This window comes from Gorilla gorilla, chromosome 15 (assembly GCF_029281585.2).
Source record: "Gorilla gorilla gorilla isolate KB3781 chromosome 15, NHGRI_mGorGor1-v2.1_pri, whole genome shotgun sequence".
Classification (NCBI taxonomy): Eukaryota; Metazoa; Chordata; class Mammalia; order Primates; family Hominidae; genus Gorilla; species Gorilla gorilla.
The window spans coordinates 121,189,789-121,332,094 of NC_073239.2; the positions used below are offsets into that span (position 1 = coordinate 121,189,789).

General features: G+C 53.7%; 1 long non-coding RNA gene across 1 annotated transcript; it reads left to right on the top strand.

Moving 5' to 3' along the window:
- The first annotated feature begins 6,570 nt into the window (after nucleotides 1–6,570).
- LOC115930609 (uncharacterized) lies at nucleotides 6,571–69,726 on the top strand. Its single transcript, XR_004067236.3, has 3 exons — nucleotides 6,571–6,805; nucleotides 69,142–69,210; nucleotides 69,491–69,726. It is a non-coding gene; the product is annotated as an uncharacterized lncRNA (long non-coding RNA).
- Nucleotides 69,727–142,306: the final 72,580 nt, after the last annotated feature.

Here is a 142,306-nt window from a genome sequence, read left to right on the forward strand (position 1 = left end):
GCGTAACTACTCTCTGGCTCTGGAGGACCCTGGGAGGTGCGGGATGCCAACTGGGGACAACTGTACATGGAAGGTGACAGATTCCACCCCAAGGCCTCTCCCAGTCTAGGCTGCTCCCATCACAACAGTGGCCCCAGCCGGGCAGTGTCTGCATCCCGGCCTCTTCCTAAGCCTTTTACAAACATCAACTCTTTTGAGCCTCGTTCAGAAATAGATACTAATATTATCCCCATTTTATATTAGAGAAACAGGCACGGGAGACTGAATAGCTAAGTATCTTGACTAAATATCTGAAGCTTCTGGAAGCTGGGATTTGAGCAAAGACTTGAGGCTGCAGAGCCGCTCCCTGCCTGGCATGTGTGGCACTGGCACGGTGAGGTGGCCCTGGTCCGGGTGGTACTGCAGCAGTGTGGTGAGGTGATTCTGGTCTGGGTGGCACTGCAGCAGTGTGGCGAGGTGGCCCTGGTCCAGTTGTACAGTAGTGGTGTGGTGAGGTGGCCCTGGTCTGGGTGACACTGTGCTCGCACAGTGAGGCAGCCCTCGTCCAGGTGGTTGCAGGCTGCCCGCCCCAAGGTGGACAAGGGAATGTGACAGGAGCTGCCCAGGGCTCCCAGTGCCCCCAGGCTGTGTATACAGTGACCTCGCTGGTCTGGGGCATCATCAAGGCCGGGGTTGCATATTATCTCCGACCTCACTGGTCTGAGGCATCATCCAGGCCGGGGTTGCATATTATTTGCATATTATTATCTCCGTTGGTTTCTTGGGGAAGCCAAGTCTGCTGCTGGTCTGGTGCCTGCACCTCATGACAGGTTGGGTCTGGAACCCAGGCCTTTGGCTCCAAGTTCTCTGTGATCTGCCAGGATGTGGGTGGCACTGAGCGGTCCCTGGGGAGGGAGTCAGGAGGCAGGAGCAGAAGCCAGACCAGGTACAGATGAGGCAGAGACAGTCCCCTCTGTGGGGCTGGGGTGAGCAGCTGACAGAGGTGTCTGCTGGCCTGAACTCTCATCCTCCAGACTGGGTGAGGGAGTGGAGAGTGCTCTCGGGGCCCACTGAGGACGACAGCCTGAACTCCCAGCCCTGGGCCCCCTGAAGTGAAGTGGTGGCTGGTATGCTCCCATGTCGGGGGCTCTTCCCAAGTAGGGAGTGGTCATGAAGGGGCCCCCCTGGGTCCTGGGGGCTGTGGATGGACAGACCAGAGCCCACATGGTGGCAGCGGTGACGATTTTGCTCAGCCGTTCCTCCTCACCTTGGGCTGTCTTGGGGGATTAGCCTCGTAAACAAGCAGTTCTCACCCTCTCAGGGCTCAGGGCCCTTCCCTGTCGTTCCTGATTTCCGCTCAGCCCCGGGGAGGCCCATCTGGGCCAGTGGCAGGTCCCCTGGAGCCCGCGCCTTGGAGGGCAGTGCAGAGGCCTTGGACTGCGCCTGTGGGGAGGGGAGTGCAGGGAACCGCGCCTTCGGCTGAGGGTTGGAGGCCCCGCGTTGTCCTGCTGGCTGGGGGAGCTGGGGCATGTCCTGGCGCCTCCCTGGGCCTCAGTTTTCACATTTTGTTCGATGCAGGGCTGGGTGGTGAAGTCCTGGCTGAGGGAATGTGACAGGTGCCTACCCGGGCCCCTCATCTCCCAGGACTTGGGGGACTGAGGAGCAAGCATCCTCCGTGTAGACACGTGAGGCCAGGAGACACCCGCAAGGTCAGGTCTGGAAAATGGACGTTTCTGGATGACCAAGCAGCTGCTTCTTAAAAACTCTACTTTTGAAAGGGACTGCTTTGCATCAGAATCTCTCCAGAGTGAAGGGTGGACCCGCTGGTTTCTGAAGCCGCGGCAGACGTGGGTTTGCAGATTGGCCCAATCTCAGCCCCGCTGGTGAGCTGGGGCTAACAGGGCCTGGTACAGGCTGCAAGGCTAATTTAGGATCCAATGAGATGAGACGTGTAGGGTGCCCAGTGCCACCTGTGAGGCATTGCTGTTGGGAGACCAGAATGTTCTGGAGCCATTACCCCCACCAGGCAGGGAGGACACCTCCTGGAAGCCTCTGACCTGCCTCATGGGTCCAGCCTGGTCTTTCACAGCTGGAAGCAGGGACTGGCTGTGCCCTTTCACTGAAAAGGGTGCCATTTTTGTTCTTTCTTGAAAATATAAGCATTACTGTTCTTTAAAGTAGATGTAAAATTCAGGTCTTCGAGATTTTTTACAGAGGGATTTTCATAATATACATGTGACCACCAATTCTTAAACATTTACTATGCAAACTGTTTTAAAGTTAAAAAAAAAAAAGCAAATGGTTCTGTTAAAAAAAAAAAAGTACCAAAAACCTGTAAGCAGCAAAGCTGGAATTCGGGCCCAGGTGTGCGGGACACTGCCTCTCTGTCTGCTCCGGTCCCTCCATGAGTCCCTGCTGAGCTGGCACCAAGAGTCCCTTCCCAGCCCCCCAACCCCCCAGACCCCCAGCCCCTCACTGTCCTCTGGCCTCTCATTATCTCAGTTCCGCACATGGAAAATCAATAAATAATTTGCATAGTGTTCTCCCATCCTGCCTTTTATCAATATTTAATGACAGGCTGCGGGATGCTTTTGGTGTGCATCCTTCTGGGGCCCCTCCTAATGGGATAGCGACAGAGGTCTCTGCAGGTGCCCGGGCTCACAGATCGCCTCCTGGTTGAGGCCCGGGTGGCCGCGATTGGCTGCGCGGGCGGCAGGCTTGGAGTCGGGGGAACGCGGTGATGAATTTTAACAACCTGGGAAGACTCTGGCACCGGCTGCTGTGCAATTAGTGGCCTGCGGATGTCAGGGTGGGTTCCAGATGGGAGGCGCGGGGGGGGGGGCTCCTCTTTGCCAGCTTGGCTGGGAGGGTGCACGTGGGGTAGGCTGGAGTCAGACATGGTGCGGGGTGGGGGGCTCTTCCCAGCCGTGTGTCCTCTCTCACAGACTCAGAGGGAGGTGGTATTTAATTTGGCTCAGCAGCTGCCCAGAAACCCTGACCCCTTCAGGGCTGCACATCTTATGTGAAGCGGGGTCCACCCGGCCCCCTCCCCCAATAACGCAGAAGCTGATCACCCCCTTTCAGAGTTCAAGCCTCTCTGAGAGAAGCTGACCCTGATCCGCATCCATTAGGCAGTGGCTTTGGGCTGAAGTCCACACTGGCTGGTAACAGGGTCAGTAAATAAGGCGGCTCGGTGACAGTTCCGGAGGCACAGATGAATACATAACGTCAGCTTCCCGCCTGTCCCCATAACCAGGAGGGGTGGCAAGGCTAGCCGTGTGTTGGGGGGCTCACTCAATGCTGCTGTGAGTCTCTGGGTCTGGATTCCACGCCCATAAATATTTCGCCCCCGCCCCCCAGGAGGCCCAGCCTGCGGCGGTGGCTGCTTCCCCGAGACTCGAGCACGAGTGTGTGTGGGGCCAGCACTGGCCAGGAAGGAGGTGGCTACTGAACTGATGACAGCTGGTCCCTCTGATATACGGAGGCTCTGGGCTTGGGGATTATTCCGCCTGTGGATTTATTGCCCTTCCGGAAGGCAGCCCAATGGGCCTGTGGGCTTGGCCTCAAGGAATGTTTGGCTTTGGGGTGAGAGGGCTTGGAGGGGGATGGGTTGCTCCTTTGGGGGCCAGGCTCATTCCCTCGGAAGCAGGACAGCCCCGAGGCCTCCCCAGGGTCCTCTTCTGGGACAAGCTCCCTTTGTCTTTGAGGACATGGGAAGACCCCGAGAGGGAGCTGTCGCGGGCTGCCGACAAAAGCCCACTTTACACTCATCAGCTTGGCGGGAACTCTGCGTGTGGTCCAAAGCCGTGTCCCCTCTGTGGCGGGCGGCATGGCGGGGGCAGCTGGGGCCCCTCTATCCTCCCGCGGCTGCACGTGCTTCCCTGCGAAAAGCAGGGTGAAGCGGCGTCTCGGGGCCAGGACCCTGCTCTGTAGCAGGGGGATCCTCCAGAGGGAGAGGAGGAAGGAGAGGGCGTTGGGCTGAGGGGATTGGAATCTGGGGTCACAGGGCTCTGCCAGGCCTCCTTCACCAGCCACCTGCCCCGGCTGGGAACTCAGCCAGTCTGTGTCTCTGTTCCCATCTCTATCTGGGGACTGCAGAAACTGCCTCCTAGGAAGTCAGGAACATGGGGCACACTGGGGGCCCTTTGAGTTCCCCTCTGCCCTGCTGGCTCTCGGCCCATCCTGACTCTCCCCACCGGAGCTCCTGGAGCTGACCCTGCATGGGCCCCACCCAACTCTCTCAGGCTCGGACCTGCTGGTGACTCTCCACGCTCAGGACCCACTGTCTCCCCAGGCCATCTGTGTACCCTGCATCCGCACAGGTGCCCTCCCCAGGTCCCCAGAACTCCTGCCTCTCAGGCCGGGCTGCCCCGGGGAAGGGAGCACAGCCAGGAACCAGGTCTGCAAATGAAACGCTGGTCAGAGCCTCCCCACCAGGCCACGTGGTGGGCGGCATGCAGGCTCCCTGGGCTCTTAGGCACCCCCGGTGGCATTGACAGCTGGGGAGAGAGGTGGTCTCAAGGACTATGGAGTCCTTCCTGAAAGTCTCTGCCCCTATGCGGCGGAAACGAGTGAGACTGGGAGTCAGCCCATGGCGAGGAGCTGGGGTGGGGGAACATGGGGACCCGAGACCCAGGCAAAGGCCACCAGTGCTCCCCAGGTGTGTAGCCTGAGCCTTTGGCCCCCAGAAGGGGGTGCGGTGGGGGCACCCCCTGGGCAAACCTGCAGCACAGAACAGCACAGCGGGCCGGGCCTGGGCAGGTGGATGTGGAGAGGTGTTCCGGAGGGGTCTCGGATGCTATGAAGAGATGGGGTGTTCAGACGCCGTGAAGAGGGGGGATGCCGCCTCGGATGCTATGAAGAGATGGGGTGTTCAGACGCCGTGAAGAGGGGGGATGCCGCCTCGGATGCTATGAAGAGATGGGGTGTTCAGACGCCGTGAAGAGGGGGGTGCCGCCCTGTGGGTGGAGGGTGGTCTGGAAGGCCCCAGGCTGAGGGGCAGCCCTGGTGGGTGTGGGCTGGGGAAGCCTCGGGGCAGTGGCTGGCCTGGTGCCCTTGAGCTGCTCTACCCCTCATGGTACCAGGACCCTTGGCGCCCAGATGTGCTGGGAGCCTGCACCCTGCGGAGGGGGGCCCGGCCCCTCCTCCCCGCTTTGTCCTCTGCAGCCACCTTGGGCCGCCACCCTCTGACCTGCTGGGGGGTTGTCTCTGTGCGTCATCTGGGTGGCCTAAGCCCGGCTCTGATGACTTCACATGGAGCCACCTGCCAACAGAGACGTTGGCAAAGCAGCTGCTCTGGGACCTGACAGAAAAGATAAAAATGATGGAATGTTTGTTCTCTGACATGGAAAACCAGGCTCCCACATTTAGGGCAATTGGAGAAAGATCTTCCTGCTCACCTCGGAGCACAGGTGAAAGACCTGCTCTCCTGCACACCTGCTGCTCCCTGGGCCAGGCACAGCTGCCTCCCGTCTTCTGATGGTGCTGTGGCTGTGGCCTGGCCCTGCCTGCACGGAGCGTTGTGCGAGTTAGGGGGTCTCTATGGTGTCAGGGAGCTTCGGGCTCCCCTGGGCTCTGCGCACTGGCCTCTGGGTGGGGCTGGCAGGACAAAAGGAGAGGAAGAAATCGAAGTTAGTCTCAAACTGCTAGACCACAGATCCCATGGGTGGGTCATTCAATGTGGTGGGGGACAGTAGGTGGTGTGACCAAGGCCATCACGCGGGGGCACCTGAGGGTGGGAACATGCGGCCAGCCTGTCCCTCAGGCCTGCCTGGGGTCCTCAACCCAGCATGGGTCAGGGAGTGCTGGCCTGCAGCCCAAGAGATGGGGACTCCACTCCTGGCCTTCTGCGTCTTTGCTTGGAAGGCTCGTATGACTTTGTGGCCCATCCCCAAGTGCCAGCTCCTTGGATACAGCCTCCTGTGTCAGGGTCAGTGCGGGGTCATGGCACAGGGCTGCCCTGAAGGGTGCAGAGGAGACCAAAGCCACAAGCTGGGTCTCTTGAGGGCAGCTGCCTCTCGGACCCTTCAAAATGGGTTGGGCCCTGACCCTGGCCTCGGACCAACCCTGCCCCTCCCTGCCGAGGTATAGATGGAGCTGTCAGGGACTTGGAGGCCAGCGTCTTCTCCCCCACTCCCCGCTGTTGGAGGCCCCCAACAGACTCCCTCAGTTTTCTTGCTAAGGCCTCTGCCACGCGGGGTGGTGGCTGTGTACCCTACGGCACGTGCCCTGTACAAGCCCCTCTGGGCCCCTGCTGTGGCCTTCACCGTTGGCCAAGTTCCTGCTCTGGGTCACTCTGCTGATGGCTGAGGGGGCAGGGTGTGAAGGCGTGGTCCACTCCCAGACCCCTACTCTCCCCAAAGCCCCTCCCCGACCCTGCCCTCCCGCCTCTGCAGGCAGCCTGCCGCCCCCGCCCCCACCCCAGCTGCCTCCTCCTTTCTCTGACAACCTCCTGCCTGGGGTGTCCTGGAACTGCAGCCAGGGGGACCAGGTGACCTTGGACACGGCGTAGCTGCCTGGGCCACCCCCTTTCCTTGGTAACTTGCGGAGACTCCGGAGGAAGCATGAGCAGCTGAGTGCTGGGGGAGGGGCTTTCCTCTTCCTGTCTGTCATGTCCAGCCTGTGAAGAGCACGCTGGCTGAGCTGACGAGAGGGGTGGGGGCGTCCCGGGGCTGCTTCTGCTCTGATGAAGGCACCCACTGTCACTGTCCCGGCCCTCGCTGAGTGTCCCCGGACCCGTGGGCCCGCGTCTATGCCAGGCCTTGGGGAGTCCTCCAGCCTCGGAGCCTCTTCCCGTTCTCAGACCTCAGTGCGAGGAGGAAATCGGGTGAGTTGAGGTTAATGTTTCCATTAAATCTGGATGGATTTTCCCTGCGTGGAAGGAGCTGTTACGCGCCAGGGCTCTGAGCAGCATGGACGGGGCCCCAGTGCAGCCACGCTCCCGAACGAATGCCCTCCTGGGACGGCCCGGCTGCCTGCCCGCCCCCTGTGCCTCCGCCTGCCCGCCCCCTGTGCCTCTGCCGCCAGGCCTCGCCCTCCCTCCTCTCCTCTCTTGTGAATAAAGGGCCTCAACCCCACCCACCCTGTGTGCTGAGGGTCCCACTATACTTAAACTGTAGTTAAAGCAAAAACAAACAAACAAAAACAAAAAAAACATGCAAAACCCCTGTGGCAACAGCTTGTCCCGTGCATATCATCTCCACTAATCCATGTCTCCTGCTCGGGGTCCTGCGGTTTCCAGGCCTGTATCTGCGGGTACTTATTTTCCATTTCCTCCCGAGAGTTTAGCCTGCTAATGAGATTTTGGTGTCTGGTATCTTGGCAAATGTCTCCAAAGAGATTTATGGGGCTTTCCTCTCCTGGCCCCTCACTTGTCCTTGGCAGGAAGCTCAAGGGGTTCGATGTAATCTGCTCCAGGGCCCTGGGGAGGGGGCAGAATGTGCTGGAAGGCAGATCTGGGTGGGGTCTGCGGCCAGAAGCTGGATGTCTGCTGTGGAGGAGCCAGGCTGGTGGCGTGTAGTCTGTGGTGGCCCTGGGATAACCAGAGAGGGGTGTGGGTGGGGGTCCCCTAGACCACCGGCTACCTCAGAGCCAGTCTACAGACTTGGTGTCTCCGCCAGCGCCAGTGATCTGAGCCGAGCGCCCCCTGCTGGTGTTTGGGCTTCCCAGTCCCACTTCACAGTGGGGGCTCCTGGCTCAGACCCACCCATCCATGCCACAGCACTCAGCCTCTGCTCAGGGGCTGGATCCGGCCAGGACCTTGGGTGCTCGGGGGCCCCATGCTCTCCAGGGACAGGGACCTTCGGCTCCACCTGCTGCCTCAGGTGGTCTCATCCATGTGGCTTCAGCCCATTTTCCAGGCAGGGGACAGAGCAGCAGTGACCACAGGGCTGTACAGACACCTGGGGCAGAAGGAGCTGTGGGCCCCTGCCTCGTCCAGAGGTTTCCAGGCCGCAAGCCTGTCCCTGGCTGCTGAACGCCGGCTGGGCTCGGCCTGGGTGGAGGAGAGGCCACGAGGCTTGGGTCAGGGAGGGCCTGACCTTGCTGTGACCTTGGGCACATCTCCCTACTCTCAACAGAGTGGGGCTAAGAGCAGTGCTGTCCTTGGTGGGATGGAGGGAAGATGCCTCCCAGGGGGGCGTTGCCGACCCATGGTGGGTAGAAGCCCACCATCACCCCAGCTGCATTTCCTCCTGGGATCTGGGGGCTGCTCGGAGTGAAGGCGGGTGTGACTCCCGGGGGCTGCTCAGAGTGAAGGTGGGTGTGGCTCCCAGGGGCTGCTCAGAGTGAAGGCGCGTGTGGCTCCCGGGGGCTGCTGGGAGTGAAGGTGGGTGTGACTCCTGGGGCTGCTGGGAGTGAAGGTGGGTGTGACTCCCAGGGGCTGCTCAGAGTGAAGGCGGGTGTGGCTCCCAGGGGCTGCTGGGAGTGAAGGTGGGTGTGACTCCCAGGGGCTGCTTAGAGTGAAGGCAGGTGTGGCCCCCCCGGGGCTGCTCAGAGTGAAGGTGGGTGTGGCCCCTGGGGGCTGCTCAGAATGAAGGTGGGTGTGACTCCCAGGGGCTGCTCAGAATGAAGGTGGGTGTGACTCCCGGGGGCTGCTCAGAGTGAAGGTGGGTGTGACTCCCAGGGGCTGCTGGGAGTGAAGGTGGGTGTGACTCCCGGGGGCTGCTCTGAGTTAAGGTGGGTGTGGCCCCCGCGGGCTGCTCAGAGTGAAGGCGGGTGTGACTCCCGGGGGCTGCTCAGAGTGAAGGTGGGTGTGGCTCCCAGGGGCTGCTGGGAGTGAAGGTGGGTGTGGCTCCCAGGGGCTGCTGGGAGTGAAGGCGGGTGTGACTCCCCGGGGGCTGCTCTGAGTGAAGGTAGGTGTGACTCCCCGGGGGCTGCTCTGAGTGAAGGTAGGTGTGACTCCCCAGGGGCTGCTCGGAGTGAAGGTGGGTGTGACTCCCCGGGGGCTGCTCTGAGTGAAGGTAGGTGTGACTCCCCAGGGGCTGCTCGGAGTGAAGGCGGGTGTGGCTCCCAGGGGCTGCTCTGAGTGAAGTCAGGTGTGGCTCCTGGGGGCTGCTCAGAGTGAAGTCAGGTGTGGCTCCCAGGGGCTGCTGGGAGTGAAGGTGGGTGTGACTCCCAGGGGCTGCTGGGAGTGAAGGTGGGTGTGACTCCCAGGGGCTGCTGGGAGTGAAGGTGGGTGTGACTCCCCAGGGGCTGCTTGGAGTGAAGGCGGGTGTGGCTCCCAGGGGCTGCTGGGAGTGAAGGTGGGTGTGGCTCCCAGGGGCTGCTGGGAGTGAAGGTGGGTGTGACTCCTGGGGGCTGCTCTGAGTGAAGTCGGGTGTGGCTCCCAGGGGCTGCTCAGAGTGAAGGTGGGTGTGGCTCCCAGGGGCTGCTGGGAGTGAAGGTGGGTGTGACTCCTGGGGGTGCTCTGAGTGAAGGCGGGTGTGACCCCCGGGGGTGCTCTGAGTGAAGGCGGGTGTGACCCCCGGGGGCTGCTCAGAGTGAAGGCGGGTGTGACCCCCGGGGGCTGCTCAGAGTGAAGGCGGGTGTGGCTCCCAGGGGCTGCTCAGAGTGAAGGCAGCTGTGGCTCCCAGGGGCTGCTTAGAGTGAAGGCAGGTGTGGCTCCCGCGGGCTGCTCAGAGTGAAGGTGGGTGTGGCCCCCGGGGGCTGCTCAGAGTGAAGGTGGGTGTGACCCCCGGGGGCTGCTCAGAGTGAAGGCAGGTGTGGCTCCCAGGGGCTGCTTAGAGTGAAGGTGGGTGTGACTCCCGGGGGCTGCTCAGAGTGAAGGCAGCTGTGGCTCCCAGGGGCTGCTCTGAGTTAAGGTGGGTGTGGCTCCCGAGGGCTGCTCAGAGTGAAGGCAGGTGTGGCTCCCAGGGGCTGCTTAGAGTGAAGGCAGCTGTGGCTCCCAGGGGCTGCTCTGAGTTAAGGTGGGTGTGGCTCCCCGGGGCTGCTCAGAGTGAAGGTGGGTGTGACTTGCTTCAGATCTCATTGACATGGATCTTGGGCAAGCGGTTTTCATTCTCTGGAGCCAGTTTTCTTACCTGGGAATTGGGTTAAATCCCGGTGGCCTTGGGCTGTGGTAGAAGTTAGACAGGACAGCCACATGCCACACACCTGATAGATGTGTCACTGATGGTCACTGGTGGGTTATGTGGGGCTACTCCTCTGCCTCTGACTCTAGGATTCTGTTAGTTGTTTACCAAAGTAGCATGTCCACCAGGGTGCTTCCGGGTATACGGCTTGCTTCCAACTCTCTCACTGATATTTTAGGTCCGCTAACACTTGGAGAACTCTTTTGGTGTGAATTATTCTCAGCAGCTGCAGGGCACCCTGGTTCACTTTCCCATTTCTCAAGCTCCAACGGTGCCCGACACTGTTTCCTGGGGAGGAAGCTGATGTGCCTTTAGGTGGACGCCTGTGTGAGGCCAGCCCGGGCCAAGCTGGAGCTACCAGCCTTCTGCGGGCACTCATGCCTGGCCTGCCTCAGCAAACACACGATAAATCCCTTTCCCCAGGCCGCCTGCTCCCACTTCCCAGATAGCCGGGCTCTTACTCACATTTATGTTTCATTTTGTCTGGCTAATATTGTCTTAGATAAATTAGGGAGAGCAGATTAGTGTTTGATTTAGTGGTAGGAACTCTGATGAGCCTAATGTTTCGTTCTAGTGGTGCCGGGGATGGGATGAGGGTCCCTGGTTCCTCATAGCCCTTGTGGTGGTGGCTCCTGAACCAGGAGGCGTCATTTGCATGGGCCCAGGCTCTCAGTGCAGACCCAGCAGGTCTCCCTGGCCGCTGGGACAGTGGTCAGATGAGATGGCCCCTGTGGGGCCTGGGGGCACAGAGGTGCCACAGTGAGCCAGCCTGGCCCCTTGCTAGCAATAGGCTTGTGCTAGAAGAAAGACAGAACTGACCTGCAGGTGTCAGCAGCTGAGCCTCCTTGTCCTCCCTCCTCTGCACGCTTTCCTGTGCCTGTGTTATTAAGGGGGCCAGGCCAGGAAGTGCTAAATTAGTTATGAGATGCAGGGCTCCAGGGATTCAATGGGGTTGTGTCCTCGCTTCCTGTGCATTTCCTGTGTGCTGGGCATGGCCCAGACTCACAGACAGAGGCCTGCCCTGGAGACTCCCAGGCTGCAGTGGCCTGAGAAGGATCCCAGGGGTCTTATGCATGTGCAACTTTGGGGGGTCTTCTTTAAGAAAGAAAATTTAAAAATAGAAATATCTAATTGGTTCTAGGCCTTGCAAGAACCCATGTCAGTGGGGGCTTTGCAGCTGAGCTTTCGTTAGGGGCTGAATGAATTGGCCCATGTAGGGCCGTCAGCCTGATGAGACCATCACTGTCTCCAGGGATGGGGACTCGCAGGTTAACAGTGACAGAAACTCTCACAGTAGCTGGGGCTGAAGGATTTGCTGGATGAGACCTGGGCATCCTGTGGAATCTAAGGATGGTTGGATCCCCAGGATGGGAGGCAGCTGGGATTTAGGGGCCACCAGGGCCAAGGCCCAGAGGTCTCCTTCCCAGGTCAGGCCTCAGCTCTCTAACTGGTTTGTTCCACGTGTGGCAAATGTGTGGCTGGAGGCTCCCCAATTTTGCACCTTACACCTCTGTCCACCAGAGATAAAGTGACTTTTGTTTCCTAGTTCAAGTTCCAGTAACCCTGGAAAAGTGCTCTGATTGGCCCAGCCTGAATCAGGTGGCTCCCTTAGGATCACTCAGCTGGGGCCAGGGCAGTGGGGTCACAGTGCACTAACCTAGCAGGTTTGCAATAGCTGTGGGGTGGAGAACAGGAAGTAGTTCCTGGAAAGGGGTAAGTCATACTGATCTCCTTTCTGACTATGCCAAGGCTACTGTGGGGGCTCAGAGGAAGGTGTGACTTAACTCTGCTTTGAGAACAATGGACAGTTTCGTAGAGGTTGGGCCATTTGGGCTGAGTCTTGCAGTATCAATAGGAATTCACTAGGCAGAGCTGGAGACTAAGGTGACTCTAGGGGGAGGCATGGAGAGGTAGAATTGCTTGGGAAGAATAACTTGTTCAAGGTGATTGGAGCGTAGACTTTGGTGGTGGCAGGAGGGTGGAGTGAATGGGCAGGAAGCTGGGTGCCAGGTGGAAAGGCCTTGGACTTTACTCTAGAAATACTAGGAAGCCACCAGAGGGCTTGAGCAGAGGTGACGTGACCAGATCCTTCCTGTGTTCCTGTGAGGATGGGTAGACAGGGCCCCCTGGGAGCTCACAGAGGTGGAGTACCTTGCCCAAGGTGGCAAGAGGGGACGCCCGCAGCCTGGGTCCCAGTGCAGCCCTTGTTCCCATGGGTCCAGATTCCTGAGCCTCACCCACCCCTCCCTCACCACTGCCACCTGGCCAGTAGCCACAGGTGGCTTCCAGAGCACTCTCTTACCGTCCCCCGGGGTTTTCTGGGTACTGACCTTCTCTCTCTCACTTGGGATACCTACCCCTATCAGGGAAATCAGGGGAGGCACTACTGTCTCCTTTACAGAGGAGTAAACTGAGGCTGGGTTAACATTACTTGCTCAAGTCACTCAGCTAAGACGGGCAGTGCTGGGATTTGAACCCAGCTCTGCCTGGTTTCTGAGCCTGAGCTGGCTTCAGTGCCCGGCCCCCAGATCTGCACACCAGGCTGCCCCAACTGCCTGGTGAGTGGCCAGGCCAGAGGGAAGCAGGGAGCAGGGTGGGCCCAAGGCGAGGCTCAGCGAGAAGGCAGGAGCAGTAGCCGTGGGGCAGCACTTGGGGTATGTGGGCCATGGGGAAATGGGCACCAGGGGTGGAGCCCCTTTGGGGGGCTGTGGAGGGGGAGCAGCGGGGAGTGCAAGGAGATGTGACACAAGCCCCTTCTGAGGGAGGACTTGGTGTCCGGTTGCTCTTGAGTGGTGCCTACCTCAAGGCCCGGGCTGTGTCCTGCCCTCCTGCTGCCCCGGCCACCTCTGACAGACCCTGCTAACTGTGGTCAGCCTGGCAGGGCTGGCATGGCAGAGCAGGCCTGTGGTGCCACCCTGACCTGGCCACTGTGGTCCTTATCCTGGGTCAGGAGCCGTTCCCGCCCCAGGCCCACGCTTTCCATCTGCCGGACACCCTGCCCAGGAGGGGCGCATGTAATGCTAGCCTTGTTGTGCATGGCGGCTCCTGGCTGAGGCCTTGACTGGACTTGCATCTACATTTAGACTGAAATGCACCGAGAGGCTGGGCCTGCTGTGTCCCAGGGGCTGCGGACGGGGTGTCCATCCTGCCTGGGTAGGATGCATCTGCAGGGTGCCTCCCACCACACGCTAAAGTGGGGTCATCACCCCTGGGTGGCCTGGGTCACCAAGATGCTACCCCACCGAGCCTGATGGGATGCCTGAGCTCCAAGCCTGCCCCCTCACAGGGGAGATGATGGCCCCACGAAGGCCCCCCCGGGTGCTTGTGGTGGCCGCTCACTCAGTCTCTCTCTCTCCAAAGCGGCCTGCCGGTCCGCGAAGTCACTTAGCTGGGATCTAATCGGGTTTCACAGGGGCATAAATTACTCGGCTAGAGGTTGTTCCTGGGGTGTTTCCACCCCCGGCCTGTTATTTACACACCGTGCGGTAATGTAGTCACGGCCTTGGGTGCGCAGTATTTATGGTGTTTGATCGGCTTCCAGCCCAGGCCGCCGGTCCAGGAACATTTGTTGAGATGTTGTGCAGAGCCGCTGGGGACCTCTTCCACAGGCGGGCATCAATCTACCTGGAGCTCCCGCGGCAGCCCTGCAGAGCCTCAAAAGGGCAGGGTGGGCCTGTGGTGCCACCCTGAGCTGGTCACTGTCTGCAGATGGCAGCTCTAGGAGTGATGGCTGAGGACGAACAAGGGTGCGAACTGTCACTGACATTTCCATGGGGCGTGGACGTGACACATGCCGAATGCCATACCTGGCTGTTGACAGTTGCACCGTTAAAGGCAGCAGCGCTAACTGCCGTTCACGGAGCACCCACTGTCTGCTAGGCTCAGTGGAAGATCCTTTGTTTTATTCTCTCCGTGAGTGCATGTCGCAGCCCTGCAAGGTAGGTGTCCCTGATGGGAAACTGAGGCTCAGTCACTGCAGGTGACTTCCCAAAGGAACACAGCCTGGGAGCTCCATGTGGCAACTTCCTCTGGCTCTTACAAGGGGAAGGATGAGCTCCCGCTGGTTGCTGGGGTCCCGCCCCTTTGCCTTCATGTCTGTGATGGTGGAAATGCTTCATAAGGAGTGTAAAGTGGTTTTTGTTCCTGACCCAGAGAGATCTGATCATGGTAATTCTGTATCTGCTTGCCTCCATTTATCCCCCAAGTCCGGCTGGTGACAGGGAAGCAGATGATCAGTGCCAGGCCTGATAAATTGGACCCAGGGCTGAGGCGGGAGAGAAACCCTGTTTTATTGTTGAAGACAAAGCCGTTGGGCAGGAGGCATATGTTGTGTTGGAGCCCTCGCTGCGACGGAGGCCCTGGGCCTCAGAGCAATCAGGGCTTTCACGAGCACCCCCAACCCACTACCTACGTGGGAGGCAAGGACCCCCATTAGTCCGGCTGGCTGTGGGGGAGGGGCTGACAGAATGTCAGTGGGGTGGAGGGGAGAGGAGGTGATCAATGAGGACTTATTGACTTGCATCTTTCCCCATGACTTGATTAAGACCACTTTGGAGACGAGGCCTGAGGAGGGGGCTGGGGCCAGAGCCCCGGGCCAGTGTGGCTTAGGGGATCTTTTATGTTTGGAGGGCAGGAAGGGAATGGAGAGCCGCCGGCTTTGTCAGATGTCTGAAGAGTATTGATCCATATTAGAAATGATAATGAGCCAATTCTGCTGGGCTGGGAGGCCTTAACCATTTCATTGCTTACAAGACTGTCCTGGTGGGGATGTTGGAGGAGGCTCAGCCTCTAGCTGCTCCTCACCATGTTTCTCCTCGCTCAGGTCTGCAGCTTCCCAGGCCACGACCTGAGTCCACTGATGGTCCTGGAGGTCTGGCCAGAGGGGCAAGGGCAGCAAAGGAGAGGAGCACAGGACTGGTAGCTGGAGCCTGGTTCTGGGATTGGCTAGACCCTGCGGGGTTTGCCAAGCACCTGGTGGGTGCCTGACATTCTGTGCATCTCCTCGGGCACCTCTAAGGTGGTCAGGATGACTCTTACTGCTATAATGACAGATGAGATGAAGGCATGGAGGCTCATAGTTGCCAAGAGGCCAGGCCTCTGCCTGCCCCTCCAGCACTCTGGGACGTGATGCTGCCCCTCAGACCTGCCACTTGCTGATGGAGCTTTGACTTTTGTTGAGTCATTTACCCCTCTGGGACCCACTTTCCTCATCTGTAAAATGACAACCATAACAGGCTTGCTGAGATAATTCAGAGAACAATGACAAGGGCTTATACAGTCCAGCCCTGCACCAGCACTTGGTGGTAGGGCCTGGCCTGAGCCTAAAGCTTGACTCTAGCTCTGTGTCCACTTTAGTGAACATTTAAAGTTGAGGAGTCTGAGTTTGCTCCTCCATGGAGGGAGGACATGCCATTCACCTTTCTAAATGGTTGTGAGAATCAAATGAGTCTATGCATGGGGAGTACCTAACATGTAGTTGGTGGTTAACAGAAGATGGCTGTCATCATTGTCATTGTCACCATCACCATAATCATCATTATCACCATCACAACACCCTCACCACCATCATCATTACCATCATCATCATCACTATCACATCATCACCATCATTACCATCATCATTACCATCATCACTATTACACACCATCATCAGCATCATCCCCACTGTCATCATCACCATCACCACCATCATCATCATCACCACCATCACCATCAACATCAACATCATCACCATCAACATCAACATCACCATCATCACCATCACCATCACCAACATTACCATCACCACCACCATCATCACCACCATCACCATTACACTCCATCATCACCACCATCATCATCACCATCATCACCATCACCATCATCATCACCATCATCATCATCATCAATATTATCACCATCACATCGCTCTCACCACCATCACCATCATCATCACTATTGCATCATCATCGTCACCACCATCATTACCATTAAACACCATCATCAGCATATCACCACCATCATTACCATCATCTTCATCACCATTATCATCACCATCACATCATCATCATTATAGCTATACCATCACTGTCATCAGCATTACTATCACATCATCATCACCATCATCGCCATCATCATCACCATCATCATTGCCATCATTATCATCACCATCATCACCATCACTATCATATCACCATCATCATTATAATCACTATCACTGTCATCATCATCATTATCACCATCACATCACTACCATCACATCACCATCATCACCATCATCATCATCATCATGGTCATTGTCATCATTATTATCATCCCTGTCATTGTCATCATCTCTTCATTATCATCAACTTGGCAGAGATTGTGGTTTTGTTCCCATCCAAGAGAGATCTGAAGATGCTAATTCCATCCTTGCCTCTATGTATCCCCCAAGTCCGGCCTGCAAGGGAGGCTGCTAATCTGGCTGCTGAGTATGCCAGATCCATGGGATCCATGGATCAAGTGGCTCAACCCCCTGGGATCCATGCACTGGCATTTATCTGTGGAGTCCAGTGGTAGGTCTTCCCACTACCAGGACACCAAGCTGGGTAGGCAGGCAGCATGGGGAAAGCTTGAGGGTCAAGGCTGTGAAGCTGTGGTGACTGATGTGGGGTCTGCTGATGGGGAGGGGGTGCCTGTGCAGGTGGTATGGGGCTTACTCTGCTGCTGCTCCCCAGGAGTAGGAGGAGGGGCTCCAGCTTAGGATGACATATTTGACTGCTTTCTACACAAAGAAGATGCCTTTGTTCAAGCTCCGGCTGGTGCTGGAGAGAGCATCATCCTGACCTGGGCACAGCTAGGGAATATCTCTTCTGGGGTATCATCTTATGAACCATTAGAGGCTTTGGCTTGGGCAGGACTGGGTTTTAGTTCCATCCTGACCCTGACTTGCTGATATGGTTTGGCTGTGTCCCCACCCAAGTCTCATCTTGAATTGTAGTTCCCATAATCCCCACACGGGAGGTAATTGAATCATAGGGGTGATGATTTTATAAGGGTCTTCCCCCCTTTTCTTGGCTCTCATTGTCTCTCCTGCTGCCCTATGAAGAGGTGCCTTTTGCCATAATTATAAGTTTCCTGAGGGCTCCCCAGCCCTGCAGAACTGTGAGTCCATTAAACCTCTTTCTTTTATAAGTTACCCCGTCTTGGGCAGTTCTTTATAGCAGTATGAGAATGGACTAATACAATAAATTTGTACTGAGAGTGGGGTGCTGCTATAAAGATATCCAAAAATGTGGTAACAGGCAGAACTGGGTAACAGGCAGAGGTTGGAACAGTTTGGAGGTCTCAGAAGAAGACAGGAAGATGTGGGAAAGTTTAGAACTTCCCAGAGACTTGTTGAATGGCTTTGACCAAGTTGCTAATAGTGATATGGACAATAAAGTCCAGATGATGGTCTCAGATGGAGACGAGAAACTTGTTGGTAACTGGAGTAAAGGTCACTCTTGCTATGTTTTAGCAAAGAAACTGGAAGCTTTTTGCTCCTGCCCTAGAGATCTGTGGAACTTTGAACTTGAGAGAGATGATTTAGGGTATCTGACAGAAGAAATTTATAAGCAACAAAGCATTCGAGAGGTGACAGAGCATAAAAGTTTGGAAAATTTGCAGCCTGATGATGCAGCAGAAAAGAAAAACCCATTTGCTGGGGAGAAATTCAAGCTGCAGAAATTTACATAAGTAATGAGGAGCCAAATGTTAATCACAAAGACAATGGGGAAAATGTCTCCAGGTCATGTCAGAAGTCTTCACAGCAGCCCCTCCCATCACAGGCCTGGAGGCTTTGGAGGAAAAAATGGTCTTTTTGGCCAGGTGCAGGGCCTTGCTGCTTCATGTAGTTTTGGGACTTGATGCCCTGCATTCCAGCCATGGCTAAAAGGGGACAACATACAGCTCAGGCTATTGCTTCAGAGGGTGCAAGCTCCAAGCCTTGGCAGCTTCCGTGTGGTGTTGAGCCTGCAGGTGCACAAAAGTCAGTAATTGAGGTTTGGGAACCTCTGCCTAGATTTCAGAGGATGTATGGAATTGCCTGAATGTCCAGACATAAGTCTGTTGCAGAGGTGGAGCCCTTGCAGAGAACCTCTGCTAGGGCAGTGTGGAAGGGAAATGTGGGGTTGGAGCCCTCACACAGAGTCCCCACTGGGGCACTGCCCTGTGGAGCTGTGAGAAGAGGACCACTGTCCTCCAGACCCCAGAATGGTAGATCCACCAACAGGTCAGCTTGCACTGTGCCTGGAAAAGCTGCACAGCCCATGAAAGCAGCCAGTATGGGGGCTGTACCCTGCAAAGCAGCAGAGGTGGAGCTGCTCAAGGCTGTAGGAGCCCACTTCTTGCATCAGCGTGACCTGGATGTGAGACATAGAGTCAAAGGAGACTGTTTTGGAACTTTAAGATTTAATGACTGCCCTATTGGATTTCAGACTTCATGGGGCCTGTAGTCCCTTCCTTTTGGCCAATTTCTCCCATTTGGAATGGGTGTATTTACCCAGTGCCTGTAGCCCCATTGTATTTAGGAAGTAACTAACTTGCTTTTCATTTTATAGGCTAACAGGTAGAAGGGACTTGCCTTGTCTCAGATGAGACTTTGGACTTGGACTTTTGGGTTAATGCTGGAATGAGCTACTTTGGGGGACTGTTGAGAAGGCATGATTGCTTTTTAAATGTGAGGACATGAGTTTTGGAAGGGGCCAGGGCAGAATGATATGGTTTGCCTGTGTCCCCACCCAAATCTCACCTTGAATTATATTTCCCATAATCCCCACATGTTGTGAGAAGGACCTGGTGGGAGGTAATTGAATCATGGGGGTGATGGTTTTATAAGGGGATTTTCCCCCCTTTGCTCAGCATTCATTCTCTCTCCTTCCACCCTGTGAAAAGGTGCCTTCCACCATGATTGTAAATTTCCTGAGGCCTCCCCAGCCCTGTGGAACTGCGAGTCAATTAAACCTCTATAAATTAACCAGTCTCGGGTATTTCTTAATAGCAACATGAGAGTGGACTAATACACTTGCCCTCACTCCACATCTTGCCATTCGGCAAGTCCCTAGGATGTCGACACAGCACCGCGCCTTCTCTGTTGCAGGGCCTGCCCTTCCTTCCTTCCTTCCTTCCTTCCTTCCTTCCTTCCTTCCTTCCTTCCTTCCTTCTTTCCTCTTTCTGTGTTAGGTTTGCAGCTCCTGTTAGCTCTTAAGTGGAGACATTGAATGGAAGGTGGATTTCTCAAGTCTGAAGCTCAGGGAGAGGCCCTTGCTAGAGGTGTGTACTTTTAGAGTCCTCAGTATGCAGCTGAAGTTTGAGCCGCAGTCTTGGTGAGACCTCAAGGGAGGATGTGGACAGACAGGCGAGGAAGCCAAGTCTAGGAGCTGGAAGGAGATGAGAGGGCAACAGAAGGCCTCAGAAAGAGTGGCTGCTGAGGTGGGGGTGAGCCAGGTGAGTGTGGGGGACACCTGCAGGAGGTGGCACTGCAAGGAGAAGAGGCCACCCACATCACAGGCTACCCATGTCACAGGCTGTGAGAGATCAGGAGGGTGGGGCCTAAGACTGCTGGCTGGCTTGGTGGCCCTCATTGATGTGAGCCACTGGGATCTTGGTGACCAGTGGGGTGGGGCAGGGAGGAAACAGGCTGGTGACAGTGGCTGAAGGACATGGGAGGAGTAGCTGGGACTGCGATGATGGACCATTCTTTCCAGAAGAAGAGCAAAGAAATGCGGGTAGTAGCTGAAGAGAGATGTGGGTGAGGAAGAATAGCATAAAGAAACAACTGGACATCAATAGTGGGAACAAGTAGAGGGGGAGAAACTGAAGTGCAGGAGAGGGAGGCTAATTGCTGGAGCAATAAGTGGGTTTTCCCTTCTCTCGTTTCTTCTCAAAATGTTCTTTTCACTCTTGGTTTTCAGTCTTTTGACTATAATGAGCTCAGTTGTGTGTGTGTGTGTGTGTGTGTGTGTGTGTGTTTATTCATTCTTTTTGGGGTTTGCTGATATTCTAGGATCTGTAACTGACATTTTCTTCAATACTTTGAAAAATACTTGGCCATCATATCTCTGAATATTTTTTTCTGCTCTTTTACATTCTCTTTTCTTTTTTGATCCCAGTAACACATATCCCAGGCCATCTGAGACCATTGAGGCACTGTTCTGAAGTGTAGGTTTTGTAATTATTCAGATACAACAAGGGCAATAGACCAGGGTATGACCGCCATTGAAATGGTTTGTTACTCACAGCTCCCAAGAGGAGGGGTCATGCCACACCATGCAGGGCCACACAGGGCAGCACCAGGGGTGGCCAAGGGGGAAGAAGGAGTGACGGAAAAGCACGGGAAGGTCCGGCCAGGCAAGCAGGCTGACGATTGGCTCGTTTCAGTCATTTTGGTGGGCTCTGGGGTACAGGTGCTGTCTCTAGTGGTCTGGTACCTGTCCTGGGGTAATCAGGGTGGGACTTGTGGCCACCCTGATGAGTGTGAAAGCCCATAGAGGAGGTGGCATGGGTGCAGGTTCTGGATTAGCTGGTTTGCATATGGAAGGTGTGCCCCAGTGTTTACACTCTCTAGGAACTGACTAGGCCTGGGAGGTGGCAGAGAGCAGTTTCTCCAGGGTCAGCAGGGTCCTGGGTGTCAAAAAGATATGTTTAACACACTTATTTTTCATGTTCTAGAAATCTTCAATCTCTTTGTTCTTCAGATGACATAGAAATTTCTGTCTTTAAGCTTGCTGACTCTCCTATCTCCAATCTGTTGTTAAACCTATCCAGTGTTTAAAAAAAAATTCAGCTATTATATTTTTCAGCTCTGGAATTACCCTTTAAACCTGGGACATATTTATAATTGCTGACATAAAGCAATTTTTCTGTTTCTTTGTTTGGCTAGTCATTTTTTATTGTAAATTAGACATTGTAAATGGTACCTTGTGGAAACTCTGGATTCTGTTATCTTCCTCTGAGAAGTGCTGATTTTTGTCCCAGTAGCCTGTGCAGATCTCGATTTTATGCTTCATTGAAACAGGTCCTGGAGGCCCATGGTGTTTCCCCAGCCTCTACCTTGGTGACGCAAAGTCCCCACACTCTGTCTCCCCTGTGGACCTGGGGGCTCGGTGTTGGCGTTTTGAGGATGCGTCTGGAGCAGGGCTCTGAGCATGGTTGTGTCTCAGCTGCCTGCTCCACCTGCCAAGCTCGCCTCCTGACTTGGGTTGGTCCTGAGCCCCACCGCCTTCCAGTGCTGCTAACTGCTAAGCTCTCCGTCCTGCCTTTGCCCTGGAGAAGGGCACTTGGTCCTGCCCTCTGAATGCAAGGCCCCACCAGGGACTGTGAACCCTACACTCCCCTCCGGACCCTCTCTCTGGAATCCTGCCTCCCACATTCCTGTCCCCTCAGTGCCTGAGCTCTGATTTCTGCCTCCTGGGCTCAGCTTGCTGCCACACGCTGCCTAGGCTCCACTCCTGCATGAGTGGTGGGGAAATTGTCCTGGGTGGAGGGCTGGGCCAATGTGGCACTCATCTCACAGGCTTTCCTTTTCTCCAGGATCACAGTCGCATGCTGCCTGCACCAACACCCGAAGATCATCACCTGGTATATTCCCCCAGCGCTGGGGTTGCTTATGGTGGGAGGAAATGCACGGGTGGCAGAGGGCAAGGGCGTGGTCATTCTGATAAACCACGGGTGCCGAGGTGGGCACGGGAGGAAGGGCGGGCAGGAGAGGAAGTGTAAAGTGTCACTGGCTCAATGAGGACACGTGGTCCTGGTCGGGAGGAAGGCTGGGGGCTGGAAGTTGCAGAGGGTGGGAGTGTGGAGCGTGGCAGGGCAGCGGCCGTGGAGCGGATGCTGGAGGTGGGTTTGTGGGTGATGACAGCCCAGGCTGCAGCCTCAGGAGGAGAGGACGGTCACTGGGTCAGGGGGCAGATGGACTGGCCGTCCCGTGATGCTCAGAGGCTGTGAGTACGTTGGCTGGCTGGGGTTGCCATAGCCAGTACCACAGACTGGTGGGGCAAAAGCAGAAATGAACTTTCTCACGATGTTGGAGGCCGGAAGTCTGAGGCCCTGGAATTGCAGGGCTGGTTTCCTCTCTGGCCCCGTCCTGGGCTTGCAGATGCCACCTCCTCCCTGTTCCTCAGGGTGGTGTGCCTATGTCCTAGTCTACTAGCAGGACACCCCTCGGATGCAAACAGGGCCACCCTCATGACCTCCCTTTAATGGATTCAGCTCTTTAAAGAGCCTATCCCCAAATACAGTCCCATTCTGAGGTCCTGGAGTTTAGGGCTCTGATATCTGAATTTTGGGAGGTGGATACCATCCTGTCCCTCCCAGCGAGTGGCCCAAAGCTGAAGCCATTGATGAGTGACTGACAAGCAGCAGCCATGGTGGAGGGACCAATCCTGAGCTGGAGCTGGGGCTGTGGGGGCCTGAAGGACAGTAGGGGTTCTGGGGAGAGCCAGATGTCAGCTGTAGCGAGAAGAGAAAGACTGCCAGATGCGCGGCTGAGGAGCCAGGCTATGCCTGCCCTCGGGCCCCCGAGAGTGTGGTGGCCCCTGGCCATGCACCGGATGAGCCTCTGATGGATGCTTCATAAGAGAGTGGTGCCCACACTGCAGCCACCTCCGCTGCCAGGGACCCCTCCGGTGAACACGTTGGCTCCTCCTCTGGGAAGGGGCAAGTTTCGTGGCTTGACCAGAGGGCCCTAGGTGAGCAGTGCCATGTTGTCTTTGGAGGAGTTTTCTCCTTTGGCCTCAGTTCGTCCTCTGTGTCATGGGGGTGATTGTCCCTGAACTTTCTGGCTGCTCAGGGCTGGATTTAGGCTCTGGGGAGGCCATGGGGTGTTTCTTGAAGACTGAAGCCATGCTCGAGGCTATGACTCCTGCGAGACAGGGCCTGAGGGGAAGCCCCGGGGTGAGTGGGTCTATTTGAGGCTGGCTGGGTGTATGGGCCACTGTCTCAATCCCTTTGTCTCGAGCTGGTGATCATGAAGTGACCTCCCATGCCTAACTTATTTTGGATGGGTCTGAAGTCCACAGCACAAGCATCAGGGTGCTGGAGGCACTGCCAGGAGGAGTGGGAGAACAAGGCTGCCCTGGGAGTCCTGGAGAGGGGCCCCAAACATGGGTGGAGGTGACCTCTGGGCTGGCCCTGAAGGCTGCAGGGGTGGGGCTGTAGTTGGCCTATGCCCTGTGGGGGAGGGAGCTGGTGAGTCCTGGGCCAGGGCAGGGCAGGGGGCAGAGCTATGAGAAAGGAAGGCAGAAGGAGTGTGAAGAGAAAGTGAGGGGCTCGGGTGCCAAGGCCTTGGAGGTGGTGGGGCTGGGGGCAGGCGCTGCAGTTCTCAGCATGAGACGGGGGGCAGCAAGGACCCCACCTGCGCTGGCAGGCCCTGCTGCCCCTCTAGCCAGGAGGAGAATGCTTTTTCATAGGGGGAGGAAGGAGAAAAATGACTTCGGGCTCCTGGCAACTTCAGCAATCAGCTCCTTGTCAAGCAAATAAAATGCTTTTGAATGTCCAGATTAATGATTGATCAGCACAACGCGAGCCTGTTGGAAGCTTCCAGTTGGCCCACGTGGGGGTTCCCGCCGCAGGCGCTGGTAAAGTGACACCCCGTTAGTCACTTCTCTGTGTGTGCTCGGGAGAAGCCCACACACACATGCTGGTGCCTGACATGGGGTTATTTCTGTGCTGAGGAGGCAGGAAACGGCAGAGGAGGCAGCTTCCGGGGCAGGGAGCACTGGGGTGGCCTGGCCCAGGAGGGTGCTTGATGGCCGTGGGACAAGGCCCACACCAGGCCCTGGTGACGCTGGGCGAGAGCCCCTGTGTGGGCGAGGAGGCTGGGGCTGGCCAGTCCACTCGCCCAGAAATGCCAGAGGTGCCCAATGCCATGCAGCCTGGGGGATGCTTGGACCCCGAGTGATGACAGTGGCTGGTCATTTGCACCTTGAATTAAGCAGAATAAATCAAATAAGAGAACAAAGCCGATTCTTGTTTTGATGCTTATTTTATTTTTCAATGCAACACCCATACAGAAAAGGACATGCATCATAAACGTACAACAGGATGTGTAACTTCAGAGCCCGCATCTGTGTGACTGCCATCCAGATCACCTGGTAGAGTTCCCCAGCCCCATTCCCTTCCCGCTGCACCCTTCCAGCAAAGCCCCTGCACCTGCGGTCACTCTTGCCTCCTCCTTATATGGGCAACACTTCTGTCCTAGCAACCCTAAACAAGCTGGTGTAGCTTTCCCCATCAGGGTCAGGGTGGGGGTTTATGTAAATAGAGTAAAAGTAGGTGATTGCTTTGTTCCTTGTTTCTTTCACCTGCTGTTTTGTCTGATGTGCAGCCAACCTTGATAACATTGCATCTTCCTGTATAGGGGTGTGAAATAATCTCAGTGTGTTGAGTTCTTGGTTTCTCTAGCTATAGTCCGTTGGCTTCCATGGCTCCACCATGTTCCGTCATGCGAACATACAACAGGCTTCTCATCCATTCTGCTGTTGATGAACGCTTGGGTGGTATCCGAATTGGCTGAGTGGCCCATGCTACTGTGAACACTCTTGCCCATGTGCCCACTTGTCCTAGGGTCCCTCCCCAGGAGCGGAATTGCCAGGTCACGAGATGTGCGCCTCTTCAACCCTTTTAGATAATGCCAATCTGTTTTTGTTTCTAATTAATAGACTATTTTTTTAGTCTGGGCGCGGTGGCTCATGCCTGTAATCTCAGCACTTTGGGACACCAAGCCGGGCAGATCACCTGAGGTCAGAAGTTCAAGACCAGCCTGGCCAACATGGTGAAACCCAATCTCTACTGAAAACAAAACAAAACTTAGCTGGGCATAGTGGCACGTGCCTGTAATCCCAGCTACTCGGGAGGCTGAAGCAGGAGAATAGCTTGAACCTGGGAGGTGGAGCTTGCAGTGAGCCAAGATTGCGCCACTGCACTCCAGCCTGGGTGACAGAGTGAGACTCCATCTCAAAAAAAAAAAAAAAAAAAGAAAGAAAGAAAGAAAAGAAAAGAAAAAAAGACTATTTTTTGAGCAGTTGTAGGTTTACAAAAAAAAAAATTCTTCCTTGAGGGTATCTGGGCAGCTCTAGGCTCTTTATGCTACTATTCACATTATACAGTCAGTTTGTTAAGCTCCCCATAGACACAGAACCAAGTCCTGTTGGGGTTTTGGGTGGAATATTATTGAACCAAAGCAATTCAGGAAGAACTGGCATCTTCACAGGTTGTATCTTCCAATACAGGAGCATGTTTTATCTTGTTATTTGGTGTTCCTTATTTCTGTCAATACAATTTTTAGTCTCAGATAAATTTGTTAGATATATTCCTAGATGCCCAATATTCTTTGATGCTTTTAAATTACATTTTTTTACTTGTTTGTTGATATAGAAATACAATTTGAATTTGTTTTTCCTGTTTTTGTTTGTTTGTTTGGTTGGTTTTGTCTCCTATTGCATTTTGGACACTGTCTTTAGATTGGTTTTCTAGTTTATTCATCTTTCTTTAGCTGTATAAAATCTGCTGTTAAAACTTATGCATTGGCCGGGCACGGTGGCTCACACCTGTAATCGCAGCACTTTGGGAGGCTGAGGCGGGCAGATCATGAGGTCAGGAGATCAAGACCATCCTGGCCAACACAGTGAAACCCCGTCTCTACTGAAAAAAAAAAAAAAAAAAAAACAAAAAATTAGCCGGGCGTGGTGGCGGGCACCTGTAGTCCCAGCTACTCGGGAGGCTGAGGCAGGAGAATGGTGTGAACCCGGGAGGCGGAGCTTGCAGTGAGCCGAGATCGCGCCACTGCCCTCCAGCCTGGGCGACAGAGCCAGACTCTGTCTCAAACAACAACAACAACAAAAAAACTTAGGCATTGAGTTCTAATTTTTGGTTAATTTTCAGTTTTAAATATTTTTATTTGGTTCTTTTCCAAATCTTCTCTGACATGTTTTATAGTTTTCAGTCTCCTGTAGATATGTTTGAATTTTTGAATCTTTTAAACTTAGCAAGCATCGTTATTTGATGTGATCTGATCTTCTGCTTATAATTCCAAAACCTGAAGTCTTTGTGCATCTGTTTCTGTTGTCTTTTGTTTTTGCTGGCTCTTGATTGTGAATTTAATTTCATTTTGTGTGTGGTTATCTTTGTGTGCTAGAGATTGTATTTGAAAAATTGCTTGTAAGAATAATTTGAGCCTTAGGATGATAGTTCCTCTCCTCTCCTCTCCTCTCCTCTCCTGTCCCCTCCTCTCCTCTCCTCTCCCCTCCCCTCCCCTCCCCTCCTCTCCCCTCCCCTCCTCTCCCCTCCCTTCTCTTTTCTTTTCTTGATGAGTTTCACTTTGTTGCCCAGGCTGGAGTATAGTGGTTTGAGCTCAGCTAACTGTAACCTCCACCTCCCGGGTTCAAGCGATTCTCCTGCCTCAGCCTCCTGAGTAGCTGGGATTACAGGCATATGCCACCATACCCAGCTAATTTTTGTATTTTTAGTAGAGGCAGAGTTTCACCGTGTTGGCCAGGCTGATCTCCAACTCCTGACCTCGAGTATACCAAAGTCCTGGGATTACAGGCATGAGCCACAGCACCTGGCCAATAGTACCTTTCTTTAAGGATGGTGTTGGTTTGCTTTTTTCAGGTGCCTAGTGGGGCACTACTTGTCTGGAAGTATTTTACATGAAGTTTAAGCATTGAGATTTCCTGGAGCAGGACCTCTGAAGTCACCATCACAAATGGCAGGCCCACACAAGGACTGATTTACTTCTGACTCACCCATGGCCTTCAGGCTTAGAGTTGGGGCCTTGTCAGATTCCTCTCTCTTACCAACTCTGGGCTTTGACTCTGTTATCCCTAATGCCATGCTGATAAATAATTAATAACTGGCTCTTCATAAAAAAAAACAGTTTTGATCTGTAGCATCTGCCAATTCCCATGGTGTAAACACTCCTGCCATGGCTGACTTCAAGTGACCAACACAACATCACTGAGTGTGGGATTGGAAAAAGATGCCCATGGCTGGCTCTTAAGAGTCCTCTGAGCCTTGCTGGTTCTCCCTCACCTGCCATTGAGGGGGCCGATGGGTGCAACAGTCATTCCTGAGGCTGCAAAGTTCTTTAAAGCAGAAGCAGCTGACTCTTGCTTATGTTTTGCAGTACTTGCTGGGCTCTCAACTCCTCCAAGGTTTTGGCCTGGTAGTGCATTCTTTGCTACCTGATTTGCTCTTTTCTGCTTTAAAGAAGATTGGAAAAAAAAATTTTTTTTGAGACAGGGTCTCACTCTGTCACCTAGGCTGATCGTGGCTCACTGCATCCTCCACCTCTCAGGCTCAAGGCATCCTCCTACCTCAGCCCCCCAAGTAGATAAGACCACAGGTATGTGCCACCACATTAGGCTAGGTTATTATTATTATTTTTTGTATTTTTGGTAGTAGAGACGGGGTTTCACTATATTGTCCAGGCTGGTCCTGAGCTCCTGGCCACGAGTGAGCCACCCACCTTGACCTCCCAAAGTGCTGGGATTATAGGCATGGGCCACCATGCTTGGCCAATTGAAATATTTTAATCCAGCTTTTCTAGTTGTGTTCAGTGGAAGAGTTGGTCCTAGTCACTAATCTGCTACTAATGGACAGAGACATCTCCTATTTTCTGTTGTAAGGACAGGAAAAAGCAGAAAATATAGAAAAGGAAATAAAGAGCAACCATCTCTCAAGAGTACTGCTGCCCAACAAGAACACTGCTGACATTTGGAAACTGTTTTCCGATTTGATTCTTATTGGAAAGCATAACAACCAGCCAGGGCCTGTGCTGCTGGAGCGGGCAGTTATGTGCAGGGAGACAGCTGGTTACGGCTGGCTCCTGGCCTCGACGGAGCTTCTCAGCCTCTTGGAGCCTCTGTCCCCTCAGCTGCTGAAGGAACACATCTCCTGCACTTCTCAAGTTGCTGCCGGAGCGAAGGTGACTCCAGGTTCTGCAGTTTGGGCTCTGTAGCTGCTCAGCAAATGTCAGCAGGTCCAGAAGCAAGCCTCCTCAGCTGCAGAGTGAATGCAAATATCCCCATTGTAAATGGCCATGGGGCCCAGGGCTCTGCAACCTTGGATGCCCAGGATCAGACCAGCTGTCAGCTGCTTTGGAATCTGGGTTTATGGGGGACCCAGGCCTCATAAATGTCAAAGCATGCATTCTCGGCAGTCCAGGAGTCGGAAAACGTGTCTCTGAGGGGAGCATTCCTTCCATGCACACAGCTGCCTGGCTCACGTTTTTATCCTCGAGCCATAATTAGTCCTTTCTCCTGACCCTGAATTCCTGCCCCGGCCAGAAGCATGCTGTGGCCCTGGGGCCCACGGCTCCTGGTGGTCGGTGCCCCTTCTGCTCTCCTGCAGCTGCGGCAGGTGGAAGAGCTGTCGGGGGTGGGAAGGGGGCTTGGAGGGATAAGGATGGGCTGGGGAGGGCTCCCGAGGCAGTGGACATTGTGGGCTCTGGGGACTGCATGGCTGTGGAGGGGGCATGTGCTGCTGGGCTCCCAGCTTCTTGGGGTCCTCTCTGTGCCAAGATAGAGCCTGTTACCCTCCCTGAGCAGCTGTGAGCAGACACCTGTCCCCTGCCCTGCATGGGAGGTGAACGGTCCACTAAGTGGGGAGGTCAGGGTCAGACCCCCGGCCTTCCCATACAGGATGACTGCTCAGGCCCAGGACTGGGTGGTCAACAGAAACCCCATCCCTGCCCATAGAGGGTGCTTCCCAGTTCACAGTGACACAGCCTGGCCTGCTCCTCTTCCAGCCACCCAAGGCAAGACACAGAGCAGGAGGCTGAGGCTGGTGTGAGGGAAAGGGGGATGCAGCAAGGGGATACCTCAACCTTGCCCGAGCTACAGACAGGTGAGGACTTCTCCCTCACCTGGTGTTTTCCACTGCATTCTGAAGAGCAGGTGACACCCACCCCAGGGTGGATCCAGGATGGATCTCTGGGTTTCCTGCCATCTACAATGACCCTCATTTCCCCTGGCTAGCTGCCCCCTAGGATAGAGAATGCATCATGGTCACTGACACTTGGCACCCTTTTCCAGCCTCAATGGCCTGGCAGAGCCAGTGGGGACATAGCAATAATGTGGGTGGCAGTAATAACAGCAGCTGGACCACCTGAGCACCATCCTGACCAGGCATAGCCTGAGCTCTGTGAACAGTGAAGTCCATCTGGTCTCTCAGTGGCCTGAGAGTGGCTCTAACTATTATCCTCATTCTCTGAAGGAGGAAAACAAGGCAAGGGGATTTAAATAATTTTTAAAGGTCAGATACCTTCACAAAGGCTGAAGTGGGAGTCAGATGATAGTGTCTGGGTGGAGACCCCATACTCTTACCCTCAACTCTGAGCCATCTGCTATACAACATCTATTTGCTGAGTGGAAGGTGTGTGGCCTGAACCATGCTCACTTCTGGTCCAGAGCTCTTTCCTCAGGGCCCTGGGACATTCACGTTTAGTGTACAGTGGTATCTGTATGCTGAATTCCTACATTAGGCCAGCCACATAGTCAGCACTGATTACTAAAAGAATAACTGAATAAGGATAAATGCTTGAGGGGATGGATACCCCATTCTCCATGATGCAATTATTTCACATTCCCTGCTTGTATCAAAACATCTCATGTACCCCATAAATATATACACCTACTATGTACTCACAAAAATTAAAAATTAAAAAAGAAGATACAAGTTAAACATCTGGCCAGTTATAATGATATGAAAAGTAATAAGGACAAAATATAAATAAAAGATTATAAGCAACAATAGCAAAAAGCATAATTGGATAAAAGGAAAAAAAATCCCATTCCACGATGAAGAAACTAAGGTTCTAGGGAGCCAGGAAGTGGGGCCCGGGCTCCTGGCTGAGCTCTTAACCCAGAGCCCTAGCAGTTACATTTTCCACAGAAGGACAGAATCAGCACATGGGAGAGGCTTACTTGAAGTCCCCTTGCCATCAAGGGGCAAGGGTGGCACCTACTTCTCTTTGGGCAGGGCCCTGATCCTGCTGGATGGGGGCTGCCAGGGCTGCTGCTGAGCAGACTCCTAGGCTGATTCCTGGACCTGATTTTCATTGATGCTGCAAAGACCTCAGCAGAGCGCCTTTGCGCCCTGATGAGATTGACACACAGCTCAAACACACTGCATCCTTGTGGGGGTGGAGGAGATGCACAGACCCTGGCAGAATGCAAGAGAAGCCTGTTTAATGTGTCGACAGGAAGTATCAACCTGCAGCAGAATTGCAATGCAGTCTGTCCTGGGAGGTCAGGGGCTGGGCAGGTGGGGCAGGCGTTTGCCTTGCCTCGTGGGCCACTCCCAGGATGACTCCTGGCCTGGCCTGGATGAAGGCTTTGGCCAGCGTTGAGGCTGTTTCCCAATGCAGAGATCGCTCTGACACAGGCCAGCATTGCCTCAGAGGTGGCCCAGAGCTTGGCAGGAGGGAGACAGGCAGAGAGCAGGGAGGAATGAGCCATCTCTGTCCCCTCAGTTGGGATGCCCAGATTCAGAGATCTCATGGTGTTGGCTGCCTTCCTGGACCTGCTCCTGGCTGGGCTCCGAGACTGGTCCAGGGAAGGGCCTACACAGCATTCTACAGTGCAAGAGATGCCGTCTTGGCCCTGGGGCCTTTGAGAGTCCGCCCCTCCAGAGGAGCTGGGGCCACAGGGTGCCCTGGCCGGGGAGTCAGGAGGCCTGCAGTGCCAGGGCCCTCTTGCTGGCTGTGGGGTGTGTGCCACTGTGAGCAAGCGGAAGTGTGTGCATGTGTGAGTGGGTGAGAGTGTGTGTGTTGTGCATTGGTGTGAGAGTGTGTGTGTCCCTGAGGAGGGGACAGATGGCTATGGGAGGGCTCCGCTCTGGACTGCAGAGCACAAGTCTGTGAGTCAGGACCTCCTGGAGCCGTGGTCCAGGGCTGTGTGCTTGGGGTGGTGAGAGGCCCCTGGCACCTCCAGTGGCTCCCAGTCCTGTGTGGGTCCTGCAGCCTGTGGTGCACAGGGCAGTGGGGAATGGTCCTGGGGGCCACACGAAGCCTTGGGGACGTGCTGCATTTCCAGGCTGCAGAGGGCTTTGGGGTGCTGACTGCTGAACGAGGGGCTCCCTGCACTGCGGTCACCCTGCGGCAGTATCGGGATGGGAGGACAGGGCCTTTGGGGGCTGCTGGGCCCTGCTCACCCTCCCTGGGCAGCCTGAGCCGGGAGGTCAGGTTGGGGGTGCTGGGCTCCCAGATTCAGCCCCAGGAGGCTTCCGGGCTGCCATGCTCACCCCGGCCCCGCCCTGAACAAGGGCTCAGAGGGAGAATGAACGGCAGCCACCTGGTTTGCACGTAATTTGTTCTGCGGCAGAGTTGCGGCTGTTAAAAGCCTCGGTGAAAAAGCCTCTGGGAATGTGACAGCCTGAGACAGGGAAAATCAGCCCAGGGTCCCTCCTCGGGTTCACACTGCTGGAACCTCTGCAACCTGCCTGGCAATTTGGATGTCACCAAAATCTGCCCTGCGGTTGGACGCTGGTGGCTGAGGGTGAGTCCACAGGGCCTGCTGAGGAGGAGGGCAGAGCAGGGCATCATGGGCAGGGGGATGCTGGAGAGGGCTGGGGGGCGTGTGGGGAGCAGCTGGCCCCTCTGGTGGCCCAGGGCACCTCTGGAGAGGGAGAGACCTGAATGGGGGCTCCTGTCTCCACCCAAGGCTGTGGGGAGACCAGGACTCCCCACCAGTGAGGAGGGGCCATTTTCAGAGCTGCCTGCTCTGCCGAGTGAGTTTGTGGCAGGCACAGAGTGGACAAACAGACAAGCATCTGAGTGGTGGCTGCCCAGGCCTCCAGGCCCTGGGGGACAGCAGCTCCTTGCTCCTCGCAGCTGGGTGTCCTCGTGGTGCTGACAGGTTGCAGAGGGTGGTGCATGAGTTTGCGGGAGGACCACAGCCGGCGCCCACACGGCAGACGTGGGTTCTCTCATGTCATGGCTTGAAGACGGCTCAAGGTGTGGGCAGGGCTGCTTTCTCCTGAGGCCTCTCTCCTTGGCCTACGGATGGCCATCTTCCCTCTGTGTGCGTCCCAGTCTCCTCTTCTTACAAGGACCCCAGTCAGACTGCATCAGACCCCACCCCAGTGACCTCATTCCACCTTAATAACCTCGATAAAGACCCAATCTCTAAAGGCAGTCGCACCCCGAGGGCCGCCTTCATCATAGGAATTTGGGAAAACGTAATTCAGCCCAGGAGAGGTGGGAAGTGGGCCAGGCGCTCAGGGGCGGGGCTATCCAGGAGGCCTGGCTTGACCTGGCCTTGCCACAGGCATCGCTGGTGGGCCCTCCTCAACCTCTGCCTGCAGGCTCAGGAAGTTTGTTGTGAAGCAAACAATCCCTGCGCTCCGAAGGCGCTTCTTCAGGCCGAGATCCAAAAATCTGATCCCCAGAACCTCCAATGACCAACTCTTTTTCCTCATGATGCCACCACTGTCCTCACCATTATTGTCATTGGCGTCATTGTCACCTCCATTGATTGAGCCCCTACCAGCTGCCAGGGCTGGGCAGGTTCCTTCTCACAGGTGGCCTCATACAACGCGCCAGCAGCCCTGGAGGTGGGGCAGCTGTGCCACTGCCCCATGAGAGAACAATCTGTCATGAGTGGGTTCTGCCCATGAGGACCCAGCCAAAGCGAGGTGGCCAGGATCAGGCAGGGCCAGCACCAGAGCCTCAGGCTTGGGCCTAAGCCTACCGCGGGGACCCAGGCCGTCCTCTCCACAGCTCAGGCTGAGGCTGGATCTTCCTTGCTGGTGGGCACACACGCAGGCGGGCAGGCTGAGAGGTGAGTGCTGGCCTGGTCTGCCAGGAAGGGTGGCCTCAGCTGCCCGCCCCAACCCTCACCAGTGGAAGAGAGGAATGAGGAGAGGCCATGAATGACTGGAACTGCCCTCCCGTGACCTGCCAGATGACCATCCAGGTTAAATTGAGATCTGAGTTTCATAAAAGCAAATTAAATAGACATACATGTATATTTTGATAATTAAAAGTTTTGAACCAGCCATTCACTCAAGGGTAGTTCTGGGGAATTTGTGCCCATGAGACCCTCCCCCTGGTGGGACAGAAGGAGCTAGGAGTGGGAGGCCAGGGGAGGCCTGTCTCCCTCATCCCCCATGTCCAGGGGAAGCTGTGTGGGCCTGGGCCAGCTCTCTGGCCCCATGGGCACCCTGTGCCTGGTGACAGCAGAGGTCCTGCTCTTGGGAGGCTCTGACCCCCCACAGCGGGTCTGCTCTGGGGGAGTGCTGGGGAGCTGTGGTGTCCAGGCAGGGAGCTGGGACCTGCTCCCTCGTGCTGGTGGTGTACCTGCCTGGCACCTCCCTGGCACCAAGCGTCTCATAGGACCCTGCAACAGTCCCGGCTGGGGATGCTGCCTGCAGGTTTCAATGGGGAAACTGAGGCTCAGAGGCGGGATGGGACCTGCCACCCTGTGTGACTGGCAGGACAGAGATGGGGCTGGATTGGGCCCCAGCATGGCTGGCCCTAAAGTCCCCTCCTTTCATGCTCTGACCATCAGGCTTTCCTCGTGGAGGTTGCTGGGGAGATGAGTGGGGCTGTTGCATAGGCCTCCCGGGTTTAGGCCGCACCTGGGCAGGGACCTCCCAGCAGAGATGGTCCCCCCATTTGGTGTGGAGGGACCACATGAGCAAGGCGGGGTAGGAGGTGCATTGGGGATCTCGCGGTGTTGGGGGTGGGGCCTGCAGGGGGCGGCTGGGATGGGGAATGGGGCCGAGGCCAGGGGGTGATGGTGAGGGTGGGAGTGTGAAGTGGCAGTGCCCCCACCTGGGCAGCTGGAGTGCATGGCCCTGAGCATTGGGTCCTGCATGGTCCTGCGGTGGCCTGGTGGGCCCAGGAGACCAGAAGGCCTGGGCTGATCCCTGAGGGTCTGTCTGGTGGGGGTGGCCAAGGGCACTCAGGGTCATGGTGCTGCAGAGGGGGTGTCAGAGGGCAGTGTTGGCAGGAGTTCTGAGTGAGGAGGTGAGAATGCCTGGTAAAGGTGGAGGGGGAGGGAGGGGAGGGAGAAAGAGGGGGTGAAAAGGGGGAAGGAGGGAGGGAGGAGGGAGAGGGGAGGCCTAGTAGACATCCTCACCCGGGGGGCAGTGAGGGTTAGGGACCCTGCCCTGCCTGAGTGATTGGGCAGGGGATCCTGAGGGCGCTTCCAGCCTCTGCATGGTCAGGAGCTCACACGCCCACTCACCCACTCATTCATTCATTGCGTGGTCAGGAGCTCACTCGCCCACTCACCTGCTCATTCATTCATTCCTCCGCGCATCATCCATTCATCCACAGTGCTCACTGTGGCCTCTGGGAGGATGCTCCCACTCTGTTGGGGGGGCCCAAACAGCTGCCCTGGGGCCTGCTGGGCTGGAGCCTGCAGATGGGTGTGTGGGGAGGGTGCGGGTTGGCGGGATCTCTCACGCCTGTTGAGGCCCCCATGCAGGGGTGCCGACTCCCGCCTGCCACCCACCCTTTGTCCACGGCGTTCCTGGCTGCTTTGGCTCCCTCAGCCTCTAGTCCTTTCTTCTCTTTTTACCTCCTTTTCCAATTAAGAGCCCACCCCGCCTGCCCCACAGACACCGTCAAGCCTGGCCCCATTATCCCGTCCCCTGGCGGGTGGTCTCTGCACTGTGCTGCCCTCCATACGCAGCAGCCTCTGTCTCAGGGGTCTCACTGCCCCATCGGGTGCTGCATCCTGGGGAGCGAGAAGGGCTGGTGTGACTGTGCCTGGGCCCCACACCTGGGCCCCAGCAACCCCCCAATGCCTATCCTGGCTCTGTTTGGCAACCTAAGGGTGGTGGGCCACGAGCGTCCCAGGACCTCAGAATTCCAGCTCTTGGAAAAGTGCCCAGGGCATGAAATTTCCTTTAGAACACACCCTGGGCTCACTGTCCCTCTTGGGCACTCTCAGCCCCCAAGGCTGGTGGCACTCACTCCCTGCCCTCACAAAGGCTGTTGCTCCCACCTCCTGGCCATGCCTGGGGCCAGCAGCAAGTGCACTGTGGTCACAGAGCCGGGCAGTCAGGAGAGGCCAGAGTGCGGTGTCCTGAGGAGATAGCACCTGTCCCACCCGCTATTCCACAGTAGGGGAGAAACGGAGCTTGGAGGGGTTCAGACGGTGTCTTGAAGGATAGAGCAGGTTCCTATCTTTGAGGCCTCCTCCTCCTGCTTCCTGACTTCTGGGTGGACCTGACCATCTCCTCGTGTTGCAGAGAAGGGCTCTAAAGCCCAGTTCTACCACCTACCAGCCAGGGAACCTGGTGAAATAGACACTGTACAATGTCTTCCAGCCTCGTGCTTCCATTCTACAGATGGGCACCATTACATCACTAGGAGGAGTGAACCTGCCTCTGGCAAACAGGTCCGGCCTGCAGCACCCACAGCGGGTGGTTTCCTTTCCTACCCCACTGCCTCCCCTGGGGCCACTGTGTACCCTGAAACCCCCTCCTTCCAGCGGCCCCACAGCTCCAGCTGTCTGGGCAGGCTCTCCTCTGACTCAGGTTGAGAGGGGCAGCCAGGCCAGGCCCTCTGCTGTGGGCACACCCGCTGGCATCACCCCTCTCACTGGGCCCAGCCATCCCTCGGCCTGGTGCCTCCTTGGACAGTGGGCATGGCTGCCCCTGGCTGCAGCTGGTGTCCTGGGGCTGCCATCCCAAAGCTCCCGCATTCTCCAGCACCGGCGGAGAGAAAGCCCCGCTGTCCAGCCGAGTTCTGATGGAGATGGTGCCAGGCTGCTTGTGCCCTCCTCCGCCCTGGTTCTGGGGTCTCGTGGAGAAGTCAGCTGCTTTAGAAATCAGGCGGGAGCTGATTTAGAAATCAGGTGGAGGGCTGGGGGCCACGCCCTGAGCTTCCTTGGGTACCCGCTGATGGCTGCTCTTTAGGAGCCAGGCTGGGACTTCCAATACACCACGAGAAGCCAGCAACCTGGGCTTCGATCTGAGATCTGTTTAGAAATGTTGGCAATGAATTCAATATTTTAAAAACCAAGATGTAGTGAGGGAGGCTATGGAAAGGCTACCAGCAGGGGTTAACTGGCTGCCTGGGGTGAGATGGGGTCCAGGTGGAGGGGGTGAGAAGGGAGGGGAGCAGGGGCAGGATGGAAAGGACTGTGGTGGGGCATGCGGGTCCATCTGTGCAGAGCTGCTCGTGGAGGGGTGTGGAAGCCCACCCCGTCCACCGCCCCACTGGGCCTGCGCAGTCAGGTGGTCCCCGGGAGCTGAGTGAGGGGGCTCTGAGGAGAGGGTCCTCAGGGTGGTTGGGGTCACCAAGCCCAGACGAGGCTTCCAGGCAGCCAATTTCAGACTTAATTCAGGCAGCCCTCTGGGGCTGACCGAGTGCCCTTCTCGCCCGCGTTGGCGAGCAAGAGGCAGGCCCTGGTGTGCTGGTGCATCTCCTGGCGGGCTTATGAGGGGCTGGAGCCCTGGGGGACTCTGGAGCAGCCCCTCCAAAGGATGCCATGGGCACAGATGCTGTGTCTGGCTACAAGAGGCACTTGGATCCCCAGGTTTGCTGCTGTGTGTGCGTGCATGCGGATGTGTGCATATGTGTGTATCTTTGTGTGCGTGTTTCTGTATCTCTGTGTGGGTATGTGTGCGTCTGTGTATATCTCTGTGTATGCCTGCAGGTGTGTCTACGTGTGTGTGTGTATCTTTGTAACTGTGTGTGTGGGCACACAGACATATGAACGTGTGTATCCGTGTCTGTGTATCTGCCCACATGTGTCTGTATGTGCATGAGTGTGTGTCTGTATCTGTGCATGTGTGAGTGTGTGTCTGTATCTGTGTGTGTGTGTGTGTGTGTGTTGGTTCCTTCAGCAGGGATGTCAGCTGTGGCCAGGGGGCCCGCAAGCCAGCCCTAAATTTGGGCAAATTTGGCCTGACCCAGGGAAGAAGGAAGCTGTGTTCACTGCCGCTGAGGGTGGGTGGGAGAAGGGCTAAGAGGCTCAGAACTGAGGGGCCCCAGGGGGCAACAGTTACCCTCAGTGGTGCAGGTGGGGAACTGAGGCAGAGCCAGAGGCTGGGAGACAGGAAGAGGCGGGAAGTGACCGGAGTGAGGCTGAGCAGAGGGAGCGTCTTCGTTTCATAAAAAGCCATAAATCCAGCTGAAGCTAACTGTGGAGGAAAGGGTACTGGGCCCCTCCTGTCTTCCCCGACCCCGTACACTGACCCGAGGCTGGACGAACCCTCAGTTCCTGCCCGCCGAGAGCACGCATCTGTTTATGCCCCTAAAATATGGGTGCTCAGGACACTATCAGCCTTGGACAGCTGCTGTTTCCACTTGATCTGTGAAATTTATGCCGTTGGGAAGACAAATGTCCTTAGCCAGGGCTGGGGGAGATTCATAAAAGGTATGAGCAGCCCCCCTTCCCTCCTGTCCAATTTTGGAGGCTGGGAATATTGCCTTCACTCTGACAGCTCCTTGACTGGGTGGCCCAGAAACGACATATGGCTGGAGAATTCCCAGCCTGTAGGCTGAACACCTCCAGCCTTTTTTTCCTATTGTATTAAAATATACATAATCTTTATCGCTGTAAACATTTGTAAGTCTGTAATTCAGTGGCCCTGAATACACTCTCAGTGTTGTGCAACCATCACCTCTATCTATACCCAAAGCTTCTCATCTTCCCCCAACAACTCTGTCCCCATTAAATAACAACCCCCTCCCCCAACAACTCTATCCCCATTAAGTAACAATCCCCTCACCCAACAATTCTGTCCCCATTAAATAACAACCCTCTTCCCCAACAACTCTATCCTCATTAAATAACAACCCTCTCCCCCAACAACTCTATTCCCAATAAATAACAATCTCCCCCCAGTGACTCTCTCCCCATTAAATAACAACTCTCCCCCCTCAAGACAATTCTGTCCCCATCTAATAACAACTCTCTCCCCTGACAACTCTATCCTCATTAAATAACAACTCTCTCTTCTTTCTTCCCTCAGCCCCTGATCACCTTTATTGTACTTTCTGTCTTTATGACTTTGCCTACTCTAGACACCTCGCATGAGTGGAATCATGCAGTATTTGTCCTTTTATATCCGACTTATTTAACTCAGCATAATGTCTTCAAGGCTCAGCTCTGTCTCAGCACATGTCAGAATTTCCTTCCTTTTCAGGGCTGAATAGTATTCCACGGTATGAGTGGACCACACTGTGTTTGTCCTTCCTCTGTTGATGAACACTTGGGTTGCTTCCACTTTCTGGCTGTTGTGATGAATGCTGCTGTATGCATGGGTGTATAAATCTCTCTCCAAGACCCTGCTTTCTTGTCTTTTGGGTGTATGACTAGGAGTAGAATTGCTGGGTCATGTGGCATATTCAACCTTTTGAAGAACTGCCAAACGGTTTTCCACGGTGGCCACGCCATTTTATATCCCTACCAGCAATGCGCAAGAGTTGCAATTTCTCCACATCCTCACCCCCAGTTCTTTTCTTTTCTTTATAGCCGTAGCCATCCTAGTGGGTATGAAGCGCTTTGGTTTGCATTTCCCTAATGACCAGTGCTGTTGGGCATCTTTTCATGTGCTTATTGGCCATTTGTAGATCTTCTTTGGAGAAATGTCCATTCAAGTTCTTTTTTCATTTTTAAATTGGGACCTCTAGCCTTATTGAGGTCTTTCTTCCTAGATCATAAAGGGTAGGAACACTGCTGGGCTGGGTCACACCGGTATGGGTTTGAAATGCAGGGGCCCTGGATCCAAGCATGGTAAGGGATTCTGGGGTCTGGGCTCTGGGAGGCTGGGGAGCATTAGGACATGAGAGATCTCTTGGGAGGGGCAGTGATGGGAGGTGGGGGTGCCAAGGGGTGGCAGAGCCTCCCTGGCTACAAGGGACCATGGGCAGCCCCAGGTTTTGGAGAACTCCCCTAAGAGGAGGGAGCATGGCATCAAGGACCCTGGCTGTAATGCTTGGGAGGGGAGGACTTTGGGGACAACTTTTCTGGAGCTCTCTTATCCTCCCCCAGGCCCAGGGCTTATGCTCATTACACTTTTCCTGTGCACATTCACTAAACAAACATTCTTGAGCACCCAGGCTGTGCCAGTGGCTGGGGCACCTGGAGGGAACCAGGCCAACATGGCTCCTGTCCCCACAGAGCCCACAGTCTTGAGCTGTGCTGCTCAGTTTGGCAGCACTAGCCACTTAGTTACTGAAATTAAAGTTAAATACAGTTAAATAAAGTTGAGGCTTCTGCTACCAGCCAAGATGGAGTAATGTGAATTGGATTTATCCTTCCACCTGCAGTAAGCAAGAAATGGACAAAAATACATGAAAAATCAGTTCTCAAGGCACTGTAGGCAATGGAGTAGAGTAAGAGGCTAGAAACAAATCAGATGAACTCCACAGCTGTCTTATCTTACTGCTGGAGAGAATGTCCATGCCGTGGAGCAGGAAGCAGGAATCCAGGCAGAGCCAGGTAGACTCCCTGAGTTAAGGAGGAGACCAAGGTGGTGAGAATTGGCAGGACAGAGGTGCTGCAGAGGAGAGAGCTGAACACAGAGAGAACTCTGAGATCCACAGAGGGTCCCTTTCAGGATTCGGTTGAGGACTGAGCATCCTCTGAGTATGAGGAAACTACCTGAGTTGGGAAAGAACCATCAAAAAGGCTCAGAACTAAGGCCTGGTGTTCACGCAGGGCCAGGAATAGTGTCTGTTCCTAACGGTGGGGCTGGAAAACCTCATAATTTCTGGGGCATTGGTAGAATGCCTTGCTTCAGTCGTGGGATATAATTTGCCCTAGGCTGAGCACTGCTCCATTTCTTCCTAAACTATCTTAAAAGGAAGACCCTGAAGAATCAAACTGTTTCCAAATGACTTAACTGAATCTCAGGAAAAGCTCAAGAATCCAACACCTAACAATATAAAATTCACAATGTCTGGAGTCCAGTAAAAATTAACAAGTATGCAAAGAAGCAAGAAAATGCAACCTATAATAAGGAGATAAATCAGCAAAGACAGCCCAAGACTGACACAGATGTTAGAATGAGCAGGCAAGAGCATGAAAATAGTTATGATGACTGTGTTCCATATGATGAAAAAGTTAAGTAGAGACATGGAAGATATAACAAAGACCCACATCATATTTCTAGAGATAAAAACTGCAATGTATAATATAAAAAATACACCGGATGGATGGAATTATTGTCAGATTAGATGTTGAAGAGGAAAAGATGATCACACTTGAAGACATAGCAATAGAAATAATCCAAAATGAAACACAGAAAGACAATATTATTTTAAAAGTTAACAGAATATCATTGAACTTTGGGAAAATGTCAAGTGGTCTAATCTGTTTAATTGAATTATGTGAAAGAGAAGAGAGAGATGGGAACAGAAAAAAAAATACTTGAAATAATGGCCAAATATTTTCCACATATGAAAACTATAAACCCATAGATTCAAGAAGCTCAAAAAAGGCAAAGTTACAAGAAACATAGAAAAAACTACACCAAGGAGCATTATAATCAAATTGCTCAAAAGTAGTGATAAAATTTCTTGCTTGCAGCCAGAAAATAAAAGGCAAGATTTGTATAGTGCAACAAAAGTGAGAATAACAGCAGATTTCTTGTGGGACACAACGTAAGCCAGAAGAAGGTGGATCAACATCTTTAAAGTTCTGAAGGAAAAAATATCTTTCAACCTAGAATTCTGTGACCATTAGAAATATCTTTCAAAAGCAAAGGCACAATAATGACTTTTACAAGTATACAAAAGCTGAAAGAATGTCTCGACAGAGGACCTGCATTGCAAGAAATTTTAAAGAAATTCCTTCAGGTGGAAGGAAAATGATACTAGTTGGAATTATGGCTCTACAGAAAGGAATGAAAAGTCCTGGGACTGACACTTTATAGGTAAATATATAAGATTTATTTTTATTATTTAAATTTATTTAAATGATAATTGTTTAAACAAGAACAATAATGTAGTATGAGGTTTATGGCATATATAAAGTTAAAATGCATGACAACAATAGCACAAAGTTTTGAAAGGGAGGAATGAAAATATGCTATTAAAATGTTCTTATCTTGCATGTGAAGTAGTATAATAGCACCTGAAGGCAGCCTACGATAAGTTAAAAATATATGCTATGAGCCATAAAGCAACCAATAAATTACAAAACAAAAGAAATAGCTAATAAAACAACAAAACACATAAAATGGAATTGTAAGAAATATTTCATTAATCCTAAAGAAGGCAGAAAAAGATGAAAAAGGGAAAAACAAATGGGACAAATAGAAAATAAAGAGCAAAATAATAGACTTAAGCCTACCAATAATACATTAAATGTAAACAGTCCAAATATTCCAATTAAGAGACAGAGTGACTAACAGAATTAAAAAGCAAGACCCAACTATATGCTGCCTATAAGAAACACACATTAAATATGAAGATACAGAACTCTTGGTTTCTGGCCTGGCATGTGGCATGTAAACAGCTTGGAAGTCATCACTCCATTCTCATTACAAGTATAAAGTTGAACAAACCACAAAAGCAACTCTTCTTAGATCCTTAAGAGAAGTGAGGTCACAGGGCAAACTGCTGTCCCTCAAATTGGATGGACCGACAGACAAATACAGAGAATTACAACTTACTGGAGCAGAAACCTCTGCAGGAACCAGTGCTGGAACAGAAAACCTAAAGTGTAATCAACAAATTGCCAGAGGCTCAGTGTGGACAAGCCTGGGAGTTAAAAACTCCAGAGAGGCCCAGTCACAGTCCCCCTTCCCCCAGCTTTTGTGAATTTTTCCTCCTGGGTCTTTCCTCCAGGTTCACACAGTGAATACCAAAGGAAAATCCCTTTGTGCTTTCCAGCAGGGAGAAGGGGAAAAGGAGCCATTTTGAGATATACCAGACTATCTGTTCTTAATAATGGCCTACCTTCCAGAGAAACTAACCAGATCCTAGCCTTCTGGAGTTTTATCCATGCTTAATTGACCTGACAGAAGGGAAATACCCACCTCCAGCCCCCTCCAGCCATCCTGTCCCACCTAAGGAGGGGGATCTGAGACGCACTGGCGAGTTTCACAGTCCAGAGGCACAGGCTCACTAAAGGTAAAGATACAAATAAGCTGCAAGAAAGGGAATGGGAAAAGATATACCACACTAACATTAATTAAAAGAACTCTGGAGAGGCTGTATTAACATCAACAAAGTAGATGTACAGAATGTTACCAGAAATAAATAAAATCACTTTGTAATGATACAGAAGTCAATTCATCAGGACATAACAATACTAAAGATTTATGCACCTAATGACAGAGCTTCAAAATAAATGAAACAAACACTAATAGAACTACAAGGAGAATTAGACACATACAATTACAGCCAGAAATTTTAATACCCCTTTTTCAATAACTGTTAGGACAAATTGACAGAAAATCAATAAGGGCATATAAGACTTGAAGAGCAGATTCAACTGACATTTATAAAACACTCCACTCAACAACAGAATACTCATTCCTTTCAAGTGCACATGGAACACATTTACTAAGATAGACAATATTCTGGGCCATAAAACAAGTCCAAAAAATATAAAAGGATCCAAGTCATAAAAAGTTTTATCTGATCACAATGGGATTAGATTAGAATTGAAAAATGGAAATATTTCTGGAAAATTCCCCCAAATTTGGAAATGAAGTAACATATTTCTTGGTAACTTATGGGTCAAAGGAGGAATTAAAAGGGAAATTAGAAAGTATTTTGAACTAAATAAAAAGGAAAACACAGCCTATAAAATTTGTGGGATTTAGTTAAATCCCACTATTTAGGGGGAAATTTGTAGCATTAAATGCCTATGTTAGAAAAGAAGAAATATCTTAAATCAACGACCTTAAGAAACTAGAAAAGAGCAAATGAAACCCAAAGTAAGAAAAAAGGAAGTAGTGAAGATCAGAGTGAAAAATCGATAAAATCATAAACAGAAAGACAGTAGAGAAAATCAATGAAACCAAAAGCTGGTTCTTCGAGATGATTGAAAAGATGAACAAACTTTTAGCTAGGCTGGTCAGTAAAAAGAGAGAGAAGACACAAATGACCAGTATCGGGAATGAAGGAGGTTACATAAGAACTGATTCTACTGATATTAAGGGATGATAAGGGGATATTATCAACAACTCTATGTCAATAAATTCCACTACTCAAAATGGACAAATTCCCTGAAAGACACAAATTACCAAGGATGTGCAGGATGAAGTGGGTAACCACACAGCCCTATAACTATTAAAGAAACTGGGTTTGTAGTTAAAAACCTTTCTACAAAGAAAACTCCACGGTCAGGTGGCTTTACTGATGAATTCTACCAAATGCAAGGAAGAAAATACCACTTAACCAATAATAATATGTGGAGCGCAAATAAGCATGTGAAACTGCTCAATATAGTTAGTCATTCAAGTGGAAACTAACCCATAGTGTGAGAACACCACACACCTAGTAGAATGGCTAGCATTAAAAAGACTGACATACCAAGTACTGGAGATGATACGGAGGAACTGGAACTCTTCTGTGCTGCTGGGGGAGGCAGGGTATGTAAAATGGTACAACTGCTTTATAAAGCAATTTGTCAGTTTCTTAAATCATTAGACATATACCTACCATATGATCCAGTCATCCCACTTCAAGAGAAATGAAAACAGTCCACACAGAGTTGTATGTGAATATTCACAGCAGCTTTATTTGTAACACCCCAAAACTAGGCAGAACCCAAACGTCCATCAACAGTTGAGTGGATAAATAAAAGGTGGTGTGTCCGCACAATGGCTGCTACTGGGCGATAGAAAGTGATGAATTATTGATGTGCATGATGACGTGGATAAATGGCAGGTAATATACTGAGTAAGGGGGACAGACAAAAAGGAAATGCAATTCATGATTTTATAAAGAATATGTATGTAATTCTTGAAAATGCAAACTAATCTATAATGACAGAAAATAGATCAATGGTTGCTTGGGGTCTGGAGAAGAGGGCAGGGAAGATGGAGGGCAGGATCTCCAAGGGGCACGAAGAAGGTTTTTGGTGTGATGGGAATGTTCTTTACTTTTGTGATGGTTTTGCTGGTGTATACATGTGTTAAAACCTATCCAATTGTATACTTTAATTATGTATAGCTTATTCTACGTTAGTTATACTTCAGTAAAGCTATGGAGTACAATTTTTAAAACCCAGGTCTGCGGTTACAATAACCACATTTCGAGTGCTCAGTAACCACAGTGGCTAGTGGCTGCCACACTGGACAGTGCAGATATGGAACGTTTTTCTTACTGTGGACAGTGCTGGTCTCGAGGGAAAGACACACATGACCTGGACCATGGCATGGGCTTTGTCTTTGCAATGGGAGGAAAACATCAGCGGAGTAACGAGAAGGAAGGGAGTCGAGGGCCTTGGCAGATGTTGGTTGGGCTGACCAGGTCTGCACCCAGGCCCTGGGGGACCTGGTGGGGAAAAGGTCCTTCCTCCCCAGTGGGGTGAGGGGAGAGGTGTTGGCCCCAAGCAGGATGGTGGCGATGCCAGGCGGCTATGGTGGTGAGCGGCCCACGCTGCTGTGGACCAAAGCCAGAGGGGAGGGTGTGAGGCCTGAGGTGGGGAGCTCAGATGCTGCTGAAAGAAGGCAGGCTCAGGGCAGCCCAGGCAAGAGGGGTTGAGCCAGTGATGCTCTCTGTCCTGCTGGGATGCTCTCCCCGTCCCCTGCTGCTCTGCCTTGGGGAGCAGAGAGAGGAGGCAGAAAGGGGTCTCTGGGGAAGGTGCGCCCACCCCAGCCAGTGTACTTTGGAAGGGAAGTGGCATCCCGGGTGTCAGGGCCTCCCACCCTGGGGCGGAGGAGGAGCTGACCTGGGGAGCAGATGAGAGCCCAGGGCTCACTAAGGCTTTGGGGAGCCCCTGGTTCTGAGCCCTGCCTTTCCCCTCCCTCTGCCCTGGGCTGGGACTCTGAGCTCCTGCTTCCTGCACCCCCATCACTGTCTCCTTTGGGGACAGGGACCAGCTCTGGGGGTCAAGTGCTAGGGTGAGGTTGACAGAGGTCCTGCTTAGCTGCATGGCCCCCACATGTAGACAGTGAGGGGGAGTATTAACTGGCAGGGGAGGCACATCCCAGCCCCCTGGGGAGGGGGCCAGCTGCATGCCGGGGACAGGCTGCAGCTGGGGTGACGTGGGGGCTGGGCTCATTCCAGTTGGGGACAACATGGCTCAGATGGGTCCCACCTGCAGGCAAGCCTGTCCCGAGGGCCTTGGTTCCAGTGCAGGGGTGGCAGAGCCTGCTGCTGCACCGGACAGGGCTGGGGCAGGTGGGATGGCCAGGCAGGGCTGGGGCAGGCGGGGTGGCTGGGCGGGGCTGGGGCAGGCCGGGCTGGCCACGTCCACTGCCGGGCCTGGAGGACGGGTCTTGGCTCGTTCCCCACCTGAAGGACGGGGCGGAGGGGACTCTCTCCTTTCGTTGTCCCATCTGTCCCTTGGGCAAAATTGAACAAACCCATAAAATCCAAATAACTCTCATTGTAGAGGACGGTCCACCGCCCAGGTCTGCACAGCGGCTCCTGAGGCCGAGTTGATAAAAATGTAATCAGTTCCAACGCAAGACCTATTTGATGACAGGTATGGTGTGGCCGTGTGTAACTATCCTTACAATTAATTAACTTTTCATGTCGTTCATTAAGCTCCATAACTTATGAGGCCGGGCACTGCACAGTTGGAAGTCACAGAAGGGAAGACTGGAGTTAAACCGTGCTAGGGTGTCCCTGGCATGAGGGGCGCCCTGCATGGCAGCTCCCAGAGCTGGTGTCTGTGCGCAAGCATGGTGGGGCTTACCCGACCCCGGCCCCTGGCTCAGCTGGGGACTCATGGTGGAGCAGCTGCAGTCGCTGTAGGATCATTCCCTTTGTGATTGGAAATAATTGTATTTGTGATTTGCACAATGCTGCAACATTGATTTTTCAATTACGCCGGGAAGAAATCAAGAATGAGATGGAAGGGAGTGGCGGCTCCTCGAGGGGCTCTGAGTTGGGGTCTGCAGCATTGCAGCGGGTGACACTCAGCAGGGGACCTTGGGCCAGCGACCCCCAGGGTCTTAGAGCTACAAGTGACCTCAGACATACGTTCTTTGTCCAGCTGGGGAAACTGAGGCCCAGGGTGAGGACAGGCCTCGCCCGAGGGCTGGCAGTGAGGGTGGTGCCAGAGCTTGGTCCCTGCCCCTGACTTTAGTACGTGAGGCCCTCACCTTGCCCTGGCGTGAATGAATGAAGTTGGGACTAGCAGGAACCTTCTGAGAGGGTCCACTGGGCCTGAGCCATTAGAGAAATGCGAAGCTGGCATACAAACTTGGCAAATCTGTTCCTCATGCCAACACTCTCCCTGGGGCTTGCCTTCGGGCCTTGCCTCTCTATCTCCGTTTTAAAATGTTAGTCTTGGTTGAAGCGTCCCTTCCTCTGGATCTTCTCAGGGCCTCTCTGTCCTGGCTGCCCCTGCCCCAGTATTGGCATCTTGTGGGTCTGGCCGGCCTGGGCTGCTGGGAGGACGGGTGAGCCCCCGAGGCAGAGCCTACTGTCTGCCTTCTCCACCCCCAGGGGCAAGGACCAGGTAAGGCATGGGAGCTGCAGAGCAGGAAGTGGCTAGAGCTTGCTCACAGGCAGCGCTGGGTGCCGGGCTTGGGGATGAGCTCCGGACAGGGGGCTCTTGGAGCGCTGGCCCAGGCAGTGGTGCTGACGCAGGGGTCTGGTATCCCAGGCAAGAAGGGTGGCTGGAGGTGTCTGTGGGTCACCCCCTTTCTGCCCTTCCCTGTCATCTGCTCCTGTCCCTGGGATGGGGTTCTGGGCCTCCCCAGCCTTGGGTAAGGACGCTGGTGTTGGCATGAGCCGAACTGGTACTTGGGAGAAAAGGCTCCAGAGCCCCCAGCTTGGGGGAGGCTGGGCAAGCCAGGGCAACAAGCCCAGGGAACTGAGCCCACCAGGGCAGTGCAGCCCCGGGGTGGGGGTGCTTCCTGGAGGGAGGCTCCCAGCGAGGCCTGGGGTTGGGCCAGCCCTCCCAGCTGCCCGTGGCCTCTGTGGCACATGCCCAAAGACATAATTCTGCAGCACCTCTATGGGTGGCAGCTGGGGATGATGGTGCCACCGAGCCTGTGACAAAGCCAATGCCTTTTTGAGGGTCAGGCGCAGTCCATACCAGGCTTTAATTTAAAAATCCAATTTAGCCAGGCGTGGTGGCGCAGGCCTGTAATCCCAGCGCTTTGGGAGGCTGAGGCAGGCGGATCACAAGGTTTGGAGTTCAAGACCATCCTGACCAACATGGTGAAACCCCATCTCAACTAAAAATACAAAAATTAGCCGGGTGTGGTGGCGGGCGCCTGTAGTCCCAGCTACTCAGGAGGCTGAGACAGGAGAATCGTTTGAACCCGGGAGGCGGAGGTTGCAGCGAGCTGAGATCACGCCACTGCACTCCAGCCTGGGTGACAGAGTAAGACTCCGTCTAAAAAAATAAAAAATAAAAATATTAAAAAAATAAAAATCAAATTCAGCCTGGCATGGTGGGTCAAGCCTGTAATCCCAGTACTCTGGGAGGCTGAGGTGGGTGGATCACTGGAAGCCAGGAGTTCAAGACCATCCTGGCCAACATGGTGAAACCCCGTCTCTACTAAAAATACAAAAATTAGTCGGGCGTGGTGGCGGGCACCTGTAGTCCCAATCACTCGGGAGGCTGAGGCAGGAAAATTGCTTGAAGCTGGGAGGTGGAGCTTGCAGTGAGCCGAGAGCGCGCCACTGCACTCCAGCCTGGTGACAGAGCGAGACTCTGTCTCAAAAAAAAAAAAAAAAAAAAAATCTTTTTTTTTTCTCAGAACCTGCCCTGCTCATTTATAAGCTCATAGAAAGCTCTATAGGCAATTGCATTTCCTGGTGCGTGTGTGTGTGTTTTAAAGAAGTGGAAACCACATGGGAGGGAACACACGGGCTGCCGCCTGCTGGCTTCTGTTCCAAGGAAGCTCCTGGTTTTTCCTAAGATGAAGGAGCCACTTTCCTGGGCTCAGGCCCTCTGGGATCTGACTGCCAAATTTGGGACTACAGAGTGGGGAGTGCGGGTGAGGGCAGGGACCAGGAGGCAGAGGCAGTGCTTCTGGGGTCTGGGGCGCTCACTCGGGTACAGGACATCTGGCTTCTGGGTGTGGCTGGGGAGGTGGGAAGTGAGGGCACTTGCAGGGCCTGTTCCGGGAGACCTGCCCCCTCTCCCACCCTGAGGTCCGGAGACTCTCCACTCCTCCTGCCTTCCCTCCCACCCTAGGGGAGCACGAGACAGAACTTAACATGCGCCTCAGGCCGACACCTACCCTCATGGCCCTGCGAGGGAGCCGAGCTCATAAATGACCGTACAGGTGAAGGATTTAATTTTCTCTCATTCGTCCCCGTGTTCCGGCTGCCTCATAAATCACGGCTGTTTATGACTCTCTCTTCGGCACTTTTGTGATGGCCGATAATGGCTGAGTAAGTGGCAGAGAGGATGAATTCTGCAGCGGATTTTAAACAAACGTGCACATTGGAGCCATAGATAATGTGAAGCATCGCAGCAGTGGGGGGACACCTCGCAGGTCACCCCCAGAGCGCAGCCCTGGCCTGCTGGGAAGGGCCTGCTCTCTGGGGGCCTGGCCTCCCTCCTAGAGGTGGGCAGGGGCCAGGGGCAGCTTGTTCCCAGGGATATTTTAGTCACAAGGAGCAAGCCCCACCAAGGCTAGTGGGCACCTGTGTGTTTGAGAGTGTGTGTGCAAATATGTGCCTGAGTGCGTGTGGGTATGACTATGTGTGTGCACATGTGTGCGCGTGTGTGTGTGCATGTGTGTGTGTGCACGTGTGTGTGTGTGCGCATGTGCACACCGTCAGAGTGCGCAGGCTCCTCACCTGTCCAGGGCGCACGGCCCAGAAAGACCACTGCTTCTTAGGTCATAGTGCACCTATCTGGAGGATGGGGTGGCACCAGAGCCCCAGGTCAGAGTTCTCAGCAGCTGCAGGGCCTTGTTCAATGGCTGAGGGTCAGGCTCTGGCCTGGAGCCGGCTCCCGGAGAAGTGCCACCCTCTGTCCCCTGCTGGGGGCTGGTGGCTGCTCTCCATTTCCAAGGGTCCCTCCCAAACTCACCTTCCCTCCCCCCAGACCTCCTCTGTGAGGAACTGATAAAGCCATAGTGGAGGTGCACACACACGTCACACGTGCACAGACACGCACATGCCCACACACGCCCACGCCCACACATGCACACACCCTCCCACGCATACACATGCACAAACACGCCCCTACACACGTGCACTCACACACACACGCATGCACACACATGCCCATGCCCACACACACGTGCACACACACTCCCACGCCCACACATGCCCACATGCCCACAAGCCCACTTCCCCGAGACGGTAGCCATGGGTTCATCTGGAACCCATTCCTCAATCACCATCCGGTCTCACAGCCCCCGGGCACTGGGGGTGGTGCCCACCACTGTTTATTTTCTGCTAAGACGCACTTTGCCATCCTAGGGGTTGGAGCATCTCCTCGTAAAGCCATAAATGTAATTGATATTCTCAGCATTTCGAGAAAAAATACGAGTATTATAGATATACAGTACACCTCGTAAAATTCTCTCACATTTCTTCTTCATGGTGGGTTCTAAAATTGGCAAAATAAATTCCCTAAAACCCATTATGCTCAACGTACAGTGTGTTTTGGAGGCTGGGAGAGGCTGGGCTGGGGGCTGCATGCTCCTCTCCTAACATGGCCTCAGTCCCCGCTTGGCCACGAAGCCTGTTTTCCTAGAAACCTGGCAAAAATGGGAATGGTGATTGCCCAGCTCACGGTCTGTGACCGCGGCCGGGTGCTGGGAAGCTTAATCTCAATGCTTCCTCCAAGAAAATAAATGCCTTTATGATGCTCCCCACGCAGGTTCTGCCTGACTCCGGGATGCTGCCGTCCCAGCTCTGGGCTGAGCCCCTTTTGTAATTACATGGGGACCCTGTCCCCATGGGTGCAAACACTGAGGCCTTAGCTAGCAGAGAGCACAGGCTTCAGAGCGGCCGCTCCCAGATTCCTGCACTGCCCCCCTCTGCAGCTTCACAAACTTCTCCGCTTCCGCTTCCGCATCCCGGCTCCTTCCTTCGTAGTGATAGTCACGACTCCTGATTGCAGATGCACGTTTTTTCTTTATTATCTTTCTATTTCAGGAGATGAAAGCTCCAAAGAACAGGCTACCACATTAAAAAAACCATTTACAGCCAACTTTATCGAGGTATAATTTCCATGTAATAAAATGTATGCCTTTTTTTTAAAAGTAGGCTTTATTTTTTAGAGCAGTTTTAGATTCACAGAGAAATTGTGAAGATTGTACAGAAAAACACCACCTACTCCAAGCCCCATCATGAACACCTCCCAGAGTCTGATGCGTTTGATACATTAATGAATCAATAGGGATACGCTGGTACCAGCTAAAGCCCACACATGACGCAGATTTCCTGAGTTTTTACCTCGAGGCCTTCCCCTGCCTCAGGGCCCCGTCCAGGACACACCACGCCTTTTGGTGGTTGCGGCTCCTCCTCAGGGCCCCCTCAGCTGCCACAGTTTCTCAGACTTTCCTTTGTTTTGATGACCTTGACAGTTTTGGGGAGAACGGGTCAGGTATTTTGTGGAACCTTTATTGGAATTTGTCTGCTGTTCTTCTCATGATTAGACTGGAGTTACGGATTTTTGAAGGAAGACCACAGGGGCAGGGCAGAGGGCCACTGGTGCCACACCCTTCCCAGGGTGCGTGCTCTCAACACGGCTGTCCCCGTTGACGCTGACCTTGGTCCCTGGCTGAGGTCGTGCTGTCAGCTTTCTCCTAGGTGAAGTTACCGCCCACCCACCAGCCCGCCACGACCTCCCGCACTCTTTGGAGGAAAGTCACGGTGCACAGCCCACACCGCGGGGTGGGGAGTCATGGTCGCCTCCTTGGGGGCAGAGGATCTGCATGAATCCTTCTGAATCCTTCTGCTTGGAGACTCGTCCTTCTCCCGTGTTTGCTCATTTGCTCAGTTTTTGGGTTCCATCAGCAACGACTCACGGACACTCTTGTCAGATTTCGGGTGTCCCAGTCCTCCGCCATTTTGTTGCTCAAGCTGTCCTGTCTTTGGTGGCGGCAGCTCTTCAGTTGGCCTGTGACCCGTCCCTTTGGTTTTAACGTGTCCTTATTTTCTGGGATGAGAAGAAGCTCCAGGCTCATCCTGTATGTTTCCTGCCTCAGCCCCAGATCAGCTGTTCCTCCAAGGAGCCCGGTGCCTTTCGTTGGAAGGTCCCATTAGACACCAAGACCTGGGCACCGGGCGTGCTTGCTGCTTGGGTGTGGTTGCTTCCAGGCCCTCTCGGCCAGCAGAGCGGGGAAGTGTCTGTGCGTGTACTAACCTGGGCATGTCTAACGTGCTTCTGTGTGTGACCCTCCGTGTGAGTAGGGGTCATCAGAGAAACGGATGCAGTGGGACGTTCACACCCACTCCTGTTTGAGATTGCTTGGAAGCCTGGGCACAGGTGACCACGCAGGCCGAGAGGTCCCACGCCCGCGGAGACCAAGGGAAGCTGGTGGTGCAGTGCGGTCTGAGTCCGAAGGCCTGAAAGCCGGAGGGCTGATGGCGTTAATCTCAGTGTCAGGGCCACAGAAGGTGAGGTGAGTGTCCCAGCTCAAGCAGCGTGGCAGGAAGAGGGGGGCAAATTCACCTTTCTCTGCTTTCTGCGCTATTCGGGTCCTCAGCAGATTGGGTGACGCCACCCACCCTGGGGAGGGCGGCCTGCTTTACAGAGCCCGCTGATTCAAATGCTAATCTCATCCGGAACACCCTCGGACATCCCCAGAAATAACGTTCAACCCAGGCCAGGGGAGCTGACACATAAAGTTAACTGTCACACCGCCCGCATGGAGAGGGAGCCCACAGGAAGGAGCTGGTGCTGCTGTCTCAACTCTGACCCTCGGCCGTGTGGGTCGTTCTGGCCCCTGCCCCTGCTTGTCTGTAGCTCCCACCCCACAGTGAGGAACCTGCCCCACGACCCACCATCCATGGACCTAATTGCTAAGCTGCCGTGTGCAGGGGGAGCGGTGTAGGAACTGCTCACCTGTACCCCGCGGCAGAAGCGTGTGTCTACCAGGTTACAGGGCTCATGTGCGGGATCATTTGCTTTTGGCTTCACAGACTTCGTCATTTGTGAGGGTACCCAGGTCAGCGCCATCCCCCAGCCCCTCCCTGCGTCTGTAATACAGCTGCTCCCTGGGTCTGTAATACAGCTGGAGGCTCTCGCCACACACGGCCCGCCTTCCGTCCTAGACCCCCAGCCTCTTGACTGAGCTTTAAAATTTGCATACATTAAAGCTCACTCTTGCAGTAAAATTCTGTGGGTTTTGACAGATGCACAGTGTCGTGTCTCTGCCATTACAATGTCGTTCACATTAGTTTCACAGCCCTAAAAACCCCCTGTGCGGCCGGGCGCGGTGGCTCACGCCTGTAATCCCAGCACTTCGGGAGGCCCAGGCGGGTGGATCACGATGTCAGGGTATGGAGACCATCCTGGCTAACACGATGAAACCCCGTCTCTACTAAAAATACAAAAAAATTAGCCGGGCGAGGTGGCGGGCGCCTGTTGTCCCAGCTCCTCGGGAGGCTGAGGCAGGAGAATGGCGTGAACCCAGGAGGTGGAGCTTGCAGTGAGCCGAGATCGCGCCACTGCACTCCAGCCTGGGTGACAGAGCGAGACTCCGTCTCAAAAACAAAACAAAACCAAGCAAACCAAAACCAAACAAACAAACCAAACCCTGTGCTCCACCTATCCAACTATCTCCTCTCACCTGGACCCCCTCGCCAACACTGATCTTCTTACTGTCTCCACAGTTTTGCCTTTTCCAGAAAGTCATACAGTTGGAACCATACAGCACTGTAGTCTTTTCTGATTGGCTTCTCTCACTTAGCAATATTCATCTAAGGTTCATGCCTGTCTTTTGGTGGCTCGATAGCTCACTCCTTCTTATCAGTGTATACTATCCCATTGTATGGATGGATCTGCCAGAATTTGTGTATCCATTCACCCAGGACATCTTGGTTACTTCTAGGTTTTGTTAATTATGAATAAAGCTGCTATAAACATTTGCATACAGGCTTTTGTGTGGACCTAAGTTTTTCAGGCCAGTTGGGTAAATACTTAGGAATGCAACTGCTAGATCATATGGTGAGACTATGTTTAGCTTTGTAAGAAACTGCCAGACTGTTTTCCAAAGTGGCTGTGCCATTTTGTCTTCCCACCAGCAGTGAATGGGAGTTTCTGTTGCTGTGTATTCTCATAGCAATTGGTATTGTCACTTTTTGGAATTTAGCCATTCTAATAGGGAGAGTGGTGTCTCGTTGTTTTAATTTGCATTTCCTTCATGAAAAATGATATCAAGCATCCTTTTATATGCTTATTTGACATTTGTCTTTTTTGAGTGAGGTGTTTGTTCGGACCTTTCCCCCATTTTAAAATTGCGCTGTTCGTTTTCTAGTTGTTAAGTTTTAGGAAGTTCTTTGTGTGATTTGGATACAGGTCCTTTAATCTGACTTACATTTTACAAAGGTTTTCTCCCAGCCTGTGACTTGTGTTTTCATTCTTTTAATGGTTTCTTTTGCAGGGCAGAAGTTTTTAATGAAAAACACATCTTAACAATTTTTTCTTTCATAGGTTGGGCTTTGGGTGTTGCAATCAAAAACTCATCGCCAGACTCAAGGTCACGTAGGTCTCCTGCTTTCTTCTAGTTTTATGGTTTACATTTAGGCCTCTGATCCGTGTTGAGGTGACTTTTGTGAAAAACGCCCTCAGTGTGTGTCTAGATTTATTTACTTATTCTGCATATGGATGTCTAAATATTACAGCACCATTTGTTGACGAGACTTTCTCTGTTAGAGACACATTTTCTCCTTTGTCAAAGATCATTGGCATCTGTGTGGGTCTACTAGTGGATCTCTGTTCTATTCCACTGATCTGTTTATCCATTCATTCATCAATATTTCCTGTCTTGATGCCATCATCTTATAGGAAGTTTTGAAATTGCAAAGCGTGAGTCCCCTAGCTTTGTTCTTCACCATTGTGTTGGCCATTCTATGTCTTTTGGCTTTGTGTATAAACTCTAGAATCAGTGTGTTGATATCTACAGGATAGTTTGCTGGGATATTGATTAGGGTTGATTAGATCTATTGATTCTATAGACCACATTTGGAAAAGTAGACACCTTAACAATATTGAGTCTTCCTATGTGAACATGGACTATCTCTTCATTCATTTAGATTTTTTGGATATCTTTCATCACAGGTTTGCAGTTTTCAGCATACAGAGCCTGTACATGTTTTGTTAGATTTGTGCCTAGATATTCCACTTTTGGGGGTTCTGCTATAACTAGTATTGTTCTTTAAATTTCAAATCCTGATTGTTTATTGCTGGCATATAGGAAAGGATCTGACTTTCACATATCAACCTTGTATCTTGCAACCTTGCTGTGTTTGCTTATTTCTTTCAGGAGATAGATTCATCCATTCATCCATTTAATCATTTACATGTTGCTATGGTTTGGCTGTGTCCCCACCCAAATCTCATCTTGAATTGTAGCTCCCATAATTCCCATGTGTTGTGGGAGAGACCCGGTGGGAGATAATTGAATCATCGTGGCGGTTTCCCCCATACTCTTCTCAAGGTAGTGAATACGTCTCACGAAATCTGATGGTTTTATAAGGGGAAACTCCTTTTGCTTTTCTTCCTCATTCTCTCTTGCATGCCGCCATGACTGTGAGGGCTCCCCAGCCATGTGGAACTGAGAGTCCATTAAGCCTCTTTCCTTTATAAATTACCCAGTCGTGGGTATGTCTTTATTAGCAGCGTGAGAGCAGATTAATACACATATCTTAGATTGATTTTCCGATGTGGAAATCATACCTCAAATAAGTCCCTCATGGTCATGCTGTGTAATTGTGGTTATACATTGTTAGATTTGATTTGATAATATTTTGTTGATTATTTTCATATCTACATTCATGAGAGTTATTGGTTTGTAGTCTCAAGTTTCTTTTCTTGTAATTTCTTTATCTGTTTTGGTATTAGGGTAATGCTGACCTCTTACAATGAGTTAGGAAGCATTTCCTCTGCTTCTATTTTTCAGAAGAAAAATTAAATCACTTAACATAATGATCTCCAGTTCCATCTGTGTTATTGCATATAAAGACAGACTGTAGAGAATTGGTATTTATTCCTTACATAGTTGGTAGAGTTCACCAGTGAAGCCATCTGGGCCTAGTGCTTTCTTTTTTGAAGATAATGAAGTATTATTTAAATTTCCTTAACTGATATAGACCTATTAAGGCTTTTAAAAATTTTTAAATTATTTTAAAACGTATTTGTGGGTACATAGTAGTTGTATATACTTATGAGGTACATGAGATGAAGATGTTTTGATATAGGCATACGATGTGAAATAAGCACATCATGGAGAATGGGGTATCCATCTCTGCAAGGATTTATCCTTTGAATTACAAACAATCCTATTACATTCTTTATTTTAAAATGTAAAATTAAGTTATTATTAACTATAGTCACCCTATTGTGTTATCAAATACTAGGCTTTATTCATTCTTTCTACTTTTTTTTTTTTGTACTGATTAACCACTCCCACCTCCCTCCCAGCCCCTGAGTATCCTTCCCTGTCTCTGGTAACCATTCTTCTATGCTCTATGTCCTTGAGTTAAATTGTTTTGATTTTTTAGCTCTCACAGATAAGTGAGAACATGAGATGTTGATCTTTCTGGACCTGACTTATTTCACTTAACATAATAACCTCCAGTTCCATCTGTGTTATTGCAAATGACTGGATCTCATTCTTTTTTTATGGCTGTAGAGTACTCCGTTGTAGATACATACTGCATTTTCTTTAACCATTCATCTGTTGATGGACACTTAGGTTGCTTCCAAATCTTAGCTCTTGTAAAAAGTGCTGTGACCATCATAGGAGTGTAGGTATCTCTTCCATATACTGATTCCCTTGCTTTTGGGTATATACCCAGCAGTGGGATGTCTGGACTATTTAGCTTTTTAATTTCTCCTTGGGTAGTTTATGTCTTTTAAAGAATTGGCCCATTTCATCTTAAATTTCAAATTTGTAGAGATAGAGCTGTTCACGGTATTACTTTATTAGACTTTTAATGTCTACGGAATCAGCAGTGACAACCTCTCTTTCATTTCTGATATTGGCAATCTATGTTTTCTCTGTTTTTTTTTCCTTAGTTAGTCCGTTCCATTGATCTTGTTAAAAAATAAGCTTTTGATTTTTTCTATCGCTTTCATGTTTTCAGTTTCATTGAATTCTGCTTTACTTTTTATTATTCCTTTTCTTCTGCTTGCTGTAGTCTTAAATGGTTCTATTTCTAGTTTCCTACAATGGAAGCATAGATGATGTATTTTAGACTTGTCTTCTTTTCTAACATGTACATTCATGCTATAAATTTCCCCTGAGTACTGCTTTTGCTGCAGCCTGCACATTTTGATAAATTGTCTTTTCATTTATTCCTAAATATTTAAAATTTCTCTTGAGACTTCTCCTTTGACCCATGTGTTATTTAGAAGTATGTTGCTTAATCTCCAGATATTTGGGGATTTTCCAGCTGTCTTTTCTGTTACTGATTTCTAGTTTATGCCTTAAGAGCATGTGTCTTAAGAGCACGACTTCTCTTCTTTTAAATTTGTTATTGCGGGTCCTGCGGCCCAGAATGCGGTCTGTCCTTGGCGAATGCTCCACGAGAGCTTAAAAGAACGTGAACCTGCACGTATTCTGTTGTTGCTGGGTGGAATGTTCTAGAAACATCAGTTGATGACGTTGATTGATAGCATTCTTCATGTCACCTCTGTCCTTGCTGACTTCTGATTGCTTGATCTACCAATGACTGAAAGAGGAGTGTTGATGTCTCCAGCTATAGAGGTGGGTTTGTCTGTTCTCCTTGCAGCTCCTTGAGTTTTTGCCTCCGGTGTTGTTTGGAAGGACGTGTCTGGAGCTGCTGCAGTAAAGCTGAAGAAGTGGCTGCGTGCAGTCCTAAGCCCCTGTGGCCTCTCGGTTGCCAGCAAGTCCTTTCCTTGGCTGTGGGCCAGTGACTGTTTGCAAGACCACAGAACGGCGAGCTACATGTGATCAGCTGTTGGAGGAGCCTCTTCTCCCCGGCTCGCCAGCCCCACACGCCCACCCTGTCTCAGAGAGACTTATTTTTCCTTCTTCAATGTCGTCAGGCTTTGCCTCCTGACTTACCTTGGCCGATGGAACATAAGCAGAAGCAGAAGCGCCTCTTCAAGAGAGTGAAACGGTCCTGGAGGGAGCGGCTCCTCCAGCCTGGTTGCTCAGCTGTGGCAAGCGCCCGGCTGACCTACAGGAAACGCGGAGCCCGAGTGGAAACACACGTGTGTTGTAAGCTGCTGAGACGCCGAGATTGCTGGGGCCACAGCCCGGCCTGGCATCAGCTGACTCGAGGAGAAACTGGCACCTAGAATTCAGTGCTGTCACACACAAAACCTAAAATTTGTGGCATTGGCTGGGGTGGGGCAGGGGAGGGGGAGAAACTATAATTAGAGGCTGGGAGCAGCATTTTTATGTGGTGAAACATTTGGCAAAACCGTCATCTATATGTTTTCTTGGGGGCAGAAAACATAGGAGGCTTTGGGCTGGGCACAGTGGCTCACGCCTATAATCCCAGCACTTTGGGAGGCTGAGGCGGGTGGATCACGTGAGGCTAGGAGTTCGAGACCAGCCTGGACAACATTGTGAAACCTCGCCTCTACTAAAAATACAAAAATTAGCCAGGCATGATGACGGACGCCTGTAATCCCAGCTACTTGGGAGGCTGAGGCAGGAGAATTCGCATTAACCCGGGAGGCGGAGGTTGCAGTGAGCCAAGCTTGCACCACGGCACTCCAGCCTGGGTGACAGAGTGAGACTCTGTCTCAAAACAACAACCATCACCACCAAACAGAAAACAGGAGATTGTGGATTTAAGCAAAGAGGTTTGGAAACCAAATGTGACTGATGTGTCTTGGTTGCTATTGGAGATAACGGATGAGATAATACAAGAAAGATGTGCTCAGATGGAAATTGTCTGGTTTGCAAACAGCCTTGAAAGAGGCAACTGCTTCTTAGCTTCAACCAGTAAAGGATAAATGGGAGACATGCTTGCTCCACAAAAGCCAGTTAGGCTCAGGCTGGTGGCAAAAGCCAGGTGGAGAGTGTGACCCCCGGGGGTTATGATCTCTGAATAGATTAAGGTGGCAGCCCAGTACATTTCTTTCTCTTTCTTTTCTTTCTTCCTTTCTTTTCCTTTCCTTTCTTTTCCTTCCCTTCCCTTCCCTTCCCTTCCCTTCCCTTCCCTTCCCTTCCCTTCTCCTTCCTTCCTTCCTTCCTTCCTTCCTTCTTTCTTTCTTTCTTTCTTTGACCAGTTCTCACTCTGTTGCTCAGGCTGGAGTGCAGTGGCACGAACACAGCTCACTGCAGCTTCAAGCTTCTGGGCTCAAGCTGTCCTCCCACCTCAGTCTCCCCAGTAGCTGAGACTACAGGCATAATTTTAAAATTAGCCCAGCTAATTTTTAAAGTTTTGTAGCGATGCTGTCTTGGCATGTTGCCCAGACTGGCCTCGAACTCCTGGGCTTAAGAGATCTGCCTGCCTTGGCCTCCCAAAGTGCTGGGATTACAGGCGTGGGTCACTGTACCCGACCCCAGCAAATCTTTTGAGTCAGGTGAAATTTTGTAAGAAGAGAAATTGGGGGCATTGCTCTCCCAAGGAAGCCCCAGAAGTTAAAAGTAGCTGCCGTAAAGTCAAGACAGTGAGACGTATCTCCTCACCTGCCATGAACTGCCCAAAACAGACGTGAAGCCAGCCACGTGCTGAGGGAGCTGCACACCCAGCTTTGCCTTGCAGTGACTGCGAAGGTGCAAGATTTAAAAATCACGTCTGAGCCTCCAGCATTCTGTGGACAGAAAGCAGGAGTGGTGCGGGCTCCCTGAGGACATAATTTCCAATATCCTCTTCAGATGTAGCCCGGAGGGTGATGGAAAAGGAAGAACCTCCCAGAGGCGAGCTCGGTGATGGGCCAGCAATGGATTAGGGGCTCACACCATGGACTGGAGTCAGGTATGTTGATCAGTCCCCTGGGGTTTGCCTGGGACTTCGCTGGCTTCAACACTGAAAGTCCCACCTCTCAGGAAACCCACTCGTCCTGGTGAACCGGGCTGGATGGTCACCATGAGAGCCTGGTTTGGAAACATTCCCCACGCCCAGGTATGGGGCTCTCAAAATCTCTGCCCAGCAGGAGCACAGGGCTGCCATCCACGAGTGAACACAGTGCCGCCCTTTCCCTCTCCAAAAGGGGTGCTTCTTCCGTCCATCCGGGGTCTGTCCCGCCATGGTATTTTGTGTTGTGAGTGGAAGCTAACGTTCCCTTTTAGCTCCTGGATCGGGAGGAGATGTGTTCAGATGGGAGGCTGAGGCTGTTTCCCACATGTTCTGTGTGCAGACGTGAGGGGAGTGAACACGAATGGTGAGGTGTATGGGCTGCTGGGTTATGGTCACCAACGTGGACTCCTCTTCTGGGACTTTCCCGCCTTACTCACAGCAGTCTTAACCACGCGACTTGCCCAGAGTGAGCAGATGTTAGCAGCAGTGGGCCGGGCTGTGTCCAGCACCAACCTGAAGAGCACCACGTGGTCCTGCCACATTCACTCTCCCTTGGCTGCGGGAGGGCCTGGATCCCAGGAGAGAGAAGATGCACGGGGCAGACCCACAGCCGCCTGCCACCTACACGGAACACCAGCCAGAAAAAAACCTTGTGCTGAAAGAGAGATCAGAGGCATTCCTCAGTGATTCCAATCCTGAATCGCTGAGCTTCTGGGGATGTTTGTCATGGCAGCAGAATCCAGCATAGCTGACTAACACAGACCATGCCACTACCTTCTCCTGGAGACCCTCACTGACTTCAGGTTGACAAGCACAGGGGCCTCCTGCCTCCCCTTGGGCCAGTCCTGGCCTTGCAGGCACCGTCTATACCCTGACTCTGCTTCCCTGCACATTATCTTATCTGCCTCCTTTTCTATCGAAATGTTTTAAGCAAGGGGAGAAACGAGGGTGGAGCAGCAACCAGAGGAGACCCTTGCCCAGGGGATGCCTGCCCGGGGTCTGTCCTGGGCAGGGAGCAGCACAGCCCTGGTGGCTTGGGTAATGTGGCAGCCCCCTCCCCAGGAGTCCCTGCACTGGCCACTCCAGGCACCAGGATTCTTTTTGCCTTAATGAATTCCCCTCAAGTCTCCGGTTAGAAGTTTCCTGCTCCAATCTTGAATATGCATCTTTTAAAATACTCTGCAAATTTGAGGGCCTCTCATGTATCATTTCAATCCTCCAGCTATTAGAGAAATTGGGGTATGATATAGATTACGGAAAAATTACTTTGGGCAGAGAAGGAGGTAGAAGATCAAACGCTTATCTGTACAAATAAATTCAGTGCGATCCACAATTAAGCAGCATTTGACATTTAAAAAATATTTGATCCATGTTTTGGCTTCCAGAGCTGCTTAAGGGAGCTGCGATGTGTAAATTACATTCAAATCAGGGTTAAATATAGTTCCCAGAGAAAGATTGTATGATTTAAATTGCCTAATTATTTGGGGGAAAGAATCTGTTCTCCAATAATTAAGAGAATGAGGATGTTCGACTTATTGGGGAGAGAGATCAGAAGTGGCTATTCCCTTCTGGGAGACCAGGAGATGCTGGCTTGGGGAGGGGATGGTCACCCCTCTGGGGTGCGGGCAGGCGATAGAGACCCAGCAGGCAAGCCCCAGGCAGGGGGAAGAGGCTGCCCTTATCTGGCCCCAGGCAGCCTGCTGGGGTCTTTGGCCAGGCAGGACACCCAGTGCTCAGGAACCAACCAGAAACCAACTAGAAACTGGCAGCCTGGGTGCTGAGCCAGGGGCCCGCAGCCGCGCCAGGCAGGGAGTGGGCGCCAGCTCTCTCTGGCAGGGCTGGCCGGCATATGGGAGCACCCAGGCTGGGGCCAGATGCCTCGGGAGGGGGATTTGGCAACACTGAGAGCCAGCAATTAGTTAATTAGCTGATATGTCTTAAAAGTCAGTGTGGGGAGGGGTGTGGATGGCAGCCTGCCTTCAGGAAAAATTCCAAACCCCAGCAGCCCCTCCCTCCAGACCCAAGAGTGTGTGTGTGTGTGTGTGTGTGTGTGTGTGTGTGGCCCTGGGGCAGCAGACAGCACGGGCCCAGCTAGGCAGCCTCTGATCCCTGCTTGACATAAGTGCACATGAGGCGTGCAACCTGGGCCAGCGCAGAAGGGCCCTGAGCCCCTGTTTCATCTGTGACATGGGACAAATTGCCCACACCTTTCAGTCCACACTGAGGATTAAATGTCAGCATAGACGGGAGTGCAGTGGTCAGAATCTGGAGGCAGACCTGGCCCTGTGCCTCTGCTGTGTGAACTTGGACAGGTTACCTACCTCTCTGAACCTCAGCTCTCAAGATAGTAAGAACAGTGACCTCCCAGGCTGCTTGGGGGGTTCATTGCAACCCCATTCATGAGGCAGGTTTAGCCAGGTCAGTGGTCGGGCAGGCAGCAGGCCTGGGCTCCTCACGCCGCAGATACCCACTGATGACCTGTGAGGGGCCCAGTGTCCGTCCAGGTTCCAGGACATCCACAAAGTGGTGGCGAAGGCTCCTGCTCACCTTCAAGTGTGAAATCGGGTCATTCACGAGGAAACGGGATCTTTGCAGAAAGCTGTTTGACGCATGATCTGGAACCACAGGTTCCGCGGGGGAGCGGGGGCCTGAGTCGGAAGAGGGGCTGCAGGCCGGGAGGCAAGGAGGAGCCATTCCCAGGGTGGGAGAAGAGGGCTCCAAGCAGAGGCTGGTGGGGGCGTTCGCTGTGTTCCCGGAACTGCGGGGGGCCGCTGGGACCTGGCAAATGATGGGAAGCCATGGGTGGGTTTTGAGCAGGGACCACTGTGGTCTGATCAGATTGAAGGGAATGGCACTGGCCAGGGAGGAAGCAGGGAGCGGAGCAGTGGGCTGGGGCCAGACGGGGTGGTCGCAGTGGACGTGTGCGCACGTGTGTGTACGAGTGTGTGCGTGCAAGTGTGCATGTATGATCTGAATCAGTCTCCTGACTGCAGCCGCCCGCCACACACACCTGCCTGTAAGATAGAGAAGGCGGGTCAGTGTGGCTGCTGACTTTTGGGGATGGGGCCTACGGGGCTTGTGGAGTGATTGGGTGGAGGGTGGGCGTTGGGGAAGAAGCGCAGCTGCCTCATGCCTGCATCACTGGCAGCAACTCAGTGCCCTGCGGGGCACACCCTGGGTGCCACTGCCCAGTGGCGGGCCCCGGGCCATGGGGAGGGTGCCCTGCAGGAAGCCCTGTACCCAGTGCTGTGAGCTGTGGATGATGCACGTCCAGGCCCTGGGCCCAGCATACAGGGCTGCCCCAGTCCAGCACACAGGCAGCTCCCGAGGGTCTGGGCCACCTCCACTCAGCACCAGGGATGGTGTGGAGGCTGGTCCTGGGCTAGTCTTGGCTCCAGAAAGCTTCAGGGGCCTGAGGTGACCTGAGGGTGTGCTAAAATTCCTAGGCCAACCTGCCCCGCAGGGCAGAGCTGAAGGTCCTGCCTGTCTTGGATCCCAGGCCGTGGAGACGCACGGGAAGAGAGGCTGTGGTAGGCAGAGTTCAGGTCTGGGGACACTGACCGCGGTGTCAGGTCACTTCTCTGCCGGCCTAGGCAGGAAGGGAACCCAGCAGGCAGAGCCAGCATGGGATGGCGGGGCAGGGCTGACCATCTCAGGCACGATCAGGCCCACGGGAAAGTCGGAGGTCAGGGCGCCAGGCCCTCTGGCTGGGGGCTTCAGAGGAGTTGCAGTCGACTCCTGGAGCAGAGGTGAGTAAGCCCCTGCCGCCCTCCCCCTGCTCAGAGCCTGACCTTTGAGACGTTCACACTCGGCCACGGACCCCGAGAACCATGTAAGGGGGTCTGAAGCCTCCACCCCCACCCAGCAGAGCCACCCTCTGGCCCCAGACTGAGCCCACCCAGTGGGTTTGCCCCCAGGTCCCTGCTGCTGTTGTGGGCCCCCATGTCTTGAAGGACACAAACAGTTGAGTGGGGTGGGTCTACCTGCAATGCTCCGCTCCTTCCCATCTGTTGAGCCCTCACCCCAGCATCTGTCTGAGTGAGGAGATCATCCCTGAGCCCCCAAGCCCTCCCAGGAGGCCCTGAAGGGACAGCAGTGCTTGGGGGGATGCAGGAAGCCTCCCTCTCCCCTCTGCTGGTGTGCACATGGCTGGGACATCCTGCCCCTGCCCCTGGGGGAAGCGTGTGGAGCCTGCTGGTGGCTTTTGGGCGGGAGGAGTGTGAGCTTTCATTGCCCAAGAATCCAAAGGGCAGAGCATGGAGGGAGGCGTCTCACAGCGCCAGCCCTCACAGAGCCCTGTGGCCACTAAGGCCAGCGGGGGCCCTTGCCCTCTGCCTCTGCCTCAATGCCAGAGGTCCTTGAGGCTGGGTCGGCTGCCCCTGCTCTGGTCATGGGGGCTGAGGGATGGCAGCCTGTGCTGGGGGGCCCATGCTCACGGCCTCCATGCTGTCTGCTGACCTACACCAGCAGGGCCCAGGCTTCCTGAGGACTTTAGACATCCTCTCTTGTCCCTGTCATCCATGGAGCCAGGCCTGGGTGGGGCACTTGCCTCCAAGAGACGCCCTGGAGCCTGCTCTGCAACGTGCCCATTCTGTGTCTGGGGAATGAGAAACACTGAGACCGGCTGCCTGCCTGCACACAGCGAGGCCACTGAACGCCAAGGCCAGGCCTCCTGGGGGCACCTGGGGTTCCTCTCTCACCTCTTCCCCCAGATGGACCATTGCCAAGGAGCTCAGGTGCTGGGGACACTTCCTGGGGGCAATGCATTGAGGAGAGGGCCGTGTGGCTGGGCCTAGGGGACCTCCAGCTAGCCTGTCCCCGTCTTTCTCTTCTGCCCTCGGGTGGGCCAGATCTATGCCCTGAGACTCACTTTGCCCCAAAGCACCTGAAACCCCATATGCCTAAGACTCTCTGCTGGGGGAGGCCCCTCTTCTTCCCATCCCAGGGAGAAACCAGGAGCCCTGGCTGGTGCGGGTCATGTGTCCACTCTGGGATAGCCCACTCCGGCCACAAGGCAGGATGCCAAGGCCTGAGCCCCAGGACCGTGGGGCAGGAGTGGAGGCAGAGGCAGGCAGTCAGGGTGGCGTGCTGGGGTGGCTGTGTGGGGCCGTGAGCACACACAACACACGGGCTCTCCACATCACCCGAGGCATGGTGGGCATGCCTCCCTGTGCCAGCCCTGCTCCTCTATAATTCCAGGGCACACGGAGTGGCCTGCCAGCATGTCCTCTGACCCTTCCTGTGCGTTCAGAGCTGGCTTCACTCACTTTGGGCTTCCTCGTTCCTAGGAGAAGGTGTAGGAGGTAACTTTGGCCTCTCCGCCCTCCCCAGCGCCCCTTGGCATTTGAACGTGTACGACAGAGAGAGAAAGAGAGAGAGAGAGGAGCCAGCTGGCACGGGGTCACGTCTCTCTGTCAGAGCGCAGTGAGCGCTGCTGGTCTTATAAAACCTGCGATGGTAATTGAATCCGGGCAGGAGTCCTTGACGGGGGCTGTTAAACACAGGAGCAGGGCTGGGCTTGGGTTTATGGGCTCCCGGTTCCCAGCTCCTCTCCAGAAAGGCCAGGGCTGAGCTTCTGCCGGGGTCTGGATGCGATGGAGCAGGGGGATGGACGCGATGACCCCCTCCCCGAGAGCAGCCAGGGGACTGGCCTAGGAGCCACAGTCTGTGCATTTCCACCCAGGGGCTCAGGAAGGCCCCGGGAACTGGCTCCCTCCGTGGGCGGGTGGTCACCCTTTGATCTATGCTCCCGTGGCCCGGGTTCCGCCCTGCAGTGGATGGGGGTCGGCGCTGTGCCTGCTGCTAGGCTCCTAGAGGAGGAGACGGTGGGACACTGACCTTGTGGAACACCAGGAAGGGAGGGAGCCCAGGATGGGCAGCTGAGGCCCCTGGGGTGGTCAGGCCAGTGCTGAGGCTGGGGGCAGAGAAACTGCTGCCCAGGAGGGTGGAGGGGGCGTGTGCAGAGCAGGCGGGAGTGTTCCCTGCTAGTCCAGAGAGGTTGACCGTTGTCCCCAGGGTGGCCTGGCACACCTGTGGCTGTGCCCAGGTAGGAAGGCTACTGTGCCTTCTGGAAAGGCTGCTCCTGAAAAGGACACGTCACCAGGCATCTGCCCTTCGAGGGGCCTGTGCCTTGGAACTGTGGAGCTGTGACCTCCCTGCAGAGCTGGTGGGGGCGGAAGCAGCACTGGCACACCTGGGTGGGTGAGGGGGGCCGGGGTGGTGAATTATTTAGAGTCGCCAAAGGTGTTGAGTTAGAAGCTAATTAAACAAGCTCTCCGCAGAGCAGCACTGTAAAAGAATCATAAAATTCCAATCTCATTTGTTCTGCTCGGCTTGCGTAGGCGTAGCATCCCCATAAAAGGCAGCCAGCACTGCACAGTCTGTGGGCAGCTTGCAAGTGTGCGGCCTTCAGGGGTGCTCTGCAGGGCTGTCCTGCCTGGCTGGGGCTGGGCCAGGCTGGAGAAAGCACTGGGCGTGTGCTGGCAGCTGGGAGGCTGCGGCCCCCCAGGTAGCCCCCTGGTAGGGGCGGTTCTCACTCAGGGTGAAAGGGGGACCTATTGTGGAAAGGTGAGGTGGCTTCGCTAGCCAGCAGGTGGCCCAGGGCCCCCTCTGTGGTGCTGCTGTCCTCCTGCCTTGGGTCTTGGAACAAGGCCTTCTGGTGCCCAAGCTTCAGTGGGCAAAGCTGCTGCACCCTTGAGTTGTCATGGGTGGGGGCGAGAGGCTGGGCTTGCAGAGGAAGGGGAGGGGCTTCTCCGTACTGGGCTGAGACAGGACTCTGGGGTGGCGGTGTGGGCCGGGGCCCTGCTGGCCTCTGCGGTGCACCTGCTGTGTGCAGCTCTGCGCCAGGAGCCCAGACTGCAATGTGTGCAACTCCCACACATCTGCCATAGCTTGTCCAGCAGAGCTCAGCAGGGGGTCTGCCTCTCTGACACCTGAGGGAGGGGTGCAGGCAGGAGGGGAGGGGGCTGGTGCTTCTAAAGCCCACCCACTCAGGCATGGGGAGGTGCCCTAGGGCTCAGGGTGAGGTGGGGGCTCAGAGCTCAGGCCTGTGTGAGGGGCTGCCTAAGCCCCAGGCTTTGCTGCGAGGGGTTCAGGTGGGTGTGTTTAGGCAAATCCCTTTAGCATCAGGGAACTTGGGCTGCGTCCTCTGCAGCAGACGCTGTATTGCCTCCTGGACCTCCCTCTACTGTGCCTCCGTTTCCTCGTTTCCACCATCGTCACGGAGGCAGCGTGACTGGTAACTGTGAGGGTGCAAGGTGCTCACTGCGTGCTGGGCTCCCTCGTGGCTGGCAGAGGCTCCACATGCCTGGCAGGTTGCAGTTTGCAGACTGATCTCACATGGTTTCCGGGACCTGTGCGTCCCTGCAGCGCTCCAGGGCGTCCACTCAGTTGAAGGATGGGATGGGACAGCTGGAGGTAAAATGGGCACCAGGGTCATTCATGCTACAGCCGGGTCTGTGCTTCTGGGTCTCTGACCTTCCAGAAGGACAGCTCTGCCCTGTGGGCCCCTCGGCACTCGCATGAAGCCTCTGGGGCCTGGACCACTCCTGTCCTATCGAGGGAGGACGCAGGGTGGAAAGCGCTCCCCCAGCAAGGATGAAGGAAAAGCCGGTGGCCATGATTTGCCATTGTCACTGTCACCTGGATGTCCTGAGAACCCCCTGGGGACCAGCCTTGGAAGGCCCAGCCTTAGCTGGAGAGGCAGTGTCTGGCCGTCCTGGTAGATGGCCAGCTCCTACCCTCATCGGCAGTTGGGTTTCATGAGCCTGCCATGCACCGTGCATACAGGGCAGGTCTGGTCACATCTGGAGTTTGGAGAGCCCAGCTGTGCCCCTCCTGGGCAGGACTGGGGGTCACCTAGGCCTCTCTAGAGCTCTGGAGGCCAAGGCAGGGCCGTGAGCAGTGGCCGGGGTCCTAGTGCTTATCTGGGATCCACAGTCCAGCTTTGAGCCCCACACACAGAGCGCAGGAGCCCGGGCTTCATCTGCAATGACAGGCAACAGGCGGACAATGTGGGCACCCGGAGCGTGGGTGTGCCTACTGTGATTTGTTATCATCTCAGCACAAAACAGGCTGATTTCTCCAGCCTGGGTGGCCTGCCGTGTGGTGTGGGGCCAGGGGACGCCATCGTGCGGCATGTCAGGCCTCTTTGTCTCCTGGTTGGAAGATGTTGATGGATTCTCTATTGCTCGTTTGATCAAATTGTCCAGAACACAAAAGAGGAGATTGCGGCAAAAGCCACATTTGGAAAAACAATTCCTCATCCTGACAGCAGTCCCTGGAGAGAGGGCTGGTCCCGCTGGGTCCCCAGCACAGAGACCACTTGGAAATCTGGCTGGCAGGCGAGACCTATATTTAGGGCCAGAGTGGGCTCCATGGCTAGGAGCAGGACAAGGAGAGGCAGCCCACCAAGGAAGATGCCCTGAGACCCTACCCTGAGATTCAGGATTTGTGGCAAGCGTGGCCTGTCGTGTGGGAGTTACCTGCAAGTTCACGGGCAGAGGAATGCAGAATAAAGTGGTGTGATCTGCCATTCAGGCTCCTGTAGCAAAACACCCTGAGCAGGGGGCTTATACATTGAGATTGACGTCTCCCAGGTTTGGAGGCTGGAGGGGCAAGGCCCTGGCAGACGCCTTGTCCGTGAGGGCGGGCTGCTTTTGTTTTCCAGTTCACGGATGGCCGTCTTCTGGCTGTGTCCTCACATGGAAGACGGGGTGATGGAGCTCTCCAGGGTGTCTTTGTTAGGTCCTTAATCCCATTCCTGAGGGCTCCACCTCCATGACCTAATCAACTCCCAAAGGCCCTGCCTCCCAATAGCATCACGCTGGACATGAGGACTTCAACATGGAATTTGGGGGTGACTCAAACGTGGAGACCATAGCAACGTCTGCCCTGCAAATACTACACAGCAGATAAAAAGATGAGCTAGGTCCTCAGGGAAAGGCAGGCAATGGCCATAGCATCTGGGGCATTCTGGCCGCGGTAAGCATGGATTCTACATGCTGCTCCTTGACTCAGTAGACGTTGGGTCTTGTTGGTGGCACAGTTCCAGGTGGGTCTTCCTGGTTGAGGGCCCAGGGCCTTCCAGGGCTCTGCCACCCCGTTGGGTCTCACTCCTACCCGAGGAGGGTGGAGAATCCTGACGGGTGGTGGAAATGACCACACGGAGCTGTGAGGGGTGGGGAGTGTGGCTGGGTCATGTGGACACACGCAAAGGCAGCCTGGGTGCTGCGGGCAGTCGGCCCTGTCCTCAACAGTGTGCATAACTGAGTCACTGGGGAAGAAAAGAGAAACCCCAGAGTGACGTGTGCCGTTCGATGCCATCTAAGGAAACACGCAAAGCACAGCTGCGTTCCCCCAAACACAAATGCACGAGGTGCACAGGGAATGTTCTGGAATGACACACCAACGGGAGAAGGGCTGTCACCCTGGGGAGGCCACTTGGACCGAGGAAGGGGAACAGGGGATTTCTGTGTCTGTAAAGTTTGAATTTTTATTATACAAATTTATTCACAAATCATTTGCATAATTAAAAAAACCAAACTTGAATACATTTTAAGAGGGTTGGTGATAAGAGGAATGAATTCAGGAGTGTGGTCTTACAGGGGGCATTGGTCCAGCAGCCTGGCCATCTCCAGCTCTCCCCTTCAAGCCACCTCCCAGGCCCCCAGGGTGTCAGGGGCCCCAGGCCAGGCAGGTGACCGGAGCTTTCCAGTTCTGCCAGACTGAAGGGGTGGGCAAGGGGGAGCAGGTGCCTCTCCCATCCCATGGTCCCAGCTTCTCAGGCACCATCCTCCACGGACAGCCCCTGCGACACCTCTCTGGGTGTAGTCCCGCACTGTGGACTGATGCTGGGGCCTGGCCAGGTGCCGAACACGGGTGATGGAGCCATATTCTCCTCTCTCCCAGGATTCACGTCTGCAATATAGAGGGGAGACCCCCTAGGGGCTCGGGGACTGTGGAGGCCCCTAGGCCCAGGTGAGTCATGCCAGGCTGCGTTCCAGAGGGCAGACAGGAGGTGATGTGGGCCTCAGGGCTCTGATGGTAGCAGCTGCTGGAGAAAGAGTGGCATCAAAGTGGAACTGGGAGAGGGCTGGGGCCAGCTGCGATGCAGGGATGGGTGAGGTGCTGGCTGCCTGGGAACCCCAGCCTGTGGGGGCTTTGGTGGTGAAGGTGTCTTCTGGTGGAAATGTCTTGGGGGAGGTGGCCTGGGGTGGCTCAGAGGTTGGCTGTGTCTTCCTGGCCCTGTCATCCTTAGCATGGGGCGTCCAGAGTTGTTGCCTTGTGGACCAAGACAGCCCACAGCCCATGGCAGCTTCCAGAGCCAGAAGAAGAGGAGTCATCTCTGAAGAGCCCTGGACTACCTCCTTGCGGATCTCATTGGCCAGAACTTTCTGGCTCTCATGCTCACCACAAGGCCAATCACTAGCAAGATAAAAAAGGAGCACCCCGAAGGGCCGAGACCAGCTGTGCCTCTGGGCAGGGGAGGGGCTGCCCCTTCCTTACCTGAACTCAATTCATTTTATTTTTATTTTTTAACATAAAGAAAAGGCAATGGGAATTCAGTGAGTGGACAGCTAGCCACCTCTGTGGCTGCCTGCCGTGTGAGCACCGGCCATGTTCTGTCTTTGATCTCCTCTGTGAAGCGGGAATAACAGCAGGGGCTAGGTTCTGACCCCTCAGACCTCACCCCTGAGCTTTCCAAGCCTGCATCCATTTGCTCTTCATCCCTACTCTCAAGACTTTCAGCATCCCATCTGCAGACGAGGACTCAGAGGCCCCAGGTTCCGTAGCTGAGCTGAGGGGCCAGAGGTCCCGCCCAGAGGCCGTTGGCTCCCTGGAACCCCGGGAGCTCCCAGCTCCCAGTAGTGCATGAATGTGCATGTGTGCATGTGTGTGAATGTGTGCATGCACGTGTATGTGTGTGTGCATGCATGTGTGCATGTGTGTATGTGCATGTGTATGCACGTATCACGGACAAATACACATTAAAGTGTGAGTGGCACGGCCGTCCCCCCTCCGTCATTCACTCACAGCCACATATGCATATGTGTGTGAATGTGTGCATCGTGCATGTGTGCATGTCTGAGTGTGTGCATGTCTGTGAATTGTGTGCACGCATATGAGTGCATGTGTGCATATCTGTGAGTGTGTGTGCATGTCTGTGAATGTGTGCGCATGCATATATGAGTGCATGTGTGCATATCTGTGTGTGTGTGTGCATCGTGCATGTGTGCATGTCTGAGTGTGTGCATGTCTGAATTGTGTGCACGCATATGAGTGCATGTGTGCATATCTGTGAGTGTGTGTGCATGTCTGTGAATGTGTGCGCATGCATATATGAGTGCATGTGTGCATATCTGTGTGAGTGTGTGTGTGCATGTCTGTGAATGTGCGTGTGCATGCATATGAGTGCGTGTGTGCATATCTGTGTGTGCGTGAGTGTGTGCATGTCTGTGAATGTGTACATGCATATGAGTGCATGTGTGCATATCTGTGTGAGTGTGTGTGGGCATGTCTGTGAATGTGCGTGTGCATGCATATATGAGTGCATGTGTGCATATCTATGTGTGAGTGTGTAACTGCATGTCTGTGAATGTGTGTACGCATGCATATATGAGTGCGTGTGTGCATATCTGTGTGAGTGTGTGCATGTCTGTGAATGTGTACATGCATATGAGTGCATGTGTGCATATCTGTGTGAGTGTGGGCATGCCTGTGAATGTGCGTGTGCGTGCATATCTGTGTGTGCGTGAGTGTGTGCATGTCTGTGAATGTGTACGTGCATATGAGTGCATGTGTGCATATCTGTGTGAGTGTGTGTGTGCATGTCTGTGAATGTGCGTGTGCATGCATATATGAGTGCATGTGTGCATATCTGTGTGTGAGTGTGTAACTGCATGTCTGTGAATGTGTGTGTGCACGCATATGAGTGCATGTGGCATATCTGTGTGAGTGTGTGCATGTCTGTGAATGTGTACATGCATATGAGTGCATGTGTGCATATCTGTGTGAGTGTGGGCATGCCTGTGAATGTGCGTGTGCATGCATATATGAGTGCGTGTGTGCATATCTGTGTGTGCGTGAGTGTGTGCATGTCTGTGAATGTGTACATGCATATGAGTGCATGTGTGCATATCTGTGTGAGTGTGTGTGTGCATGTCTGTGAATGTGCGTGTGCATGCATATATGAGTGCATGTGTGCATATCTGTGTGTGAGTGTGTAACTGCATGTCTGTGAATGTGTGTGTGCACGCATATGAGTGCATGTGTGCATATCTGTGTGAGTGTGTGCATGTCTGTGAATGTGTACATGCATATGAGTGCATGTGTGCATATCTGTGTGAGTGTGTGTGTGCATGTCTGTGAATGTGCGTGTGCATGCATATATGAGTGCATGTGTGCATATCTGTGTGTGAGTGTGTAACTGCATGTCTGTGAATGTGTGTGTGCACGCATATGAGTGCATGTGTGCATATCTGTGTGAGTGTGTGCATGTCTGTGAATGTGTACATGCATATGAGTGCATGTGTGCATATCTATGTGAGTGTGTGGGGGCATGCCTGTGAATGTGCGTGTGCATGCATGTATGAGTGTGTGTGTGCATATGCATGCACATGTATGATGAGCCCAGCTACCAAGGCACACGCTAAGCACAGCACCTGCACCCTGGAAACCCTCCCACATGCCATCAGTGAGGGTCATGAGTCAGCAGATATGATGTGCCTGACGTCAGTGCTCCTAAGAGAAGCCTAAACAAGTTTCATAGGAAATGCCTCTAGGGGCTGCATTGTAGAAATGCAACACTAATGACAGAAAATTTCAAAAATACTGTGCACAAAGAAAAATCGTCTCCCCTGTTATCACATCCCCCATGTCACCCACCGTAAACATGTTGATGTCAAAGGCTTTCGGGTTTTGTCTGTGCACGTGTTCATGTTATTAGGTCATTTTTTTCTCACAGGTTGAGACTGTGCTGCATCTGCTGCTTTGTAAACCTGGAAGATTTTTATCGTGAATAAATACCTGCCGCAACAATGCCTAATGCTTTTGTGGGGTTCTGTTATTTGGATGTGCCACTGGCGGTGACGGCTGGCCCCTGGGTGGCCATGTAAGGTGCTTCCAAATCTCTGCGATGGCGACGTCACCTCAGCTGCCTCTCCAGCCACGAGTCCTGGCACCTCCCCTGCCTCCTGCTTCCTGCTGCTTCTTCTCAGCCCCCAGGCACATTCCTGCTGCAGGGCCTTTGCACATCCCGGGATTCTGGGGCTGTGCCATCCCCAGGTCTTCTCACAGTCTGTCTGTCACTCCCCTGGGGCCTCTGCTCCATTGTTTCTGGTCTGATGATGCCTTCCAAGTCAGTCCTCTGGAGTGGCACATTCGGGCCACATGATACGCCGGCCTACACTGTCCCCAGGGACGGTGGCCGCTTGCCCTCTCGCTGCCTCTCCTCCCATGCCCACCTCCCAACCCTGGCCAGTGTTTGAAATCTCCAGTTCTGGATTTTTTTTTCACCCCCCATGGCCAGCTTGGTGAGAAATGACTTCTCATTGTTGGAGTGTGTCTGGCTACATGTGATTGAGCGTTTCCGTGCCTCTTGTCATTTGCCCTTGTTTTATGAATTGCCACTTTGACCTTTTTGCTCATTTGTCTATCCAGTGCCCATCTCTTCCCAATGATTCCTGTGTTCTCAGTGTAGGTGGCTGGGGATGAGAATGGGAGCTTGTCCTCCCCCACGCTGAGTCCAGCATTCAGGATGGAGTGACATCTGGATGGCCATCAGCATGCAGCGGGGCTGGGGCTTCTCGAGGTAAGCAGGGTTTGAGGGTTGTCAGGGCTGTGTGCCACCAGGGCTTGGCAGGTCCCCAGGTGCGGCGTTTGCCATGCTGGTGTCCCCTGCGCCACGGCACCTGTTCCCTGTGACCTTCCCCTGTTCCTGCTTCTCAGGTGAAACGTGGCCTGGAAGCTTCTGGTTATGTGGAAGACAACAGCTGTAGAGGCCTCCCCGTGACCTCAGGGACCAAGGGCTGTGGAGAAGGGCTCACCGGGTGCAGACAGGGGCAGGTGGCCTGGGGGTCCCGAGCCATGACATCGGTCCTCTGTTTAGCCGGAAGGGTGCCTGTCATTGGCACCAGCAGGCACAGGAAGGAGGGACCTTGTGTGACGGCAGGTGGAGGGGTCTGCATGTGTCTCTCCCTGCCATGGCAACCTGTCTGCCCCCGTCCACCCTGCCTTCAAGTGCCAGAGGGTCAGGGGACAGCAAGGGCCACAGTGGCAGCAAGGACCCTGCAGATGTTGCCCTGCAGTGCCCTGGAGATTTGTAGACCTGGGGCCCCACCTGCAGAAGCCAGGCCTGTGTGTCAGGTTTCGGGGGCTCTGCGGCCGGCTCCAGTGCCATTACTGAGGCTGATAACTGTGCCCCCCTTCAGGGGTCCCTGGGGTGGCCGCTTACTCCTGGCTGTGCAAACACCCCTTCTTTCCCGAAGGCCACCAGCCTCCTCTGTCTTGCTAATAGCCCTGTTCTTTTAATGACCGATAATCAGTGTTTACCCAGAGCCTTCACCAGCAGCTCCTGACGCTTGGCTTCATTATGCATGCAGGCTTTGCGGAAGCTGCTTCCAGCTGCCTGTGTGGCTGGCCTGCTGCAGGGGACGTCCGGCTGGAGGTCCCACCTTCCTCCCGCCTTGGCCCAGCACCCTCCAGGCCTCGCTGCTGGCCCCTGGGGCGGCTTCAGGGCGCTAGGGTGGTGACAGCATCTCGAGACCCCGCCTGGGCAGACCTCCTCCTGTCAGCTCCTCCTCTGTCTAAAGAGCCCTGCTTGCTGGGAGGGGCAGCACCTGCCTCGCTGGACAATGTCCAGGACACAGGAAGCACCCGATCAATTATAGCCAATAAAATGTTCAGTAATGGCCACTAGCATGTCTGCAAGCCGGCTGTGGTCTGGGTACTGTACTGGGCACCTCATGCGTGTGTCAGGGACAAATATGTATTAAAGTGTGAGTGGCACAGCCATCCCTCCCCACCTCTGCCTCCACCACCTCATTCCCCCTCCACCTCCGCCCCTCCCTGCTCCCCCCCCGCCCCCCCACCTCCCGCCATCAGTGGGGGCTCTTGCTGCTGCTCGGCTCTATGGCCTTTGATAGAACCTGGCGGGTGGTGGGTTTTGGAGCAGAAGATGCCCAAGAAGGAAGAGAAGAAAAGGCACACAGGTGTGGGTGGGGGAGGGAGGGGGGTTGCAGTGGCAGTGGGAGAGGTGGGGCAGCTGAGAGAGGAAGGTGGGGGGGAGGGCACTTTCGGAGGCAGAGGTCACCAAGGGCCTTCAGCTCCTGCCTGGGGCCAGGCCCTGCAGGGCCTCCCAGCGCAGCCCTCACCAAAAGTCACTGGAAATCAAGACAGGCTCCCCCCCTCTTACTTCTGCCAATTTAGAGTTAGATCTGTACTTGTTTCTGGAAGCTTCTTATGTGAGGGACTGGCTGGAAGGTACATGTCTGGATCTCACCCTCGCCCGGTGACCATTCCACCTTGGCCAGAAGGCACTGATGTCCTGGGCCGAGGGCCTGAGCGAGGGCCTGGGAGTGCCCACCCCACCCTCTGCAGCCTCCTCTTTCCCACAGCCTCTCTGTCCTCCAGTATCCAGAGGCCCTAAGCTGGTTACCCCATTGTCACTTTGTGTTGCCAAAGCCCCGGGCCAGCCATGCCACCAGCGTTTTGGCTCCCACGTGTTGGGGCAGGGCCCGGCAGAGCTCTCGGGGTGGCTGTTTGGAGTGGGCGCAGGGCACACAGGCACGATGTCTCTGGTCATCTGTTCCAGGTGTCCACAACGTTGATCAGCTTTGAGAGATCACGTTTCTGCGTTTCTCAGACCTGCCTTGGAAGGGGTCTTGCTGGGGCCGGGAGAGGGGCTCTGCTGGGGAAGGGGGCTCTGCTGGGGAGGGGGGCAGGGGTGTGGGAACGGGGGTGTCGGCTGCTGGGCACGGAGCAGAGTCCCTCAGACGTGCTCCCCGCTTCTCCCCGTGACTCGCCGCCTCTTTCTGAAAGTGGGTTTTGTTCTCCCCAGCATCTGTGGTTTCTGATGGATTCGAAAATATTTAATAAATATTTGGCTTCCATTTTCAAAATGTTCTGTGCTCTTTTTAGGTTTCCTTATGGAAAGAGACTAAGATATTCTTATTTCCACTCCCAGGAGCCCATGGGTGCCTTTTACTTCCTCCCACTCTTACCCCAGACTGCCTGGTTTGTCCTGGTTTGGAGGTGAAGGCTCTGGCCCGGAGCTGCAGAATCGGTTCCCCAGGGCTTGCAGGAGTAGGCCAGGGGCCTGGAGGGCCAGGGGGCTGCAGGGGCCAGGGGGCTGCAGGGACCGGGGGCTGGAGGGACCAGGGGGCTGGAGGGGCCATGGGGCTGCAGGGACCGGGGGCTGGAGGGACCAGGGGGCTGGAGGGACCAGGGGGCTGCAGGGACCGGGGGCTGGAGGGACCAGGGGGCTGGAGGGGCCGGGGGGCTGGAGGGCCAGGGGGCTGCAGGAGCCAGGGGGGCTGGAGGGGCCGGGGGGCTGGAGGGGCCGGGGGGCTGCAGGGGCCGGGGGGCTGCAGGGGCCAGGGGGGCTGCAGGGGCCGGGGGGCTGGAGGGGCCGGGGGGCTGCAGGGGCCAGGGGGGCTGCAGGGGCCGGGGGGCTGGAGGGGCCGGGGGGCTGCAGGGGCCGGGGGGCTGGAGGGGCCGGGGGGCTGGAGGGGCCGGGGGGCTGCAGGGGCCAGGGGGGCTGCAGGGGCCGGGGGGCTGCAGGGGCCATCTGCTGCCGGCCTTTTTCCCTTGACAACAAGCCAGTGCTTCATTTCCCTTCTTTTAGCAGCAGGTGAGCTGGCTGGGGGCCTCAGAGCGCTGGCCCAGGTGTGAGGGTCACGCTTCTGTGGGGACTCCAGCCAAGCCTCACCCATCCCCAGAGATCTCCTGTGAGGCCCCAGCGTGACTCAGAGCCCAAACGAGATTGTCTTGGGAGGTGCAGAGTTGGGAGATGCGGGCTGGGATGAACCCCGGGGGAGGGGCAAGGCCAGGCAGAGGTGAGTGCAGAGAGCAATGGAGGGAGGGGGCCGCCAGGAAGGGGCCCTGGGCAGGATGGAGGCTGTCCACAGCAGCAGCCTGGTTGGTAGCTGGGCCCTACCCTCAGGCCTCCTCCTCCAAGGCAGGATGGAACAGTGGTTAGGATCACCCCATCCTCCCAAAGCAAAGGCATCCTCTGTTCTGGGAGCTGAGAGCACCAGGGAGCTTCCTCCTGCTGCCTGGCCCGGGCGAGCGTCTGGGAGGGGCTGGGGCAGCCTGGTTGGTCACCAGAGTGTGGTCATTGTCATCTGCATCCTGGGGTGAGAAAGGACAAGAGGGCTGCCCTCTACCTCCCTCCCGTGCTCCCTGTCCTGAGGCTGGCGGCTGTGAGAGAGAAGATTGTCGCTCAGCAAACACTATTTCCTCATCCACTGTCCCCATTGATGGCAGGCTTGGCCACCGGGCTCGATTTAGCCGGAAGTGGCCATGTGCCAGCTCCCAGCTGAGGGCTCTGGTGACCCTCCTGTGAAGAGCCTGCCTTGGGGGCTGCAGTCCCAGGGAGGAGGCTGGACTCAGCCCTCGTCCTCCAATGCAGCTGCAATGAGCCTGCTCCTCCTGCTGGTGGAAAATGCAGGTAGGCACGTGAGCCACCAACCCTGGGGGCTCAGTCAAAATCCTGAGGACCCCCAAGGGGCAGAGCCGATGGGGCCTTCTGACCAGGGTGCCCAGAATGGATGGCACTGGGGGACACAGGCTAATTGCGGGGGAACAGGTGAAGGTGGGTGAAGCAGCTGCATGTTTGGGGCAGAGGGAGAGGTATTGTGAGGGTTAATTTTATGTGTCCACGCGACTGCAGACATTTGGTGGACTCCGATTTGGGGTGTGTCTGTGCAGGTGTTTCTGGATGAGATTCAGGCTGGAATCCGTAGACTGAGCACAGCCGATGTCCCTCCCCCATGCGGGTGGGCCTCGCTCAATCAGGTGAAGGCCTGACGAGGAAACTGGTTGCCTTCCAGCCGGGAGGGCGGCTGCTTTCCTGTTTTCAGACTTGAGCTGGAACATCAGCTCTACCCAGGTGTCGAGTCCACTGGTATCCGGCCTGATTTGCCACCATCAGCTCTCCCAGGGCTCCAGCTTACTGACTCGGTGCAGATCTGCGGACTCAGCCTCCATCATTGTATGAGCTAATTCACTGCAATAAATCTCTCTTTCCACGGCCTGTTGATTCTGAGTCTCTGGAGAGGAGAGTACAGCAGCAGTGGGTGACAGACACCAGGGTCCTCATCGGCACTAAGGATTGTCCCCGATCGGAATGTGGAGTCCAGGCTGAAGGAGGTGACTCCCCACCTCCCTGCCCTGCCCTGTGGTGGGGATGGGTGGGGGCAAAATGCCCAGTTCCTGAGCTGGATTCTGAGTGAGAGTGGCCCTGGTTAGTGGGGGCCCTCTGCTGGGCGGTGGCCGGAGGGAGACAGGGTGCCAGGCTGGGAGAAATGTTTGGAGGGCATCAGTGCCAACTTCCTGGGCACGGTGCAGGTGTGGAGAGAGCTGCCCCCAGCCTGAGAGGATGCTGGGTTGGGCTTATCTCCACTCGGAATCGACAGAACTCACCATCCCCAGAGCCGGACTGGCTGCCGTGGGAGGCCACCCCACGAGAAGAGAGGAGGAGCCGAGGCCTGTTGCTGAGGGTTGGGGATGGCAAGGAGGACACAGAGGGGCCCTTCCCAGGCCTCTGTCATCACGGCTCATTTCTGGAGTCCCAGAGCCGGGCAGAGCCAGGCTCAGCACAGCAAGGATGACGGCCCAAGTGGAAGCACTGGCAGGGAGAGCTGGGACAGACGCAGCTCCAGACAGGCTGGACCCCAGGGATGGTGCAGGGTGCACACCGCTTGCCCCACTCGTACTCTGCGCCCAGCAGCTCCCTGGACGGTGGCCGGGCAGGAGGCTGTCCTGACTGATCCCGCAAATGTATTTACAGCTATTGATGGCCTGAATGTGGCCTTTTGATCCACGCCTGAGCCTGGCCGGGCGGCGCGTGCACTCGGCCAGGGCAGCCCTGCGTGACGAATGGGCAGCTCACAGCCCACCCTCTCCGACAGGTGATTGTTTCAGTGAAAATGAGAAATGACGATCAGGGCTTACGGCTGATGACTGAGGAAGATTTCCAGTGACTTTGCAGGTCGTCTTGGTGGTGCTAATAGCCAGGGCCTCCTACAGAGAGGCATGTTCCCCGACTAGGCAGGTCACCATGGATGTCTGCAAAGACGCTGTCCTGGCGTGGGGACCCGGGCAGGGGCACAGGAGGCACAGACGTTCCTGCCCCTTTCCCTGGCTGGGTTGCGCTGCTGAGGTGGGCCAGGTGGGGTTCACTCTTTCTGGCTTCTAAGTGGGTTCCAGACCCCAGATGGGCCTGGGGAAATGAGGGGTTTGTGTGGACAGCCCCATGGGAGAGGGGCTGTTCCCAGCCCTGGTGCCCGCCTGCCTAGGCCTCCCTGGGACTCTGGGCCCAGCCTTATCATTCCTCTCTTCTCTTCTAAGATGAAAAGAGGATTCCTGCAAGTGGAGACGAATCCTCGGGCCCCTGAGCTGCAGGTGGTGAACAAGGAGCTGAGGGCCTGCTGGTTCCCCAGGAGGGCAGGCAGGGCTGTGCTAACGAGGAGAAAGAACCGAGTGAAGGAAGGCACGGAGGTGCCAGGGAGAGACCAGGAACCTCCTCAGCTTCCTGGCTTCCTTCCTGGCCCAGGCCTCCTGTTCCCGGGGCCTAGGCTGGGCTGAGGTCCCCTCGCCCTGTGCAGGGCCTGGGGCTCAGGTTCTACCAGCTGTAGCCTGGGGCCTGAAGGTCCATCTGATATTTAAAGGACTCAGAAGGCCCTGGGAGGGTGTTGGCAGGAGTAGCCTCAGTGTTGATTCCTCGATGGCCCCTGAGCCAGGTTCAGGAGCACAGAGGGACGTGGGTGCCACCTCTCCCAAGCTTGGAGCTCACTCTTGGGGGTTGAGATGGGGCCAGGAAGGGGTTAAAGCAGGAAGCATCTTGCAGGGCTGTTAGGAAAATTATATTCTGCTGTTTGACGTCATTTTAATTCCATTTCAAGGGCATTTAATCTTATTTGCCCGATGACTAATACCCGGCCCTGAGTGAATTAACGTGCGGCCCCTTCTCTGAGGGGAAGCGGGACCCTTTCAGTGGAGACATCGCGTCACCGCGTCCCGCCTCTTGCTTGGCTTGGCGGGCAGGGCTCCTGGCCAGAGGCAGGGGCAGCCACTGGGTGGGGGCTGTGGTGAGGACCTGACCCCTGGGTGAGGAAGAATGACTCGGCATCTCCTTAGCCCTGGAACTTTCCAGAAGCATGCCTGCCTGCAGTTTCTCCTTTGTGCCTATGGGCAGAAAATGCCCATTTCCCAGGCCCAGGACAAAAGCTCCAGAACTGGATGCTTCGAGGCAGGTGCAGGGACCCAGGTGGCAGGGTGGGGAGCAGCGAGAGCCAGCTGCTGCATGTCCAGGGCTGGTCCACCCAGGCCACCCAGCAGGGGCCTCAGCCAGGGCCGCAGGGGCCATGACAGACGCGTCAGGTGCTGGCATGCAGGAAGGAGTCACCAGACTTGTCCACCCAGTTGGAGAGGGCCAAAGAGAAACTGGAAACTGAGGCACAGCCGGGCAGGGGCTTGCTAGATGCATTTTTCAGATGGGCTTGATCTTGTCCCTGGACTTTCTCTATGATCCCACGTTGACTTTCAGCCTCACGGGGCTGGGACCCCCTCCCCTACCCCCACCCCTGCTTTGCCTTCAGTGGCCACAGGAGAAGAGGACCCATCTGCCGGGTGGGCAAGCTGAACTGTCACAGCCCCCATGCAGTCCCACGTCCCCTCTTGCTCAGGCCACAGACATGCACAGGAGATGCCAGGTCCTGTCTGCCTTGCAGAGTCAAAGGAAAAACTTTCTCGTTGTAATTTCAGGCCTTGGGGAGCCTCTAGGAGGAGGAGAGGGGGCCAGGGAGGCTCTGGTGGATGTGAGTGGAGTCTCGCCATGTGGACAGCCCTATGATGGGTAAATATTCCAGTCCTCACAGTGGGTGAGGCTGAGTGGTGGCTCCTGGGGACCAGAGATGGTCCTGGCTTAGCTCTTCCGCAGCAGCCTCTGACCTGCCTGTGCTCAGTGGGCTCCCTCCTGCCACCCCACAGGGCTGGGTGAAGCTTCTGCTTGGAACATCCTGCCCCCGGCCTGACCCTTGTGGGGTGATGGGTCCTTCCCTCAATCCAGGCTCCCCAGACTTTAGGGGCCCGGAGGCCTGGGATGGGGGAGCAGGCAGGGCCACAGCCCCAGGAGGCGAGATGCCCTAGCTACCTTCCTCCCCCTGACCCTGCATCTGCTTTCGCCTCTGCTGGTGCCTCTGAGCTTTGAGGAACTTCTGCTGAGTGCTTTAACCACCCACGGCCTGGACCTGGTTGAGCTTTTGGGTCTTCTGGGAGCAAGCATGTCCTGTGAGTACCCTAGGGTGTGATCTGCACGCAAGAGGTCTGTGTGGACCATGGGGGGCTGCAGGGGCTACAACCTGGGCAGTCTGGGCTTATGGGAACTGCAGCAGCTCCCGGGCCTTCCCAGGTGGTCTGGCAGGGACTGGAGGCATAGGAGGGGCTCAAGATGCTCGTTCCACCAGAATGAGCCTCCTAACACCTGGACAACCAGGCGGCACAGAGGTCAACCTGGTGACTGAAGGACAGTGTGGCCTGCAAGTTGGAGATGTTGGAACATCTGGGTTAATCAGAATGGCCCTACAAGCATGGCCATTGTAGCTGGCATTGGGGTTGACCCCAGCATCCATTGTGCCCCAGTGTTGCCTTGAGTCTGTCACCATGGCACCTACTTCCTTGCCATGGGCTTGGGGTGGCAAGGTGAACCAGCCAGGCAGGCTTGCCCACCCTCTGTGGGCTGCATGGGAGCAAGGAAGGTCATACTTCATGGTGGTTGGCAGCCACCATCTGCTCAGAGCGGCCCCTACTTGACACAGAAGGCAGTACTGAGAGCGGTACTTCATCTGTCCATCCACCAATCCATCCATCCAATCTCACACCCACCTACCCATGCTTCCATCTACCCACCCATCCGTTTACCCATTTATCCATTTACCCATCTGCCCACCTACCCATCCATCCATCCATCCATTCATCCATCCATCCATCCATATACCTAAATATCCATCCACCTAAATATCCATCCATCCATCCATCCATCCATCCATCCATCCATCCATCCATCCATCCACCCACCCACCCACCCATCCATCCATCCATCCATCCACACACTCATCCATCCATCCATCCACCCATCCATCCATCCATCCATCCATCCATCCAACCATCCATCTACCTTTCCATCCATCCATCCACCTTTCCATCCATCCATCCATCCACCCACCCATCCATCCATCCACCCATCCATCCATCCATCCATCCATCCATCCATCCATCCACCCATCCATCTACCTTTCCATCCATCCATCCACCTTTCCATCCATCCATCCATCCACCCACCCATTCCATCCACCCACCCACTCATTCCATCCATCCAACATTTACTTTGATCCTGCTGCATTCCTGTACTCAGACCGAGTGACAGTTCTCTGTACATAGCGTCCAGGGTGGTCACAGAGGGAAGTTCTGGGGTGGGGATGGGGCAGGCCGTGGCAACTCAGAGGAAGCCCCTGGCCCTAGCCAGGTAACAATAAAACAATATTTTTTTCAAAAAAAGCCACCTATGAAATGTGTTATTAAGCCCAATTTAATACAAATGTTTTGAAAGTCCTTGCATGTGAAATTTGAAGACTAAATGATTATCCTTTGCCAGATCCCTAGTATGGTTCTGGAAAGTAGAGTCTGTGCAGCTCGAGGAATTTCTTAAAAATTTCCTTAGAAGTTCTGACAACTGGAACTGGGTCCCCAGAGGCAGCTAGAAACAGGATGGGTGAGGATTCTACACTAATAATAATTTTAATAAAAAATGCTGTGAATTTATTTGGGTACCATAGGCATGGAGATCTGTTTTGCCAAACAGTGAAGCAAAAAGTCAGTGTGTGCTGAGCTGCTCTGTTTGCTTTCAGCTGTGTGGCACTGGCAGGCAATGTGATCTCTCTGAACCCCGGCTTTCTCCTGGGCAAACGGGGATGCTGGTTCCAGCCTGCGGGTGGCTGGACTCAACAGGCATTGCTTGCATCCTACTGTGGGGCCACTCCGCAGGTAGGTGTTGCAGGAGAGGGACTGAGACGCATCACCCCAGGTGGCCGTGGGCGGAGGGCGCTACCCTCGCGTGGCCTGGTCTGTCCCAGCTCCTGGCTGGCCCCGGTGGAGGAGGGCAGGGTGGGTTCTCTGCATCGGCAGGGAGCTGGCTCTGCTGTTATTGGGTTATCTCATTTGCAAACAATAAATGTCATGAGCAGGAGACCCTTGTCAGCCTCCCCTTCCAGGATGCAAATGTAGCCTTTATCCGCCTCTGCCCTTTATTAAAACAACCACGGAGCCAGCGGACAAACAAGACAATTAGCTGTGAATGATGTCATCTCCTTCTACTTTCTGTAATGAGGCCCAGGCCCTGGCAAGGGCGGTGGCGGAAGCTGGGAGAAGCCAAATCTGATTAAAGTGCGATCAAGAGGCAATGCTAACCTTTCGCTTTCAGCCACTGACCCAGCGCCTGAGAGCTGGTGCGACAGTTGGGACAACGGTGCAACGTCACAGCGATTACCTTTAACCAGGGGATGTTGACTGTCCCCCGTGAGGAGGCACCAGTGGACGTCAGTCCCCAGATCCGTGGGGTGCGCTAGGCAGGGGCCGGGTGGTGGCCGAGCTTTGACACATCTCCTGGGGAGGGCACCCACCGATGCCACTGCATGGTGCCACTGCCACCATGACTATTAGTACTACAAAGGCCACCGCTGCTGTGTCACCAATACCACCACCACTGCTACCATTACTACCACCGCCACCATGACGACTACTACTACCATGATGACCACCACTGTTCTGTTACCACCACCACCACCACCACCACCACCACCACCACCGCTACTATTTTTTTTTTTTGAGACGGAGTATCACTGTGTTGCCAGGCTGGAGTGCAGTGGCGTTATCTCGGCTCACTGCAACCTCCATCTCCCGGGTTCAAGTGACTCTCCTGCCTCAGCCTGTTGAGTAACTGGGATTATGGGTGCGCACCACCACGCCGGGCTAATTTTTGTATTTTTAGTAGAGACGGGGTTTCACCGTGTTGGCCAGGCTGGTCTCGAACTCCTGACCTTGTGATCCACCCGCCTCAACCTCCCAAAGTGCTGGGATTACAGGCGTGAGCCCACTGCTACTATTACTATCACCGCCACCATGACTACTACTGCTGTGTGATGAGCACCACCGCTCTCTTAGGACCGCCACCACCACCACCACCACTGCTATAACTACCATTATTACCGCTGCCACTGCTACTGCTATTACTACCATTACTATGGTCACCACCACCTGTATTAATACCACTACTACCATCACTCCTGCCACTATTACCGCCAGTAGTGCTGTTACTGCTACTGCTGCTACCACTGTCACCACCACGTCCACCACCCCTCCTACTTCCACTGGCAATATTATCACTACCACCACTGCTATTGCTATCACCCCCCTGCACCCCCACTGCTACTGTTACTGCTGCTGCTGGTAACGGTGGACACACTAACCATGTGGACGACCTGCCAGGACTTCCTAAGCACACGGTACTCCAGCTGGGTCGTTTCTTGGACTCACGACGGTGCTGTGATGAGGTGGTGGCCACATCTCCATTTCACACAGGGGAAGCTGCACCAGGGCCCTCAGGGGATCTGCCCCAGGCTGCATGGGTGGGGAAGGGGAGCTGAGTCGGAGCCATTCCACCTGGTGCCAGGCCTGTGCCCTTTCCAGGGCAACCGATGTCTCAGAGTCCTGGCCCCAGAGCAGAGAGCCTCCACACCCTGGAAAGTCCTGCTTGCTGGAGTGAGGTGCCTGCGAGGACCAGCCCTGTTCTCAAGCCCAGCTGTGGACCTGCGTGGGCTGTCTGGTGGGCCTCATTCTCTCTGCAGTGGGAGAAATGTGCAGTCAACCCTGAGCAGACGTCTAAACCTCCAAACACACCACGACATTCAAAGCCTCATTTTCTATCCCGAACAGCCTTGCTCTGTGAGACGGGCCCAGCTGCTGTGTCCGTGGCCACCTGCCTGGACTGGGGTTGGCTGCTGCCGACACACATGTGCTCTGTGTGAGTGCGCATGTGTGTACCACGGTTGTGTGGACAGGAGGGTGGGCACGGACCCTCGGGGTGGGTTCTTTTTCCTGGGGAGAGACAGCACCCAGGCTCTGTGGGATGCTGAGTGGAGCGGGAGGCAGGCAGTGTGTGTTCACTGGGACAGAATTCTTCCCTCCCCACCTCCCTTTCTTCCTGAGACTCACCCAGATTGAGCGCTGATGCTCTGCAGCCCTGGGTGGCCCCAGCAGCACCCCCAGCCCAGCGTCAGCCTGGGGTAGAGTCATGGTTAACAGCACAAACTGTGAATCCAAAGGGTTCGAATCCCAGCTCTGCCTCCCATGAGCTGTGTGACCTTGGGCAGCTGACTTAAACTTTCTGAGCTTCTGTTTGCTCATCTGTAAAATGGGGCAAATGGCAGGATCTCCCTCATGAGGTTGGTGTGAGGGTGATATGCACTAAGCGTAGCTAGCACCCAGCAAATGTTTATGTTATTGTTACATTATCACAGAAAAATGCACCAGAATTTAAACAACGCTGACAATAAATATGCAGTCGATGATGACTTCCCAGAGCTCCAGAAGCAACTCCAGCACACGGAGAGGCGCTGATGTGCCTGTCAGGTGCTGCTACTGAGGAAGCCGCTGCTGGTCTCTGGAAGCTCTTGTATCCCCAGGAGTGCCGTCTGCCTGGCCTCCCCATTCCTGCAGTCCCGGTTGTCATCTATGTGGGCCAGGCCATGAGCCCTCCAGGCAGGCTGTGCTTCAACCCATCCCCTGCACCAACAGCAGCCTGCTCATCTCCAAGCTCAGCTGAGCCCAAGAGCAGAAAGGGAGTGTGCTGGAAGCAGGTTCAGGAAGATGAGTGTTCATGGGCCGTCTGCATGCCCTGGGCTGGACAGCTCTCAGTGGGAGCCACGTGGGGTTGAGGACTGGGGGAGGCTATGCAGGCCCAGGGGCCTCGGGCTTTCGAGCTCAGGCTCTGGAATAGCCTTCTTCATGCACCCCCACACAGGGACTGACACTGATTTGCAAGAATGCCATTTTGAAATTTCACATCACACTTCCACCATGGCCCCGGACAGCAAGCCCGGCCCAGCCCCAGACAGGCAGGCAATGGGCGTCTGCTCATCGTCCAGCACCCTGGAGAGAGCAGGAATGAGTGCCGTGGTCCAGGTGCATTCACTGGACTCTCAGGGGGGAGTGGGAGACCTTTCTGGAGACCCTTCCCTGGTGTATCAGTTTGCCAGGGCTGCCATAACAAAGACCGTAAACTCAGTAGCTTAAAACAACAGAAATGGTGTTCTCCCACAGGTGTGGGAACCCAAAGCCCACCTTCGAGGTATGGGCGGGGTTGGTTTCACATAGGAATTTTGGGGGGACACAGTTCGGCCCAGAACCCCTGGAGAGGAAGCCTAGAACCCACAGAGGGTTAGCCCTGAAGGCAGGTAGAGTAGTGCCAGGTGGGTGACCCATCCCCTAGGGGTGCCCCTCTGGATCCTGCTGGGCCCTGGGAGGAGATGGCCCCAAGTGGAGCTGGTGGCAACTGGCCGTCCCCTGCCAGGGTTCCCCTGCTGGAGACCGTGGTAGCTGAGTCATCGCAGGTCCTCAGGCCGGTCTGGGTGGACGTGGAGGGTGCTCAGGATGTGTGGCCGGATGCACCAAAGAATGAACAAGCGCCCTGCGGGAAACACGGGGAGGTGAGCCAGAGACCCCTGCTCTGCAAGCTGCCCAGGTCTGGCCAGCGGGCACTAGTGTGGGAGTTCAGCTGGCAACCCCCGACAGCCTTCTGAGCACGGCCCCCTTACCAGGTGCCACAGCTTCCCAGCCTCCAGCCCCACCCCGCCTCGGGGATCCTGCCCAAGGTCTGCTCTGCCTGGAAATGAAGGAGAAGCCCGTCCTCTTCCCCCCTCGGGCTGGGGAAGAGCTCACGGCCCGGTCATGCCACAGAAATCCCCTCCTCATCTGGCCCTCTGACTCCACCTTTCCACGCTGTCCGTGGGACCAGAGGCTGAGCCGTCAGCGGCCGTGAACCTTGCCTCGACCCCACACTGGGCCCCGAGCCACTTTCTGCGCAATGATCTCTTCCAACCGCATCATCATCATCTTCTTCCCAAGTCCCCAGTGCAGCCCTGGGGGCCTGTCCTGTGAGACCCCTGAAGAGAGAGACCCCGGCAGGGACACTCTCACTGTGACAATGTTGAATTTACCTGAAGGTTAAGAAACCCTCTATTCTGGTGTTCCAGAAAACAGCTGATGGCAGTGGGGAGCCCCCTTGCCCGTAAGACTCTGGAAAACACTCCCAGATGCTCCTCATTTCCAGGGCCAGGACCGACACATGCCCTCGAGTTCTTGTGTGGCCTCACGAGTGATTGGCTGCTCAACCGGAAGGAAAGGCGTGTTGCTCAGCCTCGGTTCAGCTCCCCACTCCCCTCGAGCCCCGAACCTTGGCCGCCCTCACTCGAGCCAGCAGATGCCCTCCTGAGAACAGGCGCACCAGGGCCAACCACGCTTGGCTCTGACGTCTCTGTCCTGCAGACTGTCCCCGCTTCCCCACGCCACCTCCTCCCAGCTCTGTGGACGCCTCTCTCTAAAAGAGAAGCCCTTTCCTCTTACCCTGGAGAAGCCTGCAGCCCTTTGGTGAGGCGGGGGCATTCTCCCACTGGATTGCCCTTCCAAACCAGTGTCGCCTGTGGCGACAGCCCGCCCCCCTTGCAGTAACCCTCTTGAATAAACGTCTCTCCTTACGAGTCTGCCTCTGTCCTTTCTTTGATAGTGCAGAGGAGACAGAGGAGGCCAGGTGCAGTCCGACTCAGGGGTGGCTGCAAAGTTGGCAGGGACTTCGGTGACCCCTATATTAGGGTTCTCCAGAAAATGCCAACAGAGCCTGTGTGTGTGTGTGTGTGTGTGTGTGTGTATGCATGTGTGTACGCATGTGTGTGCACACGTGTGTGTGTGTGGATGTGTGTTTATTATAAGGGATTGGCTCATGTGGTTATGGAGGCTGGGAAGTCCCTGGATGTGCCGTTGCCAACTTGGAGACCCAGGAGCGCCGATGCTGTGAGTTCCAGTCCCATCCAAAGGGGGAAGACAGATGTCCCAGCTCGGCAGTCAGCAGAGAGTTCTCCCTCGCTTCACCTTCTTGTCCTATGCAGGCCTCTGACCTATTAGACAGGGCCGCCCACATGGGGAGCACCCCTGCTAGACTCAGTTCACTGACTCCAGTGTTGATCTCCTCCAGAAGCAGCCTCACACATACCCAGAGTCATGTGTGACCAAATGTCTCGGCACCTTGTGTCCCAGTCACATTGACACATGTAATGACCCATCACAACCCCTGAGAGCACCAGCTTCGTGGCCTGGGCTGCTGCGGATGGGGCGGGGTGGGAGGTGTCCCAGGGCTCTGGAAACCTGTGTTTCAGGGTCACATGGGTGCTGAGGTCACCATGCCACTCCCTGGCCCTGGTGGCTGTGTCAGCCCTGACCCTGGACTTGACTTGGGCCTCAGCCCTTGTGTTGGAGATGCCAAGTGGCAGCCCCTCGCCTGCTCACCTTCACTCTTAGGGGCAGGATGCTTTGGCCAAAGTCTCTGCCTTGACGGCATCGCCTTGATGTGAGCACACGTGGCTCGGAGAAGCTCAGGGTCTCACTGCACTTGGGCCTGGCCGCAGGTGCGTATGTGGCTGCCCTGTGTGCAGGGTGTGCGTGCACAGTTCTCTGACTTCCTGTGCGCTCCCAGCTCCCCAGCACTCTGCTCTGCTGCATCCTTGGGGCCACAGCGAGATGTGAGATCTGCAGCCGGGGTCTGGGAGTGACCATGTGACAAGAAGACCTCAGCCCCTTCCCTCCCCTGGGGAAGCCCGGGGGCCTTTGCCTGCTCAGGTCTGCTGGGCCCTTGTGGCCACAGTGAGTGGTCATTTCCACAGCAGGTTTTGTGACAATGTCGGCACTGCCCGATGCATGGGCAGAGCCGCCAGCTGTCGGGCAGACGGGCAGCTGAACCCTGGTTTTGACCCTGGGAGATGGGGGCCTTCATCAGCTGTTTGCCGGTAGCTGCCCTGAGACTTGCTCCTGAAACAGAAGAGGGCCTGGAGCCTGTGCAGACGGCCTAGGGAGGCTGGTGCGAGGGTGGGCGGCGGGGAGGGCAGAGCAGGCAGGGTCACGGGTGTGCTGGGATCTCTGAAAGCACCAGCTCCATTATCTCTTTTGTCAAAGGCAGGCATGTGGTTTGGTCCCTAAAATAAAATCCCCCCTTTAGTTGCCAGAGGCTTGGATTTTCATGCCTGCACTGGGGGTGAGGCTCCGAGGCTGATTCTTGACTCCTGGAGTTTTCAGCCCCTCTGGGCGCTCCTGGGAGGGATGAGGCTGCTTCTGCCATGAGGCCTGGACCGCTGCAGAGTTGGAGGTGTGGCCCAGAGCGGGGTGGGCTCGATGACTTTCGACCCTTGCTGTGAGGTGAGCTCAGGAGGGAACTTCAGGATGGGGGGCATAGGAGGGAGCGAGAGGTGAGTGGCCAGGGTGGGACACGAGCACAGCAGGGCCCTGGGAGTCCACGGGCATCACTACAACCTGGGCTGGAGCCCGGAGGGCACGTGAGGGGCTTCACCTGGGAGCCGGCTGGTCAGAGGTTGAGCTGGTGGTGCGTTCCTGCAGGGCCCTGGCAGCTGGGGCAGTGAGCCACAAAGGGGCCATGGCTGGTGAGGGGAGCACATGCAGCCAGGCGCAAGAAGCAGGGAGCGCCTGATGGGATGGCGAGGCATGGGCTACAGGGGCCCTTCCTGGCCCTGGGGGGTGCAGGAGTGCTGGAGTCATCAGCTTCCCTCTGTACCACATTGCAGTCCTCCCAGGGAGCAGAAGTGATGGTTCCGGGGGCTCCAGGGTGTGGTGGCGGTGATGGCCCCACAGGCTGCTGTCTGTGGGTTTTCCTCTCCTTGCTTGGAGCCACCTTTTCCCCTGCTGACTTTAGCTCATTGTCCCTTCAGTCTGGGAAGTTTTTATGGGCCTCCGTCTGGGTGCCGGGGAGTTGGGCCAGATCAGGTGGTCTTGCCAGAGGGCTGGCGGTGGGAATGGGAGTGATCCTGACATGCAAACAGGAGTACCAGGCAGGGCCAGAGCCGTGGGGCCTGGGATTCAGCCAGCCTGGGGGCCTCTCCTGGGAGCTGCCCTGTTGGGGTTCCAGAGGTATGAATGCCCCTGGTGGGTGGCCCTCAGTTTGCTTGTCTTTGAAATGGGCTGTGACCAGGCTCCCCAGGGTGCCTGCCCAGTGCCAGGATGGGGTGTGAGGTTGGGATTGCAGCTGCCACCACAAGCCAGGCAGTAGGACAAACATGGTCTCAGAGGGTACGCCTGGGCACAGGGGACCCGGACACCATGTGGGGCAGCCGAAGGGGCAAGAGCCTGGGGCTGGAATCCCACCAAAGGCGCCTGGCAGCCTGGGCAGGACAGGGGCGGGGAGGGGGCTGCCCTCTGCCCCAGTGACCCTGCATTGGGCAGTCCCTGGGCCCCGACCTCAGCACCGCCCCTGGCCCGGCACCTCGTTTTTCCACTTGGACCCCTCCCTGGCTTCCTGGCCATGCCATCGCCTCATCCAGCCCTTCCCTGGGCTATCAGGGCTGGGCCTGTTTATGCAGCTGGGGCCAGAGGAACCAGCTCCAATGCCGAGACAAGGCAGGGACAGCCATTAGTCATGGGTGGAAATCAGAAGTTAGACGAACCAAGGTCCGAACGCCAGGGATGGCGTTTGGGAGCACAGGCGTGGGGCCGGGCCGGGCCGCAGGCTCCTTGGTGGGAGCCCCAGACTTGGGCCCACGGGTCTCCATCAGCCCAGCCACACCATCACCTGCACTGAGCTGAGCTCTCCCCCCAGGGCTCGGATCCGCTGGGTGCTGATAGGACCCCGTCCTTGGCTCAGGGCAACTCTGGGGAAGTCTGGAATCCTTTGAATGGTGCAGATTGCTGTGACTCACGGCTATGGGGCCATGAGGGACTGGCGGCCGCCCAGCCTGCAACCTCGTTTTGAAACCTCAGGGTAGACCCCTGTGCAGCCCCAGGCCACCCTGGTCACTGCCCTCAACTGGGTCCTCATGCCCGAGCATGCTGTCCTGGGCCATGACCCTGCCCACGGGCTCTTCCTGCCCCTAGCCCAGGGACTCAGAGTCACACAGTGGATGGGACCCCACAGTCATGTAGGCCACATTCTGATTGTGTGGTGGCCCACACGCCTCCAGAAATGGGGCTTGCTGTTTGCCAGAGGCCAGAGGGTACAAAGAGGTCTCGGATTAGGCCCCTATATCCCAAAGAAGGATGGCTCTATATCCCAAAGAAGGGTGGCTCTATATCCCAAAGAAGGATGGCTCTATATCCCAAAGAAGGGTGGCTCTATATCCCAAAGAAGGATGGCTCTATATCCCAAAGAAGAGTGGCTCTATATCCCGAAGAAGGACAGCTCTATATCCCGAAGAAGGATGGCTCTATATCCCAAAGAAGGATGGCTCTATATCCCAAAGAAGGGTGGCTCTATATCCCAAAGAAGGATGGCTCTATATCCCAAAGAAGGACGGCTCTATATCCCGAAGAAGGACGGCTCTATATCCCGAAGAAGGACGGCTCTATATCCCAAAGAAGGGTGGCTCTATATCCCAAAGAAGGATGGCTCTATATCCCAAAGAAGGGTGGCTCTATATCCCAAAGAAGGATGGCTCTATATCCCAAAGAAGGATGGCTCTATATCCCAAAGAAGGGTGGCTCTATATCCCGAAGAAGGACGGCTCTATATCCCAAAGAAGAGTGGCTCTATATCCCGAAGAAGGATGGCTCTATATCCCGAAGAAGGGTGGCTCTATATCCCAAAGAAGGATGGCTCTATATCCCAAAGAAGGACGGCTCTATATCCCAAAGAAGGATGGCTCTATATCCCAAAGAAGGGTGGCTCTATATCCCAAAGAAGGACGGCTCTATATCCTGAAGAAGGACTGCTCTATATCCCAAAGAAGGATGGCTCTATATCCCAAAGAAGCGTGGCTCTATATCCCAAAGAAGGATGGCTCTATATCCCAAAGAAGGGTGGCTCTATATCCCAAAGAAGGGTGGCTCTATATCCCAAACAAGGATGGCTCTATATCCCAAAGAAGGATGGCTCTATATCCCAAAGAAGGATGGCTCTATATCCCAAAGAAGGGTGGCTCTATATCCCAAAGAAGGACGGCTCTATATCCCAAAGAAGGACGGCTCTATATCCCAAAGAAGGGTGGCTCTATATCCCAAAGAAGGACGGCTCTATATCCCAAAGAAGTCCCCCTTGGCTGCCCACCCAAGGGAAATGGAAAGTTGATTGGCAGCATCTGCCAAGTCCTGGGGAGGGTACCCTATCCCGGAGCCCTGTGGGCCGGCAGCTGGTACTGGTGCCCTGCAGCTGACCAGGCCCAGGCTTGGGCGGCTGGCATCCCTCCTGAGGGCACCTGCGTAATGATAGCATGATTAGACCCCTACCCTGCAGGGACAATTCAGAGAGGCAGAAACTGTCATTGCTAATTGGCAATTCCATAAATTAGACAGTAAAGACAGATGTTGTGAGTATTGGAAAAACGCTGTCAAATAATTGGGTTATTCTCATAAGAGGAGAGGCGATTTGCTACCTGTCAAACAGCATTTCACCCCTGCCTGTTGCCTGCCTAGCTGGATAGAGGCTGGCTGGGGAGGGGCCCCAGGACCCAGGGCCCCTTAGAATTCTCCAGGGCCCCAACATCAGGGGGCAGGGAGCCCTACTGCCAGCTGGGAGAGGCCTAGGCTTCCCCATTCCCCATAGGCCCCTTCCTTACTGTCTTTCCCAGGGTGGACCTCCTCTGTGCCCCCCAGGCTCACGTGAGCAGCCCCCTTGCCTGGAAGCTCTCTGTCTTCCTGTGCACCTTCTAGTCCTGGGAGACCCTACTGATGGCATGCCTCCAGCAGGAAGCCTTCCCGGCCCCATGCAGATGCCGGGCCTATAGCCTCAACTGCAGCTTTGGGGAAGCTTCAGGGCCTGGGGAGTCTTGTTACTTCTTTCCCTCAGCATGAGCCCTGCCTGCCCAGTGCTCCTGGAGGTAAGGAATCACATCTGCACAAAGCCGTGGCCTCCATCCCACCTCCCACAGACCTGCCCTGATGCCAACTGGGAGATGAAGTCGCAGGTGAGAGGGCTTGTCCTGGGGCTTCAGCTCCTCCTGCAAGGCTGCAGACTCAGTGTGCACGAGACACATCTTGCCTGTGAGCAGACAGCCTCGGGACAGGGAACTCATGCCCTACCTGGAGAGTCTGGCCTTCAGCTCGATGCTCTGCCTGCCGAGAAGCTTGCTTGCCCCCCTGGGGCCTCCCCTGTTAGAGCCTTCCCTAGCATGGGGGAGTGAAGGGCCCTGTAGAGAAGGCTGGATGTGGGCTTCACATGGGACCCGGACAGGGGCTGCCTCGCCTCCCTGTGTCGAGTTGAGCTGCTTCTCCATCCTGGGCCCCAGACCCCAGGGAGCTGCACCCTGGCCACTTGGCAGATTCTGGGCCAGCCTCAGGCAGGCCAGAGTTTGGACAAGGAGAGGGCTGCTCTGGGGTAGGCAGTGGCCAGGCATTGCTCTCTGCTGCGCCCCTCCAACTCTATGCACAGCTGTCAGGAAGCTGGGTCTCTGGGCCTGACAGCCCTGAGTGATCTGTGGGAGAGACAGTGTGGAGAGATGGACAGGGCTGCAAACATATCTGAAGAGAAGCAGGAAGAGACCTGGGGTGACCCCAGGTGGAGCTGCCTTTGCCCTCCCCTGATTGCCTGCTCTGGCCCATCCTCTCCAGGTAACAAATGGCCCTGAAGCCCACCTCTGGCCTGCTTGCAGCCCCTTGGCAGTGCTGGGATGTAGGCTGGGTAGGGAATCCTTTATAGAAGCCCAGAGCAACAGATGAACTTGGGGAGGGCTCCCCTATGGAAGCGACTTTGGGACTGAGTCAGGGCAGGGAAGAGCACTGCAGGCAGGGACACGGCAAGTGCAAAAGCCTTGGGGTGGCAGGGAGTGGCAGGGAGTGGCAGGGAGTGGCAGGGAGTGCCAGGAGCATGCAGGGCTGTGGCAGGGAGTGGCAGGGAGTGCCAGGAGCATGCAGAGCAGTGGTACGGTGGCAGGGAGTGCCAGGAGCATGCAGGGCTGTGGCAGGGTGGCAGGGAGTGCCAGGAGCATGCAGGGCTGTGGCAGGGTGGCAGGGAGTGCCATGAGCATGCAGGGCTGTGGTAGGGTGGCAGGGAGTGCCAGGAGCATGCAGGGCTGTGGCAGGGAGTGGCAGGGAGTGGCAGGGAGTGCCAGGAGCATGCAGGGCTGTGGTAGGGTAGCAGGGAGTGCCAGGAGCATGCATGGCCATGGTAGGGTGGCAGGGAGTGGCAGGAGCATGCAGGGCTGTGGCAGGGAGTGGCAGGGAGTGCCAGGAGCATGCAGAGCAGTGGTAGGGTGGCAGGGAGTGCCAGGAGCATGCAGGGCTGTGGCAGCATGGCAGGCAGTGCCAGGAGCATGCAGGGCTGCGGCAGGGTGGCAGGGAGTTCCAGGAGCATGCAGGGCTGTGGTAGGGTGGCAGGCAGTGCCAGGAGCATGTAGGGCTGTGGCAGGGTGGCAGGGAGTGCCACAAGCATGCAGGGCTATGGCAGGGTGGCAGGGAGTCTAGGAGCATGCAGGAGTGTGGTGGGTGGGGTGGTTGAAGGGAGAGGGACAGTGTGGCAGTGATAGGGGGCCCCAGGGGTGGATGGAGCAGTTCATTTGGAAACAATACAGTCCGTTGATCAAAAAGAATCTCAAAGGAAATTTTAAAATTACCCAAAACAGCATAAAAAACAAGCAAACTACAAACTAATAACCCCTCATGAATACAGACATAAAATCCTTATCAAAATATTAGCAAACAGAAGTCAGTAGTATATAAAAGGAATATACACTATGACTCAGTGGGTTTATTCCAGGGATGCAAGGCTGGTTTAATATTTGAAATCAGTCAATATCATTCATCATGTTAACAAGCTAAAGAAGAAAAAAAATCACATGATAGTATCAATCTATGAAGAAAAATCATTTAACAAAATCCAGCACTCATTCATGATAAATTATCAGCAAACTGGGAATAGAGGATGATACGGTTTGAATATAGTTTGTCCCCTCCAAAACTCATGTTGAAATTTGATTGCTATTATGATGGTGTTGGGGAGTAGGACCAAATGGGAAGTGTTTGGGTCACGGGGATGGATCCCTAATGAATAGATTAATGCCATCTAACCAGCGTGCATTCTCCTTCTCTCAGGACTGGGTTAGTGATTGTGACAGTGAGTTGCTATAAAGTGAGATTTCTCTTTGTGTTTGCTTTTGCATTGCACATGCCTGCTTGCCTTCCCGCTTCACCATGTCTCGATATAGCACAAGACCCCCACCGGAAGCTGAACAGGGGCTGATGCTGTGCTCTTGGACTTTCCAGCCACCAGAATCATGAGCCAAATAAACCTCTTTTCTTTATAAATTACCCAGCCTCTTAGGTTCTGTTATAACAACACTAAGTAGACTAATGAAGTTCCTCATTTGCTAAAGAACATCTACAAAAACCCTACAGCTAACTTTATATACTTAAAATTATAACTAACTATGTAATTAATACTGAATTTCTTTTCCCAAGATTGGAACAAGTCAAAGATGTCTAATTTCACCATTCTTATTCAACATAGTGCTGGAAGTTCTAGCTCTTGCAATAAGACAATAAAAGCAAATAAAAGACATAGTATATATATCTGAAAGGAAGGAATATGACTATCCCTACTTGCGGAGGTTGTCTACATAGAAAATCTGAAGGAATTGACAAAATATTCCTAGAACTAATCAGGAATTCAGCGAAGTTTCAGTGTACAAGATGAACATACAAAACTCAACTGTATTTCTATATCCTAGCAATGAACATGTGGATGCTGAAATTAAAAATAGAATACCATTTACAACTACTCAAAAAATGAAATAGTTATAAGTTCAACAAAACATGTACAGGACTTGTGCTGAACAGTATACAACATTGATGAAAGAAATCAAAGATATAAATAAGTAGAGAGAATGACTATGTTCATGGATTAGAAGACAACATAGTAAAGAGGCCAATTCTCCCCAAATTCATATGTGGGTTTAATGCTATTCCTATAAAAATCCCAGCAAGCTTATTTTGTAGACACAAACAAGATAATTATAAAATTTACATGAAAACAAGAAAGACTTAGAATAGCTGAAACAATTTTGAAAAAGAATAAAGAAAAATCATGCCATCCAATTTCAAGACTTTTTAGATAGCTATATTAGTCTAGATGGTGGTATTTGGTCAATTGGCTGAGGGATGGACCCACAAACCAATGGACTAGAATGAGAGAATTCAGGAGTGGAGCTACACAATAGTACCCAACTGATTTTTGACAAAATGAGATTTCACAAAGTGCAGAAGTAATTTAATGGAGGACAAATAGCCTTTTAGCAAATGTTACTTGAGCAGAAAGAGAGCCTCAATCTAAACATATCACACGTTATACAAAAATTAACTCAAATTGGACAAATAGTTTAAGTGTAACAGGTGAAACCAAGAAACTTTTGGAAAAAAGCATAGGAGAAAACCTTTGGGAACTAGGGGTAGGCAAAGAGTTCATAGACTTGACACCAAAAACATGTTCCTTAAAGGAAGCATTGATAAACTGGACTTCATCAAAATTAAAAATTGTCACTCTATGATAGAATCTGTTAAGAGGATGAACAAGCTACAGAATAAGAGAAAATATCTGAAACCACATACCCGACAAAGGATTAGTATCTAGTATATACAAAGTGCTCTCAAAACTCAACAGTAAACAAACCTTAACAATCCAATTAGAAAATGTGCAAGACCCCTGCAGAGACATTTCATTGAAGAGAGAAGATAGATCGCAAATAAACAGATGAAAAGATGTTTGACGTCATTAGCCACGGAGGAAATGCAAATTAAAACCCAAGGAGATGTCACTACACACCTATCAGAATGACTAACTTTTACGAAGAATGAAAACACCAAATGCTGGTGAGGATGTGGAGAAGCTGGATGGGAACGTAACACAGTATTGCCACTCTAGAAAGACAGTTTGGCAATTTCTTTAAAAACTCAACTACCCAATGATGCAGTTGTTGTATTCCTGGTCTTGTATTCCAGAGATATGAAGACATGTTCACATAAAACATGTACATTACTGATTAGAGCGGCTTTATTCACCATAGCCCTAAACCGAAGTCAACCCAGATGTCCTTCGATGGGCAAATGATTAAACAAACCATGGTGCTTCCACACCATGGAGCACCACTCAGCCAGGAAAAGGAGCGAGCTAGTGACACGTCCGGCCACCTGGGTGAATCTCTAGAGAATTATGCTGAGTGAAAAACGCTAGTCCCCAAAGCTTACATACTGTACGTATGGTTTCATGTATATAACGTTCTTGAAATGGCAAATTTATAGAAATGGAAGAAGAGACTGGTGGTTAGCAGAAATTAAGGAGTGGGTGCAGGGGGTGAGAGGAAAAGTGGGTGTAGCTACTAAAGAGCGCCCTGAGGGTCCCTGAGGGGTGGGTGCTCTGTGTCCTGGCTGCATCCATCAACAGCCTGGTGGGGATACCGTGCTAGAGTTTTGCTAGAGCTTTCCACTGCGGGGGACGGAATGAAGGACACGTGGGATCTGTTTGTGTTATTTCTTGTAGCTGCTTGGGGATCAACAATAATCTCCGAATAAAAAGTGTAATAAGTAAAGCAATAAAAACAACGAATAAAGGCATATGTATCACCAATTTAACCTTCTTGGGACGTGGCCCCTCCCTGTTCTCACTGTCTAGGTCTTCTCGGCTGGATGTTGGGTTTGGGGGAGGGCAGGGGTATGGGAGGGAGGGGCTGCTCTCAGAGCATATGGAACTGCAGGCTCTTCTCATTGAAGGAGACGCATTTACATGTCAAGGTTAGGAAACTTCTGAGGACGCATCAGAGGAACCTGAGGCCTCTGAGGCTGGGGGAGTCTCCGTCTCTCCCCACGTTCCCCGGGGCAAGACCCAGCTTCAACCTCAAGGTCCCCCGTGCCAGGTCAGGCCCTGGATGGGCCTCTGGGCATGTCCTGGCTCCGTCTGCCTCCATCCCAGCCTGGACGCGTGTGTGGAGATCCCAGCCTGGACGCGTGTGTGGAGATCCCAGCCTGGACGCGTGTGTGGAGATCCCAGCCTGGACGCGTGTGTGGAGACCCCAGCCTGGACGCGTGTGTGGAGACCCCAGCCTGGACGCGTGTGTGGAGATCCCAGCCTGGACGCGTGTGTGGAGACCCCAGCCTGGACGCGTGTGTGGAGACCCCAGCCTGGACGCGTGTGTGGAGATCCCAGCCTGGACGCGTGTGTGGAGATCCCAGCCTGGACGCGTGTGTGGAGATCCCAGCCTGGATGCGTGTGTGGAGTGGACGACAGGCCTCCCAACTGCTGAGCAAACTGCACGAGCCACACGCCTTTCTCAGCACCGTGCTTGCTGCCTGTCTCAGCACAGCCTTGAGGGGGGGCCTTTGCTAAGACCCTGGGATGAAACCCTGCAGCCAAAGGACAAGCCTGGAACAGGCCTGCGGGTGCCACTTCCAGAACGCCTTACTGCTCCTTGTCCAAGGAGTGGCTGCAACTCCACCTTTTCCCTGGAACAGGCCACTGGGGTACGTGGGTGAAGCCTGAGGGTCACTGCACCAGGCGCCCTGCCTTGGGGTCAGCTGGACCTGTGGCCTCGGAGGACTCGCTTCCTGGCTCCTGCTCTCTTCTCTGGCCTGTTGGGCTCACTGCTGCAGGCCCAGCGTGGACTCTCACCCAGAGTCAGTGCCTGGCGCATGGGGGCCCCTAGGGTGGAGGAACTCAGTCAGTCCCCAGGTGGTCTGAGCCGCCCATTGGATGCCCAGCCCTGCCCAGTGGCCCTGCCCCGCCCTGCCCAGCCCTGCCTCTGGGGTCTCCACCGGCCTCGGAACAGCCCAGTCATTCTCATCCCCAGTGTTTTAGTTGAAATGCCCTACCAAGGGCTTAAATTAAAAACCAAACACTCAAAGCACCAGTGCCTTTTAGATGACTAAAATAAAAACCTAATTGAATTTTCCTAGGGAAAAATATCTCGTGTAAATTTAGCTAAGGGAGTGAAAGAGTGGTTCTTTAAAAATAGATATATATGGTTTTTAATTCAGAGTTATTTGCAAAGCAAATTAAAGAAATTAAAAAAAAAAAACCTGCTCTGCCAGTGGGGAGACTGGATCCAGACAAAGAGGAGCTTGCGAGGCTTGGTGAGCGTGGGGCGGAGCCAGGGGCCGACCCCACAGTCCTGCCCCTGCCAGCCTGGCTCTGGGGCAGCCGGCCCTGGACCGGGCTCCTCCTGCAGGGCCGGTGCTTCCATCCCCGGCGTGAGTGCCCATGTCCTATGTTCGTGTGCTCTTGTTTTTCAGGCTTTGAGCTGGATCTGTGGCGTCTGGGCTCAGCTACCGGCTCCTCACCATGGAAGCCAAGATGCTGAGACCCCAAAGCCAACGAGGCAGAGCCGCCACCTCTCAGCCCCTCCCCAATCTCGCCCTCACTGCACCCCTGCCCACCTGAGGAGAAGCCTGGCCTCATATCTTTTCTTTGCTGACCCTTCTTCTATTTGGGGAAGGGATTTAATAAAACAAAACAAAACAAAACAAAACTGAAGCTCTCTGCTGAGAACCAGACTAAACTGAAATCTCATTCCTGCATGGGACCCTCCCATCCACTGCCCCAGCTCCCAGAGGAGCAGAGCAGGCCTGGCTTCAACCACCAACACCCTGCCTTTGCCTCCACAGCACCATGCCCATGGCAGGGGCCACCTTTAAGACATGGGACGAACTCCCCCACCCCAAATTTGGCCCAAATGTTGAGGCTTCTGACACCACACACACCCCATGGGGGAGTGAAGGGCTTGTCACTTATATGGTGGGGCTTTCTGGGGACAGCAAGGCAGCTCCCAAGGTCTGGAAATAGCTTGGGAGAGCAGGAGGGCCCTGGCTTTGGGGTTTATGTGGCCGAGTGGGGAGTGGGTCCAGGTGGGGGTCCCCAGGCTGGCCCAAGCTGGGGCATTTGGAGTTTTCCAGGGTGCCAAGGAAGGAGCCCCCAGGACATAAAACGTGAGCCCAACTTTATGGCCTGTGACCTTCCAGCCTGGCTGAGCACCTGCCCGGCCTCAAGGGTGCTTCTGCCAACCCTGTGTGCAATGCCCAGCAGGCGGGGCTGCGGTCTCCTTGGCCCTTGCCATGGGCAGCCCTGGCCCATCTTCTGGGACTCAGAATTTCCCACTGGGCCCTCTATCTTCCTCCAGGGCCAGTCCCAGCCTGGCTGCCACAGGCCGGGAGGCCCTGCCCCATGCAAGGAATTCACCAAGGACACTGCCCTCCCGTCTGTAGCACTGCTGCTTTTGCCTGCCAGAGGGCGTGTGGGGAGCGGCTGTCCGTACCTCCTCTCCAGGAAGACAGGCACTGCAGCCCATCACAGGTGCTTCCAGGTTGGCGGAGGGGCGGGGCTTGGGCTGCAGGGCCGCTGCAGGTGAGACCTGACAGGTGCAGGTGGGCACCGTGAGGGAAGCGTGTGCAGGGGCCCAGCCTAGGCGCCTCCCCTCCAGGGACACCCATTTCCACCCTTCCTTTGGAGGCTTCCTTTGGAGGCTTCCAGAGTTAACTCTGGAAATTCAGAGTTAACTCCCACAGGCAAAGGTTGAATCGCTGATGCTGCGAACGCCATGCACCGCGTCCCCGTCAGGGACACATTTTAATTAAGTGAGGACAAGAGAGGTGCCCTGCCATTCCTGGGGGGACCCTGGACTGCCACCAGCATCTCATGACACACCTGTCAAATCATCACGGTCCTGGCAGGAAGTTCGGGAGGGCTGGGGGGCAGGGGGCTGGGAGAAGAAGGGTTGCCACTAGAGTCAGCCCGGCGTTTCCTCAGCTTCCAGAAGGAGGTGTGTCTTGAGAGGATGTGGGCAGAGCAGAGGCAGGGAGGCCCGGGTGCAGGCAGATGGTGAATGGCCCTTGGGGCAGCCATGAGATGTGTGGGGCTTCAGGACCCCAAAGGCCTGTCTGCTCTGCATCTTTGAGGACACCCACCCTCAGTCAGCCTGCAGCCTCTCCATGGGGACTTGCCCTGCTTCCCTCCTGCCATCCTGCAGCTGGGGCCTCTGCCCTGCAGCCCCCACAGCAGAGAGTGCCCCGCACATAGGCCACAGAGCTTCAGCCCCCGGCTAGCCGGGGAAGCTCAGCCTCTGGGTAACAGTCTTGTGTGCCTGCATCCCGGAGCCAGGGATGGCCTTTTGGGACCCAGCCTATTTATGCCAGGGTTACTCCAGGAAACCCAAGCCTTGCCCTCTTCTGAACCTCTCGGACTAGGGGCTCATGGAGCTGTTGCTCAGTGAGGGCATTTGGGGCTTTCCCCTGCAGCATGGACAGGCCTGGTTTTGACGGACAGGAGCATCTCCAGGTTCCCCCGAGCCACACACTGCTAGGGAGCACCCTCTGCCGCATGGGATTGACTTCTGGGGCTTGGCTGGAGGAGCTGTGTATCCTTGGCACGCGCCTGTTCATGAGGAGGCAGCGTTTTCTTCCTGTGAGTTCTGCTCCCTGGGAAGACAGCGTTCATGGCAGGCAGCCTGGGTGAACTGCAGCCGTTGCTCTGACCTACTGTGGACCCGACAGGTACTAACGCGCTCCGTGCACGCTCTGCTTCACCCGAAAATGGGGTTGTGGGCAGGGGCAGAGTGACGTGAGTGGACGTGTGTGTATCTGTGCCCAGCACGATGCCAGCGTGTGCTCTGGAGATGAATGCTAACAGGCACAAAACAATTGATAAGGTAAAATCAGTTTCTTAATAAACACTGCCTTGTCCAAGGTATGGACACTAACGTGAGAGGTGAAGGCTGAACTGCAGGGATTTCAGGGGTTTGCACATGAATCCCTGTTTTTCAGGCTCCCCAAGACATTGAGCATATGGGGAGCCCTTTGCAGAGCACCTGAGTGAAGTGAGTCCCCTGACTTTACTGGGGAGTCACAGCTGTCACCCATCATGGCTCAGCCTTTGGTCTCCTCCACGGCACACCTGTGAGCAGCCGGGCCCAGCCCTCCTTGTCCTGAGTGGCCTGGCCCGAGCTGTGGCCAGTGCTGCTGGGGCAGCCCCACTAGACCTGGGGACAGAAGAGGACTGGGAAGGGCCCGTGTGCAGCTGCCTACATTGGGGGCTCGAAGAACACCCCCCATCCCAGGCCTCCTCCTCACTGGGGGCCTTACTCGGCACTTGGCACCCTCTTGGGCATTTGGGGTGGGAGTTCCAGGTTCCTGGCCTCTCTCATGCCCAGACCTGGAAGTTACGGAACCAAGGGAGTATCGGCGAGCGGGTTTCCATGCTGCAGCCCACCCCGGCGGCCGCTCATCTGTCCCTCTGCACCCTGACTTCATTTTCCTGCCGCAAGGAGAAGCCTGGTGCGTCCTCTGCGGTATGTGACTGGCTGGAGAGTGAAGAGGCTGGAGAGATTATAAACAGACCACGGGTCCACCAGAGTGGCCCGAGAGCTTGCCCAGAACCGGCCCCACGTCATCTCTGTTTCCGCCCAGGCCTGCCCACACCCAGCCTCAGCCGGGGTGATGAGCTTCCTCCCGTCTCGAGGGGCCTCTGCCCGCCCCTTGGAGACGCGCCCCGGCTGCGGCGGCACATGCGTGGGCTTTTGTGTGAGAGGCATCCCTGTTAAGTCGGAGGGGTGGAGAAACTGAGGCCCAGGGAGGCCCCGGGCAGAGGAGCTGGGCTGTGGCCCCTGCCCCCTCTCCTGCCCCTCCTCTCGGCCCTGTCCAAGACTGGGCTTCTTCATCTTCAAATAAACCCATGAGCCTCCCTGTGCAGGGACCTGTCACCCAGGCCGGCCTCAGGGCGCCTCCCCACTGTCCCTCCTGGCCTCCTGGCCCCTGTGGCCACCAGCATGGGCACGACCCCTCACCCCACCAGCACACGGGGCTCCAAGCTCGCCCATCCTGGCCCTGCTGGCTCTGGCTGCTGTGAGTTCTCCTTGGCCAAAGGAACGTCCTAGGCCCTGGGCTGTGCCAGCGCCAAGAGTGGGGCTGACACCAAGCCAGCTCCCCACCAGCAGCTCCAGGGAAGTCAAGAGATGGAGGATCAGAAAGCCAGCCAGCGCCTTCCTCCCCCAGAGCCCTCTGCTGCCCCGTGGGGCCTCTCCCAGCACCATGGGAGCTGAGGCCCTTTCCCTCCCCATGGTGACAGGAGGGCCACAGGCTGCTGGGGCTGTGGTGGCTGCCTGGAGAGGGCTTTTGCTCCTGGGGCTCCCTCCGTCTGTGTCCCAGGCTGGCCATTAGGAGGGTCTGGTCATCTGTGGCACATGCCAGCCAGCAAAGGGCACTGGGGCAATAGTGCCCCCCAGTGTGGGCACAGAACTGGGCACCCACTGTGGTCTCAGGCAGGGCAGGAAGGGGACTGGAGTCACAGGGTAGGGAGAGGGTAACAGGCCTGACTCTAACAGAGCCTCCTCCCTCGTTCCTCCTCCCTCCTCCCTCCCGCGCCATCTTTCCCTCCCCAGTGTCTCTGGCCTCGTCTCCAAGGAGCGGGCTGCACTGAGATGGGCCCCGTTCTGTGTGTTCTGTGGGCAGAAGAGCCGGTGTGCCTGAGGGTGTGGGCCTCCTTGGTGCCCTAGCCTGTACATGGGAGCCACCCGCATGGTCCCTGTAGCGTCCTTTGGTGACAGGCAGGCCAAGTCAAGAGGTCCCAGGGTGTATTCCTGGGGCTGAAAGGGAACAGGGGCGAGGGACTCCTTGCCCCCAGCCTCCGGCTCTGCCTCTGGCTTCTGTGGGGAGCTCAGGGTGCACAGTTGGCTCCCAGCAGCCCTAGCAGTCTTGATGCCTCTTGATAAGACTTCTATCCATGCGGGCCGCAGGGCGGAGTGTGGGAGTCTGCAGAACCCAGGCTGGCCTGGGAAGCCCCGAGCCTGGTGTGAAGCCCTGGAGAACCTGGCTTTCCCACTGCTCTCCTGTGGAATCTGCCAGGCACCATTTATTCCCCGTGTTCAGGGGCAGCTCTGTCCACACTTGCCGGCCACGCTTCTGCAGATTCTCCCAGCAGCCCCTGCGTGTGTCCGGGATGCACCAGCCCCTCGGCCTGGCCTGAGCAGTGTGGAGAGGCTCCTCCTGGCCCAGCCCCCTAGGGTGAGGGCAGCCTCAGCCCCTTCCCCAGGCAGCCCAGGAGGACAGAAACCTGAAGGTGAAGGATCTCTGCAGAGTGGGGCCTGGGCACCAGGAGCGAAGAGAAGGTAGCTTAGGGACCTGGAAGAGAGACCCTGATCCCCAGACACACACCCTCCACCCCTCCCCCTCGCTCCCCCACAAGACAAACTCTGGGGGTCTTTAGAATTCATCAGGTCCCCACATGTTGAAGTGAAGGATGGAAGAATGGGTTTTAAATTAGTGAAACCTTTTTACAGGGGATGGTTGTCAAGGATAATTTTTAATTGCAAATAAAAAAACTATAAGAAAAAAAGTCTGTCAGAAGGAGGCCAGCCCTGGAAAGGGCATTCTGACGGCACCTGCTCCAGCAGAAGAAGGGCAAAGTCACCCAGGCCTGAGCACCAGCGCCTTCTGTGCACCCACCCACCCACAGCCCCTTCCCTCATCACCACCCACGGCCCCTTCCCTCATCACCACCCACGGCCCCTTCCCTCATCACCACCCACGGCCCCTTCCCTCATCACCACCCACGGTCCCTTCCCCTCATCACCACCCACGGCCCCTTCCCTCATCACCACCCACGGCCCCTTCCCTCATCACCACCCACGGTCCCTTCCCCTCATCACCACCCACGGCCCCTTCCCTCATCACCACCCACGGCCCCTTCCCTCATCACCACCCACGGCCCCTTCCCTCATCACCACCCACGGCCCCTTCCCTCATCACCACCCACGGCCCCTTCCCTCATCACCACCCACGGTCCCTTCCCCTCATCACCACCCACGGTCCCTTCCCCTCATCACCACCCACGGCCCCTTCCCTCATCATCACCCACAGCCCCTTCCCTCATCACCACCCACAGCCCCTTCCCTCATCACCACCCACAGCCCCTTCCCTCATCACCCACAGCCCCTTCCCTCATCATCACCCACAGCCCCTTCCCTCATCACCACCCACGGCCCCTTCCCCTCATCATCACCCACGGCCCCTTCCCCTCATCATCACCCACGGCCCCTTCCCTCATCACCACCCACAGCCCCTTCCCTCATCACCCACGGCCCCTTCCCTCATCATCACCCACAGCCCCTTCCCTCATCACCACCCACGGCCCCTTCCCCTCATCATCACCCACGGCCCCTTCCCCTCATCATCACCCACGGCCCCTTCCCTCATCATCACCCACGGCCCCTTCCCTCATCATCACCCACAGCCCCTTCCCTCATCACCCACGGCCCCTTCCCTCATCACCCACGGCCCCTTCCCTCATCACCCACGGCCCCTTCCCTCATCACCCACAGCCCCTTCCCTCATCACCCACGGCCCCTTCCCTCATCACCCACGGCCCCTTCCCTCATCACCCACGGCCCCTTCCCTCATCACCCACGGCCCCTTCCCTCATCACCCACGGCCCCTTCCCTCATCACCCACGGCCCCTTCCCTCATCACCCACAGCCCCTTCCCTCATCACCCACGGCCCCTTCCCCTCATCACCCACGGCCCCTTCCCTCATCACCACCCACGGCCCCTTCCCTCATCATCACCCACGGCCCCTTCCCTCATCATCACCCACGGCCCCTTCCCTCATCATCACCCACGGCCCCTTCCCTCATCATCACCCACAGCCCCTTCCCTCATCATCACCCACGGCCCCTTCCCTCATCATCACCCACAGCCCCTTCCCTCATCATCACCCACAGCCCCTTCCCCTCATCACCCACAGCCCCTTCCCTCATCACCACCCACGGCCCCTTCCCCTCATCACCCACAGCCCCTTCCCTCATCATCACCCACAGCCCCTTCCCTCATCACCACCCACGGCCCCTTCCCCTCATCACCCACGGCCCCTTCCCTCATCACCCACGGCCCCTTCCCTCATCATCACCCACAGCCCCTTCCCCTCATCATCACCCACGGCCCCTTCCCTCATCACCCACGGCCCCTTCCCTCATCATCACCCACGGCCCCTTCCCTCATCACCCACGGCCCCTTCCCTCATCATCACCCACAGCCCCTTCCCTCATCATCACCCACGGCCCCTTCCCTCATCATCACCCACGGCCCCTTCCCTCATCACCCACGGCCCCTTCCCTCATCATCACCCACAGCCCCTTCCCCTCAGACCACCCACAGCCCGTTTCCCTCATTGATGGCCCCATCCCCTCACCCACACTGCCCTCCTCCGGGCTGGCCGAGTCTGGCCTCAGGCCCCCGAGGGTACCTGGAGCTGGCCCTGTCACGCCCAGGGCTGCGTCCTAAGGAGCAGAGTGCCCAGAACATGGGAGTTTCGGTCTTATTGGCCCGAGAGCTACTGTGGCCGGGGAGCCGCCCACACCCAGCTGGAGAGGAGGAGAGGAGTCCCAACGGCAGGACTCTCGGCAGAGGCTGGGGAAGGGGGTGCCTCCGGAACTGGCCTGGGCTCCGCCAGGGAGGTGGCCTTATTTTCCTCGCCCGTCTGAGCAGGGTCAGGAGGGTCTCGGGGCAGGCCCGGGGGGTGGTGAACGGGAACACCCTCCAGTGCCGGTGGTTTCTGGTCCCCGGGCTCAGTGCGCCGGGGGGCGGGTTATGGCTCAGGGAGTATTTTTTTTCAGAGCCTGCCACAGAGATAATAACACCTCTTAAAACGTGGTAATTAAAATCCTCTCTGCACACAGCAGTAAATCCATGCAGCACAACTTTCTTGTAAAAATGACCTTGCGAGATGATGTTTTCCAGCCGCATGTTTTATCAATATCACACTTCCCACAGCCTGACAGCGCACGGGGTGCCCACCCCCCCATCTTCCTGCCGGGCTGCCCGGCCCAGATGCTCACTCCTTCCTCCAGTCCTCCTGCGCCTCTCCATGGCCCCTGGACGCTTGGACACCCCCCGTGCTGGACGCCGTCCACCTTTCCTGCCCCCTCCTGAGTCTGGGTATGGGGCTCCAGTCCCCACCCCACCACTGACCTGCCCTGGAACTTTCCTGGCTGTCTGCAGGGCCAGAAGGCTCCCCAGAAGGAGTCTGGGGGTCCCCACCACTGGTCTTATCCCATCTTGGGGGACAGTTAGGAAGCAAAGGCGTATGCTCATCTCTGCCATCATCATGACGTAGCAGCCACCATCTAACGTTCCCTGAAAGGGCGGGAGTGTGCCGTTGGTTTTGACCAATGCCCTGGTGACAATGGCGCCTCTCCTGTGGGCAGGCTCTGCACTAGCTCCTAGATCCTAACAGCCTGCTTGACAAGACCATGAGTATCCCCATTTCACAGAAGGGGAAACCGAGGCTTGGGGTCCAAGTCGGATGTGAGCCGGGCGCAGAGATCAGGGCTGGGGCCCACCAGGCACGAGCTGTCTGGGAGGGCGAGTGGCCTCGGGGACGGAACACGTTGCACAGCACCGGGGGCGGGGGCGGCTGGAGGCATCCAGCATGAGGAAGGAAAGGTGGGACCCCTTCCTGCAGGATGGCATGGGCGTCCCTGTGCCCAGAGCCCTAGGCCTGTGCTCCTGCCTGTCTCTGCTCCTGACTTCTGGTAGGGACCCAGGAAGGATCTGAGGAGGGTGGAGAAGGGGCTGAGAAGAAGCCCCGTGAGCATCCAGGCATGGCCGCCCCTCTGGCACTGCCAAAGCCTGTCCCCCCATCTCTTCCTCCAGCCTTATAATAAAATGCAGTTTATTAGCCAGGTGCGGTGGCTCATGCCTATAATCCCAACACTTTGGGAGGCCGAGGCGAGCAGATCACTTGAGGTCAGGAGTTCGAGACCAGCCTGGCCAACATGCTGAAGCCTTGTCTCTGCTAAAAACACAAAAATTAGCCAGGCGTGGTGTCAGGCGCCTGTAATCCCAGCTACTCAGGAGGCTGAGGCAGGAGAATCGCTTGAAGTGGGGAGGCAGAGGTTGCAGTGAGCCGAGATCATGCCGCTGCACTCCAGCCTGGTGACAGTGCAAGACTCCGTCTTAAAAACAACAAACAAACAAACACCACAGTTTATTTAGCTAAAATTCCTGTACCATACAATTGACCCATTTCAAGTGAACAATTCGATGACTATGTGCTCACGGATGTGTGCACCATCACATTTTAGGTCGTTTCCATCACCTCCCAAAATCCCCTCTCCATTAGCAGTCACTCCCATCTCCCCACATACTCCCAGCCCCTGCAGACCCTCTGTCTCTGTGGATTTGCCTGTTCTAGGCATTCATTTAAATGGCACCTTCGTGGCGTGGCCCAATGTGTCTGGCGCTTTCAGTGAGCACAGTGTCCTCAAGGTTCTCACATTGCAGCGCGTGCCAGCACCTCATTCCTTTTTATAGACAAACCACATCCCATTGTCTGGATGGACCGAATTTGTTTATCCATCCACCCCTTGATAGACACGGCTGTTTCCGCTCTGTGGCTGTGTGAATGGCCCTGCTGTGAATGCTCGCATGCGTGTGCTGTGGGGACGCGTGTCTGCCTTTCCTCCAGGACAGCACCAAGGCGGGGAGTCACCAGGTCGTGCGGTTCCACTCCAGCCTTTGTCAGCTCCCGTCACGCAGAGCTCTCCCTTCTGGGCTCATCCATGCCGGCGGTGCCTAGAGCTTCGAGGCTGGCCCCTTTGGCACAGCAGAGCCTTTGGTGAAGTCTCTGAAGCGGACTCTGAAAGCCTCCGACGCCCTTGCTGGTGGCTCAGGGGCTGAAGGGCTGTCTGAGAGCGACGTGTTCATGAAGCATCACCTCCCCCATGTTCCCTTAGCGTGCTCTTCCTTGAGAACATGCGCAGGGCCTTTTAAGTGGTTTAGGAAAGCACGGTGGTTTAATGTATTACAGGAATATAATTGTATTTTTATTGCTCATTACATTCTGAGTTAATTACATAGCAACCAGGTTTGTACTTTGTAATATCCAACGAAGTAAGCATATGCACTCTTGGATCAGAGTAGGCGTCTTCTAGCCCACACACCTTGGGGTTAGTCGGCTATGGCTCAGTTTGTCCCACAAACAGTATCAGAACTATCATTGGTTACTGGGGCACCCAAGAGGGTGCACTGTCCTGGGGCCCAGCCTTTGCTTTAGGGTCCACCTTCCACATCATTCCAGAAGGTTCCACCTCTTTGGGGTCAGGTGCTGCCTCACCCCTCCTGCCGATGGGCCAGCCCTCTCACCTTGGCTCATACTCCGCCCTCTGAGACGTGCCGTGGGGTCTTTCCAGGATGAGGACCGCTAGTGCTGACATCTCAGTGGAGACATGCCTGCTGAGAAATAGACTCGATCTGGCCTCACGTTGGGGAGGCAGATGGAGAGTCGGTTGGGGCGGGGAGGACAGATTTGGGCTGAGGGATGGGATCCCCCCAGCCCTGAAGCACTGAATGCCGGAGGCCCTGACAGTGGCCCCTGCGTGGGCAAGGTTCCATTTAGTTCTGGGGACTCCTGGAGACAAAGGTGCTGCAGCCGCTGACAGGCAGCTACCTGCTCCTGGGTCCAGAGAGCATCCCTGAGGCTTGTGTGCCTTCCGTGGTGCAGGGTTGCCTTCCAGAAGCCTCTTCTTCTGAGAGATGGGATGACAGAGAACACACCAGTAATTTATCCTAAGGCAATCATTGGAAAAATACACAAAAATATATTTCCGAGGCTGTTGCTTCTCTTGCTTATTCGATGTGAATAGTCACTACTGGGATGAGTGTGAATATGCATTAGTGGGAGTGTGGATATGCATGAATGTGTTTGGACATGCATGAGTGGGAGTGAATATGCATTACAGTGAGTGTGAATGTGAACATGCATGAGGGTGAGTGTGAATATGTGCGACTGTGTGAGTGTGAATATGCATGACTGTGGGCATGAGTGTGCATGTGCATTACTGTGAGTTTGTGATTATGCCTGAGTGGGAGTGTGGATATGCAGGAGTGTGAGCGAGGATATGCAGGAGTGTGAGTGTGGATATGCAGGAGTGTGTGAGTGTGGATATGCAGTAGTGTGTGATTATGCATGAGTGTGAGTGTGGATATGCACGAGTGTGTGAATATGCATGAGTATGTGATTATGCATGAGTGTGAGTGTCGATATGCAGGAGTGTGAGTGTGGATATGCATGACTGTGTGATTATGCATGAGTGCGGATATGCATGAGTGTGTGATTATGTGTAAGTGTGAGTATGGATATGCAGGAGTGTGTGATTATGCATGAGTGTGAGTGTGGATATGCAGGAGTGTGAGTGTGGATATGCATGAGTGTGTGATTATGCATGAGTGTGGATATGCGTGAGTGTGTGATTATGCGTAAGTGTGAGTGTGGATATGCAGGAGTGTGTGATTATGCATGAGTGTGAGTGTGGATATGCAGGAGTGTGGATATGCAGGAGTGTGAGTGTGGATATGCAGGAGTGTGAGTGTGGATATGCAGGAGTGTGGATATGCAGGAGTGTGAGTGTGGATATGCAGGAGTGTGTGATTACGCATGAGTGTGTGATTATGCATGAATGTGAGTGTTGATATGCAGGAGTGTGAGTGTGGATATACAGGTGTGTGAATGTAGTTATGCACAAGTGTGAGTGTGGATAGGCATGAGTGTGAGTGTGGATGGGATGAGTGTGTGATTATGCAGGAGTGTGAGTGTGGATATGCATGAGCATGAGTGTGATTATGCATGAGCATGAGCATAGATATGGAGGAGTGTGGGTGTGATTATGCATGAGTGTGAGTGTGGATATGCAAGTGTGAGTGTGGATATGCATGAGTGGGAGTGTGGATTTGCAGGAGTGTGAGTGTGGATAGGCAGGAGCATGAATGTGGATAGGCATGAGTGTGTGTGTGGATATGCATGAGTGTGAGTGTGGATAGGCATGAGTGTGAGTGTGGATAGGCATGAGTGTGAGTGTGATTCTGCATGAGTGTGAGTGTGGATAGGCATGAGTGTGAGTGTGGATAGGCATGAGTGAGATTCTGCATGAGTGTGAGTGTGGATATGCAGGAGTGTGAGTGTGGATAGGCATGAGTGTGAGTGTGATTCTGCATGAGTGTGAGTGTGGATATGCAGGAGTGTGAGTGTGGATAGGCATGAGTATGAGTGTGATTCTGCATGAGTGTGTGTGTGGATATGCATGAGTGTGAGTGTGGATAGGCATGAGTGTGAGTGTGGATATGCAGGAGTGTGAGTGTGGATAGGCAGGAGCATGAATGTGGATAGGCATGAGTGTGTGTGGATATGCATGAGTGTGAGTGTGGATATGCATGAGTGTGAGTGTGATTCTGCATGAGTGTGAGTGTGGATATGCAGGAGCGTGAGTGTGGATAGGCATGAGTGTGAGTGTGATTCTGCATGAGTGTGTGTGTGGATATGCATGAGTGTGAGTGTGGATAGGCATGAGTGTGAGTGTGATTCTGCATGAGTGCGAGTGTGGATATGCAGGAGTGTGAGTGTGGATAGGCATGAGTGTGAGTGTGATTCTGCATGAGTGTGTGTGTGGATATGCAGGAGTGTGAGTGTGGATCGGCATGAGTGTGAGTGTGGATATGCAGGAGTGTGAGTGTGGATAGGCAGGAGCGTGAATGTGGATAGGCATGAGTGTGTGTGTGGATATGCATGAGTGTGAGTGTGGATAGGCATGAGTGTGAGTGTGATTCTGCATGAGTGTGAGTGTGGATTTGCAGGAGTGTGAGTGTGGATAGACAGGAGCATGGATGTGGATAGGCATGAGTGTGAGTGTGATTCTGCATGAGTGTGAGTGTGGATAAGCATGAGTGTGAGTGTCATTATCCATGAGTGTGAGTGTGGATATACATGAGTGTGAGTGTGGATAGGCATGAGCGTGAGTGTGATTATGCAGGAGTATGAGTGTGATTATGCATGGGTGAGTGTAAATATGCAGGTTTCAGTGTGAATACACATTGTCAGAGTGTGATTATTCATGAGTGTGTGACTATGCCTGCGTATGAGTGAATGCATGTGTCAGTGTGAATATGCATTATGGTCAGTGTGAGTGTGATTATTCATGGGTGTGAGTGTGTGCATGCACACCCCCAAAGGAACATGCATGGAGGGGAACACCAAATGTTCCACTGGGACCTGGTGTGTATGGAGGAATCTCAAGGGTCCTTCCTGGAATCTTTGTCGTTCCTGGGCCTCCGAGTTGCTCTAGGTAGAGACGTGTTTTTCAGTGACCCAACACAGCCTCCAGCGCCCTGCTCCTCTGGAACAGGAAGGCGTCCACACCCGGGCAGCTTCTCCAGCCTGGCCTCACCCAATATGTACCTAGGCTGCTTTGAACCCTCAGAATTTCTTCAAGGGGTTCTCCCATTGGCACCTGCTTGTCCATCCTTTTTTGTGGGTGGAGCTTCAGGAACAAGCTTTGCTCTGTTTCCCAGGGGTCCCTCTGGGGTCCAGGTCTCAGTGGCCCAGTGAGTCTCCACCACCCCTGCTGACACCAGGGAGCCCCTGGCCTGTACTGGCTCCCTGTCCCCTGCCCTGCCTTCTGGAACGTGTTGCCTCACTCAGCACCTGTGTCGTGTCTCACAACAGATTTTTTAAAATTGTGTTTTCTAAATGTTTTAATAGGGAGCTTTAAAAAAGACACAGAAGCAATGTAATGAGAGAGTGTGGTACCTGGATGCTCACATGCCCATCCCCCAGCTTCAATAATGAGCACCACCAGGCCCCCACTGGGTTATTTTAAAGCAAATTATTCCATATTTAAACTTTGGTCTTGGGACCCAGAAGAGTTCCTGCATAGATGTGGCCGATTCATGGCGCCTGTCTTCTTACGGCTCTGAGTGGCTCCAAACCTCTTTGCTGGTCCGGCTATGTATGTGTTGAAGAAATCAGCGTCTTTGCCTGTGGAACTTCCTGCCCTCTGCACGGTCGTTTGCGTCCATGCGGAGAGCCTCATGGTGCCCTTCACCCTGCACTTCTGCCCAGCAGTGCCACGAATCTGTGCTTAGCCCTGAGGCTGGGCTAAGCAGCCGCTCACACCTGCTGTGTCACTGCACACGCCATTGGGATGGGGCTGCCGGCTGGGGCCACTAGCCTGGCTAAGCAGCCACACACACTGGCTGTGTCACTGCACACGCCACTGGGATGGGGCTGCCAGCTGGGGCCACTAGCCTGGTTAAGCAGCCGCACACACCTGCTGTGTCACTGCACACACCACTGGGATGGGGCTGCCGGCTGGGGCCACTAGCCTGGCTAAGCAGCTGCACACACCTGCTGTGTCACTGCACACACCATTGGGATGGGGCTGCTGGCTGGGGCCACTAGCCTGGCTAAGCAGCCGCACACACCTGCTGTGTCACTGCACATGCCACTGGGATGGGGCTGCCAGCTGGTGCCACTAGCCTGGCTAAGCAGTTGCACACACCTGCTGTGTCACTGCACACACCGTTGGGATGGGGCTGCCGGCTGGGGCCACTAGCCTGGCTAAGCAGCCACACCCACCAGCTGTGTCACTGCACACACCGTTGGGATGGGGCTGCCGGCTGGGGCCACTAGCCTGGCTAAGCAGCCACACACAACAGCTGTGTCACTGCACACACCGTTGGGATGGGGCTGCCGGCTGGGGCCACTAGCCTGGCTAAGCAGCCACACCCACCAGCTGTGTCACTGCACACACCATTGGGATGGGGCTGCTGGCTGGGGCTACTAGCCTGGCTCCACCTTTATAAGGTTTCTCATGGGCTTCTCACCATGGTGTGAGCAGCCACCAGGGGTGACGCTAGTCACCATTCTAACCCGCTGCAGCTACCTCCTGGCCTTCTTCCATTAGGGACATTTTCCTTGCCAATGATTTGATGACTTTGACAGACAGTTCACACAGAAAAGGCAGCCAACACCTGATCCTCACCCATGTAGCTCTGTCCACAGGGATGAGATGGTGCCGTGGTCCTTCCAAAGGGGCCGTGAGGTTTTTCTTCAGTGTTTTGTCCTTATGGTATCATTTAATTTGGTTTCAGTTCATTGCAGTCATACATGAGATGTGTAAAGGTATAAATTGTATTCATTTTCTGGGGCTGTGTAACAAAGTGCCACAGACCAAATGACAGCTGTGTCTTGTCCCACAGCTCTGGAGGCTGGAAGCCCGAGGTCCAGGTGTCGGCAGGGCTGGCTCCTTCGTAGGCTGCGGGGAGGCTCTGCTGTGGCCTGTCTCTGCGGCTTGCGATGGTCCTTCCTCACCGTGTCTCTGCTCAAAGTCATCCCCCTGTGCATAGTTGGGCCGCAATCACTTCCTAAGAGGACATCAGTCAGATGGGATTAGGGCCCACCCTGAAGATTTCATTTTAACTTTATTGTGTCTTTAAAAATTTTCTCCAAACTATGGTCACATTCTGAGGTACTAGGGATGAGGACTTCAACATATGACTTTGGGAGACACAGTTTGGCCCCTAACGTAGACGTGGACTTTTGTGATGTGAATATCGTGCCATCCTCCTCTGGAGGGAAGCATCCTGGTTGCCTCCAGACTCTCTCGCTCAACTTGGTCATCCTGAGGGCTGTTTGTTTTCCTGTATGACAAGATGTTCGAGATTCATCTCGCACGTTTCCTGCTCCAGGTCTCACAGTGGCCATTTCTCTAGGCAGCCCTGTTTCCTTTAGTGGAAAATGGCATTTCATGGTCACAGTCGGGAGCTAAGGGGATTGTGGCTGCTAGGCAAGTCATTCCTTCTAAACCTTTCCTGTGGCCAAAGCTGAGAAATGCATTTATTTTTTGGGTTTTTTTGGCAAGAGAAAAATACATCATGAATTCATACTAATATTTCCCATTTACATGTAAGATTACAGTGTTTGTGCAGCTTCTTTGATTTTTTAATCTCTATCTCTCTCCTCTTATGCTGAAAATCTTGGTTCCTAATGACATCTGCATGATGACTTACTTGCTTTCTCTCACTGCACATGATCTGTGCGACTGTATTGGAACGTGGGGGAGCCAATCTGGCCATGAGATTTTTGCTCTGTCCCCGTGTTTTCCCATGTTGTGCATCCGGACTGATCTTATTTGCTTTGTTCTGGAAGGTGCAGCAGACATGATGTGGTGTGACCTTGAAGACAAGCCCTTAAGAGATCTTACATTTCCTGTTTTCCACTCTCCAGGATCCTGAGACCGCCAGGCTATGAAGAAGGCTGTGATGAAAAGCTCTTTTATCCAGAGTGGGCCCAGCTTTTCTAGCTGCTCCAGCTGGGCCTGGTGCCTGGGACTTCACCTGGCCGCAGGCAGGTGGGAAGCCCCTGTGAGGACAGCAAGGGAGCCGGTGTCGACCCCCATCACTGTGAGACATATAAAGCATTGTTACTTGATGCCACCATGTTTCAGCATGTCTGTGGTGTAGCAAATAGAAAAGTGATTCAGACATTGGTACCGCCAGTGGAACGGTGCCTTGACAAGCGCCTGAGACATGTGACGTTGGCTTTGGCCCCAAGGGTGGGTAATGGCTGGGAAGGGGGAAAGGGACCTTTGGAGGCTGGAGAAACAGTGACCCTTGTCACTTAGGAATAAGTGGCCAAACTGTCACCTATGGTAACTTGGAAGGTAAAAGATATTCCTTATGAACGTGTAGGATCCGGTGGAGGGTCTTGCCTCTGGACAGAATGTCAAAAGTGCCCATCAGCTCCATCTCACACATGTGATAAGATACAGAAAGAAAGGTGAGCTGGGCCAAGTGCAGTGGCTCACGCCTGTAATCCCAGCACTTTGGGAGGCCAAGGCGGGCAGATCACGAGGTCAAGATATCGAGACCATCCTGGCCAACATGGTGAAGCCTCGTCTCTACTAAAAATACAAAAATTAGCTGGATGTGGTGGCACACGCCTGTAGTTCCAGCTACTTGGGAGGCTGAGGCAAGAGAATCGCTTGAACCTGGTCGGAGATTGTAATGAGCCGAGATTGCTCCACTGCCACTGCACTCCAGCCTGGTGACAAAGCAAGACTCAGTCTCAAAGAAAGAAAGAAAGGAAAAGAAAGAGAAAGAAAGAAAGAAAGAAAGAAAGAAAGAAAGAAAGAAAGAAAGAAAGAAAGAAAGAAAGGTGAGCTGGAGAAGGGATCATTCAATCTGCAATCAGAACTTAAAGACAAAAGGCCCAGGACTAGCTTGCGTGGAAAATAAAACTGTCACTCATCCCCTTTCTCTCCAACTGGTAAAAATATGCAAAGTGAAATGAAGCCAGGGCCAAAGATCAAATTAAGGATGTATCTGTAAGATCCTTTGTTAAGGCTTTTGAAAGACTTATGGCAGTACCTAATAGGCCCTCTCAGCCACACAAAAGGGATTTTAAGAATCCAGGATTGTTCCATAACAGCCATACATGGCCCAAGATGGGGAAGGATCTGTCTCAAAAAATAATTATGCATGTGGCTTTTGAGATATGGTGTAAATTTCAATTAGATTCATAAGAAATCCACAAAGTTTTAAAGAGAGTTGTATTGGTAAAAACACTGTCAGCTTAGACCACAGAAGACGGTTTAAAATGAAAAGAAGCTTCTGGGAAGAAAAAGGTTGAGAAATTACTCAGCTACAAATATGGGTCACTTCTTAAGGAAAAGAAAATAAAACTCAGAGGGTGTAGCCAAGAACAAAGGAGAATAATAAATTAGAAAACCACTCCCAAGGAGGAGAGCTGGACCTAATCAAGGAACATTCTTTGCCCTTGGAGTAGAGGACACTGGCTGTGTTTCATAATTGCCAGGATTGGTGACTGTGTGTGCCTCCTGTTCCTCCCCTTTTTGAAGGGGAGTGCGTATAGGAGTTTTCCTGTCCCTGACTCACCAGTGTACAGGCACCTGTCAGAGATAGTGTGAATCTGGTTCCAGATCATCTCAGTAAAGCAAATAGCTAAAAAAGAGTCACACAATTTTTTTTATTTTTGCATTTAAAAGTTATGTTTATACCATACTGCAGTCTGTTAAGTGTGCAACAGCATTATGTCTAAAAAGCAGTGTAGATACCTTAATTAAGATTTTTTTTAATTGCTAAAAATGCTAACAATTTTCTGAGCCTTCAGTGAATTATAATCCTTTTGCTGTTGGAGGGTCTTGCCTCAATGTTGATGGTTGCTGTCTGATCAGGGTGTTGGTTGCTGAAGTCTGGAGTGGCTGTGGCAATTTCTTAAAATAAGACAATAAAGTTTGCCACATTGATCGTTTGACTCTTTTCATGAAAGATTTCTCTGTAGCATGTGATGCAGTTTGATAGCATCTTACCCACAGTAGAACTTTCAAAATTGGAATCCGTCTTCTCAAACCCTGTCACTGTTTCATCGACTAAGTTTCTGATCCTATTTGAAATCCTCTGCTGTCATTTCAACAATGTTCACAGCATCCTCACCAGGAATAGATTCCATCTCAAGAAATCACTTTCTTTATTCATCTATAAAAAGCAACTCCTCATCCCTTCAAGTTTTCTCATGAGATTGCAGCAATTCAGTCACATCCTCAGGCTTCACTTCTAATTATAGTTCTCTTTCTATTTCTACCACATCTTCATTTCCTTCCTCCGCTGAAGCCCTGAACCCCTCAAAGTCATCCATGATGGTTGGAGCCAACTTCTTCCAAGCTCCTGTCAATGTTGATATATTTTCAATCACAAATGTTCTTCATGGCATCTAGAATGATTAATCTTTTCCAGAAGATTTTACTTTGCCCAGATCCATTTGAAGAATCACTATCTGTGGCAGCTACAGTCTTACAAAATGTATTTCTTAAATAATGAGACTTGAAAGTTGAAATCCCTCCTGATGCATGGGCTACCGAGAGGATGTTGTATTACCAGGTATGAGAACGATGTTCATCTCTTTGTACATCTCCATCAGAGCTCTTGGGTACACAGTCAATGAGTGTCCGATTTTGAAAAGAATCTTTTATTTCTGAGCAGTAGTTCTCAATAGTGGGCTTAAAATATTCAATAAACTGTGCTATAAACAGATATGTTGTTATCCCAAATCTGTTGTTAAGCTTTGGGATTTTTGACAGTGGGGTAGGTGGCACACGGAACCTTGGTGTGGTTTTAATTTGCATTTCTCTTGTTATGGGGGAAGATGAGCTTCTTTTTACATCTTCTAGGGCCATTTGTATTTCTGTTTCTGTGAACTGTGTGTTCCTATCTGCAGCACAGCAGGTGCTTAAACCCAAAGGTGATGTGACGACAAGAAACCCCCTTCCCAACCCCTAACCCCAGGCAGACTGCTCTCCCAGGCCGGGGCCTCTTGGACCTTAAGGAATGAGGACAGAGCATCCTGAAGATGGGGAGTCCTCGTCCCCCAGGTAAGCTCAGGTGCCCTTTCCAGTGTGCCAAGCGTGTTGCCTGTGTCCTGCCCTGGGGGTTCAGGAGCCTCCTCTTAGGGGAGAGAAGCCTGCAGGGGCCTGGCCTGCCCAAGGCTGCATGTTCAGCAGTGGTGCAGCAGTGCAGTGGTGCAGCGGTGCTCCTGCTGGCAGAGCCTGGTATTGGCGGAGCCTCGTGTCATGTGAGCCTTGGAGCCGTGGTTAGTGTTGTCTGCTGACTGTGAAAGCTGGACCCTGGAGGTAGCAAGAGTTGGGCCTGTGAGCCCCCAGGAGACACAAGGCAGCCGTGCAGCACAGAGAGAACATCCCGGAGGAGGCCTCTCCCCGGGAACCTTGACACGCAGGCTTTTCTCCTGTCACGCCACCCTCCACTTGCCCATACCTGCGTGGTCGGACGGCAGGGACACCAGCCCCCCACGCCTCAGCCTCTGCTGCTGCTGAGTCTCTGTAACCCCTGATGGCCCCTTCAGGAAAGGCCCCTTGTTCTCCTTGTTCAGATGTGAGCGTGAGACCCGGGCTCCAGACATGCTGTCTGCATGAACCTTGAGAAGGCTTGGAATGGAGCTGCCTGCCTCCTGGGAGCAGAGTCACAGCCTGAGCTGGACCGTCCCAGTCTTCCCAGAGGGACCAAGGTTTCCTTTTCCTCCCTTGGCTGTTTGGGGAGCCCAGGCTTGAGAAGGCAAGGCTTGTCCAGCAGGAGCAGGAAGGCATGGTCGTGGGGCTAGAACCTGCCACCCAACCCATGCTCTGGTGAACGACAGAGTGACGAAGGGAGGTGGTAGTTAAGGTCTGGCCAGAGGAGTCCGTGGGACCAGCCTGCTGGCCACGAGGGCTTGCTCAGACCGAACCCAGAGCTGGGTGCACTGACCCTCCCAGTCCAGGGACTGCTCCAGCTGGCAGCCCCTGAACTAAGGCAGAGCCAGTCCCCAGGGGCCCTGTGGAGGACTCCACATCCTGGGCAGCTCAGCCCCGAGGAAGAGGGAGAGAGTCAGACCCAGTTCATCCTCCCAGCGTCATCCTCCCTGGGGTCCCAGAAGCTCAGGCTCACAAGGGACCATGAGCCCAGGGCTTGCCAGCTGCCTTTCCCAGCACCAGGAAACATCCACAGCAGGAGGAAGTGTCTACATGCCCACGTGGGGGTCAGGAGACCGAGCTCCCTCCAGCTGCAGGCTCGCCCATACTTCCGGGTGTCCCTGTCACCACCTCAGCTCTGCCCAGCTGGCCTTTCAAATGCAGCAGAGACTGTTTCCCCGGCCAGCCCAGGAGACCCCACCAAAGCTTCTTCTCAGGGTTCCTGGGCACGAAGGGCTGGGACAGGCTTGTGGTGGGGGTGGCTGCCTCTCATGGGGAGGGGTTTGTGTTCAGGCCAGGCTGAAGAGGCACCAAGAAAGAAGAGGGGGGTGTAAGCTGAGCCAGCACCACCTCCACACCCTCCACACCCCCACCTCCAGCACGCCCTCCACACCCCCTCCATGCTCCCTGGGGCGATGCCTTCACCACCCTCTCCCCAGGCTCCAGCTTCCCCACAGGGCTGGTCTCTGGAAGCAAAGACAGATTCGGAGCCCCGTGCTGCTCCCCAGGGAAGGATTTCACACTTGTCCCTGGAAGGACCTGTTGATGATGGTGTAACCACTGGAAACTGTCCCTAAATAGCTGTCCGGGAAATGCTGCTGGTCGCGATGATCCGTCAGTCACATACTTTCTATGTGTTAGGGGAAAAATCTTAAAATCTTTTTAAAATTGTCATTTATTTAGACATTTTTAAAAGAAAATCCAAGGGAAAAGTGCTTTGTTTAAAATGCAGGGAGGCCATTTGTTTCCAGTTATAGGCACATTATTATACCATTGACAAGGAGAGGAGTAGCTTAGCATTTTCCCTCTGCTTCTTGAAGAACTATTGGGGACTTTTGGCTTTAAAACGGGATCACTTAGGTCGAGGCGTTCTTTGAAGCCAAACCACTTAGAAACCAGTATTTTGTGCCAAGGGAAGAAATCTCACGGAACAGCAAAGCACTTAAATGTTCCACTTTAAGAATCTGAAGGCACAGATCGTTCACATGGGTTCCGATTTTGCGTTCCGTGAACGTCAAATGGATAAAGCCTCCTCGTTACAGCTGTACCAAATCAGGGCTGACGACTGGTTGGATTTCACGCTTCTTTCAAAAGCTCACCATCCTTCACGTGGCCTTTAATATCCCCACGTGCCGCGGCTGCATTGGAACCCAGCGCCACGCTCCCCAGTCTCTCGTGGGTTCCGGGCAGTGAGTGGCAGCCGGAGGGCCCAGGGCAGGTGCTGCATGTCAGGACCTCAGCCTGTATGTGCCGGGGGATGTTCGTGCCCAACAGAGGCCGCTTGTCTCTGGGCCGGGGAGGCACCGGGTGGCCGTGCCTGTCAGGGCCTCCTTAGACAGTGCCTCCTCGGGCCAGCCGGCGGCTGCCCAGGTCGGGAACAGATATGTCGCCGGCGACACCATTATCTCCGGGGCGAACGGCGACGTCTCCGCAGCCAGGCAGAGCCCAGGCTGCCGTGTAATTGGACCATTCAAAAGTAAATTATCTGCAGCTGGAAACAAGACACTGCCTTTTAACTCGGGCATTATAAGGTCAAGACTCGAGACATCGCTGGGAAAAGCAGTTATTGAAAAGCGATGGGAAAATGAAATTTAAAATTCAAAGCCACCATGTGCGGCGAGCGTGGCGGGAGGCGTGCGTCACCGGCGGCCCCAGGAGCCGGGTCAGGAGGTTTATTTGCATCTTTATTTTGCTGACGCTGGAGAGCACTGCGTGAAGTGACTCTAATATCAATCTGATGAAAAAATAAATCCTGGAACAAAAGCTGCAAGATACTGGTGGAGCCCGGGCACTGTAGAAGGGGCCTTGCAGCAGACCCCGGCCGGGTGGTGGGACATAGGCCCTGGGCTCTGGGCATCAGGCGGCCTCTGCCCCACTTCCTGGCATTGGGATGGCTGTTCCAGGGAGGCCCATGAAATGGGATGAACCCTCCTCTCTGCCTGGGGCAGTCTCCTCCCAGTTCCACCCACAGCCCTCCGCACACACCCCTGCACCTGCCTATTCTGTGGCCCCTCCTGCCACAGGAGTTTGCCCTCAGCCCCACCCCTGTTCAGGTGGCTCCCTCGGCCCTCGGCACCCTCCCTGCCCTCAGCCTGAGCTGAGCCTCTGTGACCTCATCCCGCCATGTCGTGTGCATCATTGTGGGCCCTTCTGGGCAGTCAACAAGTGTGATGTGCTCACCTGGGCCCCGCTATGTGGGGTGCTTACCTAGGGCCCCGTTACCACACCCAGTCTCAGGCTCTTGCCCACAACTCATACTCCTTTTCTCCACATCCTTTTCTCTTCTTGTGCCTGGCATAGAGCCTAGCCCAAACCAGGGCGCACAGGAGCAGGAGTGGCCCTCAGAAATGGCCCTGCCCACTCCCTGTCCCTGCAGCCCAGTGGAGACTGGGGAGTGGGGAGGCCCAGTGGGGAGGCCCAGCCTGCGGGGACAGGCAGCCACAAGCAGACACAGCCTGAAGGAGAAAGCATCCCCAGCCCCTCCCTCTTCTCTCAACCCCGCACCAAACTGCCCTCCCTCCCCAGCCCAGCCCAGCCCCCAGGTCTCTTCTGCTGCCAGCTCACAGTGGTCACATGCCTTGGGCCTGGTGGACCATGTGGAGGAATGGAGGATGGGCATTCGCAGGTGGAGGAAGCGGGTCCCTGCGAAGTGGAGAGCTTTGTCTGGGGTCACACAGCGACTTAGTCTGGGGGTCCTGAGACCAGAGCCCAGCCTAGTGCTGGGTCTTTGGCAGCTTCCATTCCCAGACGCCGGGGTGGGGGAGATGCTCCCTCACACATCTGCCAGCATCCTGTCGATGGCTTGAGACTGTCTGCCCACTGCCCTCTGCGGGACCCTGGGCCCTGGACCCTGGAAGAAAGGGATCCGTTTGGAGAGGAGCAGAGAGCACCAGCCACATGGAGCCCGAGGCACACTGTGTGCAATGCCACGAGCCACGCACCTTCTGTGGGACTTGGTTTCTTGTTCTGATAAACAGGGGACATGTGTGCTCCTCACAGGGCTTCCGTGAAGATTAACCAGCGAGCACAGAGCACCCAGCCAAGGGGGCAAGTAATGGGCTGGAAGCTTCTGCATTTGTTTTCAGAGGATTTTCTGCTGACTCTCACTCCTATATCTAATTAGAATTAGGTTCTGCTGGATAGAATAGAAAGCTCCCAAATAATCATGACTTCAACATGATAGAAGTGTATTTGTCTGTGTGTTTGTCTGTGTGTTTCTGAAGCTGGAAGGGGGCAGGTCCAGGGCTGCTGTTGTGCACTTGGCATCAGGAGCCGTGGCTGCTTCTGTCCTGTTGCTCCACCGTGCATGGCCTTTATTCCTGAGGTTTCCTTTCCATCGCCAGATCTTAGTCACATGGCAGACCGCACTGCAAACAGGGCTGGGCAATGTAGCCTTTATTCCTGGAAGACATCTGCCCAGTGAAAATTGTGTGTTCTATTACTGAAGAAGGGGACCGCAGATATTGGGGGCAACTGGTAATCTACGCATGACCTACAGTCACATGCCTGAGAAAAAAAATATGTTTAAGACCGGAATGAATAAGGATATTTTCAGCTAAAAGTGGGAAGAATTTGTTAACAATAATCCCTACTTTAGGAAGAGGGAAAATGATCTAGGAGGATGTTCTAAAGCAAAAGAAAGAATAGCAAGCAAAGAAAGGTGAGACATGTAGGTACACTTCAGTAAACATTGACAATATGAAGCCATCATGGTAATGTCTGACTAAAAAGAACAAGGTGGAAATAAAATGCTTGATAATAATTACATATAGATAGGAGGTCAGTGTTGGGAGTGAAAGTATTCTCAGATCCTGTATGGTTGGAGAGGAGAGTAAGAGGATTACAGTATTAACTATTGCATTTTGCTTATTTTCTTGCTAATCATTTTAATTTTATTAACATTTTATATAGCATATATGAGTATAAAATATATGTATATGGTTTAAAGAAGAAGAAGATTAATAATCATGTAAACTCCTCTGTAGCCACCACTTGGGTAAAATCCTCCCGGAGCCTCAACAGCCCACGGAATGCTCCTCCCTAATCATACTCTCTTCTTCAATCCCCTGTGTTCCTGGGTAATGGGAACTTGAATTTGTGTTCATCTTTCCCTTGTTTTCCTTGATCATTTTTGCCATTTATATCTGTGATCCTAAATAACATATTGTCTTGTTTGAGCTGCTTTTAGACCTTATGTAAATAGAACCTTCTTCATGTATAACGTTTGTGTCTTGCTCTTTCATTCAATACTATATGCATGAGGACTATCCATTTGAATGTTTATGGTGCAGTTCATTAGTCTTTATTGCTGTTGGGTACTTCGTTGTGTGAATATGTCACAATTTGTTGATCAGTTCTATCGCTGACGGACATTTATGTTGTCTGCAGGCTTTTTACAATCACAGTGCTGCTATAAACATCCTGGTATACATCTCCAGGTGCGTGTGCATGAGCCTTTCTCTGGGTGAGCCTGCTGGAATGCTGTGATTGGGGTGCAGGCATGTTTAAGCAATGGGGCCCCACTCTGTCTGAGCAGCCAGCAGGGCTGGAGCAGCTTGGACCTTGGACTTTCTGTCTGGCCTTGCAGCCTGGAGCAGCCTCGCCCATTTACTCCATTGTGTCATATAAGTACTGCTGTTTTCTGCCAGGAGTTGGAAAAGGTTTGGGGTCCTCTAGAGATGGCACCCAGTGAGGAGTTGCTGGCTTTTTAGTTATGTGCAAGTCACCTCTACTAGGTGTGAGAAACTGTTTTCCAAAGTAAGTGTAGCTCTGACAGCTGTGGCTGAGACATTCTATTGCCCACTCATCCTTTCCAGTATCTAGAATTGATCTGCTTCTTAATTTGTGCAAATTTGGTTGTAGTAAAATGATATCATATTATTTTATTTTGACTTAATTGATAAATACAATTTAAATCCAGTCCAATCCTATCTAATCCAATTGTCTATTATTGAGCATGTATATAGCTGAAACAACAAAACTCACACAGTACTAAATGGTATGTTCACTGATCTTCTCTTCCCTGATCCTGCCAGTGTCACCTCTAGAATTAACCATGATTGACTTAAAATTTTTTTGTTCTGGCATTTACACATCTGCATTTTTCTAAATATTGTGTATATATTGCTGCCTTTTTATTAATTCATTTAGAATATAATTTTTAAAATTTCCTGTCACGGTGATGAGAATTTAGCCCTTGCATTCTGCTAGCTCCTGTGCTCTCCTTTCTTCTCTTCCAGTATAGTTATACTATAATTTTTGCTTAAATAAAGTTTGCACCTTTACATTGTCCATATAACATTCATAGCTCAGCCTAACATTATAGTATACTCCAATTATGTTTCCTTTTTTACCTTCTGTGTTTCCTAAAGTTATTCATTGCCTTGCTTTTTGATTTGCTTACTTTTTTTTCTAACCTATTACTAATTCTTACCACATCTTCAAATATCCTTTTTGTGCACTTTTCCACATCACATATTCCTGTAAACCCTCTGCCTGAAGATCTTTTTCTCCTCTCATCTGGGCTGGCTGCACACTTCATCCCGGGACTTGCCTCTGCTGATGCTTTTCTCCCAGATGGGGGTCCCTGTTTCCTGGATCTCATTCATGTCTTCCTTTCTTGGTTTGCTCCCTTGTTTGGCATGAACCATTTTGTGGGTAAATGATGTGAAAAGATGGTTCATCAGCCCTGACAACTTTCAATATTCTGGTGTCCTGAAAAATCTGCTCTGATCTAGATTGGTTACCCTGTATGCCTGGATCTTCCCTCACCACCACACTGGATAGTCCTTTCACTTTTCTCCTATTTTCTGGAGAAAACTAGCAACAACTAATCTTTTTTCAATCTCTATAATTTTGTCATTTTGAGAATGTTGTATAAATGAAGTTGTAAAGCATGTGACCTTTTGAGATTGTCCCCCCTCCCAGCACAATTCCCTTGAGAGCCATCTGAGTTACTGCATGCATCAACAGTGCTCCTTCTTATTGCTAATACTCCATAGCATAGATGTACAGCAATTTGTTCAACCATGCACCTATTACAGGAAATTTTGTGTTGTTTCTAGGTTTTGGCTATTACAAATAAAGCTGCTATGAACAACAGTGTACAGATTTTGCATGTGAATATAAATTTTTATTTTTTAGGGTAAATGACCAAGAGTGTAATTGCTGAGTCATAGGGTAAGAGTATGTTTGGTTTCGTAAGAAATTGCCAGACTGTTTTCCAGGTGGGTGTACTACCTTAAATTCTCACCAGCAATGTATGAGTGATCTCCAGTTTCTCCACATCCTCCCCAGCATTTGGTATTATCACTATTCATTTTAGGTGTTCGACTGGTATGTAGTGGTATCTCATCATGGTCTGAATTTGCACTTCTCTAATGGCTAAGGATGTTGCTCCTTAAGTGTTGTGCTCTGGCATCTTGTTAGCCTCATCCTAGTCCTGGCTCTGCCACTCCCCCTTCATCGTCAGTCCTAGAGACACCTGCTGCTGCCAGTTCCTGAGATTTTAAATATTCTTGGGAGCAAATCAGACTTATTCACAGTTTTTCCCTTGCTGGCTCAGGAGTTGTCTTTCTCAAGTCTGCTAAGGCAGTTAGCACTTGTCTATCTGGTTTCCAGCTTCCAAAATTTTGTTGTGTTTTACTGTTTACTGTTTGTTGTTTATGATTTAGTCTGTCATAAAGTACGCTTCCCCTCTTCCTGTTGTGTTCTTCTCATCCCTAAGAGTTTGTGTCATTAAAAAACCTCTCATAGTTTTAGTAGGAGTGTGGAGAGAAAGTGAGATGCATATGTTCAGTCTATGATCACAATCAGAATTCCCTAGAGGATTTTCAAAAGGCGTTTCTGAGTAGGCACAGTGGCTCAAGCTTGTAATCCCAGCACTTTGGGAGGCCAAGGCAGGAGGATCACTTGAGCTCAAGAGTTCAAGACCAGCCTGGGCAGCATAGTGAGACCCTGTCTCTACAAAACTTTTTGAAAATTAGCAGTGAGTGGCGGTGCATGTCTGTAATCCCAGCTTCTTGGGAGGCTGGGGCAGGACAATTGCTTGAGCCTGGGGGATTGAGGCTGTGGTGAGCTATGATTGTGCCCCTGCACTCCAGCCTGGGTGACAGAGATAGACCCCATCTCAACAAAAACAAAAACAAACAAACAAACAAAGGCATTTCTTTGATTACTGAAGAGGTTGAACTTACTTCCAAATGTTTATGAATCTGCGTATTTCCTCTTCTGTGAAATGCTAGTTCAAATTTTTTGCCCATTTCTTCCCACAGGGATTTTTGCCTTCTCTTATCGATTTGTAAAAGCTCTTCATATTTTTTGTATGCTGTTGGTCAGTTAGATGTGTTGCAGATACTTTCTCGTAGCCTGTGACTTGTCTTTTCACTTTTTGTTGTTGTTATTGCTTTTTGTAGAGAAGGGGTCTTGCTATGTTGCCCAAGCTGGTCTTGAACCCCCAGGTTCAAGCAGTCCTCCCACCTCAGGCTCCCAAAGTGTTGGGATTATAGGTGTGAGTCACTGTCCTCAGCCTTCTTTTTCACTTGTTAAATGGCTTCTTTTGCTGAATTGAATTTCTTAATTTCAATAAAATTGCCTTTTGTTACAGCTTTCCCTTCACGCTTTGCTCTTTTTGTGTCTTGAGAAACCCTTCCCTCTTCAACAGTCTTTTTAGTTATGCCTTTCTTGTTTAAGTCTTTGATCATTTGGGATTTATTTCTGAGTATGATGTGAGGTAGGGATTCATTTTCTCTACTTAAAAAATGTATGGAGAGCAAGTTTCCCAGCATCTTATCAAAAAACATCCTTTCTACACTGATCTGCACTGTTTATTCTGTCAGTTATACTTCAAGTTTCCATTAGTATATATTTTTCTGTGTTCTCAGTAATCTTCTGTTGGTCTTTTTGTCCATATCTGCACCCATACCATACAGTTTAATGACTTCAGCTCTGTGCTAAGTCCTGCTGTGTTGCATAGGTCCCAGCTTGCTTTCTTCTTCAAGAGCATCTTGGCTAATCTTAGTCCTTTGCTCTTACATGAAAAAACCTCTTGTGATTTTTGTTTAAGTGTGTTAAATCTTTAGGTCAATTTGGGGAAAATTGACATGGTGATGAAGTACATAGTATGTTTCTTTATGAAATATATGATACATCTCTCCTTTTACTTACACATTCTTTAATGTCTTTGAATAAAGCTTTTATTATTTTTCCCATTACGTGTTTGCACATCTGTTGTTGGTTTTATTCTTAGGTATTCAATATTTTTAATTGCTAGGGTAAATGACATTTTAAAATTTATATTTTAAGACCATGGTTGGTATAGAAATCGGTTTGTATAGATTGTGATTGTATTGAAATGCAGTTGGATTGGGGTATTGATTTTGTGCCCAGCAAACTTGCTAACTATCTTCACTCTAATTAGTATTAGTTTTTTTCCCTTCTACTTAAACAATCATATTATCTTCAGACCATGATCACGTTTTCTCTTTTCTTTCTTCATGCATTTATTTCTTTGCTTTACTGAAACTGGTCTGGCCCTTTGGTTAACTTTTGACTTTGTAAAAAAGCCTGTTAAAATTATGAGTAAAAACTGCCTTAGTGCATGCACACTACTATATCAAAATACCTCAGACCAGGCAATTTATAAACAGCAGATATTTATTGCTCACAGTTCTAGGGCCTGGGAAGTCCAAGATGGAGGTGTCAGCAAATTCAGTGACTGGTGCGCCGGTTTCTCACAGATGATGACGTCTCGCTGTGTTCTCATAATGCAGAAGCCGGAAACAAGCTCCCTCCAGCCCCTTCTGCAGGGGCACTAATCACCTCCCAAAGGCCTCATCACCTCTTGATACTATTGCATTGGGGGTTAGGCTTCAACATATGAATATTGGGGGGATGCAAGGATTCAGACCACAGCCACTACTGAGACAATGTGAATAGTACACACAACCTCCAACCCGGTACAGAAGGAAAACTCAGGAATAAAAAATGTCGAATTCACATGAAGGTCAGAAAGGAAGAGGAAAATAAAGGTCAGAAAGTATGGAATTCCAAACATGGAATGCCGAAATGGAGAACTCAGGTCCGGAGCCGGTGAATTGCCCTCCGTGCTCATGGACATCGCCTGCAGCGCCACCTGCAGGCTGGAGGAGCACTCCGGGCCCCAGTTCACCGCCCTGGACCCAGCTGGCGCCGCCTGCGGTTCCCAAGGACGCATCCAATAAGGGGCGGGGCGGGGGGGACTCACCACCCATGTGACCTGCACTGGCCTGGACGAGCTGCCTGACTGCAGACGACTCTGCCAAGAATTCCAAGAGGTGCAGTGGTCCAGTCATAAAGCAACATGAAAACGCTGTAAAAAGTGTTTAATCGCGCACACGAGGCAGACATTGCATTTAATTTATCACCCTGCAAAATTAAAGCCGTTCTGGGGTTTGCCATCACTCATGCAGGGTGGAGTTATTTATTGGACACTGTCAGAGCCGAGGGGATCTGAAATTCAGGTCAGGGAAAGTCAAGTTTACAAAGGCCCGTCCGGGTCCCTAGGGGCCCAGATGGCTCAGGGCAATGTTCCTGTGTCTTGCTGCTGCAGAGGCTGAGGGGAGCAGGCACTGTGTTCACATCCTTGATGAGAAAGCCGAGCTCCGTGTGGGTGCGTGCAATCCCACCTCCCCGAGCTCCACGCTCTGACCCTCTAACTCCTCAGACCACTAAGTAGGCTGTCCCCTCACCTGCCCCTTTGACGATGTGCTGGGTGCCAGGTGCCTGAAATGCGTGCTCCTACCTGCCCAGCCCTGTAAGGAAGCCCTGCATGGTGACCCCCATGTCACAGATCTGAGCCCTGGCTGAGCTGATCACCGGGCCTGGCGCTGTCCACCCAGTCTGTGCTGAATCTATTTGAAGAAACCCATGGGGTCCTGGGCTTGGACCTTTTGCTTGGCCCAGGGAGGAGGGGCAGGGCAGGCGTGAGGCCTCCTAGAGGAAGGATGGCGGCCGGTTTGAAATACACCTGGGAAATGGCTCCGGGGGACACCACAGATTCGCCTTCAAAGCACTTGTTCAAGCAGTTACTCACTGGGACTGATTGCAGAGGAGGTGGGCAGGGGGCGCTGGCCGGGCCTCTGGGCTCTAATTAGTCAGGTAATAAGGCTGTTTGTGTCAATTTGCTGGGCCGACAGGCTGGCTGCTCACTGGCTGCCTAACGAGGTGGGGAGTTGGGGTGAGTGGCCCAGGCAAGGCCCATTGACTCACCAATGGGCTGCGGCTGCCCCTCCCGCTCCTGTCTGCAGGGCCCAGGAGAGGTGAGTGGAAGCTGGGGAGGCCAGGGGTCCCTGGCGTGGGAGGGCCACAGCAGTCATTGGCACCCAGACCAGCAAGACCAACCCACCAGCTGGAGGCCCTCTGTCCCTCCGAGGACTCACTGCCCGAATTGCCAGACAACCTGCCAGGAGTCCCGGCACCCACACCTCCTGTCCTTGTGGGTCTGGGTTGTTTGCACTGAGTGCGGAGCTCTGCGGCTGATGTAGGGAGAGAACAGAGGGCTTAACCCCTTCCCGAATCCTCTCATTCTGGCCCCCACCACTGCTGAGTTTAACACCATCCTGACACCCACTTTCCAGAGAAATCAGCAGAGCCTGGAAGAGCCTCAGGGAGTTGAAGGAGAGATGAGGAGAAGGGGCTGCCGCTGTGGGTTTTCTGTGTGACCTCGGGTGATGGCCTGCCCTCTCTGAGCCTGGGTTCCCTGTCTGTGGTATGAGCTGGTGCTGCAGCTCGGCCTTTGTGCCTCTCAGAGACAGTGTGTTGGGTGGCTGAGGGGGGCGCTGGGGGTGTGAGGGGAAGGAGGAAGCCCAGCAAATGCATGCGGTCTGCTTCCCCGTGAGATGTTCTGCTTTCTCCCATCTCTGCCGCACCCCTTCTCCTGGGGACCCCCCGCCCAGCGCCCTGGAGCCAGGGCCGTGCTGACAAGGGACCCTGTGACCAGCCTAGGAGCAGGCACACATTCCACACATACTTCTGGAGCATGTGGTCAGTGCCAGATGCCACAACAGGGGCTGGAGACACTTGGGGAGCTCCAGGCTCACATCCCTGGGGAGGCAGGCGCCAGCCCCACAGTCCTCTGAGTAACTGCCCTGCAGGGTGGTGATCAGCCGTGCCTGCCCACACCTCCATCGACTCCAGGTGGCACTTCAGGGCAGGGTCACCCTCACCCTCCAGTTCCCAGAGGCCTCCTCGGTCAGGCTGCACCCTCTGTGAGTCCCTGGAGGACCCTGGGCTGAAGTCAGGCCTTTTTCCTCTCTCCTGCACAGATCTGGCACCTTCCAGCTCCTGCCCACAGATCTGTATTGCACCTGCCAAGCTCCAGTCTCCCACCCCCAACCTCTGCAGACTCTTCCAGCCTCCTCCAACTCCAGGTTCCTGCAGGATCCCTCCCTGTCCACCTAGACTGGAGTGACTCTGAAGTCACTTCTACAAGCCTGCGTTGGGCTCCCGTGCAGATGTCCCACGTGCACAGAGCCTCGGTTCTGGCTGCAGAGGCAGCTGGCACCAGATGTGCAGACACAAGGTGCCTGGGCAGGTGCCCAGACAGAAGCCTCAGTCTGGGGCCATGAGGTGAGTACACTCCCGAGGGAGGCATCAGCCCAGGACCTCAAACAACGATGGTGAGAACACCAGCCCGCACTCTTCCTCATTAGTTGGAGTCAACTTGGATGCCACCTTCGTGGGAAGGTCTCTCTTCCCCACCATACCTCTGTGCCTCCATCTCTCTCGGCCTTTCGCCCTACCAAGGAAAATCTTCCTTGTCCTTCCTTTGTATCACTGATCATCACCCAGCATGATCTATTCATTTGTGAGTAAGCTTTCTGCTCTTTCCCCTGTGATGCAAGCTCCATGCAAACAGAAAGATTTGTCTGCATTTCTTTTCCTGCCAAATCTTTAGCATAAAGAATAGTGTCTGGCATGTAAGAGGTGCTCAATAAATATTTGTTGAGTAAACAAACGCATGAATTGGTTGTACATCCCCTTCGAGGCAATGTCCACACAGCACATTTATCATCGCTGCAGTTGCAGGACAAATGGCTTCTGTGTCCTGCTGGCTTCCCTCCTTTTGGATACCAGTTGCCCACGTTTCCATTAGATCTTCTGATTTTTCACTAGTGCTGCCCAAGTGCTATCGACTGCCTGATGGGTGCCTTCCCAGACTCTTCTGCACATTGCACACTCAGGCTGTCACCAACACATCACTCCTCCAGACACCATGGAGAGGGGCACCTTAGTGGCAAAATTTTTCCAATCAGGGGAGCAATTTTCTCAAGATAAGTTCCCATGAATTGCAATTACCTGATAGAGGAGCCCTTGCTATTGCTCTCGCCATGTGTTGCAAATTGCATCCTAGAAGCTATGTGCTGCTCACGTGCCACCAGCTCACAGTGCCACCAGCAGTGCAAGCACCTGCTGGGGGAAGTCCAAACTGCACCTGCCTGAAGACAGCACGAGGCTGAATCCCAGCCCTGAGCCTCCAGGGAGAGGCATGACCCAGACATGAAGGCAACAGAAAGATATCTGTGACCTGCCCACATGGAGGGATGGTGCCATCCAGGGTCCTTTCCAAGGAGGGCACCCAAGGGCAAGGTCCAGTGTGCATGGAGCTTAGGGCCAGGGAGGGTGAGGAGTGCCCGTGGGACGCCCTGGAATGAGCACCAGTGCAGAGAAGCATTGCCTCCCTGCTAGAGGAGGCCCTGATGGATCATCGTGACCAAGGGGGCAAGCTCTAGATGAAAGAGTAGGACAAAAAGAGAAAGGAGGGAGGGCCTTGGAGAGAAGAGAAGGAAGGTGAGCAGGCCAGCGGTCACTGAGCTGGGTGTCCGTCTGTGGCTTCATGAGCCTGGTGCCCCTCTCCTCTCTTGAGGTGCAATGGCAGACCCTGTAGGGTCCCCTACCCCCACTGCATGTGCCCTTGCTGGGGCTGCCCATCCAGGGTCCAGGGCTGCCTCCTTCCCTCCAGGCCCTCTTGACAACCCCGCTCCCCTACCCTAATTTGTGGGAGGATTGGATCCTAAGCCAGTTTAGCCAACTCTGAGACTCACTCTGTGCCAGATGGAGGCAAAGTGTGGGGCTCGCAGGCTCCGAGCTGAAAAAGCAAGTTCACGAAACAGGGGGCACCCGGCACCGTGGGAGGCGCGCAAGACATTGGATCCGACTTCACTGGAGGGCATTGCGAGAATGTTGGAGATGGGGAATGAGAGAGACCGGCAGTGAAGGCGGCACACCCGCCCCACCCTCAAGGCACCGTGCACCGCCCTGTCCTCGGATCTCCCCTCCAGGGCAGGAACGCGCCCACCTGACCGAGTTGCTGAGGACAGGCTCCAGTGTGAGTCATCTGGGCCACGCTTGGCTCCTTTTCGGTGGGGAGTGGAGGAGGCAAACTCTAAATTTTATTTTTGAAGTGAAAAAAGCTGCCATTTAAAAAAGTTGTCAGTCAAGTTCCACTGCTGTGCGTCCATCAAAGCTCGAATTGGACTGATCCTGCCATAGATAATGGTGATAACCTCTGGACAAATAACAAAAATAAATCAGTCAACAGAACTTCCAGTTTCAGCTGCAACATGTAAACAGCTTGGAAGTCACTCCTCTCCTTACAATAAGAAAAAGGCGGAAAAAGTGAAAATCAGTGACTTTTCTCAAACCCATCAGAGAATGGGGGTTGCAAAGCAAACTGCCACCCTCAAATCCTGGGAGACACATGAATATGGAAGAGCAAGTCTGAGATCTGCTTACCTGGAGCCGAAGCCGCTGGAGCCAGAAACCCGCAACTTGACTGGCAGCCTTGATGAACTGCTGGGGGCTGAGCGTGGAGTAGCTTGACAGGGAGCAATTTCCTGGGGCCACACTCTTTTTTTTTTAAGATGGAGTCTCGCTCTTGTCGCCCAGGCTGGAGTACAGTGGCACGACCTTGGCTCACTGCAACCTCTGACTCCTGGGTTCGGGGCCACACTCCTTATGGGGGGCCCATTTTCGTGGGCTTCACTCCCAGAAACCAACAAGTCTTTCATGGCGAAGATCTGAAAATGATCCCTGTGTCTCTGGTAGTGGGTGGCGAAGGCAATCGCGTGAAATATACCCAGTGCCTTCTTCATAACAAAGGCCTGTTCTCCAGGAAACCTTATTGCAGGTGGGGGAGGGATTTCCTCCCACTCCTGCCCCCGCCAGTGTGTCTGTCTCACCTTAGGATAAAAACAAAAAACATAGTAAACGAGGGCCAGAGAGCTTCAAAAGAATAGATTGGGAATATAGCAACCAGGAAAGGACTTGCAGGGATAGGAAGCTATACCCATGCAGAAACACGTGAAGGTAACAGCCTAGGGTCACAGGCCCACTACAACACTGACATGTAATTGGAAGATTATAAAGAACCTCCTCCCCAACACCTACCATGGCCCCAACAGGGCTCCCATATAATAGCAGTGGATTCTGGGACAGACACAGACTCTCTCTAAGGAGGATTACTCAGGGAAGCCCAAAGTCAAAAGTGGCGGACACAAACAAGGATACTAGAGGAATCTGATGCTTCTGGCACCCATAGCTACAGCAAACATTAAACATGGACCAACTCCTAGCAAGGTTAACATAAAACTTCACACTAGGCCAGGTGCAGTGGCTCATGCCTGTAATCCCAACACTTTGGGAGGCCAAGGCAGGAGGATCACCTGAAGTCAGGAGTTTGAGACCAGCCTGACCAACATGGAGAACCCCCATCTCTACTAAAAATACAAAATTAGCCAGGTGTGGTGGTACATGTCTGTAATCCCAGCTACTTGGGAGGCTGAGGCAGGAGAATCACTTGAATCCAGGAGGCAGAGGTTGCGGTGAGCCAAGATCCTGCCATTGCACTCCAGCCTGGGCAATAAGAGTGAAACTCCGTCTCAAAAAACAAAACAAAACTTCACACTAAAGGCTTATTTCTCTCAGTTCTTACCATCCAATACAATATGTCAGGTTTTCAGCAAGAAATTACAAAGCATGCTAAAAAGTAAGAAGAAAACACAATCTGAAGAGACAATGCAACCATTAGAAATGGACTCAGATGTAACACAGATGATTCAATCATTAGACAGGGAAGGTAGATATAACTATAATTAATATGCAAAGGGCTCTAATGGAAAAACACAACAAGCAGAAACAGATGATTAACCTAAGTAGAGAGATGGAAACTCTCAGTAAGAATCAAAAAGATATACTAGAAATTTTAACAAACAAACAATTATGACAGAAATGATAAATGGCTCATCATAGGACTGACACATCCAAAGTAAGCACTGGTGAATTTGAAGATAGGTCAATTAACACGTCCCAAACTATTCTCTGTGTCTCTTAATATCTCTTTTGTATTTTCTACCTCTTTTCTCTCTAAGATGCGTTCTGTGTAATTTCTTCAGTTCTCCTGTCTAATTTAGTAAGTCTGTCTTTGACTGCATCTAATCTGCTACTGTTTATATCCCTCTTCCCTCTTTAGTATATTTGTTGAGTAAACAAACAAATGAATTGGTTGTACATCCCACCAACCCATTGGTTGTACAACTGCCACCAACTGAGTCCTAGGGGTTCTCTTCCCTAAAGGCAGGTTGTGGGTAGCACACAACCTCAGGGTCTGCTTACCTTTACTTGAAAACCTAGTGACAAGAATGTAAGTCTTGGCAGACAGTCTCTTTATTCACTTTAAAAAAAATTATTAATATATAATTAATATACCATGAAATACACCATCAGTTTTCCTTTGCTGTGCAAGACATCACTGACAATCTAGCAGCTTACAGCAACCATTCATGTTGTGCACGGTTCTGTGGGTGGTTCTCCTCTGGTCTGGTCAACTGACCTCAGCTGGGCTCACTCATGCACCTATGGTCAGCTAGCAGGTCAGCTGGGAGCCAGAAGGTCCAGGGTGGCTTCACTCACATGCCTGGTAGCCAGCAGACTGTTGGCTGAGGTGATAGGGCTTCTCATCATCCAGCAGGCTGGTCCTGTCTCCTCCATATGTTGTCACAGGGGTCCAAGAGCAGGAAGAAGGCAGGCCCCATCATGCCTATGTCACATTTGCTATTGTCTCATTGGATAAGCCAAGTCATGTGGCCAATCTCAGATTCTGTATGGGAAGGGACTGCATAGGGATATGATGCAGAAAGATGTGTGACTGCAGTGATCTACCCAGATGTTAACTCTTCTAGGGCTCCGGTCCTGCTTTCTCTGCTAACAGTCCCTACTCTGTTATCTATTGGTGTGAACAAATGACTCCAAAACTTAGTGGCTTAAAACAGCTATTTTATTTTGATGCGCCAAGAATTTGGAAAAGGCTTGGCTGAGCGATTCATCTCTCATTCAGTTGGTGTCAGCGGGGGTGACTGAGGCTGGAGACTCTACTTCCAAAATGCCTTCTTCACTCCCATGTTTGGAGCCCCAGTGCCTCTGTTTCTCTCTCTCCTCCACACAGTGTCTCATCCCCCAGGGCCTCTCTGCATGGCTTGGGCTTCTTACAGCAGGTACATCTCAGGTTGGCTGAATTTACATGACTGCTGGTCTCCTGGAGCAAGCATTCCAGTGAGTGAGGCAGAAGCTGCCAGACTTCACAGGACTTAGTCTAGAGGTCCTGGCATGTCATGCCTGCTGCATTCTGTAGGTCAAGCAAGTCACTAAGACCAGGGCAGATCCAAGGTAGCAGCAGATTCGACTTCGTTTCTCAATGAGAACAAAGAATTTCTATCCATCTTTAATCTACCACAGTCTGCCCTGTGGCTACAACTATTGATACTCCTTTCAAATGCAACACACACTGAATCTCACTGAAGGCCCTCGAAACATGCACCCAGCCCCACTGGAGACCCCCGCTTGTCTCATCTGTTTGGCTTTGGCTGGAGGTCCAGGACCCTCTGGGCTAATGAACTCCAGTGCACATGGGGTCCTGGGTCCTCCAACACAGTTGTTCTGATCTGAAGAACTGCAACACAGATACTAGCCATGGGGCCCTTCCACCCGCCTAGATTCTGGTGGTGAGACTCTGGGGACCACCAGAATGAACACCCATTCAACAGAGCAGAAAGCAGGAGTACATCGTAGTCATTCCATGGCGATCCTGAAATCCACCCTGGCATGTTGCCAGCTCCTGCGCCCTGATGTGATGCAGAAGGAGTGTGACTGCAACGACCCACCCAGATGTCAACTGTTCTGGCGGCCCCTGGGTGAAGAAGATTGTGCCTTCTGGGCTCCTGGCATCATCCTCTGAGTCACTCTTTCTCTTCCATATGAGCTGTCCCTGTTCACAGGTGGGCCCTCAGCTCGGCCTTCCTCCTACCTTAGGAAGATAGAGAACACCACTGGTACAATTTTGTTAAAAGGTTTGAGAGGTTCTTCCAGACCAACTAAAAATCAGCTGGATTGGATCAAAGCTGCCCTGGCATTGCCTGCTGAGGCTGGCCTGTCTTCACCCTGGGCAGCCGGCTACGGAACAGCACCCAAACATGCCTGGAAGCCTCACTGACTGGCTGGGAGCATCGGTGGGGCACCCCCTGAAGATGTTTAAAGGCTCTTTTGTTTAGCTGAGAGGGCAGTGAGCCACCCCCTTCCTTCCCTCTGAGGTCTGCACAAGAGCGCTTCCAGCTGCGCTGGCTTGCAGCCACACATTTCTGCCCCGAGATCATTGTACTGAGAATCTTTGTTGGGAGAGCTTGAGGGTGACACAGTTTTGTTTTTGAACTGAGCAAGTCCTGGGTCTTTTATGTTCACTCTAACTTCTGCTAAGAATTTAACTGTTCCTTAAGCTGGCCCCCTCTCTCTTTGTATTTTATCACAGGCAAAGCCGGCTGCCTGGAAGAGTCCCCTGTCAGATCCACCGGTGGGTGAGCTGCCCTTTCTCTTTTGCAGGTCAAACTTTCCATTACTGTCACCATGTAACAGGGGCCCTTTCCTCCAGCCTCCAGTAATGTCCTCGCCGCCCTCACCCTTAGAGCCCTCACCAATGATTCCCCATGCTGCCTCCCATCATCTTGTCCTCAAACCAATGACCCATGGTGAACTTTTCCTTATTAACATTTTTAAAATAAAATTGTATGTATTTAAGATATACGACATTTGAACATACACATAGTGAAATGATTACTATATATTTCATTGTATATATTTAAGATATAAAACATTTTGAACATACACATAGTGAAATGATTACTATAGTCAAGCCAATTAACAGTCATCACTCCACAGTTACCTTTTTTAAATGAGAGCACCTGAAGTCTATTCTCAGCAAATTTCCAGCATATAATATAGTACTGACTACAGTCCTCATGCTGTACATTAGAGCTCTAGACTTATTCATCCCACATAACTGCAATTTTATGCCCTTTGATCAACATCCCCCCATACCCACTCTTGCCCCTGGTAACCACAGTTTCTCTTTCTGATTCTATGTATTCACCTTTTAAAGATTCTACAAATACATGCAGTATTTTTCTTTCTGTGTCTGGGTCATTTCACTTGGTATGATGTCTTCTGGATTCATCCATGTTGTTGCAAATGGCAGTCTCTTTTCCTTTTTTATGGCTGAATAGTACTCCATTGTGTGTATGGACCTCATTTTCTTTACCCATTCATCCACTGATGGACACTTAGGTTGACTCCATTTCTTGGCTGTTGTGAATGGTGTTGCAATAAGCTTGGGGGTGCAGCTATCCCTTTGATATGCTCACATCATTTCCTTTGGCTACATACCCAGCTGTGAGATTACTGGGTCATACAGTAGTTCTAGTTTTAGCTTTTTGAGGAAGCTTCATACTGTTTGCCACGATGGCAGTACTTATTCCCACCAGCAGCATGCAAGGTTGCAAGGTTTCCTTCTCTCCACAACCTCAACACTGCTATTTTTTGTCTTTTTGACAACAGCCATTCTAACAGGTGTGAGGTGGTATCTCATTGTGGTTTTAAATGTGTCAGGTTGGTGCAAAAGTAATTATGGTTTTCCATTACTTTCCATTGCAAAATCTGCAATGACTTTTGCACCAACATAATACATTTCTCTGATGATTAGCGATGCTGAGCATTTTTCATGTACCTGTTGGCCATTTGTATGTCTTCTTTTGGGAGATGTCTATTCAGACCCTTTGCCCATTTAAAAATTGGATGATTTGTTTTCTTGTTATTGGATCATTTGAGTTCCTTGTATATTTTGGATGTGAGTCCCTTAGTGGGTGAATGGTGTGTGAAAACGTCCTCCCGTTCCTCAGGCGCCTTCTCGTGGTGCTCACGGCTGCCTTTCCTGCACTGGAACTTTGTCGTTTGGTGCAATCCCGCTTGTTTATTGTTTTGTTGCCTGAACTTTTGGTGTCATCTCCAAAAATCCAAGTTCAGGAGCTTCCGCCTGCGTGTTCTACCCATTTAATGGTTGTAGGCCTTACCTCTAAGTCTTTAATCCATTTTGAGTTGACTTTTGTGGATGGTGTGAGATCAGGGCCAATGACCCGTGTCTAAAGATTTTGTTACAGCAGCGCCCCCACCTTCCAGGTATCAGATTATATTCTGGTGACTTATTGCTGTGTAATAAACGACCCCAAAATGTGGTGGCTTAAAACACCCCCCCATTTTATTTGGCTCCTTATTTTGTGGGTTCAGGTCTGGAAAGGGCTCAGCTGGGAGGTTTTTCTCGGATCCACATGGTGTCCACCGTGCCCACTCCCCAGATGGCATCTTCTCCCACATGCCTGGTGCCTGGGTGCCACGTGGTTCCTCCTCCTCTACATGGGAGTCCAGGGCTTCTCACGGCATGGCCAGGGAGTAAACATGTTACCCTGAAGATTTCCAAGTGAGTTGGGTAAAAGTCACAGGACTCTTGATGACCCAGCCTTGGGAGTCCCAGATGTCACTTCTGCCAAATTCCATTGGTCAAGCAAGTCGCCAGTTAAGGCCAGTGCAGACTCAATGGGGAGGGTGGATCAGAGTCCATTTCTCCAGGGAGGAGAAACAAGAAATTTGCTACCATCTTGAATCTACCATGGTCTCTGGAGCCCGGCCCCTTGCCTCCCAAGCTAGATCCTAGCTTCTTCGGCCTCTCTTTGCTGTCTCCGCCCCACCAGGAGAACAATACGGGTGGGTGCCCTCCAGGCCTGGAGCGACCCAGCCAGTTTCTCCTAACCTGGGCAGCTCTGGCTCAGAGGGATTGTACATGGCAGTCCAGGGGTAGGGGGCTGGGGTGGTCAGGCAGGAACGGGAGTGGCCAGCGGCAGGGGACGGGAATGTGGGGGAACACCAGTCCTAGGGAAGGCCAGGAGGCCTGACGAAGAGGTCAGCGGATCCCAGCAGGTTAGGGAGACAGTGGGGCAGGAGGGGAGTGAGGATGGGGGATTGTGACGGCCCCTTCTCCCAGCACAAACCTCCCAAGCTGGCTGTGGATATCTTGCAGCTTTGCTCCTTGGAGCTGGGGCCCCCACTGTGGTGACTGGCCGCTGCCTCCTGCTGTGGTCCCTCCCCCAGATTCCAGCATTGCAGATAATAAGTGAAGGGGCTCCTGGTGCCAGCCCTGCCCACTTCTGAACAATAGTGAGTGTCCTCAGGCACTCAGAGCCCAATGAGGAAGAAAGACACATGACTGGCTGGCAAAGCCCTATTGTGAGGGGCACGGAGGGAAGGGACGGGAGGGCCCCGGGTCGGCTGCTGGGTGGCCTCGTGGTACAGAGACCTAAGGGGTGGGAAGGAGGCCCTCAGGGAGGAGCAGAGGCTCTGCATGGACAGGTGGGCTGGCCCCTCATCCACCCACGTCCTCTCCTGGAGCCTCAGTCTGTCCATCTGTCAAATGGGCAGAGGGACAGCACCATCTCACGGAGCTGTGGTCAGGGCTGCAGGCTGTGAATCTGAAGGCTTGGCACATGGGAGGTCCTTGCGAGGATGAGATTCTTCGCTGTGTTGTCGAGTTTTCCGAGCAGAGGGAAGCGTGCAGAGGCGCAGCAGAGCCTGGTGTGCTGGAGGAACAGACGTGTGGTCGGGGGGCTGGAGGCACGGGCTGTGAAGTGAGGTGGGGGTTGAGGGTCAGGTTTTGCTGGGAGAGCCTTGACTTCTGTCTCACAGCGGAAAACCAGAGTCCTTCAAGCAGGGAGTGACTGGAGTCCCAATTTGGTTTCTCAATTATCAGGGAGGAGGGTGCCAGGGAGACGGGGGTCTCCGTGGTGGGTGCAGGGCTTGCTGGAACTGTCCTGGAGGTCCCTGGAGATAGAGGGGCCCTGGGTTGGCCCTGGGGCCCCCGGCGGTGCTAGAGAACTTGGCGTCTGGGTGTAGGCTCTGCCGGGGGCTGTGTCCCTGCCCAATGGCCCTGGCTGGCCTTGTCTGGAGAAAGCTCCACCATGTTTGGCCCTGGGTGGTGGCTCCATCAAGGCCACTGCCAGCCGCTGGCCCTCAGCCCTTCCAGGAGCCTGCTCGGGAGCTGCCAGGACATTGCTCTGCATCGTAATGACGTGTGCTGGCTCTCGAGGAAGGATGTGACATTCAGCATCCAGGAAATTCATTGTTATTGCCGCACACTGAATGTCAAATGAATCCATAACGGTGGTGGGGCTGAGCTGAAATATTATCCAGGTTTCAAGTGACTCTGGATTATTGCAACCGCACAGGGCAGGGGGAGTAGGTGGACGGGTTGTGCAGACGCAGGTCTGGGACAGTGGCTGGCAACAGGAAAAGGGGACAGAGTGGGAGGCAACAGGTTGCAGCTGCTGGGGGCAGGGGGCTGGGGGCTGGGGGCTGGGGACTGGGGGCTGTGCAGGCTGGGGGCTGGGGGCTGGGGGCTGTGCAGGCTGGGGGCTGGGGGCTGGGGGCTGTGCAGGCTGGGGGCTGGGGGCAGAGGGCTGGGGGCAGGGGGCTGGGGGCTGGGGGCTGTGCAGGCTGGGGGCTGGGGGCTGGGGGCTGTGCAGGCTGGGGGCTAGGGGCTGTGCAGGCTGGGGGCTGGGGGCTGGGGGCTGTGCAGGCTGGGGGCTGGGGCAGGCAGGGCCGGAGCCTGTCTCAGTAGCTCTTTGCTGCCCCAGGGAGCTCCTGGTCACAGCACGTGGGCTGAGGTGGCTGCTCAGAATGGGGGTGCGTCCACCAGCGGTGGCTCCCCGGCACAGCAGGCCCCAAGTTGGCCCTGCCCCTGAGGCCCGCCCGAGGGTGAAGGCTTCTACAGCGGGTCTCCAATGGCAGCTGCCTGACCAGTGCAGCACCCGCAAGCTGCACTCCAGCTTGGGGCTCCCTTCCCCGTCCTCCCATCCACTGTCACCTTCCACAGCCTCCGACTCGCTCTCCTGACTGGGACCGGCCTCTCCCAGCCAAGCTGGGCCCCTGGGAGAGCCCCCACACTAGGTCTGCACCCCCTGGTCTCCCATCCCTGACTCCGTCCCACAAACCAAGCTCTTGGGTGGGGAGAGGGGGCCTGTAGCTGCGTGCAGTGATGGGGCGGCCAGTCCCCCACCTCCCCAGGCTGTTGAGAAGGCAACAAGGACCAAGGGTGGTGAGTGGCTGTCCCCCTTTCTCAGCCCCAGGGCCAGTGGCTGCCCCGTGGTTACTTTGTCCAACAGAGGTGGGTTGGCTGGAGTTGGTCTCTCCTGCACTGGGGCAGAGGCTGGGGGGACAGGCTGCCTGGATGCAGCCTCTGAGCCTGTCCCTCCCGGGAATGGCAGCCCAGAAAAGGCTTTTTTCTTCCGTTCTGTCTTCTTGTATTTCCACTTTTTTTACAAAAGAAATTGCTCAGAAGTGATTTAGAGCTTTTTGCTAAAAGTGCATTTTGTCATTACATGGAGAAAGCATTGATAATTATCCCAGCTGCACTCTGCTCCTGGGAGGATAGATGGGTCCCAGCTGTACCCCACTCCCACGAGGATAGATGGGTCTGACATCCACATCCAACCCTCATTGTCCTCACTGCCTGGTGCCTCTGCCAGGATGCCAGACCACCCTCATCCCTGGCCAAAGAGAGAAGCTCCTTCTCACTCCCACCATCCACCAGAGGCCCACTCCCTCCAGGTCCCAGGCCCCTCCGTTTTTTTGGGCCCCTCCATTCTGGGTTGTGGGAGGCATTTGGGGAGCCGGGCCTGGTGTGGCCTCGGGGGTTCTGAGTCAGTCATGGGGCATCCTCACAGGAAGGTAGGCAGGGAGGCAGGCAGGTAGGCGTGCAGGGAGGCGGCCTGCAGCTCTCTTCACCGTGGGCCATGTCCTGCTTCCCCTGCCATCTGCAGGACGCTGGGAGAGCCAGTCAGATGAGGGAAGGCCCC